Here is a 144,179-nt window from a genome sequence, read left to right on the forward strand (position 1 = left end):
CTGTACACTTGCCCTGCATGCAGTGCTTTGCTGCCTTTACAAAAATTAAAAATTGAACGGTGGTTTAAAACAGGTAGTGAGGAGATGACATATCACTTCCTATGCACGTGCCAACCGCCCTCTAAAAAGCATTCCACCAGGGCTCACTTTTGAGAATGGCAGCAAAGGTCACAACACATGAGAACAAGTCCTAAGGCTCAGGCTTCAGCTGTATAAGAGCATTGTGAACAAGGCATTTACAGATCTTTTAGCAACCCTTGTTGAAGCTATTAATCTACTATCCAGTTCCAGTTTGGCAATGTTCACCACAGTGCTGTCACTTTGAACAAGCTGATAGCAGACTTCAGCACTACTCCAAGCTTGTTGAAAGCCTGCTGAAACCTGCTAACAGCTTGTATAAAGTGACAGTCAGCACTGCGATTATGATATGTGTTTAACATTTCCAAGCAATAACTAAATGGTGCTTTTAAAGGCTTCAAGGAAGTTGCATGACTATTGTCAAAAGCTTTGTAAAAGCTTGCTGAAAAATTCATAAATGATTACTTAGGGCTAGGGGCGGACTGACCATTTGGAAACTCGGGCACTGCCCAAGGGCCCGGGGTCAGTAGGGGGCCCCATGAGATGCCCCTGGTACCTTTTTCATAGGCTTTTTTGAGTTTGGGCAAGGACACAGGGGCCTCATGATCCCCTATTGCCCGGGGGCCCCATGAGTTGTCAGTCCACCCCTGCTTAGGGCTCTCCCAAATTCCCAGCCTGAACACTAAACATACAGCCGCTCACAGCTGTACACATGCTGTAGCCACAATGCTGTGCTTCGCGGCCATGGCAAAACAGCATGTCACTTTCGGTGGGCAATGCTGCTGAATGCGACTACAGCAGTTTAATAAGGTCGCCCTGCATCCAGCCCACAATCATGTTGAAAACACACTGAATGAACCATCCAATCCAGAGAGCTGTTCCGCAACCATGACCCCCGTGACATAATCATGGCTCGCCCATTCAAATAGCTGGAGCCCACGGAAGGAAGATCATGTGAAAATGGAAGCCCAGACGGCGGTGACAGCACATCACTTGAGGAATCCATCTTACAGGTAAGTTTTTTCCCTTCCATTATCTTGCAGGGGCGCTGGAATTTATTTTAGGACTTAACTACTGCTTTAATGCCAGGATGAGCCTGCATAACCATACTTAACTATAAGGCAGATTTTTAAATTTTGGACCTAATCTGATGACAATTGAGATGTCACCTTTACAATGGATGTGTACAGGTATGTAATCCTCATAGGAACATTTCTACATGATTTGTGAGTTCGGTTTGGATACCACAGTGATGGATCCATCAAATATAGCCATTCCTGTTTATGGCCAGCTCATCCAAAGTCCAGGCCTCCTGAATGCTCTGCTGTTCTATTCTCATTCTTGTCTTACTTTTTTATATTTGTCAATCTGTTTTCTACAGACACTATGATAAAAAATGCCCAATTCTAATAATCTGACCTATTTCCAGAGGCATGAAATCCTGAAAGTACATTTTTATCATCTTGAGTACTTGTTTATGATAAGCCCTATGCCATACATTATATAGTGCCTGGAGCTTCTACATCACTATTCTTGTTCTTCTAACTTTTTCACACTGTCAGATGTCTATACTCACATGGAACAATTTAATATTTATGAGAGCAGATCTGAGATATAAATCTTACAGATTTAGGCCGGATTTTAATGTTTTGGCAGGGCATGCATGCCTTAGGCGAGAAGGGAGCGTTCAGCAGACATTGCAAATGTAATAAAAAGTTGTATGATGATGTTTCAGAAAAACTAGCTTAATTAACAGCTTACCTTTCATGTTCAAATTATTGTTTTTTGTTTTCTTTTTAATCAATGAATCTGTCCAGTGTAGCAACTCACATCCTTACTGTAATGGCTTCTGCAAAGAAAAAATATTTTGTGTTAATAATAATAATAATTATTATTATTACACAGGATTTATATAGCGCCAACAGTTTGCTCAGCACTTTACAATATAACGGGGGACAATACAGCAACAATACAGTTCAATACAAGAGGGTTAGGAAGGCCCTGCTCCTTGGAGCTTACAATCTACTAGGGAGGGCTATTGGTGCAAAAGGTAGTAACTGCGGGGGACTGGATGGAATAGAAGATTCCATTATCAACTGAGAAAAGGATAGGCTTCCCTGAAGAGATAGGTTTTCAGAGATCACCTAAAAGTGAGCAGAGTAGGCGATAGTCTGATAAATTGGGGTAGAGAGTTCCAGAGGATGGGGGAAGCTCTGGAGAAGTCCTGGAGATGAGCAAGGGAGGAGGAGACAAGGGAGCTAAAGAGCAGGAGGTCGTGAGAGGAGCGGAGAGTACGGTTTGGGTGATATTTGGAGACAAAATTGGTGATGTAATTTGGGGCAGAGTTATAAATGGCTTTATATCTTATTGTTTTTGAATGTTTTGAATTTTATCCGTTGGGCAATGGGAAGCCAGTGGAGGGATTGGCAGAGAGGGGTGGCAGATACAGAATGGTTAGTGAAGTGGATGAGTCTGGCAGCAGCATTCATGATAGACTGAAGAGGGGATAGCCTGCGATGAGGTAGGCCAATGAGGAGGGAGTTACAATAGTCAAGGCAAGAGATAATCAGGGAGTGAAAACGATGCTTAGTAGTTTCCGAGGTTAAGAACGGGGATATATCATTACTAACAAAATCCGTTCCTCGAAAATGAATGCTCTCAATAGATCATTGTATTTTCTATAAAGTTAACTAATCTACTGTTGAACCCCTTTAAATCACTTCCTGTCTAAACACTTCTGCTCCAGTTCAGCTGTATGTAGTTGCTCAGGGCAGGCTCCCCGATGCTGACAATAATAGAACATGTGTTTGCAATGAGTGATGGACTGGCCGCTTGGACATTAGAGGCATATATTACATAGGTGATTATGCAGGACAGTATACTGTATACTGGGACAGAACATTGTCATCCCATAGCAAAAAGTACCTAAACAAGGACTTTCATGGCAGGATCAACAGGTATTTATTAAATGAAGGCTGTAGATTTTAACCGCTTTTGGTCCATTGGACATGCCCATATGTTCTTGGATGGGAAGGGTGATATCTGGCTCATCACTGCAGCTACAGCAATGACCGAGATATAATTTTTTTCAGCCTGTGATTCTAAAGCTGGTAAAAGTAGTCAGAGCGGCTAAAGAGATGCTGGAATACTTGCAGGTGCCAGAAGGGGGTCCCCCAGCCGTCATCTTTATTGGACTCCCCTAAGCAATTGGGTTGCTAGATGAGAATTCATCTGGCGACATCCAGTTCGTAACATAGTGACAGAAACCAGAAGCCACAAAATTTTTGTCACTTCTGATTTTGGTTTTATGTAAACAAGCCATTACCAGCTTGTACAAGCATCAGATCAAACCGGTTTTGTTCTGATCTAATGCCTTGGAGGCCAATGGAAAGATATAGGGTCTAACAGACCCCGATCTCTCCAAAAAAGGATCAGTCATGGCCCATGCTATCAGAAAGGATGTTGTTCATCCCTTGTGATAGCAATAAAAGTAATTTAAAAATAAAGATACAGTGTAAAAAAAAATTTTAAATAAAAGAAATAATAAGATAAAAAAAAGTAAAGTGTCCCCGTTCCACCGTGCTCACACGAAAAAGGCGAATGCACGCATATATAAATGGTGATCTCACTACATATGTGAAGTATCTCTGTGAATGTCAGAGCTAGAGCAAAAATTCTAGCACAAGACCTCCTGTGTAACTCTAAACAGGTAACCTGTAACAGCTTTTAAAGCATTGCCTATGGAGGTTTTTAGGTAATGTAGTTTATTATTATTTCAGGTACTTACAGTATATAGAACTGTCAATTTATGCAGTGCTTTACATATATATTGTATGTTCACATCAGTCCCTAACCCTCATGGGGTGTACAGTCGAAGGTCCCTAACTTACATACCTATACTAGGGCCAATTTATACAAGATCCAATTAATCTACCAGCATGTCTTTTGGAGTGTGGGAGGAAACCAGAGTACCCAGAGGAAACCCATGCAGGCACTGGGAAACATACAAACTCCAGGTAGGTAGTGCTGTGGTTGGGATTTGAACCAATGACTCTTGTACTGCCAGGTGGAATTGCTAACCATTTAGCCACTGTGCTGCCCACATTTGGTGCTGTTCCACATGTGTGCTCAAGCATGACATGTTAGGTATCTAATTATGTGGTGTAACATCATCTGTTATAGTTTACCAAAAATATTGGGTATTATATTGTGTGCGTGTGCACTAAAATTCATTAAAGTGCATTTTTCCCTGAACATTTGTGTTTGATAAACTGCTGCACAAATATTGTGTGATATAAAAAATGGCAACAACCACCATTTTGTTTTCTCTAGGGTCTCTGCATTCAGAAAACATAATGTTTGGGTGTTCCAAGTAATTTTCTAATTAAAAAAAATGCTGACTTTTTCAGGTATGTGAGAAGTGTCAGAATTGGCCCGGACTGCTAGTAGTTAAAACTACTCTTGGAATTATATTAGCATGTTAAATATTAAATGATATATAGCAGTTGCATGCACATATACTAATAGAAAAAAGCAGTCAGTTCTTAGAAGAATCAGATTTTCATGTTGATACTCGCTCTAATTAAGCCTTCCTCCTCTGCTTGTATATTTTCTGCCAGTGGTAGATAGGACGCTTGAGCCCAGCACCTTGAGTTCAGAAACTTGCTTCTTTCTGCTTATTGAGTACTTGGATAGCTTCAGGGACCAGAGACGCATACAGGCTTAATATATATATAATAAAAAGTTCATATTCTTGATACAACCACGCCCCCTCCCCCCTTTCCACCACCCTCTGTCCCATCACAACCCTACCTTCCATGTTAAATCTCCTTGTACAACTACTACAACCGTCATTAGGCACCAAACTCAGATACATTCATCTTTTGGCTCACCTGAAATAGGAACACCTCAGGATTCACATTCTACTTAAAATGTAGATTGTTAATGTTGACTTGTATCCAGGCCTTCTTGTCATTACTACTGTTCAATATTGCAAAAGGGCCCTACAATGTCCTCTTATTTATGTTCACCATGTTTTATAATGAAAATTATAAACAAAAAATGCAAAGAAAAAAGTTCTTATTCTTAAGTGCTAGATCTTAATGTGAAATTATTTTTTATCTACATTATATGAGGGACACCCTTTGTCTACAGCTGACCAATGCACCTCCATCCACAGCTGGGTACTTCTGCCCCCTCCATTTCAGCTCATCTTTGCACCTACATCCACAACCTTTCCCTCTTTCACAAATAATCTGTATACTCCAGCACCCCATGCAAGGAACTACTCCCTTTCACAGCTTACCTCTACAGCCTCTGTCCACCTCACTCTTCCACAGTCATTTTCATTTCAGCAGCTGGACTTACTCTATTACCAACTGAGGTGCACATTCAGATGCTCTGGGAGGTCTGGACCCACCTAATCCCCTCTTTATATACCCCCCAGTGGAGTAAGTTAATCATTTTATTGCAGCTGTAGATACTTTCCAAGAGAAGACTCCATTTAATATTTAGCTTGGAGATTATCTTCTATAGCTTCAGAACATATTTTGCTGCTGGACACAAAATCACTCAAAAGCAGATTTGGACAGCAAAAGCCAGGAACGAAAGTCAGTACAGTCCAAAGCTATAGATATCAGTAAAAAAGTGTTCCTTGGTGTATAATCAATTTTATATCTCCTCAAAGTTTACTTTAAAACATATGCAGGTTCTAATGAGGTAGTTTTCCACTTCTCTATGAATAAGAATATAGGGTTTTTTATTTCTTTAAAAGAGTTCCCTATCTTTTAAAGAAATATATTTTTTGCTGTGTTACCATTGGTTTATTGATTATTATTATTTATTTATTATAGCACTGATGTTGATGATGATATAGCATGGATGTATACATTTTTCTGTAGGTTAGAATTATATACAGTATATCCCAAAGCCCTCAGATGTTGCTTTAATATATATGGTTGTTATGTGTTCTGTGCATTAGTTGTTCCATCAGCTTACCATCTCTTATTCAAGCTTATAGGAAGGCCTGTATTTTTTCCACCTGTTATCTGGTAGACCGCAAGTTAATATAAGGATGAGTCCAGAAGGTTTTTAAGGATTTTAGGACTGATTTTGTCAGGGAAAGAAATGAGGAAGCCCTTGCAAATGGGGCAATGCCCAATATGGCTATGCTAATTCACACAAAAATGTGTGCATGCGCATAGGCACGTGATTGCGCATCCATGTGACATGGGAACTAGAGAGCAGAAGGTCTTGAAAGGATTGAAAAGAGAGCAGTTTGGTTGATATTTTGAGACCAGGTTGGTGATGTAGCTGGGGGCAGAGTTGTGGATGGCTTTGTACGTTGTTGTTAGTATTTTGAATTTTATGCGTTGGGCGAGTGGAAGCCAGTGGAGGGATTGGCAGAGAGGGGTAGCAGACACTGAACGGTTGGTAAGGTGGATGAGCCTGGCAGCAGTATTCATGATGGACTGAAGGGGGGATAGCCTATGTAAAGGTAAGCCACTGAGGAGGGAGTTGCAGTAGTCAAGGGGAGAGATCACCAGGGAGTGAATTAGGAGCTTTGTGGTATCATTGGGTAAAAAGGGACATATTCTGGAGATGTTGTGGTGGTTGAGGCAGCATGATTTGGACACGGATTGGATGTGGACCTGAAAGGATAGTTCAGAATCCAGGATTTCAGGGATGTGTTGATAGTGGTGCTATTGATCCTGACAGAGAAATCAGGGGAAGAGGCACGTGGGGTAGGAAATATTATGAGCTCAGTTTTGGATAGATTTAGTTCAAAGAAGTGGTGTGGCATCCAGTCTGATATGTCTGTTAGTAAATTGGTGATACGTTAGGAAACGGATGGGGTGAGCTGAGGAATAGAGATATAGATTTGTGTGTCACCAGCAAAGAAATGGTATTTGAAGCCATGGGAAGCTATCAGCTGACACAAAGAAGAAGTGCAAATCGATAATAGGAGTGATCCAAGCACAGAACCTTGGGGGACCCCAACAGTAAGAGGAGTAGGAGAGGAGGAAGTAGAGTTGTAAGTGACACTGAAGGTGTCAGGAATGGACTCGCCAATGGTGGTGGGACTCATCTGCCTTGTGGGCTGCAGTACCAGGGCTGGCCAGCGGGTGCTCTCAGCAACCAGAAGCTCACTCCTGCAGTCAGCCATCACCTGAGGCTGATTGCAGGAGGTGTATTTAAGGAATGGCCAGACCTGCAGTCAGTGCCTTGGTGTATGTTTCCCATGAGCCCCTGTACCTGCATCCTGTCTGCTTCCTGCCTGATTCCTGATTCTGCTTTGATCCTGACTCTGAATGAACTCCGCCTGTCCTGACCCTGGCTATTCCTGACCACTCTCCAGCCTGCTCCTTTGGAACCTTGTCTGCCTGATTGTTCCTGACCCAGCCCGTCTGACTACGCTCTGCCTGCTCCTTTGTGTCTTGTCTGCCCGATGGTTCCTGACCCGGCCTGCCTGACCACTCCACCTCACCAGCCCTGACTGTTCTTGTCTGTGTACATTCCGTTATCAGTTGGAGGTTTGGTTTTGTTATATTGTGCGTGTTATATTTGTGTATAACCTTTAATAAATTATATTGTTACACCATACTTGAGCCTGCGTTTCCCTGTGTCAGTTCACACATCTTTGGTCTTACCGGGAGCCCTGACAGAAGGTGCGATGAGATAGGTAAGATTCGAACCAATGTAGAGTACACTCACAGAGACCAAGTAGATATAGTTTGTTGAGGAGGAGGGGGTGGTCAACTGTGTCAAAGGCAGCGGAGAGGTCCAAGAGTAAGAGTACAGAATAGTGACCATTGGTTTTAGCGGTTAGTAAGTTGTTTGTGAGTTTTAGGAAGGAAGTTTCTGTGGAGTTTTGTGAGCGAAATCCAGACTGAAGGGGACCGAGAATGTTATTCTCAATAAGGTGGCAGCTCAGACAGTTGTAGACTAGACGGTCAAGGAGTTTGGAGGTAAAATGGAGTAAGGAAATGGGGCTTAGGTTGTTAGGATTGGTGGGGTCCAATGAGGCCTTTTTAAGTGTGGGGGTGACTAGCTCATATTTTAGAGAGTTGGTGAAGATGCTAGTAGAAAGTGAGAGACTGAAGATATGAGTTAAATAATAAAGGATAGAGCCAGTGTGTGACCATAGTATTTGCGAGGGAACAGGGTCCAGGGGGCTGGTGGTTAGGTGGGATTTAGAAAAAGGTTTACCAACCTCCTCTATAGTAGCTGGATTAAACAAGGGAAGTAGAGATTGTGCAGGTGGACAAGGAGTGTAGGGTGAAGGAGATATCTGTGCAGTGGAGATCACGTCACGATTTGTATCAATCTTATTTTTGAAGTGATTAGCAATCTACTGGGCAGTGAGTGAGTTAGAGGGTGGAGGTAAAGAAGGATGAAGTAGAGAGTTAAAGGTAGGAAAGAGTTGACGGGGATAACATGAGAAGGTGTTAATGAGAGTGATAAAATAGGTCTGTTTGGCAGTGTGGAGACAAGAATTGTATTTTTGAAGGGCAGATTTATATTAGTCAAAGTCTTGCTGGGTCTTAGTCTAATGCCATCAACTGTCCAGAGCACGACTACATTTTTTCAGGCATCTGGTATTGTCTGTTTGCCAGGGCGGTAGTGGTCGGGGCCTAATTCTGTGTGTAGTGATGGGTGTCAATGTGTCCATGGTGGATGACAGTGAACTGTTGTATACAGATGTAGGCAGGTTGGGGCAGGACAGGGCTGAGATTCTGTCATAGAGACAATCTGTTGATGAAAAAAGAAGAGAAGGGTTAAGATAACGAAGGTTTAGACAGGTAACTGTTCGGTAGTTGGAAGACAAGGAGGAGGAAGCCAAGGAGAGAGTGAAGCCAATAAGGGAGTGATCAGAAAGAGGAAAAGGAAAGTTGGTGAGGTTGAAAGGAGTGCATAGGTAGGAGAATACAAGGTCGAGGCAGTTACCATTGGAGTGAGTAGAAGCATGCGTCCATTGTTTTAGGTCAAAAGAAGTGGTTAGGCTCAGAAGTTTAGAGGTAACAGGAGTGTTAAGATTGACAGGGGTGTTGAAGTCACCAAGAATGATTGTGGGAATTTCAGAAGAGAGAATGTAAGGCAGCCAGTCAGAGTAGTCATCAAGTAATCTTGATACCGGTCCAGGAGGTCAATAGATAACAGCAATTCTTAAAGAAACTGGAGAGAATAAACGAATAGAGTGAACTTCACATGAGGAGAAGGACAGAGAGGAAGGTGAATGAAGGACCTGAAAAGTGCTTTGAGGGAATAGGAGGATTCCAACTCAACCTCCTTTCCGTCCACTAGGCCTGCAAGAGTGTGACCAGAGGAGACCATCATGGGAGAGGGCAGCAGGAGGGGGAAAGTCAGATTCATGAAGCCAGGTTTCCGTAATTGCAAGTTAAAGGTGTTTGTGATAAAAAGGTCATGGATAGAGGTGAGTTTGTTACAGACAAAGCGGGCATTCCAGAGGGCACAGGAAAAGGGGAGGCTGGTTCTAGGAAGAAGAGGAATAGTAACTAGATTGTGTAGAAAGGGGGTGCCGGGTGTGTTGATCAAAGGAAAAAGATGGTGGCCCAGGATGTGGGGAAATTTCTAAAGATGTTAGGAGAAGCAGAAAGGTGAGGGAGGTAATATCGGAGTATGACTTATATAGAGGGATAGATTCCAGTGTCCTGGAGGTTTTATTAGTATGTGGGTTTAGAATGAGCAGGAGTTGATGAGTACAGTAGTAAGGTGAAGACAGGAGTGAGGGTGATATATATATATATATATATATATATATATGCTGTGCGGTGGAGAAGAGGGGTGAAGGAGAGAGAGGACACAACTGTGAGAAGAGGAGTAGGGAGTGCATGTTACAGAGTGGTGAGCTGAAGAAGCAGACTGGATAAGAGCTGAATTGGGAAACAGGTCACCTGTAGTATGTTTAGTATTTGAAGTTGTCTGCTGTGGTTTCTTGCTTTGTGCATTCACTGAAGTGCAGAGCCGAAGTGTACTGCTCAATACTTAATCCAAGATCAATACGTTATCCATGATGATAGTTGCCAATGCTACCCCTGGCTGTGCCTCCCCTAAGGAAGGCCTAAATGTATACTGAGTTGGGTGGGGGTATTGCCAATTAATCAATTGGGAATGCATAGCAGAGACACATGGCTAGCAGGGCAAACTTCTCACACCAAAGGAGGACTACAAGAGACAACAAGAAAGCAGGAGGGCAGAGTTTTAAAGATTAGGATCAGCTCAAAAATTTGGGTTAGACAATAAGAGCAAAATAAACACCACAGTAATATGGACCAGAGTTAAAGATTTTTGAAGAAATAGGAATGACCAATGAAAACATTGATAGTTATGAATCAGCTTCAGTTAGAGGTGGATTTTAAAAGCAGTATAGGTGACCATATAGCAGTGCAGGGTGTATTATTATTCATACATGACATGGGCGATAGTACAGATGGATATTTCTCGCAGACATATACCATATACTGTAGCAGTGCAGGGTGAATTAACATTCATACATGGTACTGTCTTTATTCTATTTCTTCAGAAACAGTACAGGGGGAACATCAGAGAGTGCCTTAGCATCAGAGGACACCTTATCTGCCTTCTTGTAATAGTAATAAAGTTAGGTGAAAAATATTTTTAAAAGAATTAAATCTAATCAAATAAAAAAAATGTAAATTAACCCAGCCCCCTACGCATACACCTGTTCACACAAATGATATGTGCATAAAGGATGCACATTTACAGGTAAACAGTGATCGGGCAAGACATCACTGGGCACAGTGGAGTAGGAGAAACAACTCTAGGGCCATTGTTAGTGGGTAAATTTAAACTGATAAACAAGGCAAATACACTGGTTACAAGACAATTATTGACTGTATAACATAACAACGGAATCTTGGATGAGTCTCCGGTAGATGATTAAAGTGTCACTTTAATAGTCAGTCAACTATAACATAAAACCTGATGTCATATAGGGGTAATCTCAATACAAACTGTATCTAGTCTTTTGTGTCTCCAGTGCATGAACTTTTATTTTTAAATTGGGGTTTTATGAGTAAATATATATTAACTAGCTATCTAAAGAATATGATGTATGGGAAAGGGCTGGGTGCAGAGCTTTCTTAAGGGTAAAGGGGAAGGTGAAGAGAATCCAGGAGACTAGGGAATAGGTGGGAGAGAGTGCATAGAATGGGTAGGTTCCATTCCTTCCCATCCCATGCCATCAAACAGTTAAATTTCTTGTTTAACAATCTTAGGATTTAATTTCGCTTGTAAAAGATCTGTTTCGAACAGACTTTTATATTCAGGGGTAGAAGGGGTAGAGGTGGACTCATTCCAGTAGAACCACTTCCACCAGAATTAATGATGTGTACCTTTATCCGAGAAGATTCCATTCGCTGAATGTCAATCACCTTTGGCAAGTCATATAGTGGGATTTTTTCCATAAGTCTGGAATATGGCTTCTAGCTGCATAAATCAAATGTGGTGGGACCGATCATTTATATATCATCCTTGGTGTATTGTGGTGGTTCTGGAGGAAACATGCAGGATCCATGGGAATCACAAAACCTGTAATGTTTTGCTACATGCATCCCACTTCAGAACAAACTTTACAGAATGTCATATTTCCAGAAGATGTGTTGGATGTTTCCTACAGCGAGGCCACATCTCCAACATGCACCAGAGGTCGATACTATCATGTGAGGATTTTAAAACTCAGTCCCTGGAACTTAGTATACCTCAATGTTTTGTGGGTATAAAGAAGGATTCTGTAAATTTTTTAAATTGAGAGTTTTCATTGAAGATCACTTTCCCACTTAGTTATATATGTTAGGGTAATGTTTGTTGGTGGGGAATTGAGCAGATTGTACATCAGGAAAACCATAAGTCTTAAGTTTGCCCAATAATTTTGGGCATTGTAATTTTTTGCCAATTAGCAGGGGCACTCATTTTAATGCTTGAGACATTTGATTTCTATTTTTTCGAGTCTCATAACTTTGGTCCATATTTTATTGAAAATATAACTTTGAAAAACAGTTGTGTAAATATTGCAACATGAAAGTTTGTGACTACCATCTTTTTATTCTGCAGGTTCGCCCTTTTCAGATGATATATCATATTTTAAAGTGCATATAGGGTCCTAAATGCACATCTTTACATTCATATAGAAAAAATTTCAACTTTTATGTTTAAAGGAGGAAACTTGTGTTAAGGGAGTTAATGCTCATATGACACAGGAATACTACCTGCTACACTTTAGCACCTTATTGGATACATTTGCAAAATTACAGATCTCAGGACTGTGATACCAATTAAATTATACAGTAAATCTTTGTTTGTACCTATAGATAATACAGATTAATGATTTGCATACCTGAGACTAAAAGTGCCCTAGGTTTGACTTGGATCCACTTTTTTTCAGTCTGAGTAGTTGTGAATTTTGCAAGTGATGTATAACAAAGGATTTTATCTAATTGTGTGAATAATCCAAAAAGACACATACAAAGATACAGTAAATAAGAGATAATTGAAAGCAGAATAACCTGGGGTTATAAACATAGCAATGTTGCCTGCACTTGTGTTTTATTTATTTAACACCAAATTCCAGGAAAACAGCTAAGTACACATTTGATATACACATATTTAGAAGCTGTTTTACACAACAACGGATTTGTATTTCTGTCCACATAATCCTAAAATTGATAAAGCTTTGACAGACAGCACAATAAGTCTAGTGACCCTACTTTTATCTGCTGCGATTAAACAGTATAGCCTGATCCCCTCCATGCCTACAGCCTGTGATTGGACAGTGGAGGTGGAGAACCAGCTGTTCACCCCTCCATTCACTCTGCTTTCTCTTCCAGTCAACATGTTACTCATTAGCACACATTCATGTGGCAAACTTGATTGGCTTCTTATTCTGCTCCTCCCTCTACCAGTCTGAGCTCTGCTGTACAGGGGATTACAGCAGGTTGACATGAGGTCAGTTTCCAGTACTTAAAGCAAAGGTCCACCCAAAAGGGGAAGTTCCGCTTTAAGGACTGCTCCCCCGCTCCCCATTAAGGATTGGCACCTTTGGGGAGCCGGGGGAAGGAGCGGGTACCTGAATTTGACAGGTACCCGCTCCCACGGCGATCAGAAACGGAAGGTGTCCTCCCTCCCTCCCTGTAGTCTTTTGGGTTTTTTGACACGTGACAGGTCCCAGAAGACTACAGGACCATTCACGAAGCGCAGCGCTACTCGTGCATGCACAGTGGGCACCCGACTGTGAAGCCACAAGCTGTCACAGCCAGGTGCCCACACTGAAGATGCCGGCCTCTTGGAATACAGTACAGCCGGAGAAACAGGCTGCAGGGGACACACCACGGGACTGAGGGACAGGTAAGTGGCTGTTTTTTTAAAAGTCAGCAGCTAGGGGCGCATGCGCGTCCAGGATCGATGGCGGCCGCACTTTAAGTGAGCTCCGCTCATCCCCGGCCAGTAAAGACTCACCCGACAGCCGCTTCCACTCCTCTTCAGCTGTGGGTGAGTCCTACATACCCCGCACCCGGCCCGGCACTTGAGGAGACTTGATGGGGAAGATAGGGCGCTGGAGGCCCCCCTCCCCGCAGTCACGTGACCCGCGGCCGTCGCCGCTCCGGCGGTTCCTCTCCAGGCCGCAATCCCCGGCCTCTAGTATGGCTGGGAGCCCAGGAAGGGATCGCGGCCCCCCGGTGGTCGCAGAGGGTACTGCACCCAAGGATGTTCCAGCCTCTGCCCTGACACAATCACTGCTGGAGGACTATGAGCCCCAGCATGCTACTGGGGGGGTTGCGGAGCAGTCTGCATCAGGGAAGCATCCTCCCTCCATCCAGGCACCTCAGCAGGCCACCTCATCAGCTTCCCTCACATTGTCGGCGTTGGATGATAAGTTACAAAATTTTTTGCGCAACATTACTGCGTCCATATCCACGGAGGTGGGAAAGCTGGCCTTGGAGCTTAGAGGGGAAATTGCCCAGATTGGAGACCGCACGGACAGATTGGAAAACGAGTTTGATAATTTGGTACAATACGTCCACGTACTGGAAGAAGATAACGCTTACTTGAAGCACTCCATGTCCCAAATGCAGCTCCAGCAAGAGGACCTGGAAAACAGGGAAGGGCGCCAAAATATCCGTATTCGCGGTATGTCCGAGTCTATTGCAGATGCACAGCTGCACCGTCATCTTCTGTCCTTCTTTACTGCCACTGCCCCCTTAGTTCCAGTAGCAGATTGGCGTATGGATAGGGCTCACCGCTCCTTGGGCCCAAAACCTGCTGAAGGCACCAGACAACGCGACGTTATTGTTCGCTTTCATTTTTTTCAAAGCAAAGAAGCTCTACTTTCTGCTGTTCGTCATAAATCATCGCTGGATTTTGAGGGTGACAGACTCCAACTCTTCTGCGACCTGTCCCCGATTACGCTGGCTAAGCGACGAGACCTGAAGCCGATTACCATGCACCTTCAACAACACCATGTCCCTTACCGATGGGGGTTTCCCTTTCGGTTGGTCGTAAATAGGGACAATACCCAAGTTGTGCTCCGTGATCTTCATGAGGCGGACTCCTTCCTAAAACGCCTGGGACTTCCGCCTCTGTCAGAGGATGGGTCCTCTCTGCCACCAACTCCGTCTCGTCCGTCCGCCACCCCCAGCGGGATTTGGACCCCGGTTTGCAGAGGTCGGAAGAGACCTTCACGTACCCCACAACGTCCGCGCCATCCTCGGTCAACTGATCCACCTGCTTGACGAATCTCTGGGGCTACCTTCTGGATCTGGTGATGAACCTTTTCCTCCTGGGTTTTTGGTTCTCTCTTGCACTTTTTTTTTTTTTTTTTTTTTTTTTTCTTCTCTACACAATTTTCCCACGGGTTTCCCTTATCTGTCCGGCCAAATTGTGTTGGGTGCTTTTTTCATTTTTGATTACTTTTTCTTTGCTGGCCGGGTTTGACGTCCTCTCCGATGTTCTGGTTGTCGTGCTGCTCCCGATTTTGTCTAGCCATAGGCTTAGACGACTTGGGTCACATTGTTGCTCCCGAGTTTATATCCTTGCGGATACTTATTTCTCTGTTTTTTGTTCTTTACACTATTGCCTTGCAAAGTATTGTGTTCAACTGTTTGATGTTTTTTGTTTTTTACTGTATTACATCGATGGTATTCCATTCATTTTTCATGCTATTACATGTAAAACCGTTGTCGTTATTTTATAATGGCTTTGCGGTTTCTGTCATATAACGTCAAGGGCCTCAACTCCATTCAAAAACGGTGGATGGCTTTGAAGGAATTCCGATCCTCAGGAGCAGACATTATTTTTGTCCAAGAGACCCATTTCAAATCGACTGGCTCTTTCCGTTTTGCCTCGAGATTTTTTTCCCAAGCGTACTCGGCCTTTGATCCCTCTGGGAAGGCCGGGGTGGCAATCCTTATTGGGTCACACTGCTCCCTTCGGGTTGTTTCCTCCAAAGTTGACCGTCAGGGTCGTTATATTATTTTAGAGTGTATGCTTGGCGAGACTCCCCTTGTTCTGTTGAATTTATATGCTCCCAATACAGGTCAACTGCAATTCCTGTCCCAATCGCTCGCTAATCTGGATTCCATTATTACCTCACAGGTGATTGTAGGGGGTGATTTCAATCTGATTGTTTCCCCTCATAAAGATAGGAAGGTGCTTTTTGAATCCACCCCCTCGAAGCGGCAATGCTCCTCTTCAAAATCGTTTCGTAAATTGATTAGGGAGCATCGTCTCTTTGACGCTTGGCGGATTAAACACCCTCTTCATAAACAATTTACATTTTACTCCAACCCTCACCGTAGCTATTCGCGCCTAGATCATTTTTTCATCTCTGCCTCTTTGCTCCCACTTCTGGTTTCCTCTGAAATCAATCCCATCACTTGGTCTGACCATGCCTCTTTGACCTTAAATCTTTTTTTTCCCCCTGCTGTGTCCAAACCGTGTCACTGGCGCCTTAATGAGACATTTCTTTCCACAGATCATCTTAGGGATGAATTGTCACGGGGACTCGATTCATATTTCACTCTTAATGTCGGTTCCGTAGCTTCTTCTTCATCTCTGTGGGAGGCCCACAAGGCGGTTTTTCGTGGACTTTGTATTTCCATGGGTTCTCGTTTAAAAAAGTCCTCGGCGAGTGCTAGGGCCTCTCTCATACAACAGCTCTTGGTGGCGGAACGTCGGTTACTGAATAGGCCATCTATTTTGGGGCTTCAGAGGGTGGCATCTCTACATGCCCAAATTAAAGCTTTTGACTCCAATAAGACTGCACAGTCTCTCCTTTGGGTTAAACAGAAATTTTACGAATTTTCTAACAAGCCACACCGTATGTTAGTCAACCATCTCAAAACTCAGTCCCCTTCTACGATGCCCGATCTTCTAATACAGCCAGATGGAAGCCCTACTTATGACCCTCGGGCCATGGCAACACTTTTTGGCTCATTTTATGGGAAATTATATAATTGTCTGACCCCGGACCTTCACCCGTCTCTCACACAGTCATCATTTGACAATTTTTTTGACCCCTTGTCACTTCCGAGAGTAACATCCTCATACATGGACGCCCTTAATGCAGACATTACACTAGAGGAATTATTGGACACAATCAAACACCTCCCTTCTCGTAAAGCCCCGGGACCGGACGGATTGCCTTACTCCTACTATAAATATTTTATTGGTATTTTGGCCCCGCATCTTCTCTCCCTTTACCGAGATCTTTTTAAGGGAATCATACCCCAGACTGACTTCTCCCGTGCATATATCTCGGTTATCCCTAAGCCTGATAAGGATCACTCTATCGTAGATAACTATCGCCCTATTGCCCTACTTAATTCCGATTATAAGATTTTTACTAAAATCTTGGCCAATCGACTCTCCGGTATTATCTCCAAGCTCATACACAGGGATCAGGTGGGCTTTGTACCTGCCAGACAGGCTGCAGATAACACCAGGAGATCTATTGATCTGGTTGATTTGGTAAATCGTTCCTCTACCCCTGCTGTGTTATTGAGTCTGGATGATCAAAAAGCCTTTGACCGTTTAAGCTGGCCCTATATGTTCATGGTTTTGGAGAGATTTGGTTTTAGGGGTTCATTTGTAGCAGCTTTGAAGGCCCTTTATTCATCCCCTTTTTCACAGGTCAGATTAGCCTCCTTTCTCTCACCACCCTTTCAGATGTCAAATGGCACTCGTCAGGGCTGTCCACTCTCTCCCCTGCTGTTCATTCTCTGCCTGGAGCCATTGGCTATCGCCATCAGGTCGGATCCGGATATCCGGGGAATACAATCCCATTCTCGTGAGTACAAATTATCGTTATTTGCAGATGACATTCTCCTTACACTTACGAGTCCCCACACCTCTTTACTGATTTTGCACAAAACTTTGAAACAATTTGGGGCTTTATCAGGCTATAAGGTCAACACGTCCAAAACTGAGGCACTTCCAATACATGTTTCTCCTGACGTTCTTTCCTCCCTTCAGGCAGCCTTTTCCTACCGATGGTGCACCCACTTTTTAAAGTATTTAGGTACCAACCTCACCTCCTCTTACCAATCCATATATGAGGCCAATTTTCCCCCACTGTTTGTAGCAATTTCTCGCTCTCTGAAACACTGGGATGCCTTGCCCATTTCCTTCCTCGGTCGTATTAATGTCCTAAAAATGACCGTGCTACCCAAACTTTTATATCTGTTTGCAACTCTGCCCGTACCCGTTCCTATGTCCAAGCTCCACTCCCTTCAGAAATCTTTCTTACACTTTATTTGGCACAACAGGCGGCACAGGATTGCTCGTTCGGTTCTGCTTTCCCCACGTTCTAGGGGAGGCTTGGGAGCGCCGGATATAATAACATACTACTTTGCAACCCACCTTCGCTTTCTCATGTCATGGTCCACCCACTACCCTCCCAATACATGGACTGAGATTGAGTCTTTGCAATTGTCCCCTGTTCATCCGTGTTCCCTTCTCTGGTCGACCTCAGCAGTGGAAGTCCTTTCTTTTCGACACTTATTCCTAGGTCCCATGCTTTTCTCATTGAATGTTTGGCAGAAATGTAAGGCTAAATTCACATTGGCCTCTGATTGCTCCCCACTGACAAATATCCTTTATAACCCTAATCTTCCAGACAATATGGCCAAGTCCTGGATGTCTCTCTGGGTAGGATCTAACCTTTTTCAACTACGTCACTTGGTACACCCGGTGACTCGTAAGTTGCATTCATTCTCGGATCTCCAGAGGAAAGCCTCTCTACCCTCTCGCCATCTGTATATATACCTTCAAATACGCCACTTTTTCTCTACTCTATCTCCCTCATTGAGCTTAGGGAAACCTACCCCCTTTGAACGTCTATGTATGGAAGGTCCCCACCAAAGGGGTATTGTCTCTAGCACCTATAAAGTTCTTATGGAGGCCCCCCCTTTGTCCAATGACGCTCACCTCTATATGCGTAGATGGTCTCAATTTATACAACGTGATATTGACTTATTGTCATGGAAGAAAATATGGGACAATGCATCTAAATCCTCTATTTGTGTGGTTTTTAAGGAAAATATATACAAGATTATGATGTTGTGGTACAAAACACCAGAAGTTCTTCATGTTTATAATCCGAGTGCTTCTCCTGCTTGCTGGCGCTGTAGTAGAGCTTCTGGCTCTCTTTATCATATTTTTTGGACCTGCAGCTCCATTGCTCCTTTTTGGGAAGAGGTTCGCTCCTTGTTGCAATCGTTGTTGCATGTTTCTCTCCCATTTGACCCATTGCATTTTTTGCTGGGCTTGCCATTCCCGGGTCTACCTAAACTAGCCAGAAAACTTGCTGCACATGTGCTAACAGCGGCCAGGAGAAGTATTTCTATGTGTTGGTTATCCTCTACTCCACCTTCATTGCCAACTTTGTATAAACTTATTGCCGATGTAAGACAGATGGAGTGTTTGACTGCTTCACATAGTGGTTTGTTTGCTGTATTTGAGATGATCTGGCTCCCGTGGGATAATTTCTCTTCCTCTATGCTGGCCTGAAATGTAAGACCCTGATTATTAACGCACTGTTAATATATGACTCTATTGGTCTTGACTAAATGTAATCCTTGCCATCGATGTACTTCTCTGTTTTGCTTGTCTTTTTTGTTTTTCTCTCCTTGTTTTCTGTAACATATGATTTCTTTGAAAACCAATAAAAATTGTTAATATAAAAAAAAAAAAGTCAGCAGCTACAGTTTTTGTAGCTGCTGCCTTTTTTTTTTTATATAGGTGGAACTCCGCTTTAAGATAGCTGCATTTACAACTCTTGTACTTTGATTAGTAACATTACATGACATTATAATATTTAATATTGTATTATTGTTTTCATATCCGTGAAGTAAACCTATTAACCACTTGCACTCTTGAGGATTTACCCCTCTTCCTGACCAGGCCATTTTTTTGCTTTACGGCGCTGCACTATTTTAACTGACAATTGCACAGTCATGCAATACTGCACCCAAATTAAATGTACGTCCTTTGTTTCCCACAAATTGAACTTTCTTTCTGTGGAATTTGATCGCCTTTTTTTTGCACTATAAAAAAAGGACAATTTTGAAGAAAATATATATTTTTGACTATTTGCTAATAAACATATTCAGTAAAAAATTTAAAAAAAAATCTAATTTCATCATACATTTACACCAAAATGTATTCTGTAACATGCCTTTGCTAAAAAAAAAATCCCAATACGTGTAAATTAATTGGTTTACATGAAAGATATAGCGTTTACAAATGGTGGTATATATGCTGGATTTTGTGTTTCTATTTTTACTAGTAATGGTGGTGATCAGCGACTTATAGCAGGACATTCTGACACTGGGGGGAACTGATTTGGTGTCACTGACATCCCCAGTGACACCAATACAGTGATCAGTGCTAAAAAAAAGCACTGACACTGTACTAATGACACTGGTCAGGAAGGGGTTAACATGAGGGGCAATTAATTGTGCTGGGAGTATATTACTAGGGGGCCATACTTCACTGTAATCACACTACTTTGGATGGCTGTGCTGTGCACAGACATTCAGAGCAGTGTGCCAGAGCTGACAGGGAGGAGAACTGTTAGTAAACAAAACAGTTCTCCTCCCCATCAGAGATCCTCGGAAATCACCAGTTGCTGTTGAGTAATCACCGGCCGGGACCCGGTGATTGGCAGCCGCTGCCAATTTACCCAGAAATGCAAAATCACATATAAATACGTGATTTTATGCACCCATGCCGCCCTGTAGCAGTATTTCTACTATAGGGCGGTTGGGAAGCGGTTAATAAAATTATTCTTTACATTAATTAAAAAGGACATATTCAAGGGTCAGATCACCAAATCCCATTGTTGCTTTGATTAAAAACGTGCTCTATGGCCTGCATATTTCTTTCATGGCAATCCCCTCTAGAATGAACCTGTGCTTCAAGCATGGAGCTGGCATCCATCCAGCCTCTGGGAATGAAGAATGAGTGGAGCAGTGGATAGATCATCACCATTTTATTTATGTGCACATTTTTCCTGGATGCAGGAATTATTTCCATTAGATTATCTCAAAATACGTATATCTAAAGTCAATTTTTTTTTAATTGGGATGAAGTCAGGAATGTTTAAAGCAGTATTAAACCCAAAAGCAAACATTTATTATATTGCAGCTTACCAGTTCTTAGGTGTGATGGTTGCATTAGTTTTCTTCTTTGGCTTTCTTTCTTCTATTTTCATCTGGTGATTCAGCCAGCAATTCTGCTGTCTTTCAGTTCAAGCTGTCCACCCAGAACCTCTTCAATGCTTTTTGTCTACACAGGTGAAGGTTTCTTTTGCTGCCCCACCCCTGTCTACCCGTATACCTGTTGAGCTATGCTGAACTGCCACTAAATGCTGAATCCCCCCCACCCCGTCTACTTCTTGTGATGGACTGCCACTAAACACATATCCCCACACACACACACTTGTTGATCTGTGGTGAACTGCTACTAAATGCTAACCCCTCAGACTACCTGTCAAGCTGTGCTGGACTGCTACTAAATGCATAATACACTACCCCCCCTTTCCTGACTCATTGAGCTGTACTGAAATGGCAGGTAAATGCTAACACCCCCCCCCCCCCCACCGCCACTCACTGAACTGTTGCTAAACATTGCGGCAGGAGGAGTGAGACTTTGTATATTGCAGCAAGAGGAGTGAGACTTTGCATACTGCAGCAGGGGGATTGAGACTTTGTAAAGTTTAGCAGAGGGAGTGAGCCCATTAGTCACAATTCTGTTGTTTGGGCTAGTACATGGGATGCTTTGGTTGCAGCTCTGGAATATCAGGGTTTACATAGATTTGTGTTGCAGAAACTGAGTTTTCCCCAGTGCATGTCTAGATGACAATGTGTGCCCTACAGAGTGTAGAATATCTGAGACAGAAATACCAGAAAGGACAGGACTCTGTGTCCCAGCCAGGACTTCCAATGATTCCTTCCCCCTGAACTGTGCACACTGTCAGTCTGTGGCCCGGGGCCAGCTGTCCCCTACCCCCCCCCTTCTCCAGTCTGTCTAGGTGTCATCCTCCCCAATAATGTACAGAGAGAGCTATCAGTCCTGACCTGTGAGTCTGCTGGAGAGGAGCCAGAAATGGAGCGTGGACAGAGGTGAGTGGCTGAGCGATCAGACAGCTCTGGTTCTGGGGGTGCAACAGGGACATGGAGAGGAAGAGACAGTCTGTGTATTCAAGGGAGCCCGGACAGGACCCGCCCCTTTCACCCTCCTCCACCCAACAGAAGACCGGTATTTTAAAAATGGGATTTTAATGCCCCCCCAACCCGGCACCCTCAGGTAGCTGCCTTATGCTGGCGCCGGCCCTGTGTCCAGCAGCATGTATCAACTTGCATGGATGAGAACATCAATATACTACTGGCAGGGGTGATTAAAATGATCAGCTCTTATTTATTCATGTAAAACATTTATCCCAAAAGAAAAAGAAACTGTTTGCTGTAACTGATTAGAAAGTGTGAGCTGGAGTTTGGCTTTAATTTGTTATTTGTGTAGGGAACTGTTATTTTATACACTAGTTGTGGTTTGTTTACATCCATATACAGCCACTACCATAGAGGTCCCATTACAGACAAGTCCCTAGGTGTGCTTCCTGCCCCTAACAGGAGGTCAAGAAACCCCAGGATGTTATATAGTTTGTTTTCCAGGAAGTATCAGGCAGAGGGTGCCAGCCTGCCATGTGCTGTGTATCTGGGGAGAACTGTATGGGGATTCTGTGAGTAATGATCCAGATTAACAAGGCTCTTATCTATCTAGTTGTTACTGAAGCAGATTAGGTTTGCCTCTGTTATATTTCAACTTCTGTATAGGAACCCTAATATCTCTGTAAGAGAGAGATTTGTGGTTCATTATCATCATTCTATTTACACACTGCAGAATCCTTATAGTTGTCTATATAGATAGATAGATCCGTGTTTTCACCTGCATAAGACTGTCAGGTGAACTTTCTGTTAATTGCAGTGTATCTTTGCAGCCTCTTTGCTTAAAGCTATAGCATCCTTATTGGTCTGGATCTCCTTTTAGCTAGGATTAGCATAGGGAGCGTTGGATAGATTAGGCTAGAGGTAGGTTAGGCATCCGACGGCCACTTAGACAGATAGAGGCCCGGTTGCAGTGACAGCCCAGTTTAGGGATAGCGACTAAGAGTAAGGATAGATAGGGCATTTTATCCTTTTAGGTGATGCATCGCTGATCTTCAGACAAGCAGTGCAATCATCCGCATGTTACTTGGACGCCATCACAGCATCTAAAGTGGAAGCGTGCATCTAATTGACTCTCACCTCTCCAGGGGCCCCTGCAACCGGACAGCGCTATAACCCATGGTTGGAGGTATTCTGTATACTACATGCACATATACCCGGGTATAATTGCAACCTCCCAATTTATGCTAAATTGTAATTCCTGAATGTTATTCTTATGCATCCTGTTTTATGTGGCTGCTTTATATAAACTTTGCATTAATCTCATACAGGTGTGGTGACATGTTTTCATGTTAGAAATATAAGCTGGGTGCATTAATACTGCTATGTATAGTTACTTTAGGTTGTCTACCTGTTACATTCCTAGAAAGGGGTGAGTCTCCTCAACTGCAGGATCCCTATTCTAGGTGGAGGCACTGCCATTTGTATTATCACAACCCCCTCTTCCATACAGCGAAGGCTCAGGATTGCCTACTCATATACAGGTTAGCGCCATAGCTTGTTTGGTGTGGGCCATTTCACATAAGCCCCCCCAAAACAGGGCTACATTTGTATTAAACTTTTCTACAAATATAATCCCCCCCCCCCTCTCCCCCCCCCCCCAGACTGGCAATGCTTCTGTCTCCTGTTTCTTTGCTCATTCCTCCAGAGTGGTGTCTCACTAAATACAGGAGATGTGTTAATGGCCAGATCACCAGGTGAAAACAAACGGAAAAAAGCCAAATGATAGAAAACGTATGCAGCCACCACATATAATGTTTGGGAAGATGCAATATAATATTTTTTTTTATTTGGGTTTAATACCGCTTTAAAGATCTTGTCAGTTTTTTGCCATCTGTTCCCCAATGGGGAGAGTTTCCTTCACTTCCTATTCAAAGACACAGCAAAAGGTGAAAGAAAATTCCTATATAGTTTGGGTAATGCCCTTTCACACAGTTGTTCCTGGACAAGTATCCCCAATGTTATAGTAATGAATTTTGGGCTTTGCCTCACATTCGGTCCTAGTGACAATAGTCATCAGAACAAATAGAGAGTGTGAATTTCCATGAAAGAGACACAGACAGTCATTTAAAAAACTAACAGGGCTCTAACCCTTCACCATTTTATCCAGAACTAAAAGAAAATTGGCTTTAGATACACTTTAATATTTATGACCTGTATTGTTAGAAGACGGAGAGAACAGTGTCTATACCTAAAGGCATTGAAACCACCCATTTTGTAATGAGTGATATAGTAGAACTCAAGGCTCTGACACATGCATGCAGCTGGGGAAATTCTTGTCAGTTTGCTTCAAGATATAAAGTAATGTGTGTGCCAGACACTTTATAAATTGATAGTACTACTGTTAGAGTAGAGTGAAATTTTAATATGTATCCAGGAAAATATGTAATATGTATCAGTATTATTTTTACTGCTGTACAGTAATCATGCTGCTCTAAATGCAGATGTTAAAGGAGAGCTGTACCTATAGTACAGCAGTACTTTAATTAAACCCCCACCCCTTGAGTGCAGCCTTTAAAGTTACAAACCATTGAACACTGAGGGGATTATTACAATAGTCATCTTTTATGCATTTAATTAAAAACTTAATTCCAAAAAGAAAACTTGTTTTTGTAACTGCTTAAAATATGTTAAGCAGTCTGTAGATGGATCTAAATTCAGATGGTTCAGTAGAGACTGGCCGTATTTCAATTCATGTATGGCAGTTCCCGCATGAGAGAAGCTGATTGGCTCCTCTCGAAGAAGATTGTTGAAAATGTTTAATTCAAACAGGGCTGATCAGTGTATTCTGACAGCGGAGGATTCCTCACTATCAGAATACAATAGCGCAGTGGGGGGATTCAATTCCTCCATCCACCTTGGTTGTGTAGAATGGGGAATCCATTAATTTTTGTTTTTCATCAGCCCTCATATTCATGGAAATAAATGATCCATCTATGACCAGCCTTAGCCTCAATTTGTTAGACACATATTTAAAGTCCAGTTGAATTCAGTAGTCCATTTAAACTATATGGTAATTCCACCATTCACTCAAATGGCACTGATGGATGAATTACCTTGCTGGGCTATTGTATTCTGACAGCCACTAGCAGCAGTTGTATGAATACCCAAACAGTCTCTGCAGTTGAGTGGCTTCAGGTACTGTTTGGGTGAAAATGTTTGACCCAGCTCCTTTGACAACATTTGACAGAGTAATCAACTTTTGTTGAGCCAATCCGAGTAACCCACTGTTAAAATGTGGAACCAACTTTTCGACCATAATTCTAACAATGTATGGCCAACTTAAAGTGGTGCTCCAACCAAAAGGGGAAGTTCAGCTTTAAGCCTTTGTCCCCCACTCCCCATTAAGGATTGGCAACTTTGGGGGGTGGGTACCAGAATTTGACAAGTACCCGCTCCCACTTCTGCTGTGATCGCCTAGGTGATCAGAAGCGGAAGTTGTCCTTTTCCCACTCTCTCCTCGTAGTCTCCTGGGACATGTGACAGGTCCCAGAAGACTACAGGGTCATTCACAAAGCACATCGCTTCTTGCGCATGTGTAGTTGGCACCCGGCTGTGAAGCCACAAGCTGTCAGAGCCGGGTGTCCACACTGAAGATGGCGGCGCAGGGAGAGAAGGCGGCCGGTGAAACCAGTAGTGGTGAGGACACCGCTGGACCGAGGGACAGATAAGTGTCTGTATTTTAAAAGTCAGCAGCTCCAGTTTTTATAGCTGCTGACTTTTTTTTTGCCAGGGGGGAACTCAGCTTTAAGGCTGCATTCCTATGTGTGTTATGGGGCAGAATACAAGCTCCTGTGGAAGACTCAGCAGCTTTTTGCAACCATGAAAAGTCCCATACAAAGCAATTAGAGGCTGGCAGCACCTCCAGTCATTTTTGTGATTGGTTGCATGTACTAAGCCACGTAGCAGTTTTTTGTGGATGATTATCTGTGGATTGAGTGTTTGCATCCAGGGGTGATCATAAAAACTAACGTAGCCAAGACATTTGAGGGCTCAGTTTTTGGGTTTAGATACACTTCACAAAACTTACCTTTCTCCCTGTTCCAGGAATCTTCACTATATGGCCCTACCCTTGGCTACACAGGTTTTGCAGCGAAAATGTCCCAGCCATGTCCTCTTCCCACTCTGCATGCATGCCTCCTGCCATCCAGAAGAGCACTGTTTCCAGTACTGAGGTTAACATAGGTTTTTGTTGCAAATATACAAGGGTTATTCAAAAAGTTTCTGCACTTTTTTTTTTAACTCATATATACACTGCTCAAAAAAAAAAAAAGGAACACTTTGAAAGCACATCAAATCTCAATGGGGAAAAATGTCATGCTGGATACCTCATCATTTGATTGAAATGAAAATTATCAACCTACAGAGGACTAAACTCAAAGACACCCTGAAAATCAAAGTGAAAAAATGATGCAGCAGGCTAGTCCATTTTGGTGAAATGTCATTGCAGCTCAAAATGCTACTCAGTAGTCTGTATGGCCCCCACGTGCTTGTATGCATGTCCGACATTGTTGGGACATGCTCCTAATGAAGCGATGGATGGTGTTCTGGGGTATTTCCTCCCAATTAAGGATCAGGGCATCACTGAGCTTCTGGACAGTTTGGAGGTGCAATCTGGCAGCATCAGATGGACATGATATCCCAGAGGTGCTCTATTGGATTTAGGTCAGCCGAGAGTGGGGCCAATTAATGGTATCAATTCCTTCATTCTCCAGGAACTGTCTGCATACTCTCATCACATGAGGCTGGGCGTTTTCGTGCACCAGGAGGAACCCAGGACCCACTGCACCAGCGTAGAGTTTGACCATGGGTCTAAGGATTTCATCCCAATAACTAATAGCAGTCAGGGTGCCATTTTCCAGCCTGTAGAGGTCTGTGCGTCCCTCCATGGATATGCCACCCCAATCCATCACTGACTCACCACCGAAACAGTCATGCTGAACGATGTTACAGGCAGCATAACATTCTCCACTGCTTCTCCGAACCCTTTCACGTCTGTCACATGTGCTTAGGGTCAGGGGCGGACTCTGACAACTCATGGGGCCCCCGGGCAAAAGGGGATCATGGGGCCCCTGTGTCCTTGCCCAAACTCAAAAAAGCCTATGAAAAAGGTATCAGGGGCATCTCATGGGGCCCCCTACTGACCCCTGGCCCTCGGGCAATGCCCGAGTTTCCAAATGGTCAGTCCGCCCCTGCTTAGGGTGAACCTTCTCTCAGGACACCAGTGGCGGACCTGCCAGTTCTGGTGTTCAATGGCAAATGCCAATCAAGGTCTATGGTGCCAGGCAGTGAGCACAGGGCCCACTAGAGAACGTTGGGTCCTCAGGCCAACCGCATGAAGTCTGTTTCTGATTGTTTGGTCAGAGACATTCACACCAGTGGCCTGCTGAAGGTCTTTTTGTAGGGTTCTGGCTGCGCTCATCCTGTTCCTTCCTGCACAAAGGAGCATATACCAGTCCTGCTGATGTCCCAGGAGTTTAATTGACTTGATGCTATACTCTGATTAAAAAGTGTTACTTTAAATTTTTTGAGCAGTGTATAACAGTGTGAACACTTTTTGAAGACCCCTCATATCTTAAGCCACACTGGCCTGACAAAGCACCTCTGTAAAGTATGGTCTCTGACTCAAAATATCTGAATGGAAAATATACTAGACTGCAATGTACTGTACAAACCGAAAGTAAACTTAGTAAGAAGCAGACCTCTACTTCTTAAAGGAACAACCACACAAAAGCTAAGCACCACGCAAAGGCACATGAAGACCACCAGTGGGTGCCTGCACTAAATCCTTTAATTAAAGGATAACAGTATTAAAAAGGTACTGTTGTTTTTTTAAAACCTGGTTAAATCTATTTTTTATTCATGCAAGTGAATGCAACTGCATTGTTTTCAATAGAGACATTCACAGAGGTGCATAAACATGTGCTGCATTCAGATCTATAACCATGCGTACACACGGGTACCATTAATAAAAAGAACATTACAGTAATTATGCATTAAAACCAGATCTATATACTGATCATTTATGCTGGAAAATATGTTCCTTGCCTAATGATCAGTAACATTTTTATGGTTGTATTACGGTCATGTGAATTCAGCCTTAAAGTGTTACTAAACCCAGGACCCTGCATTCACTATATGTAGTCTCCAACATTACACAAGACATGGGAATGCAATTAGTTTAGTCAATTTAAACTACTAAATACCTTTTCTCATCAGCAGTTAGAGCAGTCTTGTGACTTCTATCAGTGTTTAGCAGAGCACTGGTTAAAACGTGTAGGTGGAGTTTTCTCTAGGAGGAAGTAGAACCCCTGACCTCTGTCTGGGCAGTGCTGATCATATGCACTCTCCCAAGAAAAAAAAAACCTCTCTAGCAATACACACCAAACTGAGCACGTGCAGTGTCTCCACATGATATGTCTTATCAGGAGATAAGAAGGAGACACTGGAAGAAAGCGAGGATCAGAAAAGACAGGATCAAACATCTTTTTACACAATGCAGAGGATTAACCCTTTAGGTTCCAAAGTGAGTATAACAAGCATGCTTTACTGCATATACAGGCTGATTTTACTGTTGTGGGTTTTGTACACGTTAAAGTATAATTAAAGCACAACATTTTTGTTTTTGGTGTAGGGAAAGGTGAATACCCCATTTTTTTCTTCTGTACCTCATTGAGATTTCCCTTTACTTCCTGTTCCGTGGACACAAAAGAAAGTGAGAAAATATTTTTCCAAAGTGGGGGAAGTTGTCATCCTAACAAGTGTCCATATTGGAAAATTTGTTCTTCTATTCCTGTTTTGATGGCAATCCAAAATATTGGTTTCTCCCAATAGTTCAAGTCAGTCCTAGTGACAATGATCATAAGTATAAAATAGCAGGGATACAGATCGCAATAAAATCCCAAAATTAGTTTTGGCTTCACATACACTTTATTCTCATTAAATAAAATAGAAAAGAGAGACATGGTTACTAATTTTTAAACCCTTATTATTTGGTAAATGCATTATTATATAAGAAACAAAGCAAAAAAATGTTTAAATATGGCAGCTGTGTTTCTCCCATCTAATGATACACATGACGCACATTTTTTACTTGTAAACAAAAACTTGATAACCCTCAGGAATTCTCTGCATTTCTATATACATGGTTCCTATGAAAACTGATCTGCATGTAAAAGAAACACAAATAAGGACAGTTTCATATAAAATATACACTAATTTTACATTGCCATCTCTATAGTCTATAGCCGGGGTCTCAAAACAAAGGGCCAGTTTACTGTCCTTCAAACTTTGAGGAGGCTGGATTTTGACCAATGAGAGTTGAAAATGATCTTGCACTAATGGGAGTAAACAGTGCCTCATCAATGGTATTAGTAGGAGGAATAGTGCGCCATTGTTGGTGTTAGTGGGAGGAATAGTGCCTTATATCGGTGGGAGGAGAAGTACCCCAAGGGCCGCATAATGGCAAGCAAAGGGTCACATCTATGTCTTGGTCTTATACAGAATGCCCCAGCCTGTCATCCCAAGAAGAATTCTGCCTTTGTAAAACTTGGGATGGGAAATGGGATCATTTTTTTAATCTTCTGCCTCAATTTTAACAGCTCTATTTGTAATTACATTTATCGCTCACAATTCTTTGGAACCATTTTGGGCAGTTCACTTAGCAAATTACAGAATATGGCAGTCCAGCCACTGAGTGCTCAGACAAGGTTATAGGATAGATGAAATATAAGAATGTGATGTTATGAGAATGTATGATGAATAGGGAAAGAGATTAAGCTATATTATTGTAGTGCTACCCTCACGAGGGCCACTTGTATGTTGCCCCGGTTTCCCCTTGCTTTGAACCGCAGAATGGCGCACACACTCACTTTGACGCGTCTTCAAGGTCCAGTCTAGGGGATGTTTTGTTGTTGGAGTTTTAATGTAGAACTGGGGATAAGGATGAGGAATTGTAGTAGGATACTCCCAAATTAGAACTATTCGCATGCAGAACATCTGAATTTATCTTGCAGTTGAGCAATGTAGAAGTCCCAACTAAGAGCAGATAGCAGACTTCTTTGTAACATATAGCAGCAAGTAGTTTTAGGAGTGAGCCAAGTCCCTTTAGCTATAGTAGTAGTAACAGGGTTGAGCTCCTCAATTACAGGCCCATTACAGCAGACTGCGACAGTCTAGAAGTAATAGCAACTGAGCAAAGTCCTTTATAGTAGCATCAACTGGACAAGATCTTCAGAACACTAACCAGCATCTCCTTTCTCAGACCCACGCTGACTATCAAGCACCAGAGGGGTAGCAAAGCACACAGAGCCCCCAAGATCTCTTAGCATCCGTATTCACAAGTCCAAGGACAGAATGGTTGCTTCTGTCCAATCTTCCAAGTGACTCTCTCCATTGGTACCAGACAGATCTTTGGCAGACAGCTCCCCTCAGTCAGCTTACTGTGGAACCAGGGTCACTCTTGCTAACTTCAGGCCCTCAAGTTGACCCACCTGAAGCCACCTGGCAGCAAGTCCCAGACGAGGCAGCCTGCCTCCAGCCTGACTTGGTGCAATCCACTCCCAGGAAAGACCCAGAGCCCATGTGCTCACAGAACATAAATACCACTCCCAGCATGCAGCTGGACTGCCTTCCCCTGCAATTGGCCAGGGCTGTATCCAAATTCATTTGTCTAGACACTACCAATGTTCTAGAAGGCTTTCGGAGCTTCCTGAAGGTGGGCATAACTCAAGCACACTCAAATAGCACCAGAGCTTTATGAGCAGACCTGACTAATCAATCACAGCACTCTGTTAAGCAGAATACCACACTGAATTTACCTGACAGCCTCTGTGGTAAACAGAGAAACACAGCTATGCTTAATCTAACTATACACATCCTAGCATCTAACTAGGAGGGTGCTACATTATAAATAAAAATACATACTCATTGTAATCTGTTAAAAATAAATGGATTGTACCATATATACTGTATATTTGAACTGCATTGGTTAATCTGTATTTCTTTTTTTATAACACTTTAAAGACAAATTGATTTTTAAGATATTACTAATGTTATGAGAAATCTGAGTAGTTGCCAAAACATTCCAGAAGTGTTTAAAATTGCAAATGACCCATTAGATACTTCTGCCTTTGTGGAACATTTTTACACATCCACTTGCAAGTGCATTAATCCATCAAAATACTTTGGAAATATTTGAGTAACAGCAGAAAAAGGAGTATGTCATATTTATATATATTGATGACTCATTACCTATCTTGGAAGTCTACTCCAAGCATCAACTACTCTTTTAGCAAAACAATACTTTGTTAGATTACTTTTTAACTAGTTTTAGATCAGGTCCCTTTGTTTTTGGTCTTAGCGTTATTTTGAAAAAACAGCCATCCTAAACTTTATTCACACACTTACTTGCCTGTCTCTGAACTTGTCCTGTCTCTTAGATTGTAAGCTCCAAGGAGCAGGGCCCCCCTATCCCTCTTGTATTGAACTGTATTGTTGCTGTATTGTCTCCATTTATATTGTAAAGCTCTGAGCAAACTGTTGGCGCTATATAATCCTGTATAATAATAATATCCTTCCTTTAGATTGTAAGCTCCACGGGCAGGGCCCTCCTATTCCTTCTGTTCTGAAATGTATTGTAATTGTACTGTCTCCCTTATATTGTAAAGCACTGCGCAAACTGTTGGCGCTATATAAATCCTGTAAATTAATAATAATAATAGCAATTTCTTTTTGCAAGTGAGGTTCCCAGAACTGGACACAGTATTCTAAATGAGGTTTAAAGTATTACTAAACCCACAACAGTAAAATCAATCTGTATATGCAGTACAACATGCTTGCTATACTCACTGTGGAACCTAAGAGGTTAATCCTCCTCATTGTGTAAAAAGGATGTTTCATCCTGTCTTCTCTAATCCTCCTCTTCTTCTACTGTCCCCAATCCATCTCCTGATAGAACAGAACCTTGGGTGCAAACTGCACATGCTCAGTTTGGTGTGTATTGCTAGAGTTCTTTTTTTCTTGGGACAGTGCATGTGATCAGCACATGGCCAATCAGCACTGTCCAGACAGAGGGTCAGGGATCCTGCAGCCTCATAGGACAATCAGTGGAAAATGAAAACTCCTTCAAGCTTTAACCAGTGCTCTGCTGAACACTGATAGAAGTCATAAGACCACTCTAACTGCTGATGAGAAAAGATATTTATCAGTTTATATTTACAAAAATAATTATAAATTATTATTATTATTATACAGGATTTATATAGTGCCAACAGTTTACGCAGCGCTTTACAACATAAGGGCAGACAGTACAAATTAATACAGGAGGATTCAGAGGGCCCTGCTCATTACAGTTTACAATCTATATAAGATATATGTAAATATAAATTGTAAATAATCTGTGTACTGTGAAAAACCAGATATAGTGAATGCAGGGTCCTGGGTTTAGTAATACTTTAACTAAAAATTTATATCAGAGAATCAGGACCTTCTTCCTCCTGCTGGTGATTCCTCTCGTAATAATTAAGGATCTATACAGGGGAATCAGGACCCCTTTCCTCCTGCTGGTGATCCCTCTAGTGTTAACTAAATATTTATATAGCTGTATCATGACCTCCTTCCTCCTGCTGGTGACCCCTCTAGTGATACATCCTAGAATTAGATTTCCTTTGCCCACTTCTTGGCCACATTGTTCAATTTCATTATGTTCAATCATCTGAAATAAGAACCCCCAACTCTTCTTCTCATTTAATGTACAAGGGGCGTTCAAGTCAAACTTGTACTTTTGAGTTTATATAATAAGAGAACAAATGTCAAGGAGTATCTAAATAAACAATCAAGCGAGTGCTTCTTAAAATATAAATAATAGCAGCTTGCATAAGGAAAAAACCTCTAAATCCTTAATACCATATAAATAAAAAATGCAGCACTAAAATACATATGAATATCGATATATCTTACATAAAAATGAAATGCAAAGTGACAAGTGATAATAGATAAATCAAAGCGCTGAAGATGAGCGCATTAAAGTGACAATAGTGCTTCGTCTTAAATTAGATGAATTGCAGTAAGGTAAACGTACATTATAAACGTATAGCAGTCCATAAAATCAACTTTTTCTTATAGGTGCCTAAATCATCCAGTCTCTGGGGATAATGGTGGCTTCTCACTGGAGTTGCATTAGTAAGGTGCTCGTGACTTCTGTGGATAAGAAAAGAGGTGTGCTTGCACTCACCAGACGCACAATATAATTGCCCATGTATATGACACTCAGAAGGGCACTAGTGGTCATCTAGGAACCGGTAGGGATGGGGCACTTCTCAGGCACTTAGTACACCATGGGAACGGACTCCAGACCTCTCAGTGGGACCCTCACAGCAAACTGGGACAGCTCCTTGGTTTCACTTACACCCGGCTTCCAATCAGGTCAGCACCAATGGATATCCACCTTTAGGCAGCAATCATCAGATGTGTGGCTGCGTTAGTTTTCTTTTTTCTTTCATTTCACCTGGTGATCCTGTCTTAGGATGTCTGCTGCTGTCCAAAGGCGTTGACTTTACTACTTCATCCAGGATGTATTGCCAGTCTGAGGCTCCGGATAACTTCATACTATTTATCTGTCAACTTCAATCAAGCAGATTATCATCAGAGCACATTGGTCCCCAGCATGTCCCGAGCAGTCTCTGCAGACAGAGGTCGGTGGGGTAGATGCCGAGCTCAGCTGAGCAGCGGTTGTTATCCACATGCAAGTGATGCAGCTGCAAGAGGCACAGAGGCGAGCGATAGAAGGGGCAGATGAAGAGTACGAAGTAACCTGGAGCCTCAGACTGGCAATGCATCCTGGATAAAGTAGTAAAGCCAACACCTTTGGACAGCAGCAGACACCCTAAGACAGGATCACCAGGTGAAATGAAGGAAAAAAGAAAACTAACACAGCCACCACATCTGATGATTGCTGCTTAACTGGTTGCCGACCAGCCACTGTATATAAACGGCTACAGGGCGGCACCACTGTGCAAAATCACGTTTTAAAATGTCATTTTGCAAAACAGGTAGGGGGCGCGCATGAGGCGTAAGCCCCTACGCTCCCCCCCCCTTCTCCCCCTGCAAGTGCAGTGCTAGTAGGTCACTGTGTCACTTGATACATTGCACACAAAACTGCAGTGTTGGCAGAATCAGGCCTGATCTCTGTTAGCACTTGTCTGTAAATTTTGATGACTCTCATATGCAGCAGAGTGACAGTACTAGTGCCACGCTACCTTTTGGTGAACTGGCAACACCAGCGGTCTAGTGCATCCTGGTCTTTCACATACCTCTTAGATTGTAAGCTCCCAGGATCAGGCCCTCCTAACCCTCTTGTATTGAACTGTATTGTTGCTGTATTGTCTCCCGTTATATTGTAAAGTGATGCGCAAACTGTTGGCGCCATAAATCCTGTATAATAATAATAATACCAGCACTGCAGTATGACTTGGCGACGTGGCGAGTCCCATAAGTGTTGTACAAGCTGGTGCTGTGGCGAGCACAAGTATTCTTCTGATTTACGAGGGAAAAGATAGTCACGTGGAGCCCCCCAGATGCCCACACTACATGGGGAGCAGTGGCAAGATAGTTTGGGACTTGGTGTCATCCTTTATCCATATGGGGTACCACTTATACGTTGACAATTTTTATTCACTGTTTAGACATTTGTACAATCTTGGAACTAGCGCATGTGGCAAAGTGTGACCTAATGTGTGCCCACCATTAGAAGTGGGTGGATGCAAGGCAGTATATTCCAGTGGTGGGCATACCACATACTTTTTCTGGCAGAGATTTCTTCTCTTTTTTCATTCTGTCCACAGGCTGCATACAAAAACAAAACAAAACATAGCATATACAGTAATACCTCAGTTTACGAATGCCTCTGTTAACGTAATTTTTGGTTTATGAATGAAAATCCATTGAAAATAATGCCTCGGTTTACAAATGTTTTACTAATTTTTTTCACAATACTAAGTGTATGTCAGTGCTGATTTTTAAATGCAATTGACATCTTTTTTTTTTCTTTAGTATAGCTCACAACATTAGCTGTCAGTTTCCCAGAGCTAAAGGATACTTTGTATATTTTAAGAAACTGAAAGGATACATTGTATCTTTTAAGAAACTGAAAGTAAACATTGTATCTTTTAACTTGGGGAAATAAAATAAAATAAACTTCTCTCTTTCAGCTGGAGGGGAAAAGTAACTGCTGAATTTTTGAACTACTGTATAGTGAAGGGGAGAAAAAAAAACGGTAATTAAGTGCTCTTGCATGGCAAGACCACTTACTGTAATCTCACATATATATTCCTATTATTATAGCCAAATTTACCACCCTAACTCTTTCCACAGTTTTTACACTACATAGACAGTAATATACCAAAACGTGCGGATTGTTCCCGATTGGTGTGCTATTACTTTGTGGAACGTTTCGCCGAATGGATCACGAAATATCGGCGTTTCTGTGGTGAAATTGGTCCCATAGGAATGAATGGTGGAATGTTCAAAACTAGAGTGGGAGCTGACAAAAGCTAGAGTGTGAGCTGAAAATCAGGACATGATTTCTAAACTGCCATCACTCCCTCATTTTCAAGCCCATCTACACAAATCTTATATCAAAACGTTCAGCTATCCCTGCTGCCACTAAAAATGTCCACAGCTAAGCCATAGTCCTTTTTTTTTTTTTTTATTTAAATATTTATTTATTTTTCAAGTAAAACAATACACATTTCCATAATGTAAAATATAACATTACAAAAATCTCATAAAACACTAATTTCATATCATTTTCTCCCCATAACTCCCTTCCTTTCAACCCTCCCACCTCCCACCCCGCTTCAATATACCCCTGACATCTATCTGATCGACTTGTATTTCACATCCTCTGGATACCGAGGCTTGGAAAAGAAGAAGAAAGAAAGACAGGCTAATTGCTATATTTTCTCCTTTTCCTTGGCCTTTCCTCTTTTCCCTTCCTTTCTTCTTATCCTCTCTTTCCCTTTTCTTTATGCTTACTTACTCAGTACCTTCCTTTACCTTTACTTTGAACTCCTCCCATTTCCCCCATTTCATATGATATGTCACCATCCTATCTTCCTGCATATAATAAAGTTTTTCCATTCTAGCAATCTGGTCCACTCTATTCATCCAATCCTCTTCCCTCGGTGCCTCAACTTTACGCCAAAACCTAGGAATCAGACTTTTTGCTGCATTTAAGTAGCACATTATACCCAGTTCTTTATATTTATTTCCAGGTAATATTGAGTTATGAAAAAGACAGGTTTCAGGGTCCAGTCCTATCTCTATTCCAGTGATAATCGTGATTTGATTTCTAATTTTTTCCCAATATACTTGTATTTTTGAACATTCCCACCATATGTGATACATCGTGCCCAACCCTCCACACCCTCGCCAACACCAGGGTTGCTTCTCCTCACTCAACTTGTGCTCTATCACCGGTGTAAGATACCACCTTGTCAAACATTTAAAATTCATTTCCACCTCACGCATGCTAATATTTTCGTGTACCATTCTATATATTTTCCTCTGTGTGTGCTCTTCCCACTCCACTCCTAAATCCTTTTCCCATTTTTCTATATATTTTAATTTAAACTTACTATCTAAATCCGTGAGGGCTTTATATGCTTTAGCAGTGCTGTGTTTCCCATCCCCTCGGTCTTCTAAGTATTTCTCAAATTCATTCCACTCTTTCCTAGTTCTAAGGGGCTTCGTCAATTTCTCCACAAATTGTTTCAATTGATTATATCTCCATATATCTATCCTAGTGAAAATCCTTCCCTCTTCCCTTTTCAAATCCTCCAGTGTTCTTAAGTTTACCCCCTCCATTACATCTCTCAACTGAGCGTCTTCCTTCATAATCCATCTACCTGAAATTTCCTCTTTACCTGGGGGGAAAAACTCTGAATTTCTTAGTGACATTAATAGTGAATTAAAATCCCATTTCCTCTGTTTGTGCATTTTATCCCACACCCTTATTACAATTCTCGTGTATATACTCGTGCTCTCCTCTAATTCTCTAAACTGTGGTGGCACCCATACACTCCTACCCAGCTCCTTTCTACTAAGTGTATTTTCAATTGTGACCCAATGTTTACTCTTTGAATTATGTGTCCAGTCAAAAATTCTTGCTAAAATTACTGCCCTGTGGTATCTTTTAAAGTCCGGTACTCCCAACCCCCCCTTTTCTTTATTTCTGCTTAGCACTTCATATGATATCCTAGGTTTTTTATTTTTCCATATATATTTAGTTACCATTCGCTTAATTGTCCTAAAATACACCTCTGGAAGATTAATGGGAATCATCTGAAATTTATACAGTATCTTCGGGAGAATTACCATTTTTATCAGGTTAATACGACCCAACCAGGAAGGATTTCCACTACCCATTTTCCTCAATTCCTCTCTGATTTCGTTTAACATTGGGATATAATTAGCTTTATAAAGATTTTTCTGTGAGGGAGTAAGTTTCACACCCAGGTACTTTATTTCTCTATCTTTCCATATAAAGGGAAATTCTCTCTGTATATTTTCTTTTTCACTCTTTGGAAGATTTATATTTAATATCTCTGTTTTGCTCGGGTTGATTTTTAGATTTGACATTTCCCCATATTCCTTCAGTGTTTTCATAAGGTTAGGAAGTGTTATCCTCGGGTTTCCAACATAGAATAATAAATCATCCGCAAAAGCGGCTATCTTATGTTCTGTCTTTCCAACATTTATTCCCCTTATATCTATATTTTTCCTAATTGTTGATAACAGGGGTTCCAATGATAGAACAAACAACAGTGGGGAAAGTGGGCATCCCTGTCTGGTTCCATTTGACATAGAAAAGGTCTCTGATCTCTCTCCGTTTACCATTACCATCGCGGCCGGTCCTTCATACAACTTTCCAATCCACTTTCTCATCCTACTACCCAATCCCAGGATCTCCAGTGTGTCTAACATAAAGCTCTAGTTAACTCTGTCGAACGCCTTCTCCGCATCTATCGAGAGCAACACTACTGTTTTTTTTTCCGTTTTACTTTTCTGTATAAGCATCAGGGATCTCAACCCATTATCTCGACCCTCCCTTCCTCTAACAAAGCCCACCTGATCTCCATGTATCCAATCTGGCATCAGATCTCTTAACCTATTCGCCAATACTTTTGCATACAACTTCGTATCTACGTTCAATAGTGATATCGGTCTATAACTTGAACAGTGGGTGAGGTCTTTACCTTCCTTATATATTAAGACCACCTGTGCCAGAAGGGATTCCTGTCTTATCTCCATCTCTCCCCCCAACGCCTCCATATATCTCTTTAACTTGGGTATCAGTAAATCACCATATTTTTTATAATATCTCACGGTATACCTGTCTGGACCTGGGCTTTTTCCCGTCTTAAAGCTTTTTAATGCTATTTTTAGTTCTTCCTGTGTGATTTCAGATTCTAAGGAATTTAATAGTTCCTCACTTAATTTTGGTAATCCTGCATTTCTTAAATAATCCCTTCTTTTTTCAATATTTATCATTTTATCTTTATTTACAGTTGCAAGAAAAAGTATGTGAACCCCTTGGGATTACGTGGAGTTTTGCATGAATTGGGCATAAAATGTACTCTGAACGTCATCTAAGTCACAACAATAGAAGAACACAGTCTGCTGAACATAATACTACACAAACATTAGATGTTGCCATGGTTTAATTGCACATAACATGTAAACATTCACAGTGCAGGGAGGAAAAAGTATGTGAGGCCCTAGCTTAATGACTTCTCCCAGAGCTAATTGGAGCCAGGAGTGAGCCAACCTTGACTCGAATCAGTGTGATGATATTGGATGTGTTGCTGACAGCTGTCCTGCCCTTAAAAAACACACACCTGTTTTGGGTTTACTGGTTTCAAGAAGCACTGTCTGATGTGAACCATGCCTCCCAGAAAAGAGCTCTCAGAAGACTTACGATCAAGAATTGTTGACTTGCATGAAGCTGGAAAGGGTTACAAAAGTATCTCCAAAAGCCTTGATGTTCATGTGTCCACGGTAAGACAGACTGTCTACAAATGGAGAAAGCTTAGCACTGTTGCTACTCTCCCGAGGCATGGTCGTCCTGTAAAAATGACTGCAAGAGCACAGCGCAGAATGCTGCATGAGGTAAAGAAGAATCCCAGAGTGTCAGCTAAAGACCTACAGAAATCTCTGGCACATGCTAACATTTTTGTTGACACATCTACAATAAGGAAAACATTAAACAAGAATGGAGTACATGGGAGGACACCACGGAGGAAGCCATTGCTGTCCAAAAAGAATATTGCAGCACGTTTGAAGTTTGCAAAAGAGCACCTGGATGTTCCACAGCACTACTAGCAAAATATACTGTGGACAGATGAAACCAAGATTGAGTTGTTTGGGAAGAACACACAACACTATGTTTGGAGAAAAAAAGGCACAGCACACCAACATCAAAACCTCATCCCCACTGTAAAACATGGTGGAGGGAGCATCATGGTTTGGGGCTGCTTTGCTGCCTCAGGGCCTGGACGGATTGTCGTCATTGATAGGAAAATGAATTCCAGAGTTTATCAAGACATTTTGCAGGAAAACGTACGACCATCTGTCCGCCAACTGAAGCTCCGCAGAGGATGGGTGGTGCAACAGGACAATGACTCAAAGCATATAAGTAATTCAACAAAACAATGACTGCAACAGTACAGAATACGCCTTCTGGAGTGGCCCAGTCAGAGTCCTGACCTCAACCCGATTGAAATGCTGTGGAATGACCTTAAGAGAGCGATTCACACCAGACATCCCAAGAATATTGCTACACTGAAACAGTTTTGTGAAGAGGAGTGGTCCAAAATTACTCCAGATCGTTGTGCAGGTCTGATCTGCAACTACAGGAAATGTTTGGTTGAGGTTATTACTGCCAAAGGAGGGTCAACCAGTTATTAAGTCCAAAGGTTCACATACTTTTTCCTCCCTGCACTGTGAATGTTTACATGTTATGTGCAATTAAACCATGGCAACATCTAATGTTTATGTAGTATTATGTTCAGCAGACTGTGTTCTTCTATTGTTGTGACTTAGATGACGTTCAGAGCACATTTTATGCCCAATTCATGCAAAACTCCACGTAATCCCAAGGGGTTCACATACTTTTTCTTGCAACTGTATATCATCCTTGGGGGCAATATTATATAATTTACTGTAGTAATCTTTAAATACCTTTGCAATGTCTTTGGTTGAATGGACTAACTCTCCCTTGGAGTTTTTTATTTTATCTATATAGTTCCTATTCTTCTTTCTCCTCAGGGCTCTCATCGGATATTTTCCTGATCTATCTCCCCATCTATATCTTTCACCAATGATCTTATTAAAAGTTCTCATTTTTTCTTCCTCCATTACCTTCTCTAATTCTTCCCTCTTTTTTATCACTCTTTACTCTATCTCTTTCCTTATGTTATTTTTATGTAGGAGTTCCATCTCAGCTATTTCCTTCAAAAGCCCACTGATCTTCTCTCGTCTTTCCCTTTTTTTCTTTGCCCCAATCGCAATAAGGATTCCTCTTACATATGCTTTATGTGCCTCCCACACTGTAGCTAGTGATACATCCCCTGTTTCATTTTCCTCAAAGAACCTCTCTATTTCCTCCCTCATCTTCCGGTCAGTATCTGGATCCATGAGGAGTGTCTCATTCAACCTCCATGATAGGCCTCCTGACACCTTCCCTCCCCATCTTAATTCCAATACTACAGGTGCATGGTCCGAGAAAGTTATTGCTTCTATTTTTACTTTAACCAGATCCTCAACAAGTCAATGGTCCTCCAAAATATAGTCCAATCTAGAGTATGTCCTATGTACACTAGAGAAAAAAGTATAATCTCTATCTCTCATGTTAACAATTCTCCAGCTATCCACCAATTGGCACTCTTTCATCACCGTTTTCAATAATCCCATGGACCTATTTTCCCCTCTCTGTACTCTAGATGTTGTATATATTTGTGGATCCATACATATGTTAAAGTCTCCCGCCACTATTAGATATCCCTTTCCAAAGTCCATCAATCTTCTCATAACCCCTTTCAAAAACATCTCTGGCTTCCTATTAGGGCAATATATGTTTACAAGCGTACATTCTATGTCCTGTAGTTTACCTTTCAAGAACAGAAACCTCCCCTCCGGGTCCGTCTTTCTATCTTCCAGTTCAAATCTAATGTTTTTTGCAAATCCTATAGCTACACCTTTAGCTCTCTTAACTGGGGAATCTGCGTAATACCATGTCGGGTGTTGTCTAGAGTTTAGCTTGATATTTTTTTTTAACTCTAGATGTGTTTCCTGCAAAAAGACAACTGAGGCCTCTCTATGTTGTAGTTCTCTGTATAGTCTAAATCTTTTACCTGGGCAACTTAATCCATTTACATTATGGGTTACAAAGCGTATTTCCTCCATATTTTATTTGTCTTCTTCCTATTTTACCCTTTCCTTTCCTCTTCCCCTTCCCCATACCTCTCCTTTCATACAAGATGTCAGTTTTAAAAACCTCTATCCCCACTCCCACCCCAATTCTCCCCCCCCCAGGCCTCCTTTGCCTTTGGATCATGATCCTCCACTGATCCCTCCCTAGGGGTTCGGCTCCACCCCTGACCGCTCACCTTCCCCCCCTCCTCCCCGGTGTCTCCTTGTCTATTGACTCTCTGTTTCCTCTTCTGACCAGCTGCCACTTTCCTTCCCCAAAAGTACATAACTCTCCCTCCTCCACTTCCCAACCCGGTATCACTAGTCTCTGCAGACCAAGTTTATCACAAAAATCTTCCATATCTTCTGGGAATCTTAATATTGCTGTGATTCCATCTCTCCAACCGATTAAACTCACTGCACGACCCCATCTGTATTTCACATTATGCTTTTTCATCAATTCTAATAGGGGTTTCAGTGATCTCTTTCTTCTCAGAGTCTCTGCTGTTAGATCTGCAAAAATTTGAATATCTTTCCCACCATATGCAATACTTGTTCTTCCTTTGATCTTTTTCCATATCTCTTCTTTATCTACAAAGTCATGGAATTTAACAATTATATCTCTTGGTTTTTCTAATCTTTTTTCTTGTTGATATTTTCCTATCCTATAGACTCCATCCAATTTAAACGTCTCCACGTCTGGTTTCTCCATTATGGAACTCAAAATTTTGTCGATTAGTTCTTTTAAATCTTCCCCCTTTGTCAACTCTGGGACTCCTCTTACTCTAAGATTATTTCTCCTCTCTCTGTTTTCTTGTTCTTCCATCATAAAAAGCAGTCTTTTCTGTTCTTTTCTATCTTCTTTTATCCATTTCTCTAATTTTGGGACAACTTGGGAATGAATTTGAACCTTTTCCTCCATTTCCTCCACCCTAGTTAACATTTGCCGCAATTCTTCCAGAATTGTCCCCATCTCTTGCTTTATTGATTTTTCCAGATTTTTGAACATCTCCGCCATTTCCTTTTTATTAGGTATTTGCAGGTCTCTTTCAAATTCTCTTGATTCAATCCCTTCCTTTAATTGTTGACTATTATATACCGGTCCCAGGGATAGTCTCGGGCTGTTATCCAGACTTATTTCCAATTCACTTTTTTCACTTACTCCCGACGTTTAGAGATGAGCGAAGAAATGAAAAATTCGATTCGACTGATTCGGCGAATTCGTGGACAATATTCGATTCGAGTCGAATAAATTTGCTGTGAATTTAACTTAAAAAAGGGTGTTTCTAGGCTTCAGAGAGACTTAATATTAGTGCAGAACACTGTACCTTTAATTTAAATGCCCTTGGAGTCTGCTGGGGAAGAGAAATAATACTGTCTGTCAGTATGACATGCAGATGAGTGCCGTCGATCTTAGAATCACTGCACACTTCACTCCTTTGGCCAGTCACGGGGCCAAAACCAGTGTTTGGAGCTACAGTGTGGCGGTGGAGGCAGCAGCAATGGGAGGCCATACAGCAACCTATGACAAAATGGAAACCAGCAGGAGCGTGAGGAGACCTGAAAGTGGCACATGGCAGAGTGGGAGCAATGGGAGGCGGTACAGGGACCCAGGTCACACTGTGGGCCCAGCAGCAGCGTGACCAGGCGGTACGGGGGCCCATGGCCGATATGGGGCTTGGTGGCACCTATGGAAGGCCTGTAATCTGCCAGCAACCTATGACAAAATGGACAACCGCAGGAGTGTGAGGAGATTTCAAAGTGGCACATGGCAGAGTGGAAGCAATGGGAGGCCGTACAGGGACCCAGGTCACACTGTGGGCTCAGCAGCAGCGTGACCAGGAGGTACGGGGGCCCATGGTCGATATGGGGCCTGGCGGCACCTATGGAAGGCCGCTAATCTGCCAGCAACCTATGACAAAATGGACAACCGCAGGAGTGTGAGGAGATTTCAAAGAGGTACATGGCAGAGTGGAAGCAATGGGAGGCCGTACAGGGACCCAGGTCACACTGTGGGACCAGCATCAGCGTGAACAGGCAGTACGGGGGCCCATGGCCGATTTGACCTCATTCATCCCATAGTCCTGCCGACTCACGAATAGCGTGGCCTCCTCAAAGGGCCTGAGCAAGCGCAGGTGTCACACATGAGCTGACAATGGCTGACATCTAAGTTACACAGGGAGTACCTTTATCCGCTTTTAACATCAGGAAATCTGTGATGGCCTTTAGCTGTTCGTAAAGGCGGTCTAACATATGTAGGGTTGAATTACACCTTGTTGCAACGTCACAGCATGAGGAGTCGGTACGGGGGCCCATGGCAGATTACATGTCTGGCAGCAGCAATGGGAGGCCCGTAATCTGCCAGCACCCTATGTCAAAAAATTTAACACACCAGCAGTGTGAAGAGACCTGAAAGTGGCACATGGCAGCAGAGTGTGGCGATGGAGACAGCAGCAATGGGAGGCCGTACAGGGACCCATGAGAGACTCTGGACTTGGCAGCAGCATGAGGAGGCGGTATATAGGGGCCCATGGCAGATTAGGGGCCTGGCAGCAGCTATGTGAGGCCCGTAATCTGCCTGCACCCTATGTCAAAAAATTAAACACACCAGCAGTGTGAAGAGACCTGAAAGTGGCACATGGCAGCAGAGTGTGGCGATGGAGACAGCAGCAATGGGAGGCCGTACAGGGACCCATGAGAGACTCTAGACTTGGCAGCAGCATGAGGAGGCGGTATATAGGGGCCCATGGCAGATTAGGGGCCTGGCAGCAGCTATGTGAGGCCCGTAATCTGCCTGCACCCTATGTCAAAAAATTAAACACACCAGCAGTGTGAAGAGACCTGAAAGTGGCACATGGCAGCAGAGTGTGGCGATGGAGACAGCAGCAATGGGAGGCCGTACAGGGACCCATGAGAGACTCTGGACTTGGCAGCAGCATGAGGAGGCGGTATATAGGGGCCCATGGCAGATTAGGGGCCTGGCAGCAGCTATGTGAGGCCCGTAATCTGCCTGCACCCTATGTCAAAAAATTAAACACACCAGCAGTGTGAAGAGACCTGAAAGTGGCACATGGCAGAGTGTGGCGATGGAGACAGCAGCAATGGGAGGCCGTACAGGGACCCATGACAGACTCTAGACTTGGCAGCAGCATGAGGAGGCGGTATATAGGGGCCCATGGCAGATTAGGGGCCTGGCAGCAGCTATGTGAGGCCCGTAATCTGCCTGCACCCTATGTCAAAAAATTTAACACACCAGCAGTGTGAAGAGACCTGAAAGTGGCACATGGCAGCAGAGTGTGGCGATGGAGACAGCAGCAATGGGAGGCCGTACAGGGACCCATGAGAGACTCTGGACTTGGCAGCAGCATGAGGAGGCGGTATATAGGGGCCCATGGCAGATTAGGGGCCTGGCAGCAGCTATGTGAGGCCCGTTATCTTGCAGCACCCTATGTCAAAAAATTAAACACACCAGCAGTGTGAAGAGACCTGAAAGTGGCACATGGCAGCAGAGTGTGGCGATGGAGACAGCAGCAATGGGAGGCCGTACAGGGACCCATGAGAGACTCTAGACTTGGCAGCAGCATGAGGAGGCGGTATATAGGGGCCCATGGCAGATTAGGGGCCTGGCAGCAGCTATGTGAGGCCCGTAATCTGCCTGCACCCTATGTCAAAAAATTTAACACACCAGCAGTGTGAAGAGACCTGAAAGTGGCACATGGCAGCAGAGTGTGGCGATGGAGACAGCAGCAATGGGAGGCCGTACAGGGACCCATGAGAGACTCTGGACTTGGCAGCAGCATGAGGAGGCGGTATATAGGGGCCCATGGCAGATTAGGGGCCTGGCAGCAGCTATGTGAGGCCCGTAATCTGCCATCACCCTATGTCAAAAAATTAAACACACCAGCAGTGTGAAGAGACCTGAAAGTGGCACATGGCAGCAGAGTGTGGCGATGGAGACAGCAGCAATGGGAGGCCGTACAGGGACCCATGAGAGACTCTAGACTTGGCAGCAGCATGAGGAGGCGGTATATAGGGGCCCATGGCAGATTAGGGGCCTGGCAGCAGCTATGTGAGGCCCGTAATCTGCCTGCACCCTATGTCAAAAAATTAAACACACCAGCAGTGTGAAGAGACCTGAAAGTGGCACATGGCAGCAGAGTGTGGCGATGGAGACAGCAGCAATGGGAGGCCGTACAGGGACCCATGAGAGACTCTGGACTTGGCAGCAGCATGAGGAGGCGGTATATAGGGGCCCATGGCAGATTAGGGGCCTGGCAGCAGCTATGTGAGGCCCGTAATCTGCCTGCACCCTATGTCAAAAAATTAAACACACCAGCAGTGTGAAGAGACCTGAAAGTGGCACATGGCAGAGTGTGGCGATGGAGACAGCAGCAATGGGAGGCCGTACAGGGACCCATGACAGACTCTAGACTTGGCAGCAGCATGAGGAGGCGGTATATAGGGGCCCATGGCAGATTAGGGGCCTGGCAGCAGCTATGTGAGGCCCGTAATCTGCCTGCACCCTATGTCAAAAAATTAAACACACCAGCAGTGTGAAGAGACCTGAAAGTGGCACATGGCAGCAGAGTGTGGCGATGGAGACAGCAGCAATGGGAGGCCGTACAGGGACCCATGAGAGACTCTGGACTTGGCAGCAGCATGAGGAGGCGGTATATAGGGGCCCATGGCAGATTAGGGGCCTGGCAGCAGCTATGTGAGGCCCGTAATCTGCCTGCACCCTATGTCAAAAAATTAAACACACCAGCAGTGTGAAGAGACCTGAAAGTGGCACATGGCAGAGTGTGGCGATGGAGACAGCAGCAATGGGAGGCCGTACAGGGACCCATGACAGACTCTAGACTTGGCAGCAGCATGAGGAGGCGGTATATAGGGGCCCATGGCAGATTAGGGGCCTGGCAGCAGCTATGTGAGGCCCGTAATCTGCCTGCACCCTATGTCAAAAAATTAAACACACCAGCAGTGTGAAGAGACCTGAAAGTGGCACATGGCAGCAGAGTGTGGCGATGGAGACAGCAGCAATGGGAGGCCGTACAGGGACCCATGAGAGACTCTGGACTTGGCAGCAGCATGAGGAGGCGGTATATAGGGGCCCATGGCAGATTAGGGGCCTGGCAGCAGCTATGTGAGGCCCGTAATCTGCCTGCACCCTATGTCAAAAAATTAAACACACCAGCAGTGTGAAGAGACCTGAAAGTGGCACATGGCAGCAGAGTGTGGCGATGGAGACAGCAGCAATGGGAGGCCGTACAGGGACCCATGAGAGACTCTAGACTTGGCAGCAGCATGAGGAGGCGGTATATAGGGGCCCATGGCAGATTAGGGGCCTGGCAGCAGCTATGTGAGGCCCGTAATCTGCCTGCACCCTATGTCAAAAAATTTAACACACCAGCAGTGTGAAGAGACCTGAAAGTGGCACATGGCAGCAGAGTGTGGCGATGGAGACAGCAGCAATGGGAGGCCGTACAGGGACCCATGAGAGACTCTGGACTTGGCAGCAGCATGAGGAGGCGGTATATAGGGGCCCATGGCAGATTAGGGGCCTGGCAGCAGCTATGTGAGGCCCGTAATCTGCCTGCACCCTATGTCAAAAAATTAAACACACCAGCAGTGTGAAGAGACCTGAAAGTGGCACATGGCAGAGTGTGGCGATGGAGACAGCAGCAATGGGAGGCCGTACAGGGACCCATGAGAGACTCTAGACTTGGCAGCAGCATGAGGAGGCGGTATATAGGGGCCCATGGCAGATTAGGGGCCTGGCAGCAGCTATGTGAGGCCCGTAATCTGCCTGCACCCTATGTCAAAAAATTAAACACACCAGCAGTGTGAAGAGACCTGAAAGTGGCACATGGCAGCAGAGTGTGGCGATGGAGACAGCAGCAATGGGAGGCCGTACAGGGACCCATGAGAGACTCTGGACTTGGCAGCAGCATGAGGAGGCGGTATATAGGGGCCCATGGCAGATTAGGGGCCTGGCAGCAGCTATGTGAGGCCCGTAATCTGCCTGCACCCTATGTCAAAAAATTAAACACACCAGCAGTGTGAAGAGACCTGAAAGTGGCACATGGCAGAGTGTGGCGATGGAGACAGCAGCAATGGGAGGCCGTACAGGGACCCATGACAGACTCTAGACTTGGCAGCAGCATGAGGAGGCGGTATATAGGGGCCCATGGCAGATTAGGGGCCTGGCAGCAGCTATGTGAGGCCCGTAATCTGCCTGCACCCTATGTCAAAAAATTAAACACACCAGCAGTGTGAAGAGACCTGAAAGTGGCACATGGCAGCAGAGTGTGGCGATGGAGACAGCAGCAATGGGAGGCCGTACAGGGACCCATGAGAGACTCTGGACTTGGCAGCAGCATGAGGAGGCGGTATATAGGGGCCCATGGCAGATTAGGGGCCTGGCAGCAGCTATGTGAGGCCCGTAATCTGCCTGCACCCTATGTCAAAAAATTAAACACACCAGCAGTGTGAAGAGACCTGAAAGTGGCACATGGCAGAGTGTGGCGATGGAGACAGCAGCAATGGGAGGCCGTACAGGGACCCATGACAGACTCTAGACTTGGCAGCAGCATGAGGAGGCGGTATATAGGGGCCCATGGCAGATTAGGGGCCTGGCAGCAGCTATGTGAGGCCCGTAATCTGCCTGCACCCTATGTCAAAAAATTTAACACACCAGCAGTGTGAAGAGACCTGAAAGTGGCACATGGCAGCAGAGTGTGGCGATGGAGACAGCAGCAATGGGAGGCCGTACAGGGACCCATGAGAGACTCTAGACTTGGCAGCAGCATGAGGAGGCGGTATATAGGGGCCCATGGCAGATTAGGGGCCTGGCAGCAGCTATGTGAGGCCCGTAATCTGCCTGCACCCTATGTCAAAAAATTTAACACACCAGCAGTGTGAAGAGACCTGAAAGTGGCACATGGCAGCAGAGTGTGGCGATGGAGACAGCAGCAATGGGAGGCCGTACAGGGACCCATGAGAGACTCTGGACTTGGCAGCAGCATGAGGAGGCGGTATATAGGGGCCCATGGCAGATTAGGGGCCTGGCAGCAGCTATGTGAGGCCCGTAATCTGCCTGCACCCTATGTCAAAAAATTAAACACACCAGCAGTGTGAAGAGACCTGAAAGTGGCACATGGCAGAGTGTGGCGATGGAGACAGCAGCAATGGGAGGCCGTACAGGGACCCATGACAGACTCTAGACTTGGCAGCAGCATGAGGAGGCGGTATATAGGGGCCCATGGCAGATTAGGGGCCTGGCAGCAGCTATGTGAGGCCCATAATCTGCCTGCACCCTATGTCAAAAAATTAAACACACCAGCAGTGTGAAGAGACCTGAAAGTGGCACATGGCAGCAGAGTGTGGCGATGGAGACAGCAGCAATGGGAGGCCGTACAGGGACCCATGAGAGACTCTAGACTTGGCAGCAGCATGAGGAGGCGGTATATAGGGGCCCATGGCAGATTAGGGGCCTGGCAGCAGCTATGTGAGGCCCGTAATCTGCCTGCACCCTATGTCAAAAAATTTAACACACCAGCAGTGTGAAGAGACCTGAAAGTGGCACATGGCAGCAGAGTGTGGCGATGGAGACAGCAGCAATGGGAGGCCGTACAGGGACCCATGAGAGACTCTGGACTTGGCAGCAGCATGAGGAGGCGGTATATAGGGGCCCATGGCAGATTAGGGGCCTGGCAGCAGCTATGTGAGGCCCGTAATCTGCCTGCACCCTATGTCAAAAAATTAAACACACCAGCAGTGTGAAGAGACCTGAAAGTGGCACATGGCAGAGTGTGGCGATGGAGACAGCAGCAATGGGAGGCCGTACAGGGACCCATGACAGACTCTAGACTTGGCAGCAGCATGAGGAGGCGGTATATAGGGGCCCATGGCAGATTAGGGGCCTGGCAGCAGCTATGTGAGGCCCGTAATCTGCCTGCACCCTATGTCAAAAAATTAAACACACCAGCAGTGTGAAGAGACCTGAAAGTGGCACATGGCAGCAGAGTGTGGCGATGGAGACAGCAGCAATGGGAGGCCGTACAGGGACCCATGAGAGACTCTGGACCTAGCAGCAGCATGAGGAGGCGGTATATAGGGGCCTATGGCAGATTAGGGGCCTGGCAGCAGCTATAGGAGGCCCGTAATCTGCCAGCACCCTATGTCAAAAAATTAAACACACCAGCAGTGTGAGGAGACCTGAAAGTGGCACATGTTTGAGGCATGATTCATGGCGGATTTAGTCAGTTGTGTCAGGAACTGGTGGTTTGAAATCCAGACTAATCCACGCCTGATTCATTTTCACAAACGTGAGTCTCTCCACACTTTGGGTGGACAGTCGTGTCCTCCGCGGAGTTACAATACCTCCTGCCGCACTAAACACGCGCTCCGATGCCACGCTACTGGCCGGGCATGACAGCCTTTCAAGGGCAAATTCAGCTAGTTGGGGCCAAAGGTCAAGTTTCGTTGCCCAGTAGTCAAGGGGATTGTCTACCTCGGTTGGCAGGGTGCTGTCCAAGTAGGCCCAAGCCTGTTGTTTGAGCTCCTGCTCCAGGTCCACCTGATGCTGCTGCTGCTGCTGCGGCTGGTTAGTAGTTTCCTCACTGCGCTGGTGAAGAAAGCTACTCATCATCGACTGCAGACTGAGGCAGCCGCTGCTGGTGGAGCTGCCACTGCTCCTACCACCCCACCCCTCCCCTGCTGCCATGCCAGCGGAACGCGAGCGCACAGGGCCCACAGTGTCTGAGGATGGACGTTGGCGCACAAAGGCAGAGACCAACTGACTACATAGGTGGTTTTTATAGTACGTAATTTTGGCCTCCCTCTCAGCAGGTGTGAAAAAGGCCACCATTTTGGACCGGTAGCGAGGGTCCAACAAGGTGGACAGCCAAAAGTCATCCCTCTGTCTGATGGTTATTATTCGGCTGTCGCTACGCAAGCAACCGAGCATGCTATGGGCCATTTGTGCCAAGGAATGCGAGGGACTCCCTGCCTCCATCTCCACAGCATACTGCCACGGTGCGTCTGGGTCCTCTGTCTCCTCCTCCTCCTCCTCTACCAGATGCTCCTGCTCCTCCACTCCTGTCCGCTGAGTGGAAAAACCACCCATTTCACTCAATAATTCCTGAGCACAAATGTCCTCCTCTACCTCCTCCTCTTCTTCCTGTCCTGCCCCCACAGGGGTCATGTGGCGTTGAGATCTGTGCGCCACGTCTACCGCACCCTGACCAGCCATTGTTAACAGCATTTGTTCCAGGACGTGCAACAGAGGAATGACGTCGTTCATCCCATAGTCCTGCCGACTCACGAATAGCGTGGCCTCCTCAAAGGGCCTGAGCAAGCGGCAGGTGTCACGCATGAGCTGCCAATGGCTGACATCTAAGTTACACAGGGGAGTACCTTTATCCGCTTGTAACATCAGGAAATCGGTGATGGCCTTTCGCTGCTCGTAAAGGCGGTCTAACATGTGTAGGGTTGAATTCCACCTTGTTGCAACGTCGCAGATCAGGCGATGCTGTGGAATTCCGTTCTGCCGCTGCAGCTCAATGAGGGTGTTCTTTGCGGTGTAGGAATGGCTGAAATGCATGCACAGTTTACGTGACATTTTAAGGATGTCTTGCAGTGGGATGGTGGATTTTAGGAACCGCTTGACAACCAGATTGAACACGTGAGCCATGCATGGCGCATGGCACAACCTTCCTTGACGCAGAGCAGACACCATGTTCTTTCCGTTGTCAGTCAACATGGTTCCGATTTTTAGTTTGCGCGGAGACAGCCATCTGTCGATTTCTCTGTTCATTACACTCAGCAGTTCCTCCCCTGTGTGACTACGTTCGCCAAGGCATACCAGGTGCAGCACAGCGTGACACCGTTGCGCCCTGCACATGTGATATGCCGGTCGGGTAATGGGACTTGGCACGGGGGTGGCGGCTGAGGACACGGCGGAAAAAGAGGTGGTAGAGGCGGACATGCTTGCTGGACCAAGGACGTGCAAACGTGGAGGCAAAAGCGTCGTGACCTGTCCAAGTTGCTGGTGCGGCTGTGACGGCACCACGTTCACCCAGTGGGCCGTAAATGACATGTACTGTCCCTGACCGTAGTTACAGCTCCACACGTCGGCGCTGCCGTGCACTTTGGCAGAGACCGACATGCTCAAAGACTGGCCCACCATCTCTTCTACATGTGAATGCAGGGCTGGCACTGCCTTTTGGGCAAAGAAATGACGGCTTGGCACTCTCCACCGCGGCGCGGCACAAGCCATCATTTCTCGGAAAGGTGCTGAGTCCACCAGTTGGAAAGGGAGGGACTGCAGCACCAGCAACTTGGACAGGAGGACGTTCAGCTTTTGCACCGTCGGGTGCGTGCTCGCAAACTGTTGTCTCTTGGATACGGATTCCAAGAAAGACTGTTGACGGAATCCGAGAAGAGGAGTAGCAGGAGAAGGAGCATCTGAACGAGCGGAAGATGCCAACGAGCGACAACTCCCCTCAGCAGAGGTGTTGGAGCCTTGACTGGCTGATAGAGGGCGATTGACGACGTCGGGTGACGGAGCAAGTAACGGAGCGGGTGATGGAGCGGGGGCTGGGGCAGGCAGAACCGCCGTATGTTTATCACGGTTTTCCCAGGCCACCGAATGGTGACGCTGCATATGCTGACGCAACGCTGTAGTCCCAACATGGGCCCCCTGGCCACGCTTGCATTTCTGGCCACATAGTCGACATACGGCTACGTTTACTTCCTCGGGCGGCTTGAGGAAAAATTGCCACACCACCGAGTAGGAAACTTTGCCCCCGCTACTCTTCACTGGCTGACTGCTACTTCCTCCGTGCGCACCGGCACCACTACTGGCCGTGGTGGTAGGCTGCAGTGGAGCTGGTGCTCTACTCCGTGGACGTTTGGCTCCACTGACACTGATGCGACCCTGCTGCTGTCTCCTGGGCAACCCACCGACTGTTTTGCTCGCTGCCAAGCTGCCACCCTCTTCTCCTGATGATGCGGAAGAAATTGCCTGATGACGACGAGGCTGCCAAGTGCGATCAACCTCCTCATCATCAAGTAGGGTCTCCGCCTCACTACTAGCCCCCTCGGCTGCGTCTGGGTCAGGAGACAGACCTGTCTCTAGACCGGCTACCGAGCCACTCTCCTCGCCAGTACTTGTTCGCTTGGCTGCTGAAAAGGCCGATGTCTCCCCCCGTTCCTGACCGCCCTCTGTTAGCTCTTCCTCACTGTACAGTGGGGCTGAGCCCACAGCATGCGATACTTCGCTTGGTGAGGGAACAGCAAAGGACAGGGGCAGGTAGAGGACACGTGATTTCAGTGGGCTTGCTCCCGGGCCATGCCAACTAACGGTTGTGTCTGACGTACCCACCGACCGTTGGCTGTAGGTGTCAGAGGTGACCTGGGAAGAGGAAGACGACCGAGCCAACCAATCAATGACGGCAGGGTTGTCGGTGGAGACACGACCGCTGGATGACACCGGGAGCACTGGCCTCTGGCTGCGAATACTGCTGCCTCGACCCCTTCCTCTGCTGCCACGTCTGCTCGCTCCTAAAACATTGCCTCCTCTGCCACTCCTCTGCATGTTGTCTGACATACTATTTAATTCAACGATTAGGTGTCCCTGAGTAACAATTCTCTGGCACTCAGTAACAATTCTGTCTGTCCCTGAGTATGAATTCTGTGGCCCTGAGTAACAATTCTGTGTCTGTGCGAGTAACAATTCTGTGTCTGTGCGAGTAACAATTCTGTGTCTGTGCAAGTAACAATTTTGTGTCTGTGCGAGTAACAATTCTCTGGCACTCAGTAACAATTCTGTCTGTCCCTGAGTAACAATTCTCTGGCACTCAGTAACAATTCTGTCTGTCCCTGAGTAACAATTCTCTGGCACTCAGTAACAATTCTGTCTGTCCCTGAGTATGAATTCTGTGGCCCTGAGTAACAATTCTGTGTCTGTGCGAGTAACAATTCTGTGTCTGTGCAAGTAACAATTTTGTGTCTGTGCGAGTAACAATTCTCTGGCACTCAGTAACAATTCTGTCTGTCCCTGAGTAACAATTCTCTGGCACTCAGTAACAATTCTGTCTGTCCCTGAGTATGAATTCTGTGGCCCTGAGTAACAATTCTGTGTCTGTGCGAGTAACAATTCTGTGTCTGTGCAAGTAACAATTTTGTGTCTGTGCGAGTAAAAATTCTCTGGCACTCAGTAACAATTCTGTCTGTCCCTGAGTAACAATTCTCTGGCACTCAGTAACAATTCTGTCTGTCCCTGAGTAACAATTCTCTGGCACTCAGTAACAATTCTGTCTGTCCCTGAGTAACAATTCTCTGGCACTCAGTAACAATTCTGTGTCTGTGCGAGTAACAATTCTGTGTCTGTGCAAGTAACAATTTTGTGTCTGTGCGAGTAACAATTCTCTGGCACTCAGTAACAATTCTGTCTGTCCCTGAGTAACAATTCTCTGGCACTCAGTAACAATTCTGTCTGTCCCTGAGTAACAATTCTCTGGCACTCAGTAACAATTCTGTCTGTCCCTGAGTATGAATTCTGTGGCCCTGAGTAACAATTCTGTGTCTGTGCGAGTAACAATTCTGTGTCTGTGCAAGTAACAATTTTGTGTCTGTGCGAGTAACAATTCTCTGGCACTCAGTAACAATTCTGTCTGTCCCTGAGTAACAATTCTCTGGCACTCAGTAACAATTCTGTCTGTCCCTGAGTAACAATTCTCTGGCACTCAGTAACAATTCTGTCTGTCCCTGAGTAACAATTCTCTGGCACTCAGTAACAATTCTGTCTGTCCCTGAGTAACAATTCTCTGGCACTCAGTAACAATTCTGTCTGTCCCTGAGTATGAATTCTGTGGCCCTGAGTAACAATTCTGTGTCTGTGCGAGTAACAATTCTGTGTCTGTGCAAGTAACAATTTTGTGTCTGTGCGAGTAACAATTCTCTGGCACTCAGTAACAATTCTGTCTGTCCCTGAGTAACAATTCTCTGGCACTCAGTAACAATTCTGTCTGTCCCTGAGTAACAATTCTCTGGCACTTAGTAACAATTCTGTCTGTCCCTGAGTATGAATTCTGTGGCCCTGAGTAACAATTCTGTGTCTGTGCGAGTAACAATTCTGTGTCTGTGCAAGTAACAATTTTGTGTCTGTGCGAGTAACAATTCTCTGGCACTCAGTAACAATTCTGTCTGTCCCTGAGTAACAATTCTCTGGCACTCAGTAACAATTCTGTCTGTCCCTGAGTAACAATTCTCTGGCACTCAGTAACAATTCTGTCTGTCCCTGAGTAACAATTCTCTGGCACTCAGTAACAATTCTGTCTGTCCCTGAGTAACAATTCTGTCTGTCCCTGAGTATGAATTCTGTGGCCCTGAGTAAGAATTCTCTGGCACTCAGTAACAATTCTGTCTGTCCCTGAGTAACAATTCTCTGGCACTCAGTAACAATTCTGTCTGTCCCTGAGTAAAAATTCTGTGGCCCTAATAACGTTTCTGTGGCCCTAAGTAACAATTCTCTGGCACTGAGTGAAAATTCTGTCTGTCCCTGAGTATGAATTCTGTGGCCCTAACTAGCGTTTCTTTGTCCCTAAATAACGATTCTGTGGCCCTCATTAACAAGTCTGTGTCCCTGAGTAATGGTTCTCTGTCCCTAAGTAACTTCTCTCTGTCCCCAATTCTCGTTTCTGTGGCCCTAACTCTGTCCCTGTCCCTAGTACAGAGCGGTCTGCCTCTGTTCAATGACTGCAGGCAAATGAAGATTTCCAAAATGGCCGCTATATATACCTCGACCATTACACAGTGCTGGCTGGCTGGCTGCTGATTGGCTGATGCGATCACATGTCGTTGAGGAATGCATTATGGGGCAGCGCGCCTTGTCTGCGCGCCTTCCCCGACATCCCCGCTCCGTCGCCGCACATGTCAGCCGCCATTTTCGGAAAAATTTCGATTCGCGCGTCCGAATTAGGCTGTTTTTCGGATTCGGCACGAATCGAAATTTTTCCGATATTCGACTCGAATTCCACTTCGGATACTTCGATTCGCTCATCTCTACCGACGTTCTTTCGGGGGTCAAATTTCCCTGTGATACATACTTTTTAATCGTACTAGATTGGGAACTCTTAGACCCACTTCCTTTAGTATTTTTTCCTTTCATGTTGATTTTTAATGCTTTACTTTTATTTTCGGAACTCCTCTTTCACTCCTCCAGGTCTTCAGACCCTCCCTAGGAATCCCCTATATCCTTATTTCAGACTCAATGCTTGGTAAAATGTCTTTTTTAGAGGCACCAGGAGATCCAATATAAATCAGGTTCAAGAACATAAATCCAGTTTATAAATAATGCATAAAGAGTTGCAAAAACCCCACAGTTATCACAGTTATCACTCACCCTCCACGTTGGAGTGTCTTCCTCAATGCAGTCCTCTCCTGTAGCCGTGCTCTCTTAGGGGGATTCCTATGGGTCTCTTTTTTATATATGTGTATATGATGCTGATATATGAGTTGGAGGATTTGAGGGGATTTGAAGTTGGGGATGGTGTAATTTGGAGGTAGTAGGGCTGCATTCCCCCCCCCCTCCACCAATCCACCAGCTCACCCAGACGCCGAGTGCTGGAGCGTCAAGCTGACAGGCAGTCTCTCCTCTCCTTCTCCTGAAGCTCCCAGAGTTCCTTCGCGGCTGCCCACGTGTCTTCACCGCTGCGCCGCTCCGTCCGTCTCCCTGGCAACCCTGCTCCTGCTCCTCCTCTGCAGCCGCCGTGAGGATTCCCAGGGAACCCCCCGGGTCGTCTCTCTCCGGGATCCTGCCAGGCTCCAGGCTCACCACCAAAGCTTCTCTCTTCAACCGGGTGAGTCTCCGCTCACCCTCCAGTGCAGCTGGTCTCTCTGAGGGAGACACCTAGGGAGGATATTCAGGGGAGGCTATCGAGGAGTGCTTACAGCACACTCTTCCGTGCCGCCATGTTCAGGCTCCACCCTCGATTGCTGTTTAGCTAAGCCATAGTCCTGATAGTTTTCACAATATGACCATTTGTTTGCAACTCATGCCGCCCATTGACCTTTTCACAGTTACTCCAGCCACTCCAACCACACAACAGTTGCTCAAGCCACTCCACCCAGTTCCAGTTACTCCACCCACTCCAGTTGTAGACTACTGGTGGAGGCAAGAACACTTCACACAATTTCCCCAGAAATTGTAGCTTTTCTAGTTACATTTAAAAAACTGGCACCTGACAGCTGAGTTAATTACCTGCAATTAAAACATTTTTTTAAATTGCAATGTTAACACATGGTTGTCACTACTAAAATACTGCTTGAGTTAATAAAATAACTCATGCGATATTTTAGTAGCATTTACTCTTTTTCTTGACCTTCTGAACGGATTAATTGGTTTTCAATGCATTGCTATGGGAAACAGTGTTTCAGTTTACAAATTTTTCGCTGTATGAAATGTCCTGCAGAACAAATTAAATTCGTAAACTAAGGTACTGGTAAATCACTGGACTTTGAATGGTTATACCAGGATGATGCCTACAGCTGCAGGCATCATCTAGGTATCGTTTTTTTCAGCTGGCGATCAGCTTTCATGTAAAAGCAATCCTAGTGGCTAACTAGCTGCAGGATAGCTTTTACAAGCAGCAGAAGATGATGCCCCCACTGCCTTCCATGGCCTTCTTGGGCAGTCCCGTGCCATCGGGGCAACCTGAGAATGCAGCTGGTGTTTCTGCTAGCTGACCATAGAGCTGATTGGAGACCAGAATGGTGCCAATCATCTCTATAGTCTAAGAAATCAGAAGCTACAAGCATTTCATCACTTCAGTTTCACAGGATATAAACAGCGCCATTTGAAAATTGGGAAAGCATCTGATCACACCAGTCTTGGTTTGATTAGATAATGTAAGGGCAAAGGAGATATCTAGAGTCTGATAGAACCCAGATTTCTCAAAAAAGAATATATGACAATGCCCATTGAAGTTATAGGGGATATTTGCATTCCCTGTGATAGCATTAAAAGTGATCAAAAAAAAAAATGAAGGGACAGTGTAAAAATAATTAAAAAAAAAAAGTACCCTTGCCCCCCTGCATATGCGCGCATCTGCGTACGTGAGCATTGACCCAGTGCAAGTATGGAAACAGCGGTTGCACCATGCATGTGAGGTATCGCCACGAATGTCAGATCAAGGGCAGTAATTCTAACACTAGACCTTCTCTGTAAATCTAAAATGGTAGCTTGTAAAAATGTAAAAATGTATGCAGTTTGTCGCCATTGCATGGGGCATGCGCGGTTTTAAAGCATGTGATGTTTGGTTTCTTTTTACTCGACATACCATCATCGTTTATATTTTACCAAATAATTGGCCAATATTTAGTGTTTTCGTGCATTAAAAGTAAAAAAAGTGTATTTTTTTTTTTTAAATTGTGTTTGAAAAATCACTGCGCGAGTACTACGTGACATAAAAAAATGCAGCACCAACTATTTTATTCACTAGGGTGTTTGCTTTAAAAAAATATATAATGTTTGGGGTTTAAATTAATTTCCTAGCAAAAAATACAGATTTTTTTTATGTGAACAAAAAGTGTCAGAAAAGGCTTGGTCTTCAGGTGGTTAGAAGAGTGAGTGATGTGTGGCATAAACTTCCAATGCTGGGCATAAAATGCCCCCACCCACCAAAATGACCCCTTTTTGGAAAGTAGACACCCCAAACTATTTGCTGAGAAGCATATTGAATCAATATAATTTTTTTTTTACCACAAATTTTTGGAAAATGACAAACAAAAAATGTTTTCTATTTTTTACACAAAATTGTCACTTAAATGATTTATTGCTCACACATGCCATGGGTATATGTGGAATTACTCCCCAAAATACATTCTGCTACTTCTCCCGAGTATGTGGGTACCACATGTGTGAGACGTTTTGGCAGTCTAGCCAAGTACAGGACCCCAAAATCCAATAAGCACCATCAGGCTTTTAAAGGGCTGTAGTTCCTCATTACACTTCCTGACTACCTATCACTGTTTTGGAGGCCCTGAAATGCCAGGATAGCACCAAACCCCCTCAAATTACCACTTTTTATAAAGTACACACCCCAAGGAATTTGATCAGAAACATGGTGAGTATTTTGCAGATCTCATTTGTTGACACAAGTTTTTGAAATTTTGAAGAAAAAAAACAAAAACGTATTTTTTCTTTTCTTTTTTTATATTTCAAAACCTTGTGAGAAAAAAATGAGATCTGCAAAATACTCATCATGCCTCTTTTTAAATTCCTTGGGGTGTCTACTTTACAAAAAAGCATAATTTGGGGGGGGGGGGGGTTTGGTGCTATCCTGGCATTTCAGGGCCTCCGAAACTGTGATAGGTAGTGAGGAACTGAAATGAGGAAGTTACGCACCTTCAGGCTTTCAAAGTGGTCATTGGATTTCAGGCTCCTGTATGTGGCTATAGGCTCCCAAAAAGTCTCACACATGTGGTATCCCCATACTCGGTAGAATTAGCAAAATGTATTTTGGGGTGTAATTCTACATATACCCATGACTTGCGTGAGAAATATATAATTTAAATGACAACTTTGTGTAAAAAAAAAAAAAGTTTGTCATTTTCCAGAAACTTGTGGAAAAAAATAAATCTTCCATGGACTCAATATACCTCTCAGCAGATGTCTTAGGGTGTCTACTTTCTGAAAAGGGGTCATTTGGGGGTGTTTGTACTGTCCTGGTATTTTAGCACCTCAAGAAATGTGATGAGCAGTCAGAAAGTAAAAGCTGTGTAAATTCCATTATCTATACCATAGTTTGTAGATGCTATAACTTTTACACAAAGCAATCAATATACACTTTTTAAGATTTTTTTTAACCAAAAACATACATTTTGGCCTTAAGTTACGATGAAATTTTAGTTTTTTGGATATTTTTTATGACAGAAATGAGAAAATATTGTTTTTTTCAAAAACATTTTTTTCTCAAAACTTTTGTTTATAGTGCCAAAAATAAAAAGTGAACAGGTGATAAAATACCACCATGCAATTGTCAGTTAAACTAGTGCAGTGCTGTATAGCAACAAAATGGCGTAAATTGCAGTATCTATACCATAGTTTGTAGACACTATAATTTTCACACAAAACAATCAATATACACTTATTGGGATTTTTTTTACCAAAAAGATGTAGCAGAATGCATTTTGGCCTAAATTAATAACGAACTTTGAGTTTACTATATATTTTTGATAGCTTAAAGTAAAAAATATTATTTTTCTTCAAAATGTTCGGTCTTTTTTTGTTTATATAGCAAAAAATAAAAAGCGCACAGGTGATAAAATACCACCAAAAGAAAGCTCTATTTGTGTGAAAAAAAGGATGTAAATTTTGTTTGGGTACAGCATTGCATGACCGCGCAATTATCAGTTGAATTAGTGCAGCGCCGAGTAGCAAAAAGAGGCCTGGTCATTAAGGGCGGCAAATCCTCAGGAGGGCAAGTAGTTAAAAGTGGATATCCATTGGGGCAGACCTGATTGGAAGCCAGGTGTAAGTGAAACCAAGGAGCTGTCCCAGTTTGCTGTGAGGGTCCCACTGAGAGGTCTGGAGTCCGTTTCTAGGGTGTACTAAGTGCCTGAGAAGTGCCCCATCCCTACCGGTTCCTAGATGACCACTAGTGCCCTTCTGAATGTCATATACATGGGCAATTATATTGTGCGTCTGGTGAGTGCAAGCACACCTCTTTCCTTATCCACAGAAGTTACGAGCACCTTACTAATGCAACTCCAGTGAGAAGCCACCATTATCCCCAGACACTGGATGATTTAGGCACCTATAAGAAAAAGTTGATTTTATGGACTGCTATACGTTTATAATGTGCGTTTACCTTACTGCAATTCGTCTAATTTAAGATGACACACTACTGTCACTTTATCGCGCTTATCTTCAGTGCTTTGACTTATCTGTTATCACTTTGCATTTCATTTTTATGTAAGATATATCGATATTCATATGTATTTTAGCACTGCATTTTTGATTTCTAAATTTCAAGGAGTCGAAATTGCATTTATTTTTTTACATTATTATTTAATTACAGGCACTTTATGCAATTTATGCAGCACTTTACATACATTTTGTACATTCACATTGGTCCCTAACCCTCAAGGGGTGTACAATCTATGGTCCCTAACTCACATTCATACATACACATACTAGGGCCAATTTAGACAGGATCCAATTAACCTACCAGCATGTCTTTGGAGTGTGGGAGGAAACCAGAGTACCTGGAGGAAACCCACGCAGGCACAGGGAGAACATGCAAACTCCAGGCAGGTGGTGACATGGTTGGGATTTGAACTGACAACTCTAGTACTGCCAGGCAGAAGTGCTAACCATTTAGCCACTGTGCTGCCCGTACATACTCCCCTGCTACATTTATACACTTATCCAAGTATTTAACTAATGCCTAGAAAGCTTCGGCATAAAAAGATTTGTCAGTATGGCTGAACCATCCTGGAACAGTCTGCTTCACTTCGTCATCAGTGCTGAAATGTTGACCACAGAAAGATTAGTCTCTTATGCAATATCACAACAAGTTATGTGTTGATTATCCAGCATCAGGCCTTCCACGCTCTGAATGTTGACAGGAATGACTGTTGTGGGCTGGGAACCACCATGGCCGGTATTGTCACCGATGGACATATGACCACCTTTGAATCATTTACACCATTCACATATCTTACTGCGGCTGAGCGTCTCTTCACTGTACTGTGCTTGAAGTCTTCTGTAGATAACCACGGTTTTACACCTTCGTTCACAAGAAACGTCATCACCACACGCTGTTCCATGCACAAACTAACACTGCTGTCTGCTATCTTGATTAACCACTTCCCGACCGGCCGTTGCACATAAACGGCCGGACGGTGGCAGTGCAGGGTCGGGTGGCCGTTCATAAACGGCCTCCCGGCACCCTGCTTGTGCGCGCTTCCCTGGAGCACGCAGCACCGCGAGCCGGTGCCCGTTGTGTCCTCCGGACACAGTGAAACACCGATCGTCGGACGGGACCTCTGTACGAGGTCCCGATCATGTGATCACTTATTGGCCAATCAGTGATCACATGCAAAGTAGTAAGCAAGATGTCACTTGTGACATCATTGCTTACTACGTGTGAAATCTGTGAATGATCACAGAGGTCACATGGTACAAGGCTATTCTCAACAGCCTTGTACCATGTGACAAGCTGTGACCAATCACAGCTCACTCAGTACTTCTCAATGAGTGCAAGAATGCACACAGAGAGAAAGAGAAATGATTGCTTTTACATCCTATATGGGTGTAAAAGCAATCGGTGTAAAAAAAAAAAAAAAAAAAAAATTTCATCACCCCCCACAAGTAGTACAGTGTCACCATGGTGGCACTGTACTGCTAGGGTGACAGTATGTAAAATAAAAAATAATAATATAAAAAAATAAAATAAAAATGTAAAAAAAAATATTTAAAAATTATAATTTTTGGTTATAAACTAATTTGGATTTTTTTTTTTACTAAAACGATAACGGAATACATTTTGGCAAAGATTTATGATGAAATATTATTTATTTGCAAAATTTTATTTAAAAAAACACTTTTTTCAAACTTTTTGGACTTTTTCATTTACATAGCAAAAAAAATAAAAATCCCAGCGGTAAATAAATACCACCAAAATAAAGCTTTATCCGTCTCAAAAATTTTTTAAAAATTCATTTGGGTACAGTGTTGCATGACCGCGCAATTGTCATTCAAAGTGTGATAGCGCTGAAAGCTGAAAATTGCCCTGGTCAGGAAGGGGGTAAAAGTGTCCGGTCCGGAAGTGGTTAACAGTCTCCGGACTGGCCCACGACATGTGCGCCACCTATCAGTAATAGGACACACTTGCCACTTACTACTGTGTGTAGTACCACCACGTTACCATCCCTTTTTATACCTGTAAAATTAAAAGTCCCAGTTTGACTTGAGCGCCTCTCGTACTACAGAATATGACATTTTTCATTGAACTGTATGATTCTACATTTCCCTGTACCTCACACTACTTATTTTCAAGGATGAATATCCTCTGTACATGTATAGAAAACTATTCCTACATACAATTTATTTATATATTGAAGAGAGCATTGCTTGAATAGTCTATTTTAGATCATATCTTATTTCAGTGAGGGTTAGGTAAGGACTTGATATTGGGCATTGTAAAGTACAAATTTTCTTTGTTGTCTGTTTGAATTACTGTGCTGTTTTAGATCGATATTTTTTAATGTTTATCACTTTTCTTTTAAGTTTTAGATCACAGTCAGATGCCAGAACATTTTGCTGAAAAATATTCTACTACAACTTGAAATTCATAGTCCCTTCTGACCGTAAACTATTTAGGCCCTGATGCATTAAAGTAGCACCACATCGTTATAATTCAACCACTGTGCTTCACAGTTCTTAGCGATTAGAATGATATTTTGCATTTTACAAAAATAATGCTGTGAACATTACAAGTATGCTGAACATTTGTCTCTTTTGTGCACAAAAATAGTTTCAGAGGTCTTTAACAAGCTTGCAAACTTAAAATGAACAGCAATTTATATTTTAGAGTATGGATTTCTCTTACTGGTAACCCCTTGTAGATAACACTCTTGTTTTTTTCATTGAGTTAGGAGCAAATTTGTAGATCAGGAAAGTCTGAGAGAAAAGCCAAAAATCCTTATATACACGCTTTTCAGGTCAGTGGATTTAAAGAAATAATGCAGAGGAATAGCATGACAGACAGACAACTAGCATTTTCAGGAGAAGTTAGTAATAAAAACTTCCAAGTTTCTCTCCTTTAACGTAAGTATTGTACAAAGTGCTGGGCAACTGAGGACACGCATTACACATAGAACTAGAAAGCAACATTAACATTTGATCTTATCCAACCAAACTCGTGTTCCGGAATGTTAGTATTACATAACTAAAGCACAAGACTTTGTCCAAACATTAATCTTAATTGAAAAAGGTTTAAAGTGAGAAACCGTAATAATTGGAAACAGAGCATTTTTTTTGCAGCTTTGATTACTTTGACAATTCAAAGCAATTGTTTTTCTTGGCTCAAAGTTCATTGTGGTTTGGCACAAATTCAGTAGTAATGTGTGATATTCTCATACTCGTGCTCTTTTACTGAGAACGTGTTTATGGTCACTTACACAGAAAAGCATTACGTAACCAGTAGCGAACTTGCCCCCACTGCAGATCTCACACCGCTATAGGGTCCAGTGTTAGATGTGCAGGATCCTTCCCATTCACCTAATCTGTCCATTAAGACTTGTGTGTTGTGGCAAATACATTGGGGTTGATTTGCTAAAACTGGAGAGTGCAAAATCTGGTGCAGCTGTGCATGGTAGCCAATCAGCTTCTAACTTCAGCTTGTTCAACTAACCCCTCCCGGCCCTTTAAGGGTTTCAGAAGCCGGGAGGAGGGGCGGGGTTTAGGGTCATGTGACCGCCGTGACATGTCGTCATGGTGGTCACATGATCGGGAAAGGTCCTGATCGAAAGAGGAGATCGGGACCTTTCAGTGAGTACCGGACATGTGTCCTGGGAGCGCGCAGGGGCGCGCTCTCAGCACATATGTCTTTTTTTAATAGAACGCAAAAGTGTGGCCGCTCGGCGTCTAGGCCCAGACGCCGGGAGGCCACACATTTGCGTTCGGCCGGCGTGAAGAGGTTAACCTTTGACAAAAAGCTGGAAGCTGTCTAGTTTCTATGCAGGTCCGCACCAGCTTTTGCATGCTCCAGATTTTGTAAATCAACCTCAAGCTCTATTCAGGCATTGCTCATTTTCAGCCTTGCTGTAGCTCTTTCTGCACTGCTATATTCTGGGATTTCCTCATAACTCAGTCATGGTTTTCCAATGTGCATCAGCAGATGCTAATGATGCTGGGAGTTGTTGACTATGTTACATGTATTTGTGAATACACCCCAATCCTTGTAAGAGTATTTACATGTACACAGCTAGATCTGAGAGTTCCTACACAAAAGAGGTAGTTCAATCTGTAATATACATTTATTGATAGAGGTACATAATATATACAAATTACAAGCTAAGCAGTATTTACAACACAATGTACAGTTTAAGTCTCTTGACTTATACGATATTTATAATGTATTTACAAAACAATGTTTAAAATACAATGTACAATACAGGTGTAAAGTTAGTTACCTCTCAACTTCAAGTCTACTCATGCTGCTTGCTGGGCATACCCGGCACAAAGAGATCTCCAGCTGGGTGACCAGGCCTTATATCCCCCCCTCCTGTCTGTACTGTGGCTAATATAATGCTCACTAATTGGACACTGTACCTAGCCAATGTATATTGGGCACAGCCTGATTGGAAGTTCAAAGGAGGCTGCAGTTTATTACTCATGTGAGATATGCTAAGTGGACAACAAAAGGCCAGAACTTCTACAGTGGAAAACTTTATATACATCTACACCAGCATGGAAGCCAGAAAGCCTTGATGCTGCTATACACTCAATGGCCCAAATACTGTACATTTCATCTAACCAAAATATACTTGCAATTACAACACCACTTACATCCATTAATGGAGATTACACATAAATCATTATTTTAGGTGTGGCCCCACAAGGGGCGGACTGTTAGATAATGAGTTTAATTAGCGTGTAATTTGTATATAATATGTACCTATATCAATAAATGTATATTGCAGATTGAACTACCTCTTTGTGTAGGAACTCTCAGATCTAGCTGTGTACATGTAAATACTCCCACAAGGATTGGGGTGTATTCACAAGTACATGTAACATAGTCAAGAGAGTCAGTGCCGGGACAAGGTCATCTAGTGCCCAACTGTGCACCCCAAAATGTATAAGGAGCAAAGATTCCACCCCCCAAAAAAAATTAAAAATCAAGCACTAATCTGCACACTAACCCTCTAAGCATATTATCCCTTTGCAAGCCATAATTCTCCCCAGACAAAATTTCCCCCTCCTCCCAGTGCAAATATCTCTTGCTGAAATCCCCCCTCCCAGCACAAACCCTTGGCCCCCATCCCACCTCTCATCTCATATTCTATCTCTCTCCAAGTCACCGCTTCTAGCAAAACTTTTCCCCTGCCTGATCCTAGTGTAGCGTTACCCCCAAAGGAGCTGCAAGATGTTGGGTCCCCCTTTGACTGCACAGCCAGGCAACATGCATTTTCCAGCTTGCATTCTCAGTCAGTAACCAGTCCTTGGGCTTTTTTTATGCTTTAATGAAGGAATATAAACTTGGATGAGGATAAGGGCTTATGGGATGCCCAAATTGAGTTCAACAACTTGAAGGGCAACTTCTCTATGTACAACTTGCAGAAAAAATGGATACTAGACTGTACTACCTCCGGAATAATGTCAGTCCTTGTGGATCAGTAGCGAATATCCTATTTGCTTTTAGGAACTCTATGTCCCCTTAGTAGGAATAGCAAGTCCCAACTGTATGCAGGAGCTTTATGTTCCCTTAGTAAGAAATGCCAGCGTGTCTGGCTTCTATGAGAGAATCCCAGAGCAAAGGAGGGCTTAAGGTAAATCAAAGCACTGTACCTTACCTTTTAGGTTAGCTAAAAATTGCATCCGGCTTCCTTCTCCCTTTGTTGGCTCTGGGTGTGGTAAGTAGAGGTACTTACACTGTTCCCTGAAATCCTGCTGCTCGGCAAAGAGCAATACTATACAGGGTGTCTTCTGGATAAGACTGAAGGGTGGTGAAGATCCCTCTGACCAAACTGCTCTTTCCTGCCTTCCTCAGCTCCTGTCTAGAGGATGAGCCCTTCAGTCCCGGGGTCTCCTCCAGGCATCACGTTCCTCGACTCAGCACTCCATACTCCAACCCACAATGAACCCCTACTGGCCAAGCTCTTCAATATTTATGGGCTCATCTTACTATCCTGCAAGGCCCCCTGCCTGGTGATTGGTCAAACTCCCATGAATATTTAGATCCCTGCCCCTATACCCCCACCCACTAGTTTCTAGAAGTTTCTGGAAACTTCCAGAACCAGGGTGAGGCAACAGAGGGCTGACCTACAGAGCCATCCAGCTTGACCTAAGCTTGAACCCCACCCACGGTCACTTTAACTACTTATGAACCAAACTAAATTTACCTAACTATGTAAACTAGAGGGTGCTACACTGGCAAAACTCCTCTATCCCTCAAATGTCTCCTCTGAGCACAAATTTCCCTAAAATCCCCCCTCCTAGCACAAATCCTCTCCCTCAAATTTCCTCACGAGTACAAATCCTCCCCTTCAGCACAGATTCCTTCATCCCGAAAAATATTCCTTACGAGCATAAATCCCCCTTCTAGCACAAATCCCCCCCCCCCCAATTTCCCTATGATCAACCCCCCCCCAGCACAAATCCCCCCTCCTAGGACAAATCCACCCCAATCATCCCCTCCAGAACAAATCTTCCCCCCAAATCCCCCTTCCCAACACATATGGCAGGAGGAGCAGGAAGGGATAGAGAGCACAGCCTGCACTTCCTGCTGGTTGTCTTCTGCTCTCCAAATGCAGCTTATCACTGCTAAAATGACCGGATTAGTGATGCTGCTGTAACTGCTTCTGTCATCTTGTAATGACAGTAATTCTCAATGAGGCACCCCCCCCCCACCTCACATGATACCACAGTGTCCAGGGCAGCTGCCCCTTCTGCCCACCCCTTGTTCTGGCCCTGTTAGGAGTGGTCTGGAGGGCATTTAAGCAATAGCCTTTGAACAGACTGGTACTGTATCTTTTTACCAGTTAATAAGAGCTATAACACTGAAGCCTGCTATTCTTAATTGTTGATGATCTGGATTGTCTGACTGCTTTCTAATCCTCTGCTCTGTCTGCTGGCTATTCATTGCTAAACCAGGCTGCCTGAACCCCTGCTTGAACCTGGCTATTCTCTCTTTTATGGTCTTGTCTACTGCTCATTCATTTTCAACCCTTACTGGCTGATTACCCTCTGCTTGCCACCTGCCAAGACCACTTATCTCCTGCCTCACGTACTGTCTTTGCACTGTATCCCCTCTGCTCTTGCCACCCCCTGGTTGGGCAGGTGGAGCAATTCCAGGGGCCATGACCTGATGCCATATTGCAGCAAAAAAAAAAAACGAGGCTTACTAGGGTTCCCAGTTATCATCCATGTGGGGGTCTCTGATAAAGACCAGCTGGTACTTAGACTGGGTGATCCCACATTCCCTGCCAGAGGACACTGTAAAAGTTCATTGCTTTGCTGTTCAATGTGAATGGAACCTCAGTGCACTGCACAGTAGCTGCTAATGCACTATGCACCACAAAGCACATATGTACAATGCAAATATATACAAAAGAGGGTTATATATCTATATTTCTGCTGTTGTGTGTTGGCAGCCCTTTATAATGAATGAGAAGTCTAACTCAATGTACCTTATCATGGAACACATGTATTGTTGGATCCACAAAAAACAGCAGTACACTCTAAACACTGATTTTAAACCAAATTTAATCTCTGCATCCTCCCCTTCTGTATTTACATGGGATCTACAAAATCCCATTCCTCAGAAGGACATTGTAATAAAAGATAGTAGCACCTCTGTATATTTAAATAATATATATATTTTTTATACATTTGTTTCATATTCGCCCATATTAAAAAATTAGTGTGTACATTTTACATCAGAACATAAAATGTGTTTCTTTAGTGTAAATTCAGAAGGTGTTTAGAAAACACTTTCTGATGCTGAATCAACACTGAGCTTTTTGCACTTTCACTTCAAGCACTTGTTTCTAATAGCACATTCTGACATTAGGTGTGGTCTGCTGGAATCACACACTGACTGCTGGAATCACACACTGAAATTATTTCTTGGGGACTTCAGAGGCCATGTGAGTCCAAGGACAGCCAAATGTCTTACTACTTGTCTTTCTCAGGAGTCACTGACTTGTCTCTGGAAAACCATGCTAAAATCTGCTAAAAGTTAACTCACTACTCCTATACAGTTAGCACATTGCACTCATTAAATATTTAATGAGGCAAAAAGAGTAACCCATAATACCAGATTTCAATTTGAATAGTAATGTCAGTGAAAGAGTCTTCAATGAGTTGCTGTACTTTGAATATTGCTTGTTTCTTTATTCAAGTGTTTGTTAATCTATCGGTTGGCAGTAGTGATGAGACGAGCGTACCTGGGTTTGGCTAAAGGCAGATTCTGCAAATAATACCTAAATTTTGGCACTTAATATGAACCAAATGGTAAAAAATATTAATGGCCATTTTCTAGGCCAATGGGCAAGGGGCTGGGTGTGGTCCTGGGAAACAAATTTTTTAAAAATTCAGTTTTGAATTTTAAAAGACACTTTTAAAATGCAAAACTCTTTTTAGACTTGGTTCATACCAATGCATTTTGTCCATTTTGCAGTGCATTTTGCTTTTTTTTCTACGCATGTTTTCACCACGTTTTGTGTTTTTTTGGTAAACTGATAATGTTTTTGTTGCTGGGCATAAAAAAACCGCAAACACGTGGAAAAAACGCACTAAATGCATTTCAGCAGTATGTCCATTAAACTCATTGAACTTGAAAAGGCCCTTGACCCTTTACAAAAATTAAGCAGCTCAAAAAAGCATAGATGTGAACATGTTCCCTAGGAAACCATGTTAAATGGACTTTAGTGCGTTTCTGCAAAAAGCACTAAGAAATGCATTGGTGTGAACCAAGCCTCGAAAAAACATGCCTAGGGGATGCCCTGAACCTGTTAAATGGTGAATCTGTATACAGCCTACTACAAGTACCATTTAACAGGACTGGAAATATAGCAATATATATACAATCCAGCATCCATGAAAAAGTAAATTGTGAAGAACAGGCAGGAGGTGATATACAATGGCTGAGATTTAACTATTCGTAGTCCAGCAGTTCTTTATAAGGCAGTTTTCCTGACGTTCTTCTTTAACTACTTCCACTCCAGGCCAAATCCGACAGGGGCCCTAGATAATAAAACGGTTGCATATTTTTATGTCATGCAGTATTTTTGCAGTGGTTTTTCAAATGCAATGTTTTGGGAAAAAATACACTTTAATTAATTTTAATGCACAAAAACACAATGTAATATCCAATACCCTGGGTCTAAAAAAGGATATCATGCTCAGTCATGCTGCAGTAATGACTGAGATATCACCCCTCCACTCCAGTGATGTACTGGTACACAACTGGACTGGAAGCAGTTAAGTAAACAGCAAAATGTGTTCTCTGAACGTGTTGCGGGGAAGACAAAATGCAATGGTGTGGGACAGATTATTATTATTATACAGTATTTATAAAGCGCCAACAGTTCACTCAGCGCTGTACATTACAATGGGAGACAATACACGCGACAGTACAATGACAATACAATGCGATACATGAGGGGTGCAAGGGCCCTGCTCTTTCGAGCTTACAATCTAGGATGGAGGGGATAGTGGTACAGGAGGACATGGCTGTGGGGGATGGAGTGGTAGGAAGAGTGGAGGAGGTCTGAAATTAGCAGGGGGTGGGGTAGGCTTCCCTGAAGAGATGGGTTTTCAGGGTGCGCCTAAAGGAGAGGAGAGTAGGTGATAGTCTGATGGGTTGGGGTAAGGAGTTCCAGAGGATGGGATTCACCCTGGAGAAATCCTGGAGGCGGGCATGGAAGGAGGAGACCAGGGAACTAGAGAGAAGGAGGTCTTGTGAGGAGCGGAGTGCGCGTGTTGGGTGGTACCTGGATACCAGGTCGGTGATGTAACTTGGGGCAGTATGGTGGACAGCCTTGTACGTCAGTGTTAGGATTTTGAATTTGATCCGATATGCAGTTATGGTAAAGAGACCTCTTTACTGTGCTTTCATATACTCACATTTATTGTTGCAGTGGAGTTAATAATGTATACATGAGCTGAAAAGATTTGGAAATGTATCAGTGACATAGTGTTATTCCATAATTCACTGTGATCCAGTTTTTAATACCATGTGCAATGTATTTGGCCATTCTTGTAGCAGATACACAAAATGCATATAAATCTTAGCCAGGGATAGAAGGATAATGTTACAGCTGAACTTCAGGCAGACAACTATAGATAAATAAATAATTTGCGCTAGTAAATGTGTATAAATATATAAATGTATATAAAGAAATCATCAAATCATAAGTCCAGAAAAAAATATATATATGCCAATACCACAAAAAAATATAAAAAAAAAAAAAAAAACTTTTAAGTGCAAAAAACTTTTGTGCAAAAAAAAGTGTCTAAATATGAAAAATTTCACCAAAAAACCTTGATAATATAATGGCAGATCATCCATAAATATATCTTCAGAAATGGAAACTCTGCAACACACCGATCCTCATCGATCGAAATCACAGGATGAAAAACTTTGTAGTTAATCGAAAATCCACTTCTCCAATAGATAAAGGACCACCTTCAAACGTATCCATGGGGGGAAATGCCAAGCACTCGAGAGAAACAGAAAGACTTCATGGTGCAATATTATAAAAACCAATTCCTTTATTAGGTACTCATTGCACTTACTCAAGAGGTGTCCCAGCCGACACCAGCATCAACAGCATAACAGCAATCACATAAACGAGCCTGGCTACTCAGCACATGCGCAGTAGCTGGCAGCCAAAAACGTAATGACGTCACATCAATCAAGCTCCGCCCTACGCGTTTCGTCATCGACGTCCTCACGGAGCGGATAGATGTGAGACGTCTCAACCTCCTTAAATATTCACTCACAGGAAACTAACAGCTGACATCAATGGGGAATCAAGCAAAGCAAGCCGCCCCACAGATGACCGGAGTCCACAAAGGATATACAATGTATCCAATATATTTGCCATCACAAGCAAAAAAAACTTTAAAACAAGAGAACAAAAATAGAATAAAAAGAAATTTAAAACACTAATGATAAATAAATTAAATAAATAAATACATTAACGGGCCTGCACCCTCTAAGACTGTGTTTCAAAAAGGGAACTTAAAGGGCCAGTAACACTTTAAACACAAATAAAGGGGAACTCTAGTAATAATACAAAAATAATGCAAAAATTGTACAAAAAACATACAATCTCCCATATATCATCTTTAAACAGTTGCCTATATAAAAATATACTTAAAATAACATAAAAATTAAAAATTAAAAATTTGTGAGAAAACAATTCAAATTTATATCGACATTTAACCCAAATGGTTGCAAGGAATTTAGTTCATAAATCCAAAACGTCTCTTTTTTGGAAATCTCATTAACCAAATCCGAGCCCCTCCAATGGGGTTTTACCATCTCGATCCCATAAAAGGTAAGTAAGCTTGGATCACAATTATGTACCAATTTGAAATGTTTGGATACACTATCAAATCCTTTTACTATGTTTCTTATATGTTCGCCTATTCTTGTTTTTAAACACCTCCCAGTTCTCCCAATATTGGGTAAAACCCCATTGGAGGGGCTCGGATTTGGTTAATGAGATTTCCAAAAAAGAGACGTTTTGGATTTATGAACTAAATTCCTTGCAACTATTTGGGTTAAATGTCGATATAGATTTGAATTGTTTTCTCACAAATTTTTAATTTTTATGTTATTTTAAGTATATTTTTATATAGGCAACTGTTTAAAGATGATATATGGGAGATTGTATGTTTTTTGTACAATTTTTGCATTATTTTTGTATTATTACTAGAGTTCCCCTTTATTTGTGTTTAAAGTGTTACTGGCCCTTTAAGTTCCCTTTTTGAAACACAGTCTTAGAGGGTGCAGGCCCGTTAATGTATTTATTTATTTAATTTATTTATCATTAGTGTTTTAAATTTCTTTTTATTCTATTTTTGTTCTCTTGTTTTAAAGTTTTTTTTGCTTGTGATGGCAAATATATTGGATACATTGTATATCCTTTGTGGACTCCTGTCATCTGTGGGGCGGCTTGCTTTGCTTGATTCCCCATTGATGTCAGCTGTTCGTTTCCTGTGAGTGAATATTTAAGGAGGTTGAGACGTCTCACATCTATCCGCTCCGTGAGGACGTCGATGACGAAACGCGTAGGGCGGAGCTTGATTGATGTGACGTCATTACGTTTTTGGCTGCCAGCTACTGCGCATGTGCTGAGTAGCCAGGCTCGTTTATGTGATTGCTGTTATGCTGTTGATGCTGGTGTCGGCTGGGACACCTCTTGAGTAAGTGCAATGAGTACCTAATAAAGGAATTGGTTTTTATAATATTGCACCATGAAGTCTTTCTGTTTCTCTCGAGTGCTTGGCATTTCCCCCCATGGATACGTTTGAAGGTGGTCCTTTATCTATTGGAGAAGTGGATTTTCGATTAACTACAAAGTTTTTCATCCTGTTATTTCGATCGATGAGGATCGGTGTGTTGCAGAGTTTCCGTTTCTGAAGATATATTTATGGATGATCTGCCATTATATTATCAAGGTTTTTTGGTGAAATTTTTCATATTGAGACACTTTTTTTGCACAAAAGTTTTTTGCACTTAAAAGTTTTTTTTTTTTTATATTTTTTTGTGGTATTGGCATATATATATTTTTTTCTGGACTTATGATTTGATGATTTCTTTATATACATTTATATATTTATACACATTTACTAGCGCAAATTATTTATTTATTGGTACACTTTATATATGGTGATTTTTTGCAGCTGGTACATTATTAGTAAGTTATATAATTTTGACCATAGGCGCTATTATTAATTCTGTCAGACAACTATAGATGCAGTTGAATATATGCAAACTGTTTTACCTGCCAAAAGACTTGTAATTCTACTTTGTTGGTTTTTTATTCATATTTCCATACCACACTGTATAGCCAGCTTTGTAACCTCTTGGCATCACTTACCTTCTCATTGGAGAATGAAAACACTTCATCATATTGCTGATTCATTTTCTAATAACATATAAAGTGACACAGGAAGCTGGAAAGCTGAAACAGGGAACAATAGTGTCACTATGCTGCTAAGACCGCCTGAACAGAAGTACAAATATTTGGTAAGATCAAACAACCCATATATATATATACGTATATATATCGTGCATTTTCAATATTTGCTTGGGATTCTACTTTAAAGCTGAGTCCAGGCAAAGAGCTGAATATACAGTTAAAATACACATGTAGTACCTACTGACCCCCAAAGGCATATGGAGAACCTAAGAGACAGGGTGGACTAGCATTTCACACCATGGTGAGTTTCTTGGCATTAATGGTGTAATGTGTCCAGAATGGCACCAGCCACTTTTCAGAGCAAACAATTAGTTTATTAGCTCTAATTCAAACTCCTTGAAGAGAAGGTTAGGGCACAGGACACCAATGGATGTGGTGGACTAGAGAAGAGGAACAAAAAGTATTTACAGCCTGCACAAATAGGGGACCTTTAAGCCAGCGCTGCATTCTGTGAATTCAGCTCCAGGTCACTAGGTACTGGATGGTTCAGCTACTGACTTCTATGGGCCAGATCACCACACTTCAGTGGAGAACTAAACTTCTACCCTGCATCTCCAGTAGTCTACTTAGGTTGAAGTTCCTCCAAGGTACTATTAATCCCTTGCTCAGCTTTCTAAGCCTCAAACCCAGGTGTAGAACTACCCCCTTAAGAGTCGCTGAAGTTTGGGTTTTAGTCCTGCACAGCCAGGCACCATGCATCTTCCATACAGATTTTCCTGGAACTATATGCAAGTCTTTACAGTAAAAAACATTCTCTTCTGGAAAGCTAACCAAGATCTCCTGGTGTGCCACCTCAGACCCTAGATGAATCTTCTCCTCATCCAATTGCACTGGGAGAATCCTTGGGGAGGGGATCCAGTGCCTGTCACTGCAGTGTGAAACAGTCCTCATAGCAGCTAATCCAGTTTCCCACCAGAGTGATCTTTCCACTTACTGGCCCAGTGGGTGCAGGTACACTCTCTCAGTCCTTGTCCTATGCTGTTGCTAGGTTGGTGGCTGCTCCCAGGCCTTCTGCTCGACCTCTCCTTCCCTGCTGGATAGGTGGTCCTCAGTCTGGGGGCCAGTGTAGTCCCAAGCTTTACACCCTCCAAGATTCTTTGCCTGTAGGTGAGCCCCTTTCCATCTGGACCCCCTCCCAGACTCCTGCCCTCCAGCCTCTCACTTCCTCTCCATTTTTCAACTGAACTCTCCCGCTGATTAGCAGTACCAGGGAACGAGAAGATCGCCATAGCGCATGAATCTGCGCATGCGCAGGATTCCGACAAGCCATACAGGAGGGCAGGCACTAGGACCCAGGCGCACCTGTCACTGCTGATGGTGCCGGGCAGGCACTAGGACCCAGGTGCACCTGTCTGCACTGGGCGGGCTATTTAAAGAGCACCTTGGTGCTGATTCAGTGCTGACTGGTCTTTCAGCTCCCCCTCTGTGTCCTGCTAGTTCCTGACGTTCCCTTTGTTCCTGACCGACTCCGATTGCTCTCCTGCTCCTGGTTCCTGACTTTGGCTCTGCTCCTGACCTTTGCTTTCTCTTCTGATTCAGTACTGCGCTGGCTGACTGTTTATGACCCTGGCTTGTCTGACCCTGCTCCAGTCCTGTTACTGGCTACCTACCTTGCCCTGCTGCACATCCGGCAATCCACAGTACCTGCCTGCTCTATTGCTACTGTGCCCTAAATCAGTGGATACTCAGTCTACCAAGGCTATCATCTGCAAGAGCCACAAGCAACAACTCCTGGTACTCTTGTCCCCCTGGTCCCTAGACTCCCCCTGTTCCAACCTCAGTGATGTCAGGGCTAGGGACACAAGTGAGGCCGCCCTCATCAACTCAGTCTCCTATCAGGTACATGACAAGCAGGCTCTGTCACTCTTAAGAACTGTCCTGGCCTCTAGCCAAGCCTCCTGTTGGGGATTGGCCAGGAGCCCTTAAGAGTGTAGACCAGCCACTCCTCACTCCCTCCCACTGATTCTAGAATATTCTCCAAAATTCTAGAGCAGGGGGAAGTTCCAGAGAGCTGGTCTGCAGAACCTCTCAGCCTTGACTGAAATTTCACCTCTCTGAATGTTGTATCAGGGTGCTACTCAGCCTCTGACTAACAATTGTAACTTTAGCTCCCCCTAGTTGACTAGGAGGGTGCTACACAGGTCTCTGCCCAATCACACTGTCACGCTCTTCAGGCAGCAGGCCTACGATGATCAAACACACAACTGTGTCCTTCTCCCAGGCAGGAGGCGTATTCCCTCTCCCAGCTTACACAACTGGCAATAAATTGTCTTGTGTTTTGATAAGGATATATAAATATTCATGACACTGATCATTGAAACTTTCCACACTGTTGCCAGGGATATTCCCCAGCTGCAGACTGAAGCAAACCATAACCAGAGTTTAGGAAAGACCCAAGAATGCTGAACTATCAGTTGGGTTTAGGATTGTTATAACCTAGCAACTCTAAATGAAAATAGACATTTCTGCTTAGTGCAGGAATAGCATCTTTGTGCATCCTGTCTTGAGATATACACAGCCCTACTAAACAATCAGCATTATGATCAGACTTTTTTCTTATGCAGTTAAATGATACATCCTAGTCACATCTCTGACCTTAGCATGCGAGTGAACATTGAAGGCACAGCAGAGTCATTGAGACATGAGTCTTTGACAATCTGTTCTCTTCTTCGATCAGAATGTTCCTATAAGGACGATCCAGTGCAAGAAGATACACCGTAGGCTGATATTGGTTTCAAATTAACTATATAAGCTGCAGTGTGACATGAACAGATTGCTTAGTGGTCTTCAGCTATTTTCCAAGTAACCGGCGACCTGACTTGCTATTTCTGCCTTTCAGTGTACAACCAAACTTGCCTTTGACCTGTCTGGGCTAGCTAAGGGGAGAGGGCAATCTGGTGAGAAACCTGACTAGCCCCCATCTGGGACTGCTGATCTTAAGGTGGTATATTCCGGGTCCCCTTGCCAAGGGATTCCCTCAGGCAGCTGGATGAAGAGGAGATTTGATCTGGGGTCCAAGGTGGTACATCAGGATAAACCCTTCTGAGCATTTGCACATAGTTCCAAGAAGTTGTCCTCAGCTTAACATTTCCTTGGGCATGCCATGTATCCCTTATCCCTATCCAAGTTCAAATCCCCTAATAAAATCCAAAAAAACAAGTTCAAAGACTGTTTACTGTCTCTGGGGTACAAGGCTAGAAGGAAATGATGTGTTGTCTGGCTGTGCAGGACTATAGGATGGACCCAAACCTTCAGCATCTCCTAAGGGGGTAGTGCTACATATATAAGCCACTACCATTATAAATGTTCCTCTATGTCTCAGCAGGATTTATTCAACTCTGAGATATTTATGTGTCTACCATGCTGGCTACATTGGAACAGCAAGAGAAGTGTTACGCACATTAAACCACAGATCTGTTCTAGTAATCAGAACAGGAAGACATATCACATTTTGGATGGCAGGCCTGAAAGAAAGAAAATATTGTCTATTTCCTGCTACATGCATGATTGAATTCTATTTAACAGATCCAAACTATAAGCTGAATAACATACAATCGTGTTTTATGTGATTTTATTGGCAAAAGAAAACCTACAGACATTATATAAGAGTGTGATGCCTGGCCATGTAGAGAAACACATGTTGGTCATTTTCTTAACATGCAGTTATTGGGTAGAAATAAAAGTTCAAATTATGTAATGTAGGGTATTCAATATACTTTCATAATTTTAAAGAATAATATACTGATATTTAAATCTAAATAATTGTTTGATTAACTATTTGCTGGTTTAAAAAAAAATTATTGATTGACTGTGTAATTAGCTCACCCATATATTTTATTGAGCAATGCATTGTCTTACTGTCCATGCACTGTTGATATGTAAACTGCTACATATGGTTGACTCATAGACTGCTATTTGTTTAACAATATTTGATTTATGGCATTTGTATTTAAAGATTTTTTTAAATCTGAAAATATAGGTCAGCTGAAGACAGGATGTAAAGGAACATCTCACCAATGGGACACAGACAACAAGACAACCTGACTGCATTGTTGATGTGCACATGTTGCATATGGTTGACTCATATATTTCTATTTTTAAAAACATATTTGATTAATGGCAACCGTGTTTAAGGATTTTTTTCTAAACGGGAAATACAGGTCAGTTGAATATGTGAAATGCATGTAATTATTATACAATCTGCAGCAAACCATGACCAACCAATAACCAACCAAATAAATAATTGACACTCTAGTTAGAATAGTGAGATTAATTGTAATTCGTTATTTCAAATTAAATATTGCTCTTGTAAGGAGTTTTTGCTAAGAGATAGGTGACTGCTTAAGCTATGGTAATAGCAGCACATCGGCTAGCAGATCTCATTATTGAATAGTGCTGTTCTCAAATGATGCTAGCAGTGGTAAAACAAGGCTGTGCACTTTGAAAGCATACTATTGGTTTTTCTTTTGCTTGTTGCAATAAAACTTTTTACCATGTTACTACTTTATGTACCACCTTAATGCATTCTATACAAATCAGTGTGTTGCTTGTTTCATTTTAAATGGTACCCACAGTAGCCTATTCAGCAGTGTAAAGGAAACACAAATTATTAGTTATTACATTAGGCTTTACCTTATGATATTTTATATGACTTTCATATTTTGGAAGCATGTTAATTTTTTGATATTGTATTAAATGTAGATATTTTTAGATTAGTCACTAGAGAGAACTTACAGTAGCTCAGTGGTATCAATTTGTTTTTTGCTTAACCACTTGCCTACCAGGCACTTATACCCCCTTCCTTACCAGGCCAATTTTCAGCTTTCAGCGCTGCCGCACTTTGATTGACAATTGCGCAGTCATGCAACATTGTACCCATATGAAATTTTGATAATTTTTTTCTCACAAATAGAGCTTTCTTTTGGTGGTATTTAATCGCCACTGGGCGCTTTACTTTTTGCGCTATAAATAAAAAAAAGTGCAAAAAATTTGAAAAATAAAAGTTTCTTTGTTTCTATTATAAAATTTTTCAAACAGGTATTTTTTCTCCTTCACTGATGTGCGTTGATGAGGCAGCACTGATGGGCACTGATAGGCGGCACTGATGGGCACTGATAGGCAGTACTAATGAGGTGGCACGGATAGGCGGTACTGATAGACAGCACTAATGAGGTGTCACGGATAGGCGGCACTAATATGCAGCACTGATAGGCGGCACTGATAGGTGACACTGATGATGGGTACTGATAGACAGCACTGACTGGCATCACTGCTGGGCACTGACTGGCGGCACTGACTGGCACAACCCCTGGGCACTGACTGGCAGCACTGCTGGGCTGCACTGATGGGTGGCACTGGTGGGCAGCACTGGTGGGTGGGCACAGGTGGGTGGCACTGGTGGGCACAGGTGGGTGGGCACAGGTGGGTGGCACTGCTGGGCACAGGTAGGTGGCACTTCTGGGCACAGGTGTGTGACACTGCAGAGTGGCACAGGTGGGTGCACTGCTGGGCACAGGTGGGTGCACTGCTGGGCACAGGTGGGTGATCTGCTGGGCACAGGTGGGCGGAGCTAGTGGGCGCACTGCTGGGCACAGGTGGGCGGAACTTGCGGGTGGCACTGCTGGGCACCGATCATCAGGGCACTGATCATCAGTGCCCTGATGATCGGTGCCGATCTCCGCTCTGACAACTGCCGGTTCTCGGCAGTACTTTCCTCACGATCTGACAGCGTGAGGAAAGTGCAGCCGAGAACCGGCACTTGCATTTCCCTCTGATCAGCGTGTCATTGGACACCGCTGATCACGTGGTAAAAGGCCGCTGTGATTGGCCTTTTACCACATTACGTGATCAGCTAGGACACAGCGATCATGGAGATCGCCAGGTGCGCGCCCCCTGGGGCGCGCAGGAGAGCGCGTTCTGGGAGGACGTCATATGACGTCCACTCAGAACTGGCCGGCCGCAGTGTAGCCGTCATTCGGCTATCTGCGGTCGGTAACTAGTTAAAGTGGTTGTAAAGGCAGAAGGATTTTTACCTTTAAGTAAAAAACCTTCAGAGTGCAGCTCCCCTGTAGCTTTATAACCAACCTGAGCCCAATCCCCAGCAAGCGATGTGCACGAGAGCCGAGGCTCTCTCGGCTCTCTCACATCTTATTGGCTTAGAGACAGCCGCTGGAGCCATTGGGTCCTGCTGCTGTCAATTACAGCCAGTGAGGAGGCAGCTGGTGAGTCTTATGAAAACACAGAGGCCACACTGCATGAGTGCCCCCAGAGCAAGCAGCTTGTTATGTGGATCACTCAACTGGGGGGAGGAGCCAGAAGCACGAGAAAAGGAGGAGCGGGGCTGCCCTGTGCAAAACCAATGCAAAGAGCAGGTAAGTATAACATGTTTGTTATTTAAAAAAAGGATTAAAAATTTACCTTTAACAGTTGTTGAACATAGGTAGTGCATTTTCAATGAGACAACCAAGTTATAAAAGTTGATTTATATGGGGGGAACAGAATATTCACTTTGTGAAGTGCAAATGACATTTCCAATTGACTTTTTGCTATAACATCTATTAAAGACTAGAATGCAATTTGCCACATTAAACATATATATTTCATTTTCATCAAATACACTACGTATAAGCACTCCATTGGCTTTCCTACATATTTAGAGTGAAAAAAAAGTATTTTTGTTGCATGTTACAACATAAAATACTATATAGATATATCACCCATCATATTAATAAGTAGCAATGACAGATTCTTTCACCACTTTCAAACAAGTCCAATTTAACTCAGAACACAAGTTGAGGCATGATTAATTTAATATTTAATCAAAGAGAGATGAAGAAGATAATAAATGAAAGTTTAAATATGAGAGGCATGCTATATTGCCATGCCAAGCTCTGCTTTTCTAATATGAGTGGGCCTTAAAGACATGAGCTAAGATAGAATTTCAGGGCTGCTTAGTCCTTTGTATTACACGAGAGATAAATTGTTAAGACTGGAGTATGCAATGCCAAAATTCGCGAAGAAGCTGTACCTCCTGGAAATACACGCAGGATCAAAACCATGTCTGTTTTGGAGATTTGGCGTTTACATTTTGCCTAGCTCAGCTTTTTTTATTTATTTATTTTTTTAATAGGAACTTTTCACATTACATAGTTACATAGATAGTCTGGCTGAATAAAAGACTAAAGTCCATCCAGTTCAACCAGGAAAAAAAAAAAAGTTATAATCCTACACCCACAGTTGATCTAGAGGAAGACAAAAAACGCAGCAAAGCACAATCCAATTTTACTCCTGCAGGGGACAAAATGCCTTCCTGATCCCCTGAGAGGCAATTGGATATTCCCTGGATCAACTTTACCTATAAATGTTAGTAACCATTTATATTCTGTGTATCTAGGAAATAATCTAGGCCCTTTTTAAAGCAATCCCCTGAGATGGCCAGAACCAACTCTTGAGGGAGTCTATTCCACATTTTCACAGCTCTTACTGTGAAGAAACCTTTCCGTGGTTGGAGATTAAATTTCTTCAGATGTAAAGAGTGCCCCCTTGTCCTCTATGATGACCTCTGGTGAACAGCTCTACACCGAGTTCACTATATGAACCACTGATGTATTTATACATGTTGATCATATCACCCCTTAATCTCCTCTTCTCAAGAGAGAGTAAATGCAGTTCCACTAATCTTTCCCCATAGCTGAGCTCCTCCATGACTCGTATCAGTTTGGTTGCCCTTCTCTGTACTTTCCCCAATTGAACTGCAAATTCCAGATGAGGTCTTACTAATGATTTGTAATATGATATCTCTCTCTCTGGAGTCTATACCTCTTTTAATACAAGAGAGGATTTTGCTTGTTTAGAAACCACAACTTGGCATTGCATGCCATTATTAGGCTTGCGATTTACCAAAACCCCCAGATCCTTCTCCAACATTGATTCCCCCAGTTGTACCCCCCTAGAATGTATAATGCATGCATATTCTTAGCCCCCAAGTGCATAACCTTACATTTATCAACATTAAACCTCATTTGCTACATAATTGCCCAATTAAACAGTGCATTGAGGTCGGCTTGTAACTGCACAGCTTGGTGTCATCTGCAAAGACTGAAATGGTATTTTTAATTCCAGACCCTATATTGTTTATAATTATATTAAAAAGTAAGGGTCCCAACACTGAACCTTGGGGTACACCACTGACAACCCTAGACCATTCAGAATATGAATCATTCACCACTACTCTCTGAATACGATCTTTTAGCCAGTTTTCTACCCATTTACATACAGATTTTTCCAAACCTGTAGACTTTACCTTACACATTAACGCTTTTGCAAAACCCAAGTATACCACATCCACCGCCACCCCTCTGTCCAAGTATACCACGTCCACCGCCACCCCTCTGTCCAAGATTTTGCTCACCCCCTCATAAAAAGAAATCAGATTTATTTTGACAACTTCTGTCTTTCATGAATCCATGCTGTCTGTTGCTTAAAATATTTTTTCCAGCAAGAACTTATCTATGTGGTCGTTTATTAAACTCTCCAGTATCTTCCCAACTATAGAAGTTAAACTGACAGGTCTATAATTACTTGGTAAAGATTTTGACCCCTTTTTAAATATTGGCACCACATTGGCCTTACGCCAATCCAGTGGTACTATGTCAGTCATTAAAGAGTCCCTAAAAATTAGAAACAATGGCTTTGAAATGACAGAGCTCAATTCTTTAAGGACCCATGGGTATATGCCATCCGGTAGAGATGCTTTATTCACCTTTATTATGTCTAAATATTTTTGTATCAAATCAATTGTGAGCCAATGTGGAACATCTGGAGCTGTGTCAATACCATGCCCATTATGGACAAGAACTCCCCCATGCTCCTTTGTATACACAGAGCTGAAGAAGGTATTTAATAAATTTGCCTTCTCTTTGTCCCCAGTCACCCACTCTAGATTATTTTGTAAAGGGCCTACATGCTCGGACCGGACCTTTTTACTATTAATATATCTGAAATATTTTTGGGGGTTGGTCCTGCTATCTTTTGCAATTTGTTGTTCGTTTTCAATTTTTGCAGCCTTTATTGCGTTTTTGCATATTCTGTTATATTCTTTGTAATGCTTAAATGATGATAGCGTTCCTTCATTTTTATATTTAATAAAAGCTCTTTTCTTATTATCTATAGCCTTTTTAACTTTGGCCGTAAGCCACATAGGTTTGATTTTTAGCCTTTTAAACTTGTTGCTCATGGGAATATATTTTGCAGTGTGTTCACATACAGTCCGTTTGAAGAACTCCCATTTCTGTGTTGTGTTCATCAATGCCAATATTCCCTCCCAGTCTAATTCTTGGAGAGCATCTCTCAGCCTTGGAAAATTAGCTCTCCTAAAATTGAGCATTTTTATTTTTCCTGTATGTGCTTCCTGTTTACAGCTAACAATAAATGAAATGATGTTATGGTCACTGCTACCCAGGTGTTTTTATATGGACATTCGTAATAAACTCTGCAAGGTTTGAGATTACCATGTCCATCAGAGCATCATTCCTAGTTGGGGCCTCTATGATCTGTACCATAAAATTGTCCTGTAGTAGGTTTAAACATTTTTGCCCTTTAACTGTTCCTGCAGTACCATTACTCCAGTCAATTTTTGGTTAGTTAAAATTCCCCATTATTATCACTGTCCCAGCCCTTTCATCCCTTTTGATCTGTGAAAGGAGCTGAGTCTCCTCCTCCTCATTAACACTGGGGGGCCTATAACAAACTCCAATGATTACCTTTGTAGTACGCACCCCAATGTGCAGTTCCACCCATAATGCTTCAGCCTCATCACACTCTCCATCAACTAGGTCTTCTTTCACACTCGCTCTGAGATCACTTCTCACATAGAGACAGACACCACCACCTTTTCTATTTGCCCTGTCTCTCCGAAAGAGAACATAGCCAGGAATATTAATAGCCTAGTCATGTGAAGAATGAAGCCAACATTCAGCAATACCAATTAACCACTTCAATACCGGGCACTTTTACCCCCTTCCTGCCCAGGCCAATTTTTAGGTTTCAGCGCACTCACACTTTGAATGACAATTGCATGGTCATGCAACACTGTACCCAAACTAAATTTTTAAGATTTTGTTCACACAACTAGAGTTTTCTTTTGGTGGTATTTAATTACCACTGGGGTTTTTATTTTTTGCTAAATTAACAAAAAAAGACTGAAAATTTTGAAAAAAAAACCCATGTTTTTCTTTGTTTCTGTTATAAAAGTTTGCAAATAAATAATTGTTCTTCATAAATTGCTACATTTCTTTGATGAAAATAACCCAAATCAGTATTTAATATTTAGTCTGTAGGAAAGTTGTAGAGTTCACGAACTATGGGATAAATCTGAAAATTGATCAATCCTGAAGTACTGACCCCCAATCTAATTTCTTGAGGCCCAAAAATATCAGAACAGTACAGATATCCCACAAATGACCCCTTATTGCAAAGTAGACAGTCCGATGTATTTCATAAGATGCATGGCGAGTTTTTTGAAGTTGTAGTTTTTTTGTCATAACTTTTTGGAAAATAAAGAAATTAAAATAAATATTTTCACAATTTCCTTTTTACATACTGTCACTAGTGCAGTACAGTGTCATCATATAACGGGTGTGGCGATTATCAGGGACACTGACTGGTGACAGTACGAAAAAAGAAAAATTGCTCATTTAAAAAAAATGTATTATTATTATATTTATTACATTTATTTTCTTTTTTTAAGATTTGTTTTCATATTACACTATGACCAAAGTAATATAATGTTACCATAGTAATAACATTGCACTACTGTGGGGAAGTGATCAATATATATATTTTTTTTTACACAATTTAATTGCTTATAGCAAAGAATTTCTTTCCTATAAGCAAGCATTTAACTGAATGAAATCCATTTATTCAGGTTTTTTTGTTGTGATTAGCTCTGATGGCTAATCACATGATACAGATGGGCTGTGATTGGCCGAGTTTGTGCATGTGATCACTGTGACCATTCACAGCTAGACACACTTGTATACAATGGATGGCATGAAAGGAAGCCATCTATTGTTTACAACTGTCATGTTACCTATTGTGATTGGTCACAGCAGGTCACATGGTACTGGCAACGGGTCGGTACACAGATCTGTCTTCAGCTGTGTCCGAGGTGCACAGTCGGTGACAGATCTTGCCACAGCGCGGCCCTGCGGCCACGCGCAAGGTGCAATCTGGGAAGGATGTCATATGACACCCTCCCAGATCAACGAGAGTGGTTAAATCATAGTCCTGTTCATGCACCAAAGCTTCCAACTCACCTATTTTGCTTGGCAGACTTCTGGCATTGGTGAACAAACACTTTAATGCATTGACACCTTGTGCACACGTATTTTGCATATTTTGTATTTTCATACAAATGGTCCCAATTCCACTGGTTGTTTGTAACATGTAAACCTTCTTATCTGCCATAGCTCTCCCCCATCTTTCCCTATTCCACCCAACAATAAGTACTGACCCCTGTCTGATCTGTCTACCCCATCATACTTTAATTCTCCCTTCCCCTCGATCCTAGTTTAAATACTTCTCCAGCCTCCCCATAAACCTCTCCCCCAGCTCAGCAGATCACCTTCCATTTAGGTGCAAACCATCTTTAGCATATAGGCTGCACCTAAATGAAAAGTCATCCCAGTGCTCTAGAAACCCAAATCCTTCCCTCTTACACCAGGTCTTTAGCCATGCATTGAGTTCTCTAATCTCCCCCTGTCTTTCCTGAGTTGCGCATGGCATAGGTAATATTTCAGTGAATATCACCTTGGAGGTCCTTCCCTTCAATTTGCAGCCTAGTTCTTTAAATTGATTCTTAAGGAGCCTCCACCTTCCATGTATTCTGTCATTGGTTCCAACATGGACCAAGATAGCTGGGTCATACCCAGCCCCTCCCAGTACTTTATTAACCCAGTCCACCACATGCCGAACCCTGGCACCAGGGAGACAGCAAGCCATTCGGTTGAGGCGATCCTGGCAACAAATTATTCTGTCAGTCCTTCTGATTATAAAATCCCCTACTACCACCAACTGTCTAGGAATTCCTACACTACCCTCACCACCCCTCCCAGATGGTCTGCCTTCCCAGCTGTTAGGGATAGCAGTGACATCCAGGGCTGGCACCCCTGAGCTTGCCACCCCCACATCTTCACCCAACTTGGCAAATCTGTTTGGGTGCACAAACTCAGGGCCAGCCTTCTTTTTCTGTGAGCCCCTACCACTCCCTCTTGTTACAGTAACCCATCTTCCTACTTGATAATTCTGATTAACCTCTCCACCCTCCACATCAATCCCATTAGCTACCTGCTCAGGGAGCAGAAGACCCATTTCAAGGTTGTTGTTTCTGCCCAGTGTTGCAACTTGCTCATCCAGATCTCTAACGCTAGCTTTTCAGAAAGGCAACCTGCTCACATCTGTTGCAGCGTTATCCATCCTGGAACTGTTGCAAACATGCGGCACACTGTGCACTGCACAAAACCTTCAACCCTGCTAACTCACATTATCCCAGTTACAATATTAACAGGAAATATCAGTTGTCACTTACAGGTTAGTAGCCTCCTGTTATAATCTCCTGTTTACAACTCCAGTTTTTAAACGCCACTTATGAAATGTCCACTTGGTCAAAAATGTCCAGCAAGCAAAATACAAGGAAGCTCAAGAATGAGTAAGCTCAGAGTGAGCTCTACAGCAAATGAAGGAAATAAGTATTTGATCCCCTGCTAATTTTGAATATTTGCCCACTCACAAAGAAATGATCAGTCTAAAAATCGAATGGTAGGTGTATTGTAACACTGAGAGACAGAATAGCAACATAAAATTCAAAAGAAATGCATGTCTAACAAATTATGCACTGATTTGCATGTTCATGAGGGAAATAAGTATTTGATACTCTATCATTCAGGATTTCTGGCTACCAGCTCTCTTTCATACAGGTAACAAGATGAGATTAGAAGCAGTCTCTTAAAGGGAGTGCTGCTAATCTCATTTTGTTACCTGTATAAAAGACACCTGTCCACAGGAGCAATCAAACAATCAGATTCCAAACTCTCCACCATGGCAAAGATCAAAGAGCTGTCCAAGGATGTCAGGGACAAGATTGTAGACCTACACAAGGCTGGACTGGGCTACCAAACTATCGCCAAGTAGCTTGGTGAGAAGGTGACAACAGTTGGTGCAATCATTCGCAAATGGAAGAAACTCAAAGCAACTGTCAGTCTCCCTAGGTCTAGTGCACCATGCAAGATCTCACCTCGTAGAGTGTCAATGATCATGAAAACAGTGAGGAATCATCCCAGAACTACACGTGAGGATCTTATCAATGATCTCCAAGGAGCTGGGAGCAAAGTCACCAAGAAAACAATTGGTAACACACTACGCCGACAAGGATTGAAATCCTACATTGCCCGCAAGGTCTCTGCACAAGAAAGCACATGTTCAGGCCCATCTGAAGTTTGCCACTGAACATCTGAATGATGCAGTGGAGGACTGGTTGAAAGTGTTGTGGTCAGATGAGACCAAAGTCAAGCTCTTTGGCATCAACTCAACTTGCCGTGTTTGGAGGAGGAGGAATGCTGCCTATGACCCCAAGAACACCATCCCAACTGTCAAACATGGTGGTGGAAACATTCTGCTTTGAGGGTGTTTTTCTGCTAAGGGGTCAGGACAACTGCACCGCAACAAAGGGACAATGGACGGGGCAATATACCATCAAATCTTGGGTAAGAACCTTCTTACCTCAACCAGGGCATTGAAAATGGGTCGTTGATAGGTGTTCCAGCATGACAATGACCCAAAACACTTGGCCAAGGCAACAAAGGAGTTGTTCAAGAAGAAGCACATTAAGGTCCTGGAGTGGCCTAGCCAGTCTCTAGACCTTAATCCGATTGAAAATCTGTGGAGGGAGCTGAAAGTTCGAGTTGCCAAACGTCAGCCACCAAACCTGAATGACTTGGAGAGGATCTGCCAAGAGGAGTGGGCCAAAATCCCTCCTGAGATGTGTGCAAACCTGGTGGCCAACTACAGGAAACGTTTGACCTCTGTGATTGCCAACAAGGGATTTGCCACCAAGTACTAAGTTATGTTTTGTAAAGGGGATCAAATATGTATTTCCCTCATGTACATGCAAATCAGTGCATCATTTGTTAGACATGCATTTCTGCTGAATTTTTTTGTTGCTATTCCGTCTCTCAGTGTTACAATACACCTACCATTCGATTTTTAAACTGATCATTTCTTTGTGAATGGGCAAATATTCATAATCAGCAGAGGTTCAAATACTTATTTCCTTCACTGTATATAGTGATTGTAGCACCTGTTACCAATTAACCCCTCCCTTTAATTAGCAGACCAAAGGAAGACAAGGAAAGGAAGAAAAAAATGCTATTTAAAAAGTGACAGAAAAAGTGATTTAAAAAAGTAAAAGCTTTTAGCAAGACCCAAAGAAGAAAATAAACAACTACAAGCACCAGCAATCACCAGCAGTCAAAAGTAAAACTTTTTCACTCTCCGCTCAAATTTCCCACTCTTTTTAGCTATCAGCCACCAAAAAATGCTAGACATTACAAAATGCAGTTCAAAGTTCAGTGTATCAATCTGCTGTAATTTCACCTTAATGTAGCTAAATAAAACATAGCTACTATGTTTTTTAAGTATATACACTCCTGAACGTACTATGGTGTGAGTTTTGGATCCTGGTGTGGTAGGACTACTGAGATTCAGTAATAATAAAAATTGCAAGTTTATATCTACTATTCCACTTTAATTCCTCACCACATATGGCCTCATTTGTAGCAATCTAATTTTCCAATCTTCTTGAGGTTTACCAACAGCTATGTAGGGCGAGGATCTTCCAGAAAAATCACAACTTGTGACTAACCAGACCTTCACACTACAAAGGGGTTGATAAAGGCAAATAGGATGTTCATCTTGCAAGGGAATTTTCTTATAGCTTAGTGATTGTGGTAAAAAAATTAATTTTGCAAAGAGTACCCTATCATGTTCAAGAAAATGATTTTTGTTTGCAAATGAATGACTGATGGACATCATCAGAGCTTCACCTCGTTCACTAAGCTATGGTGAATTTCCCTTGCAACATGAGAATTCCTTTGCAAAATTAGCAGGCTATTTGCCTTTGGTAAATCAATCCCATTGATGTTGGTAAACTATGCTAATCTAACTGGTCAAACCTAAGTAAAATCTGACTGTGTGGCTAGCTTAAAGCGTATGTTAAAACAACACTGTTTTTAAGTTTTGGACAGAGTAAGAAAATGTTAGACCCTATGTTGTTTTTTTTTTCTGTGTCCTAGCTAAGAGGGAGTTGTGTAGTTAGTGGGAATCTCCAGAAGAAGTGGGAATGAATGAATTCTATTTAAAAAGTATTTACTTGACACCATACTGATGATTCTGTTGTCCCAGCATTACAGATTGGAAATGTATTGCATTCCCTCAATTCCAATATGATGACTGTACTATGATTTCTAATAGAATACATGACCACCATTTTGCTAAATGCCCAGATCAGCATCAAAGAGTTACTTTTCAAAAAATGACCAACCCATTTAATCTTCTTGTCATGTTTACAGCTGGCAAACATATCTTAAACACACTCAGTTAATATTCTGCTTATGGGAAACTCCAAACATGTATCTTTGGCAGTGAATGCTTTAACTGAGTAAACATATATGACTTTAAGTATGATTGTAGTGTTGTTATTGCATCTCTGATTGTCCTGTTGACAGCTGTCTGCCAAATTTAAAGGTTAATGTTGTACTGATCCAAGTCTCCACTTATACTGAATATTAATCCTTCTTAGTATGCCCTCTATTATATGTAGCACTACCCTTGTAGGGGCCACTGAGTTTTGGATCCCCTTATGCTCTGCACAGCCAGGCAACACACTTTTTCCATTTTTGCATCTAAAGTCAGTAATCAGTCCAAGAGCTTGTTTTTGTTATTTTATTGAGGGTAAACCAACTTGGATGGTATCTAGGGGTACACGAGATGCCCAATGGAACTTGAACAACTCGGTGGACAAAACATCCTATGTACAAAAAAGCAAAAATAGATCATTGTCTTTCTACTTCCTCTGGAGTGGCTTTTGTCTCTTAACGGATCAGCACACAGTCCTTACTAGAAGAACTCAGTCCCCTTAGATGAACCTCTTCAGAACCTAGATGAAAATCTAGTCATGAAAAGTATCCCAGAGAGAGGGATTCCGAGAACTGTACTGTCCCAGGGAGAACTAGTTGGGTATGGCACCTGACTGCCCTCTCCCTTGTAGGCCCAGGGGGTGCAGAGGTAGTCACACTGTCCTGTTCCTGTAGCTTAAAAGGTGAAACTGTTTTCAGGCCTTATGATGGGCTGGTTTCTTCCCCTGCTGAAAGGCTGTCCTCCTCTGGTAGACTGTAGGGCAGTGGAGGCCCCTCTTTCAAGCTCCCAGCCTGTAGGTAGACCTCCCCCTTCTCAGGGGCCCCCTCCCAGGCTCCATACCAGCACCACCTTCCTCAATCCATTTTCCACCCGAAACCCTTGCTGGCCAGGCTCTGTCATATTAAAAGGCTGGTCTCCCACACTGCCAGGCCTCCTGCCTGGAATTGGTCAGACTCCCGCAAATATGCAGGTCAGCCCCTCCTCACCTCTGCCTACTGGCTTCTAGAAACTTCTCCAAGTTTCTAGAGCAGGGGAAGGTACCAGAGTACTGACCTTTAGAGCCCTCCAGCCCTGATCTGCAGTTTCTAGCAAGCCTCTAACTATACACTAAAAAGCTATGTACACTAGAGGGCACTACATAGTTTGTTAAGTATAGTTAGAGGCTTGCTAGAAGCCTGGGTGTGAGTCAGAGGGTCATTTCAGGTTAGGCTGGAGAGCTCTACAGGTCTGTCCTCTGGTACCTCCCCCTGTTCTAGAAGCTTGGAGAAGCTCCTAGAAGTCAGTAGGTGGAGGCAAGGAGGATCTGATCTGCATATTCATGGGAGTCTGACCAATCCCAGGCAGGAGGACTGGCAGTGTGACAGGCTGGCCCATGAATATGACAGAGCCTGGCCAGCAGGTGAGTCGGGTGGATGGTTGAGGTGCTGCTGTGTAGCTTGGGAGGGGGCCCCTAGGAAGGAGGGTTTTGCCTTCAGGCTGGAGGTTATAGGAAAAAGGAAGCTGAAAGAGGAAACTCCACTGCCCTGAAGCCACCAGGGATGAACATCCTGCATAGCCTGGAAGTGAGCCAGCCTAGCGGAAGGCCTGAAAACAGTTCTATCCATAGCTGCAGCAAAAGGACAGTGTGAGTCCCTCTACAGCCCCAGGGCCTGTAAGGGAGAAGTCTGCTAGATGCAAGTTCTTGGCAAGTCTTCAGGGACAGTTTATTGCTTACCCTTGCCTTGGTACCAGATATCGTGGCCAGGTATTACTAAGGGGACCGAGAGCTCCTACAAGTTGGGACTTTGCTAAAAATCCACTCAGGGAGACATCAGACTCCTAGAAGGGGATTACTTTGCTAAAGACTGTTGCTGTTCCAGAAGGAATATACCGTATTTTTCACTCCATAAGACACACCTGACCCTAAGACACACCTAGGTTTTAGAGGAAGAAAACAAGAAAAAAAAATATTCTAAACCAATGGACTGCAGACATAGTACAGGAAATGACCAGAGACTGTGGACATAGTACAGGAGATGACCAGAGACTGCGGACATAGTACAGGAGATGACCAGAGACTGCGGACATAGTACAGGAGATGACCAGAGACTGCGGACATGGTACAGGAGATGACCAGAGACTGCGGACATGGTACAGGAGATGACCAGAGACTGCGGAAACAGTACAGAAGATGGCCAGAAGCTGTGCAGTAGAATAAAGTCCTTACAGGATGTCTCCTACTTACAAGCACTATTTAATTGGACAATGCACTGTTTAATTGGGCAACTATGGGACAAAGGAGTTTTAATGTTGATAAATGTAAAGTTCTGCACTTGGGGGATAAGAATATGCATGCATCATACATACTAGGGGGGGTACAACTGGGGGAATCAATGGTGGTGAATAGAGATGAGCGAAGTATTCAAAAATTCGATTCGGCGAATTCGCGGAATAAATTCGATTCGAGTCGAATATATTCGCTGCGAATTTAACTTATAAAAAGGGTGTTTCTAGGCTTCAGAGAGCCTTTATATTAGTGCAGAACACTGTACCTTTAATTTAAATGCCCTTGGAGTCTGCTGGGGAAGAGAAATAATACTGTCAGTCAGTATGACATGCAGATGAGTGCCGTCGATCTTAGAATCACCGCACACTTCACTCATTTGGGCAGTCACGGGGCCAAAACCAGAGTGTGGAGCCACAGTGTGGCGGTGGAGGCAGCAGCAATGGGAGGCCATACAGCACCCTATGACAAAATGGAACCCACCAGCAGTGTGAGGAGACCTGAAAGTGGCACATGGCAGAGTGTGGCGATGGAGACAGCAGCAATGGGAGGCCGTACAGGGACCCATGAGACACTCTGGACCTGGCAGCAGCATGAGGAGGCGGTACGGGGGCCCATGGCAGATTACGGGCCTGGCAGCAGCAATGGGAGGCCCGTAATCTGCCAGCACCCTATGACAAAATGGAACCCACCAGCAGTGTGAGGAGACCTGAAAGTGGCACATGGCAGAGTGTGGCGATGGAGAAAGCAGCAATGGGAGGCCGTACAGGGACCCATGAGAGACTCTGGACCTGGCAGCAGCATGAGGAGGCGGTACAGGGGCCCATGACAGATTACGGGCCTGGCAGCAGCATGAGGAGTCGGTACGGGGGCCCATGGCAGATTACGGGCCTGGCAGCAGCAATGGGAGGCCCGTAATCTGCCAGCACCCTATGACAAAATGGAACCCACCAGCAGTGTGAGGAGACCTGAAAGTGGCACATGGCAGAGTGTGGCGATGGAGACAGCAGCAATGGGAGGCCGTACAGGGACCCATGAGAGACTCTGGACCTGGCAGCAGCATGAGGAGGCGGTACAGGGGCCCATGACAGATTATGGGCCTGGCAGCAGCATGAGGAGTGGGTACAGGGGCCCATGGCAGATTACGGGCCTGGCAGCAGCAATGGGAGGCCGTACAGGGACCCATGACACACTCTGGACCTGGCAGCAGCATGAGGAGGCGGTACAGGGGCCCATGACATATTACGGGCCTGGCAGCAGCATGAGGAGTCGATACGGGGGCCCATGGCAGATTACGGGCCTGGCAGCAGCAATGGGAGGCCGTACAGGGACCCATGACACACTCTGGACCTGGCAGCAGCATGAGGAGGAGGTACAGGGGCCCATGACAGATTACGGGCCTGGCAGCAGCATGAGGAGTCGGTACGGGGGCCCATGGCAGATTACGGGCCTGGCAGCAGCAATGGGAGGCCCGTAATCTGCCAGCACCCTATGACAAAATGGAACCCACCAGCAGTGTGAGGGGACCTGAAAGTGGCACATGGCAGAGTGTGGCGATGGAGACAGCAGCAATGGGAGGCCGTACAGGGACCCATGAGACACTCTGGCCCTGGCAGCAGCATGAGGAGGCGGTACAGGGGCCCATGACAGATTACGGGCCTGGCAGCAGCATGAGGAGTCGGTACGGGGGCCCATGGCAGATTACGGGCCTGGCAGCAGCAATGGGAGGCCCGTAATCTGCCAGCACCCTATGACAAAATGGAACCCACCAGCAGTGTGAGGAGACCTGAAAGTGGCACATGGCAGAGTGTGGCGATGGAGACAGCAGCAATGGGAAGCCGTACAGGGACCCATGAGACACTCTGGACCTGGCAGCAGCATGAGGAGGCGGTACAGGGGCCCATGACAGATTACGGGCCTGGCAGCAGCATGAGGAGTCGGTACGGGGGCCCATGGCAGATTACGGGCCTGGCAGCAGCAATGGGAGGCCCGTAATCTGCCAGCACCCTATGACAAAATGGAACCCACCAGCAGTGTGAGGAGACCTGAAAGTGGCACATGGCAGAGTGTGGCGATGGAGACAGCAGCAATGGGAGGCCGTACAGGGACCCATGACACACTCTGGACCTGGCAGCAGCATGAGGAGGCGGTACAGGGGCCCATGACAGATTACGGGCCTGGCAGCAGCATGAGGAGTCGGTACGGGGGCCCATGGCAGATTACGGGCCTGGCAGCAGCAATGGGAGGCCCGTAATCTGCCAGCACCCTATGACAAAATGGAACCCACCAGCAGTGTGAGGAGACCTTAAAGTGGCACATGGCAGAGTGTGGCGATGGAGACAGCAGCAATGGGAGGCCGTACAGGGACCCATGAGACACTCTGGACCTGGCAGCAGCATGAGGAGTCGGTACGGGGGCCCATGGCAGATTACGGGCCTGGCAGCAGCAATGGGAGGCCCGTAATCTGCCAGCACCCTATGACAAAATGGAACCCACCAGCAGTGTGAGGAGACCTGAAAGTGGCACATGGCAGAGTGTGGCGATGGAGACAGCAGCAATGGGAGGCCGTACAGGGACCCATGAGAGACTCTGGACCTAGCAGCAGCATGAGGAGGTGGTACAGGGGCCCATGACAGATTACGGGCATGGCAGCAGCATGAGGAGTCGGTACGGGGGCCCATGGCAGATTACGGGCCTGGCAGCAGCAATGGGAGGCCCGTAATCTGCCAGCACCCTATGACAAAATGGAACCCACCAGCAGTGTGAGGAGACCTGAAAGTGGCACATGGCAGAGTGTGGCGATGGAGACAGCAGCAATGGGAGGCTGTACAGGGACCCATGAGAGACTCTGGACCTGGCAGCAGCATGAGGAGGCGGTACAGGGGCCCATGACAGATTACGGGCCTGGCAGCAGCATGAGGAGTCGGTACGGGGGCCCATGGCAGATTACGGGCCTGGCAGCAGCAATGGGAGGCCGTACAGGGACCCATGACACACTCTGGACCTGGCAGCAGCATGAGGAGGCGGTACAGGGGCCCATGACAGATTACGGGCCTGGCAGCAGCATGAGGAGTCGGTACAGGGGCCCATGGCAGATTACGGGCCTGGCAGCAGCAATGGGAGGCCGTACAGGGACCCATGACACACTCTGGACCTGGCAGCAGCATGAGGAGGCGGTACAGGGGCCCATGACAGATTACGGGCCTGGCAGCAGCATGAGGAGTCGGTACGGGGGCCCATAGCAGATTATGGGCCTGGCAGCAGCAATGGGAGGCCCGTAATCTGCCAGCACCCTATGACAAAATGGAACCCACCAGCAGTGTGAGGAGACCTGAAAGTGGCACATGGCAGAGTGTGGCGATGGAGACAGCAGCAATGGGAGGCCGTACAGGGACCCATGAGACACTCTGGACCAAGCAGCAGCATGAGGAGGCGATACAGGGGCCCAAGACAGATTACGGGCCTGGCAGCAGCATGAGGAGTCGGTACGGGGGCCCATGGCAGATTACGGGACTGGCAGCAGCAATGGGAGGCCCGTAATCTGCCAGCACCCTATGACAAAATGGAACCCACCAGCAGTGTGAGGAGACCTGAAAGTGGCACATGGCAGAATGTGGCGATGGAGACAGCAGCAATGGAAGGCCGTACAGGGACCCATGAGACACTCTGGACCTGGCAGCAGCATGAGGAGGCGGTACAGGGGCCCATGACAGATTACGGGCCTGGCAGCAGCATGAGGAGTCGGTACGGGGGCCCATGGCAGATTACGGGCCTGGCAGCAGCAATGGGAGGCCCGTAATCTGCCAGCACCCTATGACTAAATGGAACCCACCAGCAGTGTGAGGAGACCTGAAAGTGGCACATGGCAGAGTGTGGCGATGGAGACAGCAGCAATGGGAGGCCGTACAGGGACCCATGAAACACTCTGGACCTGGCAGCAGCATGAGGAGGCGGTACAGGGGCCCATGACAGATTACGGGCCTGGCAGCAGCATGAGGAGTCGGTACGGGGGCCCATGGCAGATTACGGGCCTGGCAGCAGCAATGGGAGGCCCGTAATCTGCCAGCACCCTATGACAAAATGGAACCCACCAGCAGTGTGAGGAGACCTGAAAGTGGCACATGGCAGAGTGTGGCGATGGAGACAGCAGCAATGGGAGGCCGTACAGGGACCCATGAGACACTCTGGACCTGGCAGCAGCATGAGGAGGCGGTACGGGGGCCCATGACAGATTACGGGCCTGGCAGCAGCATGAGGAGTCGGTACGGGGGCCCATGGCAGATTACAGGCCTGGCAGCAGCAATGGGAGGCCGTACAGGGACCCATGACACACTCTGGACCTGGCAGCAGCATGAGGAGGCGGTACAGGGGCCCATGACAGATTACGGGCCTGGCAGCAGCATGAGGAGTCGGTACGGGGGCCCATGGCAGATTACGGGCCTGGCAGCAGTAATGGGAGGCCGTACAGGGACCCATGACACACTCTGGACCTGGCAGCAGCATGAGGAGGCGGTACAGGGGCCCATGACAGATTACGGGCCTGGCAGCAGCATGAGGAGTCGGTACGGGGGCCCATGGCAGATTACGGGCCTGGCAGCAGCAATGGGAGGCCCGTAATCTGCCAGCACCCTATGACAAAATGGAACCCACCAGCAGTGTGAGGAGACCTGAAAGTGGCACATGGTAGAGTGTGGCGATGGAGACAGCAGCAATGGGAGGCCGTACAGGGACCCATGAGACACTCTGGACCTGGCAGCAGCATGAGGAGGCGGTACAGGGGCCCATGACAGATTACGGGCCTGGCAGCAGCATGAGGAGTCGGTACGGGGGCCCATGGAAGATTACGGGCCTGGCAGCAGCAATGGGAGGCCCGTAATCTGCCAGCACCCTATGACAAAATGGAACCCACCAGCAGTGTGAGGAGACCTGAAAGTGGCACATGGCAGAGTGTGGCGATGGAGACAGAAGCAATGGGAGGCCGTACAGGGACCCATGACACACTCTGGACCTGGCAGCAGCATGAGGAGGCGGTACAGGGGCCCATGACAGATTACGGGCCTGGCAGCAGCATGAGGAGTCGGTACGGGGGCCCATGGCAGATTACGGGCCTGGCAGCAGCAATGGGAGGCCCGTAATCTGCCAGCACCCTATGACAAAATGGAACCCACCAGCAGTGTGAGGAGACCTGAAAGTGGCACATGGCAGAGTGTGGCGATGGAGACAGCAGCAATGGGAGGCCGTACAGGGACCCATGAGACACTCTGGACCTGGCAGCAGCATGAGGAGGCGGTACGGGGGCCCATGACAGATTACGGGCCTGGCAGCAGCATGAGGAGTCGGTACGGGGGCCCATGGCAGATTACAGGCCTGGCAGCAGCAATGGGAGGCCGTACAGGGACCCATGACACACTCTGGACCTGGCAGCAGCATGAGGAGGCGGTACAGGGGCCCATGACAGATTACGGGCCTGGCAGCAGCATGAGGAGTCGGTACGGGGGCCCATGGCAGATTACGGGCCTGGCAGCAGTAATGGGAGGCCGTACAGGGACCCATGACACACTCGGGACCTGGCAGCAGCATGAGGAGGCGGTACAGGGGCCCATGACAGATTACGGGCCTGGCAGCAGCATGAGGAGTCGGTACGGGGGCCCATGGCAGATTACGGGCCTGGCAGCAGCAATGGGAGGCCCGTAATCTGCCAGCACCCTATGACAAAATGGAACCCACCAGCAGTGTGAGGAGACCTGAAAGTGGCACATGGTAGAGTGTGGCGATGGAGACAGCAGCAATGGGAGGCCGTACAGGGACCCATGAGACACTCTGGACCTGGCAGCAGCATGAGGAGGCGGTACAGGGGCCCATGACAGATTACGGGCCTGGCAGCAGCATGAGGAGTCGGTACGGGGGCCCATGGCAGATTACGGGCCTGGCAGCAGCAATGGGAGGCCCGTAATCTGCCAGCACCCTATGACAAAATGGAACCCACCAGCAGTGTGAGGAGACCTGAAAGTGGCACATGGCAGAGTGTGGCGATGGAGACAGAAGCAATGGGAGGCCGTACAGGGACCCATGACACACTCTGGACCTGGCAGCAGCATGAGGAGGCGGTACGGGGGCCCATGACAGATTACGGGCCTGGCAGCAGCATGAGGAGTCGGTACGGGGGCCCATGGCAGATTACAGGCCTGGCAGCAGCAATGGGAGGCCGTACAGGGACCCATGACACACTCTGGACCTGGCAGCAGCATGAGGAGGCGGTACAGGGGCCCATGACAGATTACGGGCCTGGCAGCAGCATGAGGAGTCGGTACGGGGGCCCATGGCAGATTACGGGCCTGGCAGCAGTAATGGGAGGCCGTACAGGGACCCATGACACACTCTGGACCTGGCAGCAGCATGAGGAGGCGGTACAGGGGCCCATGACAGATTACGGGCCTGGCAGCAGCATGAGGAGTCGGTACGGGGGCCCATGGCAGATTACGGGCCTGGCAGCAGCAATGGGAGGCCCGTAATCTGCCAGCACCCTATGACAAAATGGAACCCACCAGCAGTGTGAGGAGACCTGAAAGTGGCACATGGTAGAGTGTGGCGATGGAGACAGCAGCAATGGGAGGCCGTACAGGGACCCATGAGACACTCTGGACCTGGCAGCAGCATGAGGAGGCGGTACAGGGGCCCATGACAGATTACGGGCCTGGCAGCAGCATGAGGAGTCGGTACGGGGGCCCATGGCAGATTACGGGCCTGGCAGCAGCAATGGGAGGCCCGTAATCTGCCAGCACCCTATGACAAAATGGAACCCACCAGCAGTGTGAGGAGACCTGAAAGTGGCACATGGCAGAGTGTGGCGATGGAGACAGAAGCAATGGGAGGCCGTACAGGGACCCATGACACACTCTGGACCTGGCAGCAGCATGAGGAGGCGGTACGGGGGCCCATGACAGATTACGGGCCTGGCAGCAGCATGAGGAGTCGGTACGGGGGCCCATGGCAGATTACAGGCCTGGCAGCAGCAATGGGAGGCCGTACAGGGACCCATGACACACTCTGGACCTGGCAGCAGCATGAGGAGGCGGTACAGGGGCCCATGACAGATTACGGGCCTGGCAGCAGCATGAGGAGTCGGTACGGGGGCCCATGGCAGATTACGGGCCTGGCAGCAGTAATGGGAGGCCGTACAGGGACCCATGACACACTCTGGACCTGGCAGCAGCATGAGGAGGCGGTACAGGGGCCCATGACAGATTACGGGCCTGGCAGCAGCATGAGGAGTCGGTACGGGGGCCCATGGCAGATTACGGGCCTGGCAGCAGCAATGGGAGGCCCGTAATCTGCCAGCACCCTATGACAAAATGGAACCCACCAGCAGTGTGAGGAGACCTGAAAGTGGCACATGGTAGAGTGTGGCGATGGAGACAGCAGCAATGGGAGGCCGTACAGGGACCCATGAGACACTCTGGACCTGGCAGCAGCATGAGGAGGCGGTACAGGGGCCCATGACAGATTACGGGCCTGGCAGCAGCATGAGGAGTCGGTACGGGGGCCCATGGCAGATTACGGGCCTGGCAGCAGCAATGGGAGGCCCGTAATCTGCCAGCACCCTATGACAAAATGGAACCCACCAGCAGTGTGAGGAGACCTGAAAGTGGCACATGGCAGAGTGTGGCGATGGAGACAGAAGCAATGGGAGGCCGTACAGGGACCCATGACACACTCTGGACCTGGCAGCAGCATGAGGAGGCGGTACAGGGGCCCATGACAGATTACGGGCCTGGCAGCAGCATGAGGAGTCGGTACGGGGGCCCATGGCAGATTACGGGCCTGGCAGCAGCAATGGGAGGCCCGTAATCTGCCAGCACCCTATGACAAAATGGAACCCACCAGCAGTGTGAGGAGACCTGAAAGTGGCACATGGCAGAGTGTGGCGATGGAGACAGCAGCAATGGGAGGCCGTACAGGGACCCATGACACACTCTGGACCTGGCAGCAGCATGAGGAGGTGGTACGGGGGCCCATGGCAGATTACGGGCCTGGCAGCAGCAATGGGAGGCCCGTAATCTACCAGCACCCTATGACAAAATGGAACCCACCAGCAGTGTGAGGAGACCTGAAAGTGGCACATGGCAGAGTGTGGCGATGGAGACAGCAGCAATGGGAGGCCGTACAGGGACCCATGAGACACTCTGGACCTGGCAGCAGCAAGAGGAGGCGGTACAGGGGCCCATGGCAGAGTGGCGAAGCGTAAGCAGCTTAAATTGAAGGCCATACAGAGGCCTATGTTAAAAATAATAGCATGTTTGGGGCATGATTCATGGCGGATTTAGTCAGTTGTGTCAGGAACTGGTGGTTTCAAATCCAGACTAATCCACGCCTGATTCATTTTCACAAACGTGAGTCTCTCCACACTTTGGGTGGACAGTCGTGTCCTCTGCGGAGTTACAATACCTCCTGCCGCACTAAACACGCGCTCCGATGCCACGCTACTGGCCGGGCATGACAGCCTTTCAAGGGCAAATTCAGCTAGTTGGGGCCAAAGGTCAAGTTTCGTTGCCCAGTAGTCAAGGGGATTGTCTACCTCGGTTGGCAGGGTGCTGTCCAAGTAGGCTCAAGCCTGTTGTTTGAGGTCCTGCTCCAGGTCCACCTGATGCTGCTGCGGCTGGTTAGTAGTTTCCTCATTGCGCTGGTGAAGAAAGCTACTCATCATCGACTGCAGACTGAGGCAGCCGCTGCTGGTGGAGCTGCCACTGCTCCTACCACCCCACCCCTCCCCTGCTGCCATGGCAGCGGAACGCGAGCGCACAGGGCCCACAGTGTCTGAGGATGGACGTTGGCGCAGAAAGGCAGAGACCAACTGACTACATAGGTGGTTTTTATAGTACGTTATTTTGGCCTCCCTCTCAGCAGGTGTGAAAAAGGCCACCATTTTTGAACGGTAGCGAGGGTCCAACAAGGTGGACAGCCAAAAGTCATCCCTTTGTCTGATGGTTATTATTCGGCTGTCGCTACGCAAGCAACCGAGCATGCTATGGGCCATTTGTGCCAAGGAATGCGAGGGACTCCCTGCCTCCATCTCCACAGCATACTGCCACGGTGCGTCTGGGTCGTCTGTCTCCTCCTCCTCCTCTACCAGATGCTCCTGCTCCTCCACTCCTGTCTGCTGAGTGGAAAAACCACCCATTTCACTCAATAATTCCTGAGCACCAATGTCCTCCTCTACCTCCTCCTCTTCTTCCTGTCCTGCCCCCACAGGGGTCATGTGGCGTTGAGATCTGTGCACCACGTCTACCGCAGCCTGACCAGCCATTGTTAACAGCATTTGTTCCAGGACGTGCAACAGAGGAATGACGTCGTTCATCCCATAGTCCTGCCGACTCACGAATAGCGTGGCCTCCTCAAAGGGCCCGAGCAAGCGGCAGGTGTCACGCATGAGCTGCCAATGGCTGACATCTAAGTTACACAGGGGAGTACCTTTATCCGCTTGTAACATCAGGAAATCGGTGATGGCCTTTCGCTGTTCGTAAAGGCGGTCTAACATATGTAGGGTTGAATTCCACCTTGTTGCAACGTCGCAGATCAGGCGATGCTGTGGAATTCCGTTCTGCCGCTGCAGCTCAAGGAGGGTGTGCTTTGCGGTGTAGGAATGGCTGAAATGCATGCAAAGTTTACGTGACATTTTAAGGATGTCTTGCAGTGGGATGGTGGATTTTAGGAACCGCTTGACAACCAGATTGAACACGTGAGCCATGCATGGCGCATGGCACAACCTTCCTTGACGCAGAGCAGACACCATGTTCTTTCCGTTGTCGGTCAACATGGTTCCGATTTTCAGTTGGCGCGGAGACAGCCATCTGTCGATTTCTCTGTTCATTACACTCAGAAGTTCCTCCCCTGTGTGACTACGTTCGCCAAGGCATACCAGGTGCAGCACAGCGTGACACCGTTGCGCCCTGCACATGTGATATGCCGGTCGGGTAATGGGACTTGGCACGGGGGTGGCGGCTGAGGACACGGCGGAAGAAGAGGTGGTAGAGGCGGACATCTTTTCTGGACCAAGGACGTGCAAACGTGGAGGCAAAAGCGGCGTGACCTGTCCAAGTTGCTGGTGCGGCTGTGCCGGCACCGCGTTCACCCAGTGGGCCGTAAATGACATGTACTGTCCCTGACCATAGTTACAGCTCCACACGTCGGCGCTGCCGTGCACTTTGGCAGAGACCGACATGCTCAAAGACTGGCCCACCATCTCTTCTACATGTGAATGCAGGGCTGGCACTGCCTTTTTGGCGAAGAAATGCCGGCTTGGCACTCTCCACCGCGGCGCGGCACAAGCCATCATTTTTCGGAAAGGTGCTGAGTCCACCACTTGGAAAGGGAGGGACTGCAGCACCAGCAACTTGGACAGGAGGACGTTCAGCTTTTGCACCGTCGGGTGCGTGCTCGCAAACTGTTGTCTCTTGGAAACGGATTCCAAGAAAGACTGCTGACGGAATCCGTGAAGAGGAGTAGCAGGAGAAGGAGCATCTGAACGAGCGGAAGATGCCAACGAGCGACAACTCCCCTCAGCAGAGGTGTTGGAGCCTTGACTGAGTGATAGAGGGCGATTGACGTCGGGTGACGGAGCAAGTAACGGAGCGGGTGATGGAGCGGAGGCTGGGGCAGGCAGAACCGCCGTATCTTTATCACGGTTTTCCCAGGCCACCGAATGGCGACGCTGCATATGCTGACGCAACGCTGTAGTCCCAACATGGGCCCCCTGGCCACATTTGACTTTCTGGCCACATAGTCGACATACGGCTACGTTTATTTCCTCGGGCGGCTTGACGAAAAATTGCCACACCGCCGAGTAGGAAACTTTGCCCCCGCTACTCCTCACTGGCTGACTGCTACTTCCTCCGTGCACACCGGCACCACTACTGGCCGTGGTGGTAGGCTGCAGTGGAGCTGGTGCTCTACTCCATGGCCGTTTGGCTCCACTGACACTGCTGCGACCCTGCTGCCTCCTGGGCAACCCACCGACTAATTTGCTCGCTGCCAAGCTGGCACCCTCTTCTCCTGATGATGCGGAAGCAATAGCCTGATGACGACGAGGCTGCCAAGTGCGATCAGCCTCATCATCATCAATTAGGGTCTCCGCCTCACTACTAGCCCCCTCGGCTGCGTGTGGGTCAGGAGACAGACCTGTCTCTAGACCGGCTACCGAGCCACTCTCCTCGCCAGTACTTCTTCGCCTGGCTGCTGAAGAGGCGGATGTCTCCCCCCATTCCTGACCGCCCTCTGTTAGCTCTTCCTCATTGTACAGTGGGGCTGAGCCCACAGCATGCGATACTTCGCTTGGTGAGGGAACACCAAAGGACAGGGGCAGGTAGAGGACACGTGATTTCAGTGGGCTGAGTAACAATTCTGTGTCCCTGAGTAACAATTCTGTGTCCCTGAGTAACAATTCTGTGTCCCTCAGTAACGATTCTGTGTCCCTCAGTAACAATTCTGTGTCCCTGAGTAACAATTCTGTGTCCCTGAGTAACAATTCTGTGTCTGTCTCTGAGTAACAATTCTGTGTCCCTCAGTAACAATTCTGTGTCCCTGAGTAACAATTCTGTGTCCCTGAGTAACAATTCTGTGTCTGTCCCTGAGTAACAATTCTGTGTCCCTGAGTAACAATTCTGTGTCTGTCCCTGAGTAACAATTCTGTGTCTGTCCCTGAGTAACAATTCTGTGTCCCTGAGTAACAATTCTGTGTCCCTGAGTAACGATTCTGTGTCCCTCAGTTACAATTCTGTGTCCCTCAGTAACGATTCTGTGTCCCTCAGTAACGATTCTGTGTCCCTGAGTAACAATTCTGTGTCCCTGAGTAACAATTCTGTGTCCCTGAGTAACAATTCTGTGTCCCTGAGTAACAATTCTGTGTCCCTCAGTAACGATTCTGTGTCCCTGAGTAACAATTCTGTGTCCCTCAGTAACAAATCTGTGTCTGTCCCTGAGTAACAATTCTGTGTCCCTGAGTAACGATTCTGTGTCCCTCAGTAACGATTCTGTGTCCCTGAGTAACAATTCTGTGTCCCTGAGTAACAATTCTGTGTCTGTCCCTGAGTAACAATTCTGTGTCCCTGAGTAACAATTCTGTGTCCCTGAGTAACAATTCTGTGTCCCTCAGTAACAATTCTGTGTCCCTGAGTAACAATTCTGTGCCCCTGAGTAACAATTCTGTGTCTGTCCCTGAGTAACAATTCTGTGTCCCTCAGTAACAATTCTGTGTCCCTGAGTAACAATTCTGTGTCCCTGAGTAACAATTCTGTGTCTGTCCCTGAGTAACAATTCTGTGTCCCTGAGTAACAATTCTGTGTCCCTCAGTAACAATTCTGTGTCCCTCGGTAACAATTCTGTGTCTGTCCCTGAGTAACAATTCTGTGTCCCTGAGTAACAATTCTGTGTCCCTGAGTAACAATTCTGTGTCTGTCCCTGAGTAACAATTCTGTGTCCCTCAGTAACAATTCTGTGTCCCTGAGTAACAATTCTGTGTCCCTGAGTAACAATTCTGTGTCTGTCCCTGAGTAACAATTCTGTGTCCCTGAGTAACAATTCTGTATCCCTCAGTAACAATTCTGTGTCCCTCAGTAACAATTCTGTGTCTGTCCCTGAGTAACAATTCTGTGTCCCTGAGTACCAATTCTGTGTCCCTGAGTACCAATTCTGTGTCCCTGAGTAACAATTCTGTGTCCCTGAGTAACAATTCTGTGTCCCTCAGTAACAATTCTGTGTCCCTCAGTAACAATTCTGTGTCTGTCCCTGAGTAACAATTCTGTGTCCCTGAGTAACAATTCTGTGTCCCTGAGTAACAATTCTGTGTCCCTCAGTAACAAATCTGTGTCCCTCAGTAACAATTCTGTGTCTGTCCCTGAGTAACAATTCTGTGTCCCTGAGTAACAATTCTGTGTCCCTCAGTAACAATTCTGTGTCCCTCAGTAACAATTCTGTGTCTGTCCCTGAGTATCAATTCTGTGTCCCTGAGTAACAATTCTGTGTCCCTCAGTAACAATTCTGTGTCCCTCAGTAACAATTCTGTGTCTGTCCCTGAGTAACAATTCTGTGTCCCTGAGTAACAATTCTGTGTCCCTGAGTAACAACTCTGTGTCCCTCAGTAACAATTCTGTGTCCCTCAGTAACAATTCTGTGTCTGTCCCTGAGTAACAATTCTGTGTCCCTGATTAACAATTCTGTGTCCCTGAGTAACGATTCAGTGTCCCTAAGTAACGATTCTGTGTCCCTAAGTAACGATTCTGTGGCCCTAAAGTCTCTCTGGCCCTAACTCTGTCCCTAATACAGACAGGTCTGTCTCTCTTGAATGACCGCAGGCTAATGGAGAATTGTAAGATGGCCACAAGTTATAGCTCCACCATTACACAGTGCTGGCTGGCTGGCTGCTGATTGGCTAGTGCGATCACATGTCATGAATGAATGCATTATGGGTCAGCGCGCCTTGTCTGCGCGCCTTCCCAGAGATCCCCGCTCCGTCGCCACACATGTCGCCGCCATTTTTGGGAAAATTCGATTCGTGCATCCGAAGTTGGCTAATTTTCGGATTCGGCGCGAATCGAATATTTCCCAATATTCAAAACGAATTCCACTTTGCCATGTTCGATTCGCTCATCTCTAGTGGTGAAGGATCTGGGGGTTCTGGTATATCACAAGCTTAATAATGGCATGCAATGCCAAGCTGCGGTTTCTAAAGCGACCAAAATCCTCTCTTTTTATTAAAAGAGGTATAGACTCCAGAGAGAGAGATATCATATTACCCCGGTACAAATCATTAGTAAGACCTCATCTGGAATATGCAGTTCAGTTTTGGGCACCAATTCACAAAAAAAAACATTGGGGAACTGGAGAAAGTACAGAAAAGGCTAACCAAACTGATAACTCCTACTACTCTCTAGCTCCCTTGTCTCCTCCTCCCATGCTCATCTCCAGGGTTTCTCAAGGGCTTCACCCATCCTCTGGAACTCCCTACCCCAAGCTATCAGGCTATCGGCTACTCTGCTCACCTTTAGGTGCACTCTGAAAACCTATCTCTTCAGGGAAGCCTACCCCGACCCCAGCTAATACTGGAATCCTCTACTCTTCCTACCACACCATCCCCCACAGCTAATTACCTTTTGTACCACTCACCCCTCCCTCCTAGATTGTAAACTCCAAGGAGCAGGGCCCTCTAATCCCTCTTATATTGAACTGTATTGTTACTGTACTGTCTCCCTCCTAATGTAAAGTGCTGAGCAAACTGTTGGCACTATATAAGTCCTGTATAATAATAATAATAATAATAAGAGGCATGGAGGAGCTCAGCTATGAGGAAAGATTAGAGGAACTGAATGTATTCTCTCTTGAGAAGAGGAGATTAAGGGGGGATAAGATCAACATGTATAAATACATCAGTGGTTCATATAGTGAACTCGGTGTAGAGTTATTCACCCTGAGGTCATCACAGAGGACAAGGGGGCACTCTTTATGTCTGGAGGAAAAGAAATTTAATCTCCAAACACAGAAAGGTTTCTTCACAGTGAGAGCTATGAAAATGTGGAATAGACTCGCTCAAAAGTTGGTTCTGGCCATCTCAGTGGATTGCTTTAAAAAAGGCCTGGATTCTTTCCTAGATACACAGAATATAACTAGTTACTAACATTTATAGGTAAAGCTGATCCAGGGAATATCCAATTGCCTCTCGAGGGATCAGGAAGGCATTTGTTCCCCTGCAGGAGCAAATTGGATCATGCTTGTTTTTTACCTTCCTCTGGATCAACTGTGGGTGTAGGATTATAACTTTTTTTTTTTTATGGTTGAACTGGATGGACTTTTGTTTTCTTTCAGCCAGATTAGTTATGTAACTACGTAACTCCCTTCTTACATCAGTGAACCCCTTTACCTTAGTGTTTTAAATCTACAGACCCTGATGTAAGGGGGAATGTTGCAGACTCTGGTATAAAGGGGAACTCTAGTGTAAGAGGTTCTCTGGTCAGCAGAGCCTCCCTTACCTCAGAGTTACCAGCATGCTCCTAACATCAAAATCTGCAGAATTTAGCATTACAGTGCAAAGGGGACTCTGAGGTAAGGAGGAAGTCTGTAAACTCTGATTTAAGGAGGGCTCTGGTGACCAGAGAACCTCTTATATCAGAGTTCCCCTTTAAACCAGGGTCCACAGAGTTCCCCCTTGCACTATAAGGCATGTTTTTTTTTTGCACTGGAGTCCTGAAAGTTCTAGTTACACCTCTAGACTGGCATGTTTGTTTGCTGAAACATATGTGTTCATATTGGAGTCATTCACCAAATTTTTGGAGATTATTGATTAAAAAAAAAGCTATGGCATTGCCCTTCCAACAACAGTTTCCAGTTTCCATGTTTTATTTGTTATAAAGTTGCAAGGTTTTTTGTTATGTGAGATAATGGCTTTATGCCTATGTTTCTTAACAGTCATGAGGAGGAGAGGTTATGAAGATGAAGAGAGGTCTGTGTTCATTGTAATCCATCAGAAATTAAGAAGGCAGGGCTGGCATGTGCTTTGAATTCAGAGCCAAAATACACTGTGTTGTCATTTTAAAAAGGAAGATATATATTTCTGGCACATCAACAGGTATTTTTTGTACTTGCAGTATGTTTAAAAGGCTAAACCATGGGGAAATATGTTTTTGCTTTATTTCAGGTGTACAAAAAATGTTTGTTTGCTTTTTGCCTTGACATACACTTACAGTAACTAAGGAAATGTAAAGAAGTAAAATTCACTTTAGCTATATTCAATCCTATTTCTTACTTTGGCTACCAATCCATTGGTTATACTTTGCTGCAGCATTTACAGCTCTCAGTTCTTCACCAATATGTTAGACCAAACTGTCAGGGGAATTCAGAAAGAATTACAACACTTCTGTTGTGCTTCCATATGGCAAATATCACTGTGAGTGACAGAATCGTGTACCTGTTGTACAAGTACGTGACTGCAATAACCACAACTCCTGCAATAACCACAACTGTCTCCAAATTATCTTATGGCCCAACAACAAACAACATTTACACATTTTTTTTGTCATCAAAATAAAATACATTCCATCAGAAAAAAAATGTACATGTACAAATTCACATACAAAAGCGAACAATAAATCAAACAGAACAAGGGAAGAGAAAAAGTGAAGGGCAGGTGAGGACCTTTTGCTTGCTGCTCCAACAAGGGACTGAGGTCATTTCCATTGGTTTTCAGCTGGATCACAGCTGTGACCTGCCCCTTTCCTTTCTCTATAGCAGGGGTCTCCAAACTGCAACCGAGGGCTGGATATGGCCCTTTTCTACCCTTTATCTGGCCCTTGGGGCATTATTCCTCCCACTGAGACCAACAATGGGGCAGCACTTATTCCTTTGAAACCAATTATGGTGTACTATTCTTCCCACTGGAACCAATGATGGCGTATTATTCTTCCCACTAATACCAATGTAGGGGCACTACTCCTCCTGCTGACCATCAACCTTGAGGCCATGTCTATTCTCACTGATGCTGGGGTCAGGACATTTTCTATCCTCACTGGCCCTAATCTGGCCCTCCTAAAATCTGAAGGACCGTATATTGGCCCTTTGTTTGAAAAGTTTGGAGACCCCTGCTCTATAGGACGCAATGGTCTGTTTGCTCCCCCCATTGTCATGTCCAGCTGTGCTTAAAGCACAACATGATCCTTGAATTTCGGGTATGCACCTGTTGCAGAGGCTCACTGAGATATTTGAGCTTCCTCCCGCCACTGCAGATGTCACAGAAAAAACAATGCAGCTGAGGGATTTTGTAGCTAAGTGGGTGGATTCTGATGGGGATTTACAGACACTGGTTCTCCAACAGATCTGCTCTGCTTGTGATTGGCAATAGGCAGTGGGTGGATCCAAAGCCAATAGACAGCCTGCTAATAGCTATAGAGCCAACCCATTGCCTATTGTCAATAGCTAGAGGAAAGTTGACCTGACGAGGAACTAATGTCTCTGCTTCCCCATCAGGCTCTGCCCACTGACAGCATCACTGGTTGCTACGAGTCTGTTGGCTGTAATTCTACCAGTGTCCATAACAAGCAGTAACAGGTGGGGAGAAGAAAGAGTGATGGCGTCAAACAAGCCACCTGCTACACAGCAGACAGACACTCTGCTTACAGTCTGTTTTGTTACCACTTTGTTACCACCACTTTCACCCCTTTGTGCCCAGGCCAATTTTCAGCTTTCAGCGCTGTTACACTTTGAATGACAATTGCGCGGTCATGCAACACTGTACCCATATGAAATTGTTATTTTTTTCACACAAATAGAGCTTTGTTTTGGTGGTATTTAATCACCATTGGGTGTTTTATTTTTTGCACTATAAACAAAAAAAAGCAAAAAATTAAAAAAAAAAGGTTTTCTTTGTTTCTATTATAATATTTTGCAAAGAGGTAATTTTTCACCTTCACTGATGTGTGTTGATGAGGCTATACTGGTAGGCAGCACTAATGGGCACTGATGAGGTGGCACGGATAGGCAGCACTGATGGGCACTGATAATCTGCACTGATGAGGTGGCACTGATGGACATTGATGAGGAGGCACTGATGATACACTGATATGCAGCAATGATGGTCACTGATAGGCAGCACAGATGATCACTGATAGGCGGCACTGATGGGTGACACTGATGGGCGGCACTGACTGATGGCACTAACTGACAGCACTGACTGGAGGCACTGCTGAGCAGCACTGATGGGCGGCACTGCTGGGCACTGATTGATGCAACTGCTTGTACAGCACTGATGGGGGGCACTGATGGGGGGCACGGATGGGCACTGGTGGGTAGCACTGCTGGGCACTGGTGGGTGGCACTGCTGGGCGGCACTGCAGGGCACTGATCATCAGTGCCAATCTGTTCTGTCACATTTGCCGGTTATCGGTAGTACTTTCCTCACGCTGTGATAGTGTGAGGAAAGTGCTGTCGATAACCGGCAACTGTATTTACTCCGTGATCTGCTGTGTCATTGGACACAGCTGATCATGTGGTAAAAGGCCGCTGTGATTAGCCTTTTACCTCATCACATGATCAGCTGTGTCCGTAGGACGCAACAATCACAGAGATCCCCTGGTGCGTGCCGCTGGGGGTGCACGGGAGGGCGCGTTCTGGGAAGACATCACATGACGCCCTCCCAGAACTGGAAAACCTCGCTGTAGCCGTCATTCAACTATAGCGCCGTTAGCAAGTGGTTTTAAAGGGACATTTCACCAAGAAAGTGGCACTAATGCCTTATTGATTTCTCATTTGAATATTTCCATAAGCAGCTTCTGACTCTGTTATAAAACATTTATCTGTTACATTAAAACATACTGTATATATACTGCACACCCAGGAATGCAGTGCTATTAATAATAGGTAACTTTGTAAGCTAATATGCTAAATTCTACAGTTTCATGTGTTATAACAGTATAACTTTGGAAAATGTGAGGGCACTAAAGTAGTTTCTATAGGAAAGCATTCCATGGCATACCTCATTAGGATAAAGGAATTTGTAGCAGCATTGTTAGTCGGCATTAACAAAGCCTATCTGTAACCGGTTATGAGCACCTACAACATTATCCAAAAAATACATATTGTCAAAAACTATCATTTTAAATCTTTTATTCAACATGAACTGCACATGGAATGTATGTTGCTCTATTGATTCTACTGATGTTAGAGGCTGTTAGAAATTCTGTATATAGCCCTACAGAACAGACAGTGCACAGCCCACATGTGTTTTTCTGCTTGCTGCAACAAGAAAAAAGGGAAATGTATTCAGAGAAAAGTCATAGAGTATACCATAGATGCAGCTACAAACTTATAAACACCACCATCTACTGATTGAGGAATATATCTCTACTGAATACTGATATAGTTGTTGCACAAAATACATGAACACTGTATTACATCAGAGGCCCACTTGTGGGCAGGATCTTTTAAGATGCTAATGGGTATTCCAACACTGTTGTAACATCTTATAATATAACACAGCTGGCAGAAATAATGCATTAACAGGTAAGATAAATAAAAGCAAAGAATGCAAAAAAGGTAATAATCCAGAAACGTAGAAAAAGTGCAGAGCTCTGATCTTGTTTTGTTCCAACTGATGACTATTGATAATAACAATTTTATATTTGTTATATGTCCCCATTCACATAGCATAACTAAAATTTCTGCTTACCTTTTCAAATGCTCTTGTCTGGACCCTCTAGCAAGGAAAAATCCTAAATAGTTCACTTTGTTTATTAACCTCCCTGGCGGTATTCCCGAGTGTAGCTTTGGGTTAACTTTCAGTACCAGAAGCGGTAACCTCGGGATTACACTGCAGCATTGCTCTGGGATCCCTCGAGCACTTACCTTGTCCTGCGCTCCCACGATGTCCCCCCTGCAGTGTCCCCGGCCATCTTCTCCGTCTTCGGGGTTCCGTTCCCTGTGAGCGTCGGGACGTACGGGGGGCAGAACCGGTGGGAATTTCAAAAATGTAAAAATTTTACATTCACTCAATACACTAAAATCTGATAGTATTACACTACTGTATCAAACCATTTCACATACATTTTGTCCCGAGTGCTTTGTCCTGTGTCCTGCCTGCATTTTTACTGTTCTTTCTGCCTGGAAACTGAGAAACATCCATGGCATCCAAAAAGCGTCCCTTTAGGTCAAAATTGGTTTTAGACCAGCTAGAGAACAACGATAATAAATTAGAACCACTTGCAGAATTGAGTGATAATGATTCGTGGGGAAATCCGTCATCAGACACTGAAAACGATTTTGCGACTTTGCTCAGTGATGTGCGAACTTGGCGCTCTATTTCAAATTTCAGTGTTTTTGGTTTGATTATATTATTGAATTTAATTTATTATTATTATATTATTATTTTTTATGATTATTTATTATATTATAATTTATGATCTCGTGTTTCAAATTTTATCATACACTGGATGTTTACTAGACTCTTGTTCGGACAGATTTCAGTGAGTTATTCTTAAGAATTACAGGCCTACAATACAAAAACAACATATTTCCATTGAAAACAACGTACCGCTTTGAGTACAGAAATACTCACATAATCATACCGCTAAGGAGGTTAAGGGCCTGGGTAACTGTGTTTGCCATAAATAATCCTGTCTGCACTGTGCAGGAAGGCTGTCATTAATTGTAACTAGATTCAAAGACTGACTGTCCTATCCAAGGGTTATAGGTGTAAAGGCTGGTCATTTTGCATTGTATGCTAATGAGGACAGACTTAGGACAGACTCAAAAAATCTTGCAGTCAGCCTTGACACTTTCTTCTGTCTAAAAGTGTTTTTCTTTTTTTTTTCTTTTAGACTTGCTGTGCAAATGGGGACTCAAAAACAAAAATAGACTATAGTATTTCTAGATGAGAAGTCTGTATACACAGCTTCCACATTTCCTTCAAGAAGGAATAGACTTCTGACCTCTGTAAATACTCCATTTGTTTTTAGTCTGTCTTTCAGATTCTTTAGCCTTTACTCTGCACAAAAGTATTTTAACGCAGTCTTACATATGTTAAACAGAAGTCATAAAATAAATTATAGGGCTAGAAAAAACTATTTGTACCCACATGGCTCTATGAATATTTCTGTCAGCTTGTTTCCTTGGAGGAAAATATTCACTCCAGTAATCCACACGACAATGGTATTTGTAAGAATAAATAGAAAAGCTGGCTGATGTTAGTTGATATTTTCCATAATAACCCAGATAAACCTTTTCACACATCTGCAGGAGTTTAGACAAAATTCCCGTCAATTAGTAAATTACCATAAGGCTAAATGTGTGGTCCTTCAATTTCCCTTGAGAGCTTTTATTTATTAGAAAAGCATGTTGGAAATTGCTGACCGAAAATAAATCCCATTTCCCAGGATAGCAAGATCACTAAAAACAACACATTAAGACAAATTATTCTGCAGGTTGACCTGTAGTTCAGGGCTTTGTCCATGGGATAAAGTTGCAGGAGAAAACTTTTGTGTTTCCAATCTGGACATTCTATGGAATGTTCAAACTACAGAGTTGTGAGCCAGATCTGTTTACCTTTCTGTCACTTTGTCCTATGGAATGGCAGCCTTTTCTTTTTCTTTTCGATTTCATTTTCTTGCATTCACAAACAGCTGATGACAGTTTTCTTAACTTCATTTTAAGTGATTATTCAGGAAAATTCGCTGAACATGCTATACAGAATATACAGTATATATACAGATATACAGTATATATACAGCAAGCAGTAGGTGCAATGGGATTTACAGCAGGAGGAATTTTCCAGCATAGTTTAATCAATGTCAACATTTCAGATGGGCACAGCCCACCTTTGTACATAAAATTAAAACCTTATATATGAAAATAATACAGAGAGAAAGATCACAGCAGTAGAGTGGTAGACACATTCTATCCATGGCTTTGGCATACTATACACCTATAAACACCTAAAAGACAATAAAATGTCTTTGCCAGTAAAAACACACTTCGGTGAAGACGTACCTTTAGTCCTCATGCACACTGGGTGTTTTTACAGCTGCTGTTTTTGGCTTTTGGTGTTTTTTTTTCTACAGCCAGTAAACTGCGCAAAATGTTATCCTATGTGTCCATGCACACATAAGCTTTAATCAGCATTTTTCAGCAGGGGCGTTTTTTGGATGGGAAAAAAACCCCTGAACTAGCACATTTCTAGAAGATTGTTTAGCTGTAAAAATGAGCTAATGTTGAAAAACGCAGTAAAATGCAGTAAAACGTAGCAAAACATGGAAAAACACTAATGCAAAAACCCTAAAAAAATGTTGAAACACTCATGTTTTTAACATGCCTTTACACAGCTAACACTACCTGCGGTATTAAAATGCCTAGTGTGCATGGAGCCTTTATAGAGGGTAGCTCTCATCGAAAGTTACCTTTTCTTTTGGTTATGCAGGTCAAAGTCACTTAACCCCCCCCCCCAGCACCATATTTTCACTTTTCTTTGTTCCCTTGTTACTCCTTCCAAGGAAGTGAGTCACGCCCTCACACATAATGAAAAGTTCCAGGTATTGCAATTTGCTTCTGGTGGCAGAACAGAAGTAGGGTGAGTACATACTGCTGGAGAGGATGGGCAGTAGATGACCTTTTCCCTTTTCCCTGCATGAGCAAAGGTCATTTTAAAGCATATCTAAACCTATTTTTTTTTTTTTTTGCTGTATGTATCCTGTTGGAGAGATTTCAATTCACTTCCTCTTGCAGAAACACTTTTTTTTTCATTTTTCTTTGTTCCCTTGTTACTCCTTCCGAGGAAGTGAGTTACGTCTTCACACATAATGAAAACTTCCAGGTATTGCAATTTACTTCTGGTGGCAGAACAGAAGTAGGGTGAGTACATATTGCTGGAGAGGGTTGGCAATAGGTGACCATTTCCCTTTTCCCTGCATGAGCAAAGGTCATTTTAAAGCATATCTAAACCCATTCTTTTTATTCTTTTTTTTTTGCTGCATGTATCCTCTTGGATAGATTTCAATTAATTTCCTGTTGCAGAAACACAAGTAAAAAGTAATATTATTATTATTATACAGGATTTATATAGCGGCAAAAGTTTGCGCAGCGCTTTACAAAATTAATGTAGACATTACAGTTACAATACAATTTAGTACAAGAGGAAACAGAGGGCCCTGCTCGTTAGAGCTTACAATCTAGGAGGTAGGGTTGAGTGATACAAAAGGTAATAGCTGTGGGGGAGATGAGCTGATGGAGGAAATAAATGGCGGTTTACTAGGTAGAAGCAGGACAGACTTCTTTCAGGGATCGTCTAAAGGTGGATAGATTAGGAGACAGCCGGACAGATTGAGGTAGAGAATTCCATAGGATGGGAGAAGTTCGGGAGAAGTCCTGGAGGCCAGCATGGGAGGAGGTGACATGGGAACTAGAGAGCAGAAGGTCTTGGCAGGATCGAAGAGAGTGTTTTGGTTGATAGTTTGAGACCAGGTTGGTGATGTAGCTGGGGGCAGTTGTGGATGGCTTTGTAAGTTGTTGTTAGTATTAGGTGTTAGTGTTTAGGCAGCATGATTTGGACAGGGATTGGATGTGGGCCTGAAAGGATAGTTCAAAATCCAGGGTTACTCCTAGCACCCTAGCATGCAGGGATGGGTTGATAGTGGTGCTACTGGTCCTGACTGAGAAATCAGGGGAAGAGGCACGTTGGGGAGGAAATATTATGAGCTCAGTTTTGGATAGATTGAGTTTTAGGAAGCGGAGTGACATCCAGTCTGATATGTCTGTTAGTAAATCGGTGATACGTATGGAAACTGATGGGGTGAGCTGAGGACTAGAGATATAGATTTGTGTGTCATCAGCATAGAAATGGTATTGGAAACCATGGGAAGCTAACCCAAGAAAAAAGTGTAGATCAAGAATAGGAGAGGTCCAAGGACAGAACCTTGGGGGACCCCGACAGTAAGAGGAGTAGGAGAGGAGAAAGTAGAGTTGTAAGTGACACTGAAAATGCGGTGAGATATGTAAGATTCAAACCAATGGAGAGTATAGTCACAGAGACCAAGTAAACAGAGTTTTTTGAGGAGGAGGGGGTGGTCAACTGTGTCAAAGGCAGCGGAGAGGTCCAAAAGCGAGAGTACAGAATAGTGACCATTGGTTTTAGCGGTTAGTAAGTCGTTTTGTGAATTTTAGGAGAGCAGTTTCTGAGGAGTGTTGTGGGTGAAATCCAGACTGAAGGGGATCGAGAAGGTTATTTTCAATAAGGTGGCCGCTCAGCCAGTTGTAGACTAGATGTTCAAGGAGTTTGGAGGCAAAAGGGAGTAAGGAGATAGGTCTTAAGTTGCCAAGCTTGGCGGGGTCCAGTGAGGCTTTTTTAAGTAAAGGGGTGACTAGCGCATGTTTTAGAGAGTTGGGGAAGATGCCAGTAGAAAGGGAGAGATTGAAGATATGAGTTAAAGAATGAAGGATAGAGCCAGAGGGTGACCGTAGTACTTGAGAGGGAACAGGGTCCAGGGGGCAGGTGGTTAGGTGGGATTTAGAAAACAGTTTACCAACCTCCTCTATAGTAGCTGGGTTAAACAAGGAAAGTAGAGATTGTGCAGGTGGACAAGGAGTGTAGGGTGAAGGAGATATCTATACAGTGGAGATCTCATCACGAATTGTATCAGTCTTATTTTTGAAGTGATTAGCAATCTCCTGGGCAGTGAGTGAGTTAGTGGGTGGAGGTAGAGAAGGACGAAGTAGAGAGTTAAAGGTAGAAAAGAGTTGACGGGGATTATGTGAGAGGGTGTTAATGAGAGTGATAAAATAGGTTTGTTTGGCAGTGTGGAGACAAGAATTGTATTTTTGAAGGGCAGATTTATATTGGTTGAAGTCTTGCTGGGTCTTAGTCTTACGCCATAAATGCTCAAGAGCACGGATACATGTTTTGAGGCATCTGGTATTGTCTGTTTGCCAGGGCTTTAGCAGTCGGAGCCTGCTGTGTAGTGAGGGGGGCCAATGTGTCCAGGGTGGATGACAGTGAACTATTGTAGACAGAAGTGGCCATGTTGGGAAAGGACAGGGCTGAAATTTTGTCATATAGACAATCGGTTGCCGAAAAAAGAAGAGAAGGGTTAAGATAACAAAGGTTTCTACAGGTAACTGTATGGTAGTTGGAAGACAAGAAGGAGGAAGCCAAGGAAAGAGTGAAGCCAATAAGGGAGTGATCAGAGAGAGGAAGAGGAAAGTTGGTGAGGTTGCAAGGAGTGCATAGGTAGGAGAATACAAGGTCAAGGCAGTTACCATTCAAGTGAGTAGAAGAATGTGTCCATTGTTTTAGATCAAAAGAAGTGGTTAGGCTCAGAAGTTTAGAGGTAGCAGGAGTGTTAAGATTAACAGGGATGTTGAAGTCACTAAGAATGATAGTGGGAATTTCAGAAGAGAGAAAATAAGGCAAAGGCAAAGAAGTCATCAAGGAAGCTTGATACTGGTCCAGGAGGACAATAGATCACAGCAATTCTTAAAGAAACTGGAGAGAACAGACAAATACAGTGAACTTCAAATGAGGAGAGGGACAGAGAGGGAGGTGAATGGAGGACCTGAAAAGTGCTTTGAGGAGATAGGATGATTCCTACTCCACCTCCTTTCACTAGGCCTGGGAGAGTGAGTCCAAAGGAGACCACCATGAGAGAGGGCAGCAGGAAAGGGGGAGTCAGATTCATGAAGCCAGGTTTCTGTAATTGCAAGCAAGTTAAAGGGGTTTGTGATAAAAAGGTCATGGACATAGGTGAGTTTGTTACAGACAGAGCGGGCATTCCAGAGGGCACAGGAAAAGGGGAGGCTGGTTCTAGGAAGAAGAGGAATAGTAACTAGATTGTGTGGATTGTGGCTGCTGTTGGAGGATAGGGGGTGCCAGGTGTGTTGATCAAAGGAAAAAGAAGGAAAGCCAGGATTTGGGGAAATGTCTCCAGATGTTAGGGGAAGCAGAAGGGTGAGGGAGGTAAGATGGGAGTATGACTTATATGGAGGGACAGGTTCCAGTGTCCTGGAGATTTTATTAGTATGTGGGTTTAGAATTATCAGGAGTTGATGAGTACAGTAATAAGGTGAAGAAAGGAGTGAGGGTGATATATATAAGCAGTGAGGTTGAAAAGAGGGGTGAAGGAGAGAGAGTTTGAAGAGAGAGGACACAACTGTGAGAAAGAGGAGTATGGAGTGCATGTTACAGAGTGGAGATGAAGCAGACTGGATAAGAGCTGAAAGAGCTGGATGGAGAAACAGGTCACCTGTAGTCTGATTAGTATTTGAAGTTGTCTGCTGTTGTTTCTCGCATTCTGTGCATTTGCTGATGTGCAGAGCCAAAGTATAGAGAAGAGTTATTCAAATCATGCAGAGCCAAAGTGTAACAATTAATCCACGATTAATACTTTAATCCACGATGATAGTTGCCAATGCTACCCCTGGCTGTGCTGCCCCTGGCTAATAGGACATCTGTCCAAAGTGGGGCGATCTACTTTAAGATAGTCATCATCAGAAAACAGATTGCAATATTGCCCTTTTATTAAATTTTACAACTCTAACATTTTTGAATTTTCAATTAGTTTCTGTTCCAGTGTCAATTATCACCAGAACAAACAGAGAGCCTGAATCTCCCCAGGAAATAGCAATAAAACCTGACAGAGGTTCTAATAGACATGCACATTTTGTTTTGTAACAAATCAATTTTCAGTCAAAAATGTGCTTTTAGGAGATTCTGGTATACGACTCTATGGACATAGTAATGAATGTCAATGAATCTGAAAAAAATTCTAATGAAATTAACGAATGCATTAATTTCATTCGTATGACATCACATGATGCGATAGTAGCTCGGCCCGAGCTATGGGCCCCATGGGGAAATTAATACAATTTTCAAATTTGTTTGATAATCTGGATTTGAGTAAATTTGTGATTTAAATTGAATTTGTAATTCTCACAGTCAGTCATTTCAGTTCCACATGCTAATGCAATTCTTAGGTTTGAAAAATTCGGGGCTGCTGAATTTTGCATGATTTATTCCATTGTGTCCAAAAATATTGAATCCTTCCGAATAGTTTTGATATATGAATATTGAATCCATGCAAAATCATGAAACCAAAAACTAATACAGTATGTAGCAATCTTTCAAAAAATTTGCAACATTTTTTGAATCCACCTGAACCTACGAATATACAAAATGAATACCGAAGATACGAAACTAATTCCAATAATGAATCAGTTAAACATAGTGAATATCACAAAACAAAGCTCTTTAATGAATGAATGCATTCGAAAGGAAACAAAATTATTATTTCTGGCCAGCACACGTCTATGTTCTAACCCTTTCCTGTTCCATCCAAACCAAAAAATAGTGTTGGCTTTAGATGTTAAATTTTGTCTCTTTAAAAGGAATTCTTATTGCTGGTGCACCCAGAAAAAGATAAATCAATGACAGATACCCCTCCTGCACCCCACCTTAGGATCACCACGAATAAGAGCTTTGCACTATCTTAAAGGATAAGTTCCTCTTCGGGAACATGTTACATGTTTTTAGGGTGGAACATGTAACATGTTCCCATAGGCGCAGCTGTCGCCCACTGCCACCCCTCCCTCTGACAGATAGTACAGGGAGAAGTCTCCCTGTACTATCTGTCAAATTTGAAAATGGCGCAGCCATGTGGGGCTCCTCCCACACGGCCGCATCTTTTATTCATGGACGTCCATGAATGAATGAACTGCAAGGCTTCTTTGGGAAACAGTTACATTGGTGGGTTCACATCAGGGGCGGACTGACCGTTTGGAAACTCGGGCACTGCCCGAGGGCTCAGGGCCAGTAGGGGGCCCCATGAGATGCCCCTGGTACCTTTTGCATAGGCTTTTTTGAGTTTGGACAAGGACACAGGGGCCCCATGATCCCCTATTGCCTGGGGGCCCCATGAGTTGTCAGTCCGCCCCTGGTTCACATTTATCTTAAGAAAACTGATGAATTAGCCATATTGATGAATATTTTCATAAAGCAACCAATCCAACCAATTCTAAGGGTTTGATAAATATCCACCTGGCTAGGTATCATTTTTTGTCATTCTGTCTTAACAGCAATAATATGTACCATATGATAAAATGATTTGAAAACAGTTTTTTCTTATAACTACTTGAGGTTGCCAAGGTCAGCGTTTGTAACAAGTGATTTTAATTAGTTTGCGTATGATGGATAACATGGTACTTTTTCAATCCAGATGACATCATTTTATAATAATGCTTTAATTAAAAACTTTAAAATGTGTGGTTTTATTGGAGGAAAACTTATGAAAGACTGCCTGGGAAAAAGATGCAGAATGGTTTGAATGCACATACAACACATTTGTTTAGTTATTGTTTTTTAATGTCATAAAAGGGTCATTTAGTTGGAAAAATGTCCACATGTGACTTACACATTGTCAAGAAACAGTGGTCTGGTAGGTAGTTCAAGATGTTCACAAGCAACACTCATAAGCAGTGACACAAGAATATACGATAATGAATAACAGTAGCATCACAATTACACTGTATGATAGTCATCGCTTTTTACTTTGTTATAAGTACACATTGTTGAGAAGCCAATTTAAAGGGACAGTAAAAGGTATTTTAGTGAATTCTCATTCCACTCTTGCTATGGTAATGTGTCCAAGCAGTATCCTGCAAATCTTATTTTTTGATTTGGTTCAATAAAAATGTATTGAAAAAAGAAAGTTGATGTAAACCCTAAGTAGCACAAAAATGTTCTTTGCACATATATTGTGCAGATATAACAAGATTGAAAATAAGTTGTATTTTCTTTGCCATATATTTCAACATTGGCTTTTGTACTTCCTGGAAATACTTATTAAAAAATTACACTGTTCAACAAATTTTTATTTTTTGCCAGTTTTGGAAACAAAAGGATCCATTTCTTAATGAATTTCACATTCTGAGTTCAAATATAACAATGAAATTTGTCAATTGGCTCTAGTTTTTCTGTAAACGGAAAGTTTTCTACTATAGGCGTAATGACTACATAATGCACAATAATTATATAGATAGATGTCTTTCCACAAATATAAAGCAAGTGATATTGACTACATAACAAAGCCTAAATGGCATAATATATTGCATAGGATTACCAAGAAAAATTATAGCCATAAGCTAAGTTGAATCATTTTAATACTTAGGATTCTCACTAGTTTTGTCTTCAGTTTGTGTCGGTTTTGCTTCTCTTGGCTTATCTCTTGTATTCGAGGAAAGGGCTATCTCTTACAACTGCACGTGACTACACGCTTCAGGTTCTTCCTCACTTGACTCAACCACGAAGGATTCTGGTGCTTTAGGAATTGGTAGCCCCTCTCCATGAGGAACTGGACGTATTGCCGATGGAATATTTGGATAGTGCACAGATAACTTTTTCTTCTTATTTATCCCTTTTACAATTGGAGGCACCATACAAAAGTAACAATTACTAACATGATCTGTTGGCTCTCTCCAAATCATTGGCACAGCGAAAGGCATAGATGCCTTTTTTCCATTCAACCATTGCTCCAGTGCCGTCCCACAAGAATTGCAGCATATATGTGGTGCCCAGCTCTTGTCCTGGTCTCCTATCTTGCAGCCAAAATACAAGTTGTAGGCTTTCTTAATCATTCCTGTTATCCTCCTTTTTTGTGAGATAAAAGTTATTTCACCGCAGATATAGCAGAAATTATCTGCTTTATTCACACAAGTTCGAGGCATTACTGAGTAGCCTATATAAGCATAAAACGAAATGTAAAGACGCTGTCGAACTACAATCAGCTACAGATACTGCAGCTTTTATGCAGTGAAGTGATGCAATTAAAGGCTAATATTGCATCATCTCAGTATACATGCAATTTTCTATTGGTCACCAGTATCAATTGCGCAATATGCAGCTGAAGTTGCATCATAATTTTGAATGGCTTCCGTCATTAGATGGGTGAATATATCATGGAAACTAGAGCCAATCAACATTTTTTAGGGTCATTTTCGTTTTCAGCACCCCAAAATTATGTAAGATTAGCTAATTTTATGCCCAAAACTTTTTACCTGTTGAACAGTGTTATTGGAAACACAAATAAGTTGTAAAATTACATTAATATAGTAAAGCTTGTATAATATTTTAAAAAGAAAGTCTTACTTTTGTCTTAAATTCCTTCTGAAACAGCAGTGCATTTCTGTGCACTCCTATGCATTGAGCATTTTGACAGTACTGTATATCTGCAGTATGAGATTATCAAATGATTTATAGTAAGATATTCTTGTGATTACTATTGTGCTGCTCACTGTTCTCTATGCTGGAGAGGAAACTGTAAATCTCCATGTACACGGGACACTTATGAATGATGGAAACTGACTGCTGGAAAACGTAGGTTAAAAAACGTCTGTTTAGCGGCGTTTGCATACTGCGTTTATGCGCATTTATAAGCGTTTGCGTTTAGAAGCATTTTTTAAAGATAACCTCAGGAGGCCTTCCAAAATGCCCAGAATGCACTGAAAAATAGTAAAAAATTAACTATTTCAGACATTTTGAGAGAAATAGAGAGAGCAGAAGCAGAGAGAGCAGTATGTGTTGAGATTAGCTGTCTTTTTTTTGTGGTGTTTGGATGTGTTCCAGCTCATTTCTGTGCAGAAATTATTGCAGCAGTGTCTAACATATTTTCTTTCATTCGAAACCTCAAAGTATGGTGTACCAGGTCCATTTGAGTACTGGGAAAATGCTTTGCTGCATTTTTCATGATGAAAAAAGGCTCTGGACAGCATCTGGAAATGGAAGAGTTAAAAAAAAATTTAAAACGCAAACGCTTATAAATGAGGTTAATCAGCTGCAGTGTACATGAGCCCTAACTGAGGACCTGCAATTTGGGCTTCCTTCATCTCTTTTGCTGCCTCTTGATTATTCTATCAGTCATCAGATCACTAGCCAGCAGAGAAAGGTTAGTAAACATGACTAGTCTTTCTTTTTCTGCTTGCCTTTAAAGGCAGAGTTTCCACAGTTTAGATACTTTTTAGGTTTGTATCTGTCTAATAGATATGAAGAATGACAATGATTCCTTAGCCCCCCCATTTAATTTCATAACTCTCCTCACCTGGATCTTGTTTTGCATCTGCTTACAAAACAGTAGCATAGGGCTATCCTATTCTTTATTAATTAGATTAAAATAAATCTGTTATTCAGGTAGAAAAGAAGACAGTTAAAGTGTTACTAAACCCACAACAGTAAAATCAGTCTGTATATGCAGAAAAGCATGTTTGTTATACTCACTGTGGAACCTAAGGGGTTAATCCTCTGCATTATGTAAAAAGGCTGTTTGATCTTTTATTCTCTGCCCCTCTTGTTCAAATGCCCAGGCTGATAAGACAGACTGAACTATGCCCTGCACATGCTCAGTTAGTGTGTATTGCTAGAGAGGGTTTTTTTTTTCTTGGGATAGTGCATGTGATCAGCACAGGGCCAATCAGCACTGTCCAGACAGAGATCAAGGGATTTCCATCTCCCTAGAGAAAACTCCTCCTACAGACTTTAACCAGTGCTCAGCTGAAGTCACAAGACTGCTCTAACTGCTGATGAGAAAAGGCATTTAGCAGTTTATATTTACTAAAATAATTGCATTTCCATGTTCTGTGTACTGTGGGAGACCAGATATAGTGAATGCAGGGTCCTGGTTTAGTAACACTTTAAAGCATGAACTGAATAGTGATTATTTTTTTAAATTAAGATAATATACAGGTTTATACCAACCTGCGCTATGCAATGGTATTGCACAGAGCTGCCCTGATCCTCTTCTTCTGGGGTCCCCCACCTGTGATCTTGGCTCCTCCTCGTCTGTGTTTGTCCCCATAGAAAGCTTTTTGCTACAGGGGCAGGTGTGCAGGCTTTCTCCCAAACCAGGCTGTGTGCATCTATAGACACAGTGCGGCTTGGCCCTGCATTCTACTCTCTGCTCACTGGATTTTACTGACAGCAGCAGGAGCCAATGGCTCCTGCTGTTCTTAGCAAAGCCTGTGAAAGCAGGAAGGGGGGAGAAATGACCTGCAGTTGGGCACAGCACTGGATTGATACAGAAGTCAGGTACGTTTTGGGTGGGGGGACACACAGTGGAAGGTTTTCTACCGTAATGGTCGCTGAGTTATTTTTGGGCTCCTTGTCACTCTTGACCCCACTTTGAAAGCCCAACCCCTGCTGACACCACCGTACATTTCTAGCCAGAATAAACTCTCTTAGTACTACCAGAAAATAGACTCACACACAAGTTAGAGTGAACTGATACTTTGTTTATTTTAGAGTTGAGTATGAGCACATTAAGGTAGCACAGAATTATAGGTGTGTAAAGGATAACAGTTATCACTCTTAGTAACTTTAAGCAAAAGATCACACTTACAGCAAAAATTTCAGTCAGTTCTAGACATCCTGCAAGTCAGAATTTACCCAAGGGCATCAACGTTTCTGTCCCCAGGGAGCAAAGAAAAAAAACTACTAAAGAATAAAGCTGGCTCACTTTGGGCCCTCAGAAGCTGATGACAAGTAGAGATGAGCGAAGTATTCAAAAATTCGATTCGGCTGATTCGGCGAATTCGAGGAATAAATTCGATTCGAGGCGAATATATTCGCTGCGAATTTAACTTTAAAAAGGGTGTTTCTAGGCTTCAGAGAGCCTTTATATTAGTGCAGAACACTGTACCTTTAATTTAAATGCCCTTGGAGTCTGCTGGGGAAGAGAAATAATACTGTCAGTCAGTATGACATGCAGATGAGTGCCGTCGATCTTAGAATCACCGCACACTTCACTCATTTGGGCAGTCACGGGGCCAAAACCAGAGTGTGGAGCCACAGTGTGGCGGTGGAGGCAGCAGCAATGGGAGGCCATACAGCACCCTATGACAAAATGGAACCCACCAGCAGTGTGAGGAGACCTGAAAGTGGCACATGGCAGAGTGTGGCGATGGAGACAGCAGCAATGGGAGGCCGTACAGGGACCCATGACACACTCTGGACCTGGCAGCAGCATGAGGAGGCGGTACAGGGGCCCATGACAGATTACGGGCCAGGCAGCAGCATGAGGAGTCGGTACGGGGGCCCATGGCAGATTACGGGCCTGGCAGCAGCAATGGGAGGCCCGTAATCTGCCAGCACCCTATGACAAAATGGAACCCACCAGCAGTGTGAGGAGACTTGAAAGTGGCACATGGCAGAGTGTGGCGATGGAGACAGCAGCAATGGGAGGCCGTACAGGGACCCATGAGACACTCTGGACCTGGCAGCAGCATGAGGAGGCGGTACAGGGGCCCATGACAGATTACGGGCCTGGCAGCAGCATGAGGAGTCGGTACGGGGGCCCATGGCAGATTACGGGCCTGGCAGCAGCAATGGGAGGCCCGTAATCTGCCAGCACCCTATGACAAAATGGAAGCCACCAGCAGTGTGAGGAGACCTGAAAGTGGCACATGGCAGAGTGTGGCGATGGAGACAGCAGCAATGGGAGGCCGTACAGGGACCCATGAGACACTCTGGACCTGGCAGCAGCATGAGGAGGCGGTACGGGGGCCCATGGCAGATTACGGGCCTGGCAGCAGCAATGGGAGGCCCGTAATCTGCCAGCACCCTATGACAAAATGGAACCCACCAGCAGTGTGAGGAGACCTGAAAGTGGCACATGGCAGAGTGTGGCGATGGAGACAGCAGCAATGAGAGGCCGTACAGGGACCCATGAGACACTCTGGACCTGGCAGAAGCATGAGGAGGCGGTACGGGGGCCCATGGCAGATTACGGGCCTGGCAGCAGCAATGGGAGGCCCGTAATCTGCCAGCACCCTATGACAAAATGGAACCCACCAGCAGTGTGAGGAGACCTGAAAGTGGCACATGGCAGAGTGTGGCGATGGAGACAGCAGCAATGGGAGGCCGTACAGGGACCCATGAGACATTCTGGACCTGGCAGCAGCATGAGGAGGCGGTACGGGGGCCCATGACAGATTACGGGCCTGGCAGCAGCAATGGGAGGCCCGTAATCTGCCAGCACCCTATGACAAAATGGAACCCACCAGCAGTGTGAGGAGACCTGAAAGTGGCACATGGCAGAGTGTGGCGATGGAGACAGCAGCAATGGGAGGCCGTACAGGGACCCATGAGACACTCTGGACCTGGCAGCAGCATGAGGAGGCGGTACAAAGGCCCATGACAGATTACGGGCCTGGCAGCAGCATGAGGAGTCGGTACGGGGGCCCATGGCAGATTACGGGCCTGGCAGCAGCAATGGGAGGCCCGTAATCTGCCAGCACCCTATGACAAAATGGAACCCACCAGCAGTGTGAGGAGACCTGAAAGTGGCACATGGCAGAGTGTGGCGATGGAGACAGCAGCAATGGGAGGCCGTACAGGGACCCAAGAGACACTCTGGACCTGGCAGCAGCATGAGGAGGCGGTACAGGGGCCCATGGCAGATTACGGGCCTGGCAGCAGCAATGGGAGGCCCTTAATCTCCCAGCACCCTATGACAAAATGGAACCCACCAGCAGTGTGAGGAGACCTGAAAGTGGCACATGGCAGAGTGTGGCGATGGAGACAGCAGCAATGGGAGGCCGTACAGGGACCCAAGAGACACTCTGGACCTGGCAGCAGCATGAGGAGGCGGTACAGGGGCCCATGGCAGATTACGGGCCTGGCAGCAGCAATGGGAGGCCCGTAATCTGCCAGCACCCTATGACAAAATGGAACCCACCAGCAGTGTGAGGAGACCTGAAAGTGGCACATGGCAGAGTGTGGCGATGGAGACAGCAGCAATGGGAGGCCGTACAGGGACCCATGACACACTCTGGATCTGGCAGCAGCATGAGGAGGCGGTACAGGGGCCCATGGCAGATTACGGGCCTGGCAGCAGCAATGGGAGGCCCGTAATCTGCCAGCACCCTATGACAAAATGGAACTCACCAGCAGTGTGAGGAGACCTGAAAGTGGCACATGGCAGAGTGTGGCGACGGAGACAGCAGCAATGGGAGGCCGTACAGGGACCCATGACACACTACGGGCCTGGCAGCAGCATGAGGAGGCGGTACGGGGGCCCATGGCAGATTACGGGCCTGGCAGCAGCAATGGGAGGCCCGTAATCTGCCAGCACCCTATGACAAAATGGAACCCACCAGCAGTGTGAGGAGACCTGAAAGTGGCACATGGCAGAGTGTGGCGATGGAGACATGGGCCCCCTGGCCACGCTTGACTTTCTGGCCACATAGTCGACATACGGCTACGTTTACTTCCTCGGGCGGCTTGACGAAAAATTGCCACACCGCCGAGTAGGAAACTTTGCCCCCGCTACTCCTCACTGGCTGACTGCTACTTCCTCCGTGCACACCGGCACCACTACTGGCCGTGGTGGTAGGCTGCAGTGGAGCTGGTGCTCTACTCCGTGGCCGTTTGCCTCCACTGACACTGCTGCGACCCTGCTGCCTCCTGGGCAACCCACCGACTGTTTTGCTCGCTGCCAAGCTGGCACCCTCTTCTCCTGATGATGCGGAAGCAATAGCCTGATGACGACGAGGCTGCCAAGTGCGATCAGCCTCATCATCATCAATTAGGGTCTCCGCCTCACTACTAGCCCCCTCGGCTGCATGTGGGTCAGGAGACAGACCTGTCTCTAGACCGGCTACCGAGCCACTCTCCTCGCCAGTACTTCTTCGCCTGGCTGCTGAAGAGGCGGATGTCTCCCCCCATTCCTGACCGCCCTCTGTTAGCTCTTCCTTACTGTACAGTGGGGCTGAGCCCACAGCATGCGATACTTCGCTTGGTGAGGGAACACCAAAGGACAGGGGCAGGTAGAGGACACGTGATTTCAGTGGGCTTGCTCCCGGGCCATGCCAACTAACGGTTGTGTCTGACGTACCCACCGACCGTTGGCTGTAGGTGTCAGAGGTGACCTGGGAAGAGGAAGACGACCGAGCCAACCAATCGATGACGGCAGGGTTGTCGGTGGAGACACGACTGCTGGATGACACCGGGAGCACTGGCCTCTGGCTGCAACTAGGGCTGCCTCGACCCCTTCCTCTGCTGCCACGTCTGCTCACTCCTAAAACATGGCCTCCTCTGACACTCCTCTGCGTGTTGTCTGACATACTCTTTAATTCAACGATTCTGTGTCCCTGAGTAACGATTCTGTGTCCCTGAGTAACAGTTCTGTGTCCCTGAGTAACAATTCTGTGTCCCTGAGTAACAGTTCTGTGTCCCTGAGTAACAATTCTGTGTCCCTGAGTAACAATTCTGTGTCCCTCAGTAACAATTCTGTGTCCCTCAGTAACAATTCTGTGTCTGTCCCTGAGTAACAATTCTGTGTCCCTCAGTAACAATTCTGTGTCCCTCAGTAACAATTCTGTGTCTATCCCTGAGTAACAATTCTGTGTCCCTCAGTAACAATTCTGTGTCCCTCAGTAACAATTCTGTGTCCCTCAGTAACAATTCCGTGTCTGTCCCTGAGTAACAATTCTGTGTCCCTGAGTAACAGTTCTGTGTCCCTGAGTAACAATTCTGTGTCCCTGAGTAACAGTTCTGTGTCCCTGAGTAACAATTCTGTGTCCCTGAGTAACAATTCTGTGTCCCTCAGTAACAATTCTGTGTCCCTCAGTAACAATTCTGTGTCCCTCAGTAACAATTCTGTGTCTGTCCCTGAGTAACAATTCTGTGTCTGTCCCTGAGTAACAATTCTGTGTCCCTGAGTAACAATTCTGTGTCCCTCAGTAACAATTCTGTGTCCCTCAGTAACAATTCTGTGTCTGTCCCTGAGTAACAATTCTGTGTCCCTGAGTAACAGTTCTGTGTCCCTGAGTAACAGTTCTGTGTCCCTGAGTAACAATTCTGTGTCCCTGAGTAACAATTCTGTGTCCCTCAGTAACAATTCTGTGTCCCTCAGTAACAATTCTGTGTCCCTCAGTAACAATTCTGTGTCTGTCCCTGAGTAACAATTCTGTGTCTGTCCCTGAGTAACAATTCTGTGTCCCTCAGTAACAATTCTGTGTCCCTCAGTAACAATTCTGTGTCCCTGAGTAACAATTCTGTGTCCCTCAGTAACAATTCTGTGTCTGTCCCTGAGTAACAATTTTGTGTCCCTGAGTAACAGTTCTGTGTCCCTGAGTAACAATTCTGTGTCCCTGAGTAACAGTTCTGTGTCCCTGAGTAACAATTCTGTTTCCCTGAGTAACAATTCTGTGTCCCTCAGTAACAATTCTGTGTCCCTCAGTAACAATTCTGTGTCCTTCAGTAACAATTCTGTGTCTGTCCCTGAGTAACAATTCTGTGTCCCTGAGTAACAGTTCTGTGTCCCTGAGTAACAATTCTGTGTCCCTCAGTAACAATTCTGTGTCTGTCCCTGAGTAACAATTCTGTGTCCCTGAGTAACAGTTCTGTGTCCCTGAGTAACAATTCTGTGTACCTGAGTAACAGTTCTGTGTCCCTGAGTAACAATTCTGTGTCCCTGAGTAACAATTCTGTGTCCCTCAGTAACAATTCTGTGTCCCTCAGTAACAATTCTGTGTCCCTCAGTAACAATTCTGTGTCTGTCCCTGAGTAACAATTCTGTGTCTGTCCCTGAGTAACAATTCTGTGTCCCTCAGTAACAATTCTGTGTCCCTCAGTAACAATTCTGTGTCTGTCCCTGAGTAACAATTCTGTGTCCCTGAGTAACAGTTCTGTGTCCCTGAGTAACAATTCTGTGTCCCTCAGTAACAATTCTGTGTCCCTCAGTAACAATTCTGTGTCCCTCAGTAACAATTCTGTGTCTGTCCCTGAGTAACAATTCTGTGTCCCTGAGGAACAGTTCTGTGTCTCTGAGTAACAATTCTGTGTCCCTCAGTAACAGTTCTGTGTCCCTGAGTAACAATTCTGTGTCCCTGAGTAACAATTCTGTGTCCCTCAGTAACAATTCTGTGTCCCTCAGTAACAATTCTGTGTCTGTCCCTGAGTAACAGTTCTGTGTCCCTGAGTAACAGTTCTGTGTCCCTGAGTAACAATTCTGTGTCCCTGAGTAACAATTCTGTGTCTGTCCCTGAGTAACAATTCTGTGTCCCTGAGTAACAGTTCTGTGTCCCTGAGTAACAATTCTGTGTCCCTGAGTAACAGTTCTGTGTCCCTGAGTAACAATTCTGTGTCCCTGAGTAACAATTCTGTGTCCCTCAGTAACAATTCTGTGTCCCTCAGTAACAATTCTGTGTCTGTCCCTGAGTAACAATTCTGTGTCCCTGAGTAACAGTTCTGTGTCCCTGAGTAACAATTCTGTGTCCCTCAGTAACAATTCTGTGTCCCTTAGTAACAATTCTGTGTCTGTCCCTGAGTAACAGTTCTGTGTCCCTGAGTAACAATTCTGTGTCCCTGAGTAACAATTCTGTGTCCCTCAGTAACAATTCTGTGTCTGTCCCTGAGTAACAATTTTGTGTCCCTGAGTAACAGTTCTGTGTCCCTGAGTAACAATTCTGTGTCCCTGAGTAACAGTTCTGTGTCCCTGAGTAACAATTCTGTGTCCCTGAGTAACAATTCTGTGTCCCTCAGTAACAATTCTGTGTCTGTCCCTGAGTAACAATTCTGTGTCCCTCAGTAACAATTCTGTGTCCCTCAGTAACAATTCTGTGTCTGTCCCTGAGTAACAATTCTGTGTCCCTGAGTAACAGTTCTGTGTCCCTGAGTAACAATTCTGTGTCCCTGAGTAACAATTCTGTATCCCTCAGTAACAATTCTGTGTCCCTCAGTAACAATTCTGTGTCTGTCCCTGAGTAACAATTCTGTGTCCCTCAGTAACAATTCTGTGTCCCTCAGTAACAATTCTGTGTCTGTCCCTGAGTAACAATTCTGTGTCCCTGAGTAACAGTTCTGTGTCCCTGAGTAACAATTCTGTGTCCCTCAGTAACAATTCTGTGTCCCTTAGTAACAATTCTGTGTCTGTCCCTGAGTAACAGTTCTGTGTCCCTGAGTAACAATTCTGTGTCCCTGAGTAACAATTCTGTGTCCCTCAGTAACAATTCTGTGTCTGTCCCTGAGTAACAATTTTGTGTCCCTGAGTAACAGTTCTGTGTCCCTGAGTAACAATTCTGTGTCCCTGAGTAACAGTTCTGTGTCCCTGAGTAACAATTCTGTGTCCCTGAGTAACAATTCTGTGTCCCTCAGTAACAATTCTGTGTCTGTCCCTGAGTAACAATTCTGTGTCCCTCAGTAACAATTCTGTGTCCCTCAGTAACAATTCTGTGTCTGTCCCTGAGTAACAATTCTGTGTCCCTGAGTAACAGTTCTGTGTCCCTGAGTAACAATTCTGTGTCCCTGAGTAACAATTCTGTATCCCTCAGTAACAATTCTGTGTCCCTCAGTAACAATTCTGTGTCTGTCCCTGAGTAACAATTCTGTGTCCCTCAGTAACAATTCTGTGTCCCTCAGTAACAATTCTGTGTCTGTCCCTGAGTAACAATTCTGTGTCCCTGAGTAACAGTTCTGTGTCCCTGAGTAACAATTCTGTGTCCCTGAGTAACAGTTCTGTGTCCCTGAGTAACAATTCTGTGTCCCTCAGTAACAATTCTGTGTCCCTCAGTAACATTTCTGTGTCCCTCAGTAACAATTCTGTGTCTGTCCCTGAGTAACAATTCTGTGTCCCTGAGTAACAGTTCTGTGTCCCTGAGTAACAATTCTGTGTCCCTGAGTAACAATTCTGTGTCCCTCAGTAGCAATTCTGTGTCCCTCAGTAACAATTCTGTGTCTGTCCCTGAGTAACAATTCTGTGTCCCTCAGTAACAATTCTGTGTCCCTCAGTAACAATTCTGTGTCTGTCCCTGAGTAACAATTCTGTGTCCCTGAGTAACAGTTCTGTGTCCCTGAGTAACAATTCTGTGTCCCTGAGTAACAGTTCTGTGTCCCTGAGTAACAATTCTGTGTCCCTCAGTAACAATTCTGTGTCCCTCAGTAACATTTCTGTGTTCCTCAGTAACAATTCTGTGTCTGTCCCTGAGTAACAATTCTGTGTCCCTCAGTAACAATTCTGTGTCTTTCCCTGAGTAACAATTCTGTGTCTTTCCCTGAGTAACAATTTTGTGTCCCTGAGTAACAGTTTTGTGTCCCTGAGTAACAATTCTGTGTCCCTGAGTAACAGTTCTGTGTCCCTGAGTAACAATTCTGTGTCCCTGAGTAACAATTCTGTGTCCCTGAGTAACAATTCTGTGTCCCTGAGTAACAATTCTGTGTCCCTCAGTAACAATTCTGTGTCCCTCAGTAACAATTATGTGTCTGTCCCTGAGTAACAATTCTGTGTCCCTGAGTAACAGTTCGGTGTCCCTGAGTAACAATTCTGTGTCCCTGAGTAACAATTCTGTGTCCCTGAGTAACACTTTTGTGTCCCTGAGTAACAATTCTGTGTCCCTCAGTAACAATTCTGTGTCCCTGAGTAACAATTCTGTGTCCCTCAGTAACAATTCTGTGTCTGTCCCTGAGTAACAATTCTGTGTCCCTCAGTAACAATTCTGTGTCCCTCAGTAACAATTCTGTGTCTGTCCCTGAGTAACAGTTCTGTGTCCCTGAGTAACAGTTCTGTGTCCCTGAGTAACAGTTCTGTGTCCCTGAGTATCAATTCTGTGTCCCTCAGTAACAATTCTGTGTCCCTCAGTAACAATTCTGTGTCTGTCCCTGAGTAACAGTTCTGTGTCCCTGAGTAACAGTTCTGTGTCTCTGAGTAACAATTCTGTGTCCCTGAGTAACAATTCTGTGTCCCTAAGTAACGATTCTGTGTCCCTAAAGTATCTGTGGCCCTAACTCTGTCCATAATACAGAGAGGTCTGTCTCTCTTGAATGACCGGAGGCAAATGGAGAATTGTAAGTTGGCCGCAATTTATAGCTCCACCATTACACAGTGCTGGCTGGCTGGCTGCTGATTGGCTAATGCGATCACATGTCATGAATGAATGCATTATGGGTCAGCGCGCCTTGTCTGCGCGCCTTCCCAGAGATCCCCGCTCCGTCGCCACACATGTCGCCGCCATTTTTGGAAAAATTTCGATTCGCGCATCCGAAGTCTACTAATTTTCGGCTTCTAATATTCGAAACGAATTCCACTTCGCCAAGTTCGATTCGCTCATCTCTAATGACAAGGTTCAAATCTGAGAAAAGGAAAGAGCTCTTTAGCTAGGAAGGGTAAAGTCCCTTTAACTTCATTGAATCAGTGAAAGATCTTCTGTGCACTTGTTGAGGCCCACTTGGTGCACTACAAGAATTTAGATCTCCTATGATGCAACAGGTGGAAGTCCCTCAAAAGGATGTAGGCCAGGACAGACACTATCTCTTTAAGTGATATTTAACTTGGGCAGTACCCCTTTAAAGCACAAGATGAGATACAAGTTATAACCAAGAGGCTTAAAGGGTGGGCAGATGCACTTATTGGCAAAGGGTTTATTCCTCTCTAGGCTGCAGTAGCAAATTACAATAATGAACAGTGTCCTTTGATGGATGTAGACCAATTGCAGAGGAAACAGCGGTGTGGCTTGGTCCACAGAGGGCGGACACTACAGTTGGCTCTAATGACTGGATTATGCTGGGGATGTGTTTGCTAACTGGCCAGGTGACCTAGACCTCGATTTGTGTCTAGGTCTTGGAAACAATACCAGTAAGTGTATAGAGAATGGCTGATTCAATAGAATGTCAGTGACAACGTAATTGGCTGGAGACTGGGACTCTCTCACCAGGTCTTTGGCATCATTCCATCACTAGTGGTCTTGCTGTAGATGGGGGCCCCCAGCAGTCCTTCAGTTCCTCTTGCAGAGCTTGTTGGTGACAACAGCCCCCCCGGGTTTCTGGCCGACAGGGTAGTTCTCCAGCTTCTTTGGTGATGTTAGCGGTCAGCTATTCCTCCATCGTTCTCCTCTCCCATTCTGCTGCCCAGCCCTGCCCGGTCCTCCATCGTTCTGCACAGCTTCCTCCACACACCTTCCTTCCAGCTCTCTCCCAGTTCACTTCCTGTCTCTGTTCCCACCAATGACTCCCGCTTTTATTAATCTGCCCAATGAGGAGGGAGACAGTGGTGGAGCACATTGCTGGATTGGATCAGACTCAGGTAAGCATAAGCAGGGGGCTAGGGGGATCCTGCAGCATAAAAGATTTTTGTACCTTAATGCATTAAGGTAAAAGAAACTTTAGAGTTCTAGAACCACTTTAAAGCGGAGTTCCATTCACGCTGTCAAAAACTAAAAGTCAGCAGCTACAAAAACTGTACTGCTGACTTTTAAAAAACAGCCACTTACCTGTTCCTCGGTCCCGTGGTGTGTCCCCTGCAGCCCGTTTCACTGGCCGTCCTGTATTCCAGGAGGCCGGCATCCTCAGTGTGGGCACCCGGCTGTGAGAGCTTGTGGTTTCACAGCTGGGTACCCACTGCGCATGCGCGAGTAGTGATGCGCTTCATGAATGGTCCTATAGTCTTCTGGGACCTGTTACATGTCCCAAAAGACTACTGGGAGGGTGGACACCTTCCGCTTCCGATCACCTAGGCGATCGGACCGGACGTGGGAGCGGGTACCTGTCAAATTCGGGTACCCGCTCCCCCCCGCCCCCCAAAGGTGATGGGGAGCGGGGGAGCAGTCGTTAAAGCGGAACTTCCCCTTTTGGGTGGAGCTCCGCTTTAAGATGAAAAAGGTTCAGTTTAAAACCACTTTGATCTATATGAAATGACTGACTTCACAGGCAAAGATCCACAAAATGAGGTTTCGCTATGTTGCAGAAGAATGTCACATGTCTATAAACATAATTAAGATAATTGTCCCCAAATGTATGAAATAAAGTAATACAAACTGTATAAATGATATTAAATGTGTAGACATGTATTTATACGTGTGTGTATTTGCATAAATTTAGTAAATGATAAAGGCTGAGAGGGAAAAAAATTGTTCCAGGACAGCATTCTCTGTGTCTGATTATCACAAAAGAAATGACTTATGAGTAGATATAAAAAAAAAATCATGTGGTTCTTATTCACATTATGAAATAAATGTCCCATTCAGACATCTGGTGAAAAAACACAGCCAAATCTGACAATAGTTTGTCCATTTAAAAATATTTAAACAAGGATACCCTATGAATTAATATGAGCAAGCTGTGTATGAGTATATAAATCCTGGTTTCCTGTTTGGTTTTTCCTGATAACTCAAAATACTAAATAAAAAGCCAAGATCTGGCACCCTCAACTGTTTTGAATTGACCTGCATAACTAAAATAAGAGAGGGAGTCATTACAGTAATTAAAGGATATGTTCACCTTTCATAACATGTTACACCCATATTCAGAGTGTAACATGTAACATGTCATGAACTGACTGACCTCTAACTCCCTCCCCCCCCCCGATTCTCCCCTTTGATGACTAGTGGCCACATCAGGCTCTGCCTGCCCGGCCGCGTCACATCATTCACAGTATTCTACAAGTCCTGACAGCCTTAGCGGCTTTTGGCTTGTAGTTCTCAATGTAGTTCTCACTGTGAGCGCCATGGTAGTTCATTGATTCTTCCTGTCAGTATCAGTTTACCTGTATGAGATACAAGCAAGCAGATACACTGACAGGTCTGCAGGATTCCTGCAAGGCATTAGCCATCTTCTGATCACTAGTGCAATTCCTTCAAGGCTCCTACAACAAAAAATAATAAATGCAAAAAAATGTGCATTTATTGTTTTTTTTGTTGACGAAAGGTGAACTTATCCTTTAAAAGTTTAAGATTCCATATTCTCAATAACGTAAAAAAATGGTTTCATCAAAATTTCAATTGTATTGTAAGATATAATATTTAGTATCTAAAATACAACTCCCGTTCAATGTACAAATGGTACAAAAGTATACTACACACAAAGCCATCACACATATTTTGTGCCCATCTATACTATCCTTTACCCAATCACTACACAGTTTTTAGGACTATCATACATCTTTCCACATTGTAGCAGTAGTCACAAGTGGATGGTGGTTGTGACTTTTTTAACACGTTTCACAGATAACCAAAACTCTGATTTCACAGAAATATCATGGAGGGCACATCTAAAGATAACATACTGTAACAATGGCATTAAAGTACATGTATATTGTGGCATACCTTTATAGCAGATCCAACAAACGAAATGTGTCAACTTATACATGCCTCCATGTGACATCATGTGCATGCCCTCTTGGAGGCTGCAGGGGATAAATAAAAGAACTGCAAAAAATATCATACCATAGGAGTCTGTAACCATAAGCTATGAAAAGCATATCCTAGTATTATGAACCCTTAAAGTGTTTTTAAAAGCAGAAGTTTTTTTTACCTTACGGAGTTCTGCGCAGTAAGGCAAAAAAAAACCTCTGGAGGTAGCTTCCCCTGCAGCCCTCCATAAATACATGTAGCACTACCCCCTAAGGAGCCTCTGAGTTTTAGGTCCCTCTATAGTCCTGCACAGACAGGCAACACACATTTTCTTCAGACTTTGCACATAGGAGACAGTAAGCAGTCCTTGAGCTTGGTTTTATGATTTATTAAGGAGAGAGCTCTCCAGCACTCCAGGCATAGCACTTCAGACCCCAGATGAATTCTCTTCTTCACACAGCTGCCTGAGGGAATCCCTGAGAAAGGGGATCCAGAAGCTGCCACTTAAAAATTAACAGTCCTGGGTGGGGGGCTAGTCAGGTTTCCCACCAGAATGGCCTCTCCCCTTGTCTGACTTTGGCCTCTCCTGTAAGCTTGTGGGGTGGTGGCTGCTTTCGGGCCTTACTCCTGGCTGGCTCCTTTCCTGCTTCCCAGGCTGCCTGGATGAGGCTGAGAGATCCTCCTTCCCAACTCCTTCCTGAAGGTAGGCCCCTCCCTGGGCCCCCTTCCAGGCTCTACACTCCAGCCTTTTCACATCTTACATCTGGCACCTAACACTTTCCTGCTGCTGAGCAGGCTCAGTCACACTTAAGGGCTGACCTAACCCTATGCCAAACCTCCTGCTTGGGGATTGGCCAGATTCCCTTAAGTGTGCAGATCAGCCCCTCCTCAACCCAACCCACTGCCTTCTAGAAATTTCTAAAGTTTCTAGAGCAGGGGGAGGTATCAGGGAACTGATCTGCAGAGCCCTCAGCCCTGACCTTGAATGGCCTAGCTGACTCACACCCAAACTGACACATGCCCAGATTTCCAGCCTTTCTCTCTGAAAACACCTAGTTAGCCCCCCTGTCTAACTATAGGGGAGATACATACGTACTAGAGCCCAATCTCAGTCCAGCAATGTGCATGCTAGCTGAGGCTCTGTCTGCTCTCTTTCTCCTCTCAACTCAGATACAGCAGGGAGAGCCATTGGCTCCTACTCATGTTAATCAAAGCCAGTGATGAGGGAGTGGGGTGGGGCAGAGCCCCACTCTGTGTGGTTTAAGGACATACAGAGCTGGCTCAGGAGTGAGTATACACAATTGCCCCCATAGCAAGCGGCTTGCTATGAGGGCACTCGGTGAGGTGGAGGAGTAAGGAACTCCGGTGGGAACCCAAGAAGCTAAAACCATTGTACAGAGCAGGTAAATATGACATGTTCGTTATTTGAATAAAACAAAAAAACTTTACAGTCACTTTAATACAAATATTTTACTCATATCTCTAGTAGTGATGAACTGAACATATTTCAATTCAGTTCAAACATACCAAAAATTGGCTTCCGAATTTGAACTGCTAATAGGCAGGGACTTGTCAGACAAATGGCAGGACACTTCCATGTGGAACATGTTTCAAAGCAATAAAATATATATATGTATATAAAATGTAATTTGGTTGAGAGCAGTGATTTTAGTAATGCTTAAAGTGAAACATTGAAAATGGAAAACTACTGGACCCTCCCTGTGAAGTGGCAGATCAGTACAATGTACAATAATGGGTCTGCCTTCCAACCAGAGAGGAATCTTCCCTTAGAAAAGGTGTAATATACAGACCACCAGGGCAGACTGAAGATTATAACTTTTTGATTGACAAGATAACTCAAATGGTAATGAAGGGGGACTTCAACATAATTGACAATAACTGGAATTCTCAAACTGTTATTACAAGCTGGAGCAGGGGTGTAATAGAAGCACTGAATAAGCTTTCTCAAAAATAGTTAGTAAAAAGTCCAACCTGAAGAGATCATATTCTAGACCTAGTACTGACAAATGGGGATTGACTGTCTAAGGTTGAGGTGGGAGAAAATTTGGGTTCCAGTGATCACCAATGTCTGGTTTGATATTAAAATAAAAATTGAAAAATCATATACAAAAATAAAGGTTTTAGATTTCAAAAAATGAAATTTTGCTGAAATGGGTGAATTTCTAAAAAATTTGTTGAAAGGTTGGAATAAAAAGACAGGAGTCAGTGGACACTTTTAAAGTCTACCATCCTGGTGGCAACTAGATTATATTTCAGGCAAGTTAGCAAGAATAACAAAGGAGGCGATTCAAGAAAACAGGAGGTGTAGCTGACAGAGAAGAGTATAGGAATAGACAAAAGGAGGACAAACACATTATCAGTGTTGCCAAAGCAACAAAAAGGAGATAAAACCTTTTTTAGATACATTAGTGATATAAAAAAAAATACAATGGAATCACTAAAATGAAAACTGGGCATAACACTTATGTTAAGGGAGACCTGAATGTAGCAAACCAATTACTTTTGTTTAGTCTTCTCAGAAATAAATTATACTAACAATAATAAGTTGGGAAACCATATTGGTTCTAGCAATGATGGTTCACTTTTAGGATTTCCAGGGGTAGAGGTAGCAGAAAACTGGCTCGGTTAAAGATTAATAAAGCAATGGACCCTGATGATATTCATCCCAGAATTCTAAGAGAACTTAAAGGTATAGTTGGACCATTAACTGATCTTTTTAATCAATCTCTTCTAACAGGAAAGGTTCCTTATGACTGGCAGATTGCTAATATTGTACCTAACCACAAGAAGGGCAGCAAGGTAGAAGGTGGCAATTACAGGCCAGTGAGTTTAACATCAGTTGTAGTCAAGTTAATGGAATCACTCCTGAAAAGAAGGATCATTCATCACTTAAAAACACACAACTTGCTGGATCTAAAGCAGCATGGCTTTACTGAAGGCAGATCATGTCAGACTAATTTTTTTACTATTACCAATGTTTTGGACCAGGGTGGTGCTGTGGACATAGCATATCTTTTTCCAGCAAGGTATCTGATACAATTCCACATAATGATATAATACAAATGTTTTACAAGTTAGGACTTAGCCCTTCGGTGGTTCTGTGGATATGCACCTGGCTAAAGGATAGGTACCAGAGTGTGGTTGTAAATGGGGCTCTCTTGGAACAGAGACCAGTCACTAGTGGTGTACCCCAAGGCTCTGTACTAGGTCCTGTTCTATTTAATCTATATGTAAGTGATATGACTAAAGGTTTGTTGGTTAAGGTATGTCTTTTTGCTGATGACACAAAGGTGTGTAATAGGGTTGATATCCCTGGAGGTGTTTGTAACATGGAACATGATTTGGCATTGTTGGAAGATTGGTTAAAAAAGTGGAAATTGCAGTTCGGTGTTTCTAAATGTAAAATAATGCACATAGGGAAAAAGAATCCCTTGACAGAGTACAACACTGGGGTCACAGTGTTGTCCAGCACTTCAGAGGAAAAGGACTTCGGGGTACTTATTTCAGATGATTGCAAAATGAGCAAAGAGTGTGGCCAGGCAGTGGGGAAAGAATAGAATATTAGGATGCATCACTAGAGGGGTCACCAGCAGGAGGAATGAGGTCCTAATTCCCCTTTATGGCTCTTTAGATAAACCTTATTTAGAACACTGTGTCCAGTTCTGGAGACCTCACTTACAAAAATATATTGATAAGATAGAACAAGTCCAGAGATGGGTAAAATGGTGAATGGTCTGGGGGATAAAACATATCAAGAGCAACTTTAGGAACTTAACATTTACCATCTGGAGGAAAGAAAGGAAAGGGGAGACATGAATGAAATCTTAAAATATATCAAGGGGGTGAATAAGGTGCAGGAGGGCAGTATTTTCAACACAAAACCAAAATCAAGAACTTGGGGACATGACCTCAAACTAACTGGAGAAAAGATCAAAACTAATCTCAGAAAGTATTATTTTACTGAAAGAGTAGCTGATCCTTGGAATAAACTTCCAGCAGAGGTAGTGAGCCAGTCAACAATAAATAGCTTCTAACATACTTTGGACAAGCATAAATCTATACTCAGATAAAGAAACACACAAAAAAAAAAACCCATACACACCAAACAAAAAAAAACAAAACAGGCAGACTCGATGGACCACTCGTTTTTTTTCTGCCATCACTTTTCTATGTATCTATATATAGAACCTACTACAGCAACACTGACATTTACAAAGAAAAAGGTGAGTTCAAATTGCTGGCAAAATGACAGCTCTTGGACACTCTATCATGTTTGTAAATAAAGCAGACAAGGATTCCATTCATCTATACCAGTACCTTATACTAGATGTGGGTCTGATATAGATGTTAATGGGGGAAACCTGCACAAAAAAAACAGCATTGGGCTCCCCTTTGTTTCATTCAATGTCCTTCATATCTGTGATGAATTTTTAGGGGGGAAAAAAAGAGTGAGGCTTCCTCAAATTTTATAACAGATGCTTCAAGTCTGATGTGGATTTACTGCATGCATGAATCAAGAAAAAAAGCAGGAGGTTCCCCTTAAAAAATCCGTGCACCTCCCCAGGACCTCTAATTTGAAAATACATAGTGTTTGTTGGTTCTAACTTATTTTCTAGAAAACAAATGCCAATTTTAAAATGTGTTTGAAAAATGTAAAAAATGCCTTGGACAGCAATTGGTTAAAAAAAAAAAAGTCCCATGACGAACATCCAATGTCAATCCAGTCATTTAGCAATATAGATCCACGTGAATCAACTTGACCAATCCTGTGACTCACTGAAAAAAACAAAACAACACACTCATCAGGTCCCATTGCATTACCCCTTCCAAATGACAAGCTGGCGGATGACAGCTGTTATCTACAAAAGGGCAGGCTTTCCCAGGTGACAGCATTGACCATACATGAACATGATCCTATCTGGTCAATGACATCATGGGGATCTGGAGTGTTTGACAGCCATTGACAGAAGGAAGCCTTAATCTATTAGTAATACCACTATTATACATAATGTTGGGCTCCCGCGAAATAGATAAATGTTCAGGCATTCATCTGAATGATCTAACAGCCAAGGTTCTGTCCAAACTTGTGTTCAGACTCATCCTTAAGCTCACCCCTAATCTCCAGAAAATACCTTCATTATATTATATGCATATTTTTAAAATGCCCTTCCATGGCCATGCTCACAGATAATGGACACCCTTAAATCTTTTATACAGGACAATTGTTTTAATGTATATTATAAGGAAATCAGGAATACAGTTCTTTTCAATTACATCCAGTGCATAACACATAACACTGATACTTACATGTCTAGCATGGGTTCTTAGGTATAGTATCCTAAAATCACAAGGATGTTAACTAAGTAGCTTGGCTCAAGCTATAAGAGAGTAAATTGCAAGTAAGTGTTGATCTATAGACCATTAAAGTATAGAGAATATGTAAAAAAGAAATGTGTCCATAAGATGGCTTACTGGACCAATGGCTATGAAACATGCTGTCCATGCTGAAGCACTCAGGAGGTGCGTTCCCAGTTGACCCAATAGGGGCACGTTCTCCCCTGTGTTTATATACCTCTTCTATCACATCCAGTGTATTATACATGATAACATTGATACCTACATTTCTAGCATCAGGCCGTGTTCTGAGGTATAGTAGCCTAAAATTGCAAGGAGGTTAACTAAGTAGCCTGGTCCAAACTATAATAGAGTAAACTGCAAATGAGTATTTACCTATAGAACATTAAAGTATAGAAAACATGTAAAAAGCAAAAAGATCCTTAGGATGTCTTGTCAGACCAATGGCTATGAGACATGCTGTTTATGCTGAAGAATTCAGGTTTGTTTCCAGAAGTCAAAATAGGCGACACTTTCCCCCCATATCTATATACTCCAGTACACACACATCAGGAACCAGCTACACAGTACATATGTCCGTACAACAGATTATATAAGTAATGCATGTTATTGTCACACACAGACACACTAGAGGGCAAACCCTTCCTCCCCGAATGCTGCCACTCCCACCAAGACAGTCACAGAAGGGAAAGTGGGGATAAGCACCAATAAACTACTCCTTGGGCCTACCACAGTTAGCAGTAAACAAAGACCATCCAAATAAAGCAGGAGAGAAGCCTATTGGTGATAACAGGGAATTAATTCTGTATTGTCAAAACAAACTGATATCTAGACATGTATGGTGCGCTTAATTCTGAATTTCGGATGAAGTTTTCTTTATTCGGATATTAGGATGTATCCGGATTTCTGAACAATAGTAACGAATTTAAACAAGTCCGAAATAACAAAATTAAATTTGAATTTCAACACAGATTTGAAATACAAATATATTGCTGATTTCCTTTAGGCTTGGTTCACATCTGTGCAGGTGGTGCCGCTGCGAGACCCGCACAAATACCACCCACACAGAGGAATGCGAACCCTGCAGGCAGGTGCCATTAATTCTAATGGCACACCGCCTACACTGGAAATCGCAACCATACTGTGAACCTCGGTTCCCGTGAGGGTTGCGATTTTCCAAGTAGTGCAGGGAATTCTTTCCTGCATGTCATGGGCCACGGGAGTCCATTCAAATAAACGGGCTCTCGTGCCTGCACAGCCGCACAGTTGTGAAGCAGAGGTTAAAGACTATGAAATTGATTTACCAAAGGCAAATAGACTGCAAGAGCAGTTTCTCCAGAGCTTAGTAAATGAGCAAAAGCTTTGCTGACTTCCATCATCCAATCATGTGCAAGCAAAATGCTATTTTTTTTATTTTTCAAGCATGTGATCGGGTGTTCTTTGCAAAGCGAAGCTTTACTTCATTTGCCAAGCTCTGGAGTAACTGCACTTTGCAGGGTGCAACTGTACTTTGCAAAGTGCAGCAGCTGTTTGCCTTTAGTAAATCAATCCCTATGTGTATTAGTGTTAGAATATAGCTGTCCTCTGAAATTCAAATTTTGAATAAAAGAAGAATAGAATAAAATAGATAAGAATAGAATTGAAAGAAAGAATAGAATAGAAATTAATAAATTGGAGTAGAACAGAATAGAATAGAAAGGAATATAATAGAACAGAATAGAAAATAAATAGAATAGAAAAAATAGAATAGAATAGAAACAATATAGTCATCTTCTGAAATTCAAATTTCAAAAAGAATAGAATAAAGTAAAACAGAAAAGAATAAAATAGAATAGGAAATAAAAGAATAGCATAGAATACAAAAGAATAGAATATAACTGTTTTCCGAAATTCGAATTTTGAATAGAATAGAACCGGCTATTCTTCACAATGAATTCGAAACGCTTAAATATTGTCAATTCAAATTCCATTTGAATTCGATTTGACTACTTTGATTCCAACATAGATGCCAATGTAGAAAACCATCTATAACTTTTTTTTTATGTTGTATGTCACCAGTTCTTCTGACCCTTCTCTGACAGAAAGCTAGAATTCTAAGATAAAGTCTACAGATATTCAGAGAGTATATAGGTTAGGATATTGGCATTAACTTCAGGTTCGAATGACATTAAATCAGAATTTTTTTAAATGATCTTTTTGTTCTGGCCTTTTCCCAAATTCAAAAAACAGTGATTCAGAATTCTGAGTTATCAAAAGTTTATAACACTTAGTTAAAAAGTCAGAGTTCTAACTTATTTGAATTCTGATACTTTCAAATTGCTGACGTTTAAAATTGTAGCATAAAGAAATGAGTCAGATTTTCCTTTCTTCCATTTTATATTTTTAATTGTTTTCCTTTACAGTAAAGCACCTTTCAAGCATTCAGATCCAAGATCAGTCTCCAAAAGTAACAAGATTTATATAGCTCATATGGACTGGAACATGCAACAATGAGAGTGCAGACTCTGGCCAGCATGATGTAACTGGTAGTTTATGTAACTCAAAAAAAGAGAAAAAGTTCCCAGCTAAACTTGCCAGCCAGCTTGCAAACAAACCGAATTAACCTGTCTAACATCATGCGTTTAAAACAGGGGTTTAGTTAGCACACATTTGCAAATACATACATAAGCATTTGCAAGCTGGCTGGCAAGTTGAGCTGTGAACTTTTTCTCTTTTTTGACATGTGTCACCCGTCCATGTGTTCCTTGCTGTAAAGGCCAGTTATAGATTGGGGCAGTGGCCATTTTTGTACTGTTTAGCTTATGTAACTACCTAGTTTGCAAATTGAAAATAATTTCCTTTATAAAAAGAAAAATAACACCATGGTAAAATACATGAGTATTATGGTCAATAAATGTCAAGAAAATGTATATTTTAAAAGAAGTAGTAAAGTAAACAGACATTGTTTATTTTTTATTATCACACAACAGGCTGTGAAGATGCATTTAGAGTGAGGAGCTGGTTTACCATCCTGTCTTTCTGATCTTGATAAGAAATAATTAATTGATTATACTATATGAAGGAAAGCAGTAGAAATAAGGAAACAGAAGCCATAAGAAGAAGAAAAAAAATGCATAATTGCACAAAAGAATTTCCAAGGCATTAGATATACCATGGATCCCAGTGAAGACAGTCATCATCAAGTGGAGAAAATATGGCGCAACAGTGACATTACCAAGAACTGGACGTCCCTCCAAAATTGCTGAAAAGACGAGAAGAAAACTGGTCTGGGAGGCTGCCAAGAGGCCTACAGCAACATTAAAGGAGCTGCAAGAATATCTGACAAGTACTGGCTGTGTGGTACATGTGACAACAATCTCCCGTATTCTTCATATGTCTGGGTTATGGGTAGAGTGGCAAGACAGAAGCCTTTTCTAACGAAGAAAAACATCCAAGCCAAGCTAAATTTTGCAAAAAACACATCTGAAGTCTCCCAAAAGCATGTAGAAAAATGTGTTATAGTCTAATGAAAGCAAAGTTGAATTTTTGGCCATAATTCCAAAAGATATGTTTGGTGCAAAAACAACACTGCACATCAGCAAAAGAACACCATACCCACAGTGAAGCATGGTACTGGCAGCATCATGCTTTGGGGCTGTTTTTCTTCAGCTGGAACTGAGGTCTTAGTCAACGTAGAGGGAATTATGAACAGTTCCAAATATCAGTCAAAATTGGCACAAACCTTCAGGCTTCTGCTAAAAAACTGAACATGAAAAGAAACTTCATCTTTCAGCATGACAACGACCCAAAGCATACATCCAAATCCACAAAGAAATGGCTTTACTAGAAGAAGATTAAAGTTTTGAAATGGCCCAGCCAGAGCCCAGACCTGAATCCGAAAATCTGTGGGGTGATCTGAAGAAGGCTGTGCACAGGAGATGCCCTCTCAATCTGACAGATCTGGAGTGTTTTTGCAAGGAAGAGTGGGC

Source organism: Staurois parvus, unplaced genomic scaffold (assembly GCF_062004578.1).
Source record: "Staurois parvus isolate SC_StPar_1 unplaced genomic scaffold, SC_StPar_1.0 ptg000544l, whole genome shotgun sequence".
Lineage (NCBI taxonomy): Eukaryota > Metazoa > Chordata > Amphibia > Anura > Ranidae > Staurois > Staurois parvus.